This window comes from Symphalangus syndactylus, chromosome 22 (genome assembly GCF_028878055.3).
Source record: "Symphalangus syndactylus isolate Jambi chromosome 22, NHGRI_mSymSyn1-v2.1_pri, whole genome shotgun sequence".
NCBI classification, from domain to species: Eukaryota; Metazoa; Chordata; class Mammalia; order Primates; family Hylobatidae; genus Symphalangus; species Symphalangus syndactylus.
This window is the reverse complement of record NC_072444.2, coordinates 43,542,817-43,670,000: the sequence shown is the minus strand read 5'-3', so window position 1 is coordinate 43,670,000 and position 127,184 is coordinate 43,542,817. Positions and strand designations below refer to the sequence as shown.

Below are 127,184 nucleotides of genomic sequence, written 5' to 3'. Positions count from 1 at the left end.
CCTGCCCTTCTCCGCGTCCTTCCCGCCTTCCCCCTCCTCGTCTCCCTGTCTCCCCGCCCGCGCCGTCTGCGTCCCTCCTGGGCCGAGACGCGGCGCGGTCAGGGGGCGCTGACTCATAGGCTGACTCAGCTGCAGGCGCGCTGCCAGGCGACGCAGCGGGCGGGTGGCCGGGCGCCGGCGGGCTCGCAGCCGGGCTGCCGGCAACGGTGCCAGCGGAGGTGGGGGCGTGGCGCGGGATGGGCGGCGCGGGATGGGCAGCGCGGGCCCTGCCGTGGTACCGCCCGGCAGCGTCCACCCCGCCGCTGGGGCGCCCTGGAGGCTCCTGGCCCTCCATGGGGCCGTGACACCGGCGCTGCGGGGCGCGGTGGCCTCGCCAGAGGCTGGGCACGGGAGGACGGCCGCCCCGGGTAAAGGACGGGGCCCTGGAAACGCGGGTCTGCCGGGAGCAGGGGACAGGAAGGAGTCCCCGACTCTCCCAGTCCTGCTGCTGCGGGCCTCCAGACGGCCAAACTCTCCCCCCACCGGTCTGGAGGGGGACGCGCAGACCCCGCTGGGAGGGGTGGCTGGCTGCGTAGATCCGTTTGGGCCGCCTGCCTGGAAAGGCCCAGGTCCGGGCCTCGCCCGCCTCTTCACACTCTCCCCCGAACTCCAACCACCTTCACCCTCGCCCCCACCAACACCATCCCCAGCTCCTCCTGGCCGCCTGCGGTCCAGCTGAGGCCCGCCTCCTCCAGGAAGGCTTCCTGGAGAGCCTGTCCTGGGTTAGGCCCGCCCAGGGCCACCTGGGGCGGCTTATTTCATGGCACCTTCGACCTTGCTCTCTGTTTTGTGTCTGGCTTCATCACCAAACTCAGCCCCTTGGGGGCAGTGACCGGGTCTTAGGTCTTAGGTCTTAGTTGGCCCTTTGGCGCTAGGGCTGAGAAGACTTAGGCGGACAGGAGATGAGACTGTATATTCGACAACACACTTTAGAGATCCAGCCCGGAACACAGCCATACCAGATTTTTTAAAAAGCCAACATAATACAGTATGTTAAAAATTATTGTAGGCCGGGAGCGGTGGCCCACGCCTGTAATCCCAGCACTTCAGGAGGCAGAGGCGGGAGGATCACTTGAGCTCAGGAGTTTGAGACCAGCCTGGGCAACCAACATAGTGAGACTCCGTCTGTACAAAAATGAAAAAAATTAGCCGAGCATGGTGGCTCGCACCTGTAGTCCCAGCTACCTCGGGAGGCTGAGGAGGGAGGACCCTTTGAGCCCCAGGAGGTCCAGGCTGCAGTGAGCTGTGATGGTGCCACTGTACTCCAGCCTGTAGACAAAGGGAGAGACCCTGTCTCTAAAAAATAAAAAATAAATAGTATACACATATGGTGCTGATTTGAAATATACATATTGTGTATATTTTACCTTCTATATAAATGCTATTATTTAAAGAAAATATGATTAGTTCACAGTGGCAATTAGTAATAATAGGACTAATAAATAATATGTGTGAGAAAAATATAAAAATAGTTTTATAATGTTTCTTCTTGTCCTGTGATTTAGCAATTTATTTTAACTCATTATTACTTAAATTTTGTATCAAAATACATAAATGTAAGACTTTTAAAATGGTGAATGTAATATAATAGCAGTATTTAAACAGATATTACTAATATTTAATCAAAAATAACAATGACGGGCTGGGCGTGGTGGCTCATGCCTGTAATCCTAGCACTTTGGGAGGCTGAGGCGGGCTGATCACTTGAGGTCAGGAGTTTGAGACCAGCCTGGCCAACATGGTGAAACCCTGTCTCTACTAAAAAAACAAACATTAGTCGCCCGTGGTGGCACCTGCCTGTAGTCCCAGCTACTCAACAGGCTGAGGCAAGAGGATTGCTTGAACCTGGGAGGTGGAGGTTGCAGTGAGCCAAGATCACACCACTGCACTCCAGCCTGGGCAAGAGTGAGACTCCGTCTACAAAAAAAAAAGACATTTTGGTCCTGTGATATAGTAGGATATTTTGACTCTTTTTATTTCCTTCCCTGCAGCCTTTAGTAGGAAGTTCTTCCTTGATGTAGTGATGAAACTGAATATAGTTAAATGGAAAATCCTTTGACTTGCAGCTCTGCTCTTAGAGAGCCCTCAGTACACTGACTCCTGAGGTCAGTCCAATGTGATGGCCTCAAGCTGTTATCTCAACAAAAGCGTTTGAGAATGGAATACTTAGGATTGTACCTACAAGCAACAGCAAGGTTTTAGATTTGTAGGGATTCGTTTCCACCTGTCCAAAGATGTCCATTCACTTTGCATCTGCAGGCTGGTTTTAGTAAACCAGCAGTTTGTCATCTTTTGCATCTATCATGTAGGATATCCATGGCTAAGATATCCATCCTTTTTGAACTCTTTTTTTTTTTTTTTTGAGGTGGAGTCTTACACTATTGCCCTGGCTGGAGTACAGTGGCGCGATCTCGGCTCACTGCAACCTCAACCTTCCAGGTTCAAGTGATCCCCTGGCCTCAGCCCCCCAAGTAGCTGGGAGTACAGGCGCGTGCCACCATGCCTGGCTAATTTTTGTATTTTTAGTAGAGACGGGGTTCGCCATGTTGGCCAGGTTGGTCTCGAACTCCTGACCTCAGGTGAGGCACCCGCTTCGGCCTCCCAAATTGCTGGAATTATAGGCGTGAGCAACCGCGCCCAGCCCTTTTTGAACATTTCTGAGCACACTGGATGTCACTGTAAGTTAAATCTCTCTCTGTCTCTCTCCCTCTCTGTCTGTGTCTCTCTCAGGAAAAATAGTTTTAAAGCACAGAGATACTTTGAACTTGTGAAGTTGAAGTTGAATTCCAAATAAGTTACAGTTTTAGTAAAGAAGTGAGAAAGTCTTGTTTAAATTGGCTGTCCTTTTCTGGTGACATTTTGGTTTCGTTTCCAAAAAATGAGTCATTTTTCATTACATGAGCTTTGTCAGTACCTACCTATAACATCGACAACCCAGGGACAGTGAATTCATGCTTTTCCAGAGCGCTTGTGGGCTCCTCAAAGATTTGGAGGAACAACTTATAAATTTCAGTTTGACTGTTTAACCGTAATCTTTTTCTCCATTTTCATTCTTAATATATTTCCAAATTAGACAAGGACATTCTTCTTGTCCCATGCTTTGAAAATATGGTTGTATGGCAGGCTGCCTTTTTACCCTGGCAACAGTGACAGCCCTCGTGTAGGCACATGTCCAAAGGAGGCCATCTCCTTCCATTTCTGGAATGTGAAAAATCTCATTAAGTCCTTTTTCATGCCTCGAGGAAACTGAAAAGTAAATAAAAGCTTTCATTTTGAAAGCATCAATATCGCAGGGAAGCAAACTCCACCCCCTTTTACTGATGTGTACAAAATGTGCAGGACACTTCGTGGCTAACATTTTTAACTTTTCTTTGGTAAAGCGTTCATAGACTGCATGGAATTTGCAAAAATTTACATTTGCACTGTCTGCCAAATAGGCAGACAGATGGGCAAAGTCATGTTTGTATTTGGACAAGATAGCATCAACATTCTTTTTTTTTTTCTGCAGGTGGATTAAAATCTTCATAGAAATAAAAAGGATGATTTGAAACTCCATTTTTTCAAATCAAAGTATTTACAAGTTAGGAGAACTGTTTTTCATTGCCATGATGGGATGCAGCACTTGGTTACTGTAGAAAGCATGATTGTTGGTGGGATCTGACAGAATCCGCTGCCTGTTGTAAAGGGCCAACACAGCTGCCGTCAACATTTCTCCCTTTGTTCACCCACATGATATTTCAGTTACAGCCTGTAAATGAGGAAATGTGCCTCTACTCAGTTTCAAAAACCAAAGGAGCAGCACAATCACACAAATTCATTTTTGTAGTATGCCCTAGCTAATTCAGCAGTCACTATTTTCAATTGGTGTCTTTTGTGGAGACAAAAAGCTTTTTGGTTAATGTGGACATACTTGCCTATCTCACTGGGGACTTGTGAGGCAGTCTCTGCAGTCCCTTCTGCCACCATGCCCAACCCCGAATTCTCTCTGCTTATTGTGCAGTATCCCTTGTTTTGATTCTTTACCTCCCTCATCCAGTTGTCTGTGTCGCTCCTCCTGTCATTAAAATAACATGGCCATTTGGGTCACGCTGGCCTTGATGTTGCAACACCATTTCCTCATTTTCATCACCTGAATGCTTAAGAAAACATGGCCCCAGTATTCACGATGCTAAAATTAAACTAGCAGTGTCTCAATACAAAGCACAACAATTAATCCACAGGCAAAGTGGATGGTCACGTTCAAGATTATAGTGCGCTTAAGTTACATCACAAGTAGTGACATAATAATGGATGATCCACTGTGGTGTACTACAAATCATGGTGGTTGTCCTCAGCAACAGAGACTAAGGAAGGTGATGTGTCCATTTGGCACTAAAACCAGTGTTGCCTTCAGCCTCTGTTTCTGGGGATGTCATGTGGGTTTTGTACCTTTCCCCTAATCTCCTGTATCAATCACTGAAAACCTCGACTTTTCTCTTCCCAAGGGAGAGTTTACTCCCTTTTAACTTTTTGGCTTCTTCTTTAGGACTTTTAGTGTTAAAAATGGTACAATCCCAGACAAATGGGATAGTTGATCATCTTATCATGTGTATAGAATCAAGAAATAATGTCTCAATTTAAAAAGTCAATTGTATTTATAAACACTAGCAACAAACAATTGTAAGTTCAAATTTTTAAAATGCCACTTACAATAACATTTTTAAAACATGAAGTAAGTAGGGATAAATTTAACAAAATATGTTCAAGACCTATACCTGAAAACAATTAAACATCAGAGAGAGAAATTACAAAGAGCTGAATAAATGTAGAGAAATCCATGCTAATAGATGAGAAGACTCAATATTAAGATGTCTTTTATTCCTAAATTGTTCTATAGATTCAACTCAATCCAAATCAAGATTTCACCAGGAAGTTTTTTTTAGAAATTGAGAAATTGGTTCTAAAATTTATATAGAAGTAGAAAGGACCTTGAATAGCCAAAACAATTTTGAAAAATAAGAACAAAGTTGGAGGACTTACACTACTTGATTTCGTGACTTATTTGAATCTTGTAATAGCAATTAAGACATTATAATGTTGGCATAAGAATGAAAGATAGATTAACAGAACAAAATAGAGTCCAGAAGTAGATGTATGCATATATGGTCAATTGATTTCAACAAAGCACCAAAGCAATTCAATGGGAGAAAGGATAGTGTTTGCAAGAAATGGGACTGTGACAACTAGATCTCCATATATTTTAAAGAATGATTCTTGGCCCCTACCTCACACCATATACCAAAATTAATGAATTCAAAATGGGTCAGAGATGTAAATGTAAGAGTGAAAAACCATAAAGCTTCTAGAAGAAAACATAAGAGAAAGCCTTTGTGACCTTGAATAAGGCAGTGTTCTTTGGTAGGACACAAAAACATGAATCATAGAAGAAAATGTTGATAATTGGACTTCATCAAAATTACAAACATCTGTTCATTAAAAGACACTGTTAAGTATAAAAGACAAGTCACAGACTGGGAGGAAAGTTTTGCAGAATACTTAGCTGACAAAAGGCTTGTTACTAGGATACATACAAATTCTAAAAACTCAATTTAAAAAACCCTCAAAAACAAAGAAACAAACAAAAAGCAGCCCAAAGACTTAAACAGGCACTTCACCAAAGAAGATATAAATAGCAAATTAGCACAGGAAAAGATGCTCAAAATCACCAGAGAAGAGGGAAATGAAAATTAAAGCTACAATGAGATACCACTACACACCTATTAAGAAGGCTAAAAATTAAAAATTAAAATAAAAAAACAACCAACAACACCAAATGCTGGTGAGGATGCAGAGCAACAGGAACACTCAGACATTGCTTGGTGGGAATGCAAAATGCCACCACCACTCTGGAAAGGTTTGACTCTTTTTTTTTTTCCCAAAAGTAAGCATGTACTCACCACATGACTCAGCAATCTTATTCCTAGATATTACCCAAGAGAAATGAAAACATATGCCCACACAAGGACCTGTACATAAATGTTCTAGCAGCTTAATTTAATGATAGCCAAGAACTGGCAAATGGATAACAGATTGTAGCACATCTATATAATGGAGCCCAGTCAGCAATAAAAAGAAATAAAGTACTGATATAGACATCCACATGAATAAATCTCAAAAGCTTTATGCTGAATGAAAGAAGGTAGTCTTAAAAAGCTATGTACTGGTTGGGCATGGTGGCTCACGCCTGTAATCCCAGCACTTTGGGAGGCTGAGGTGTGCGGATCACTTGAGGTCAGGAATTCAAGACTAGCCTGGCCAACATGGTGAAGCTAAAAAATACAAAAATTAGCCAGGTGTGGTGGCGTGTGCCTGTAATTCCAGCTACTCAGGAGGCTGAGGCAGGAGAATCACTTGAACCCAGGAGGTGGACCAGTGAGCTGAGATCATACCACTGCACTCCAGCCTGGGCAAGAGAGTGAGACTCCAACTGAAAAAAAAAAAAAAGATATGTCCTGTAGGATTCCCTTTATATGCTATTCTAGAAAATGCAGATTATAGAGATAGAAATCCAATCAGTGGTTGCCAAGAGTTGGGGTGGAACACAGAATTTCTGAGGGTGATAAAAATGTGTATATCATGATGTGGTGGCAGATGCACTATAACATACATTTATCAAAACAAGCAGAACTGTACATTTTTAAAGTGTGAGTTTCCCTGTATGTAAATTATACCACAATAACCTGACAACAGCAAAAGAGAGAGACATTGGACTGCATCCATCCAACTCCACTTCTTACCAGGGAGCTCCCGGGAGCATCTCTAGTGTCTGTCCTCCCTGCCCTGCCTGGGGTGGGCTGAGCAGCACAGCATCCCCGCAGAGAGAATGGAGAATGGGCAATGTCCACACAGGGGAGTGGCATGGGGTGAGAAGGAACCTTAGTCCCGTCAGCCCTGAACACCAGCCCATCTCTCATCACTGTTCAGCAGAGTGAGCTCAAGTTGGGTTTCTGACATCTATTGGCAGAGCCAGGGCCAAAACACGAGGGGTGGGGAGTGTTGTACAGATTAGGGCTGACTGAATGATCAGCCCTAATCTGTACAACAGATCTGTGCAGTCTAAGCTTCCAAACAGCAGCAGCTGTCCTTGACCCCTTCCCCTCCTAGTCGGCCCCTCCCTGACCTTCCGAGGCCTGTGGGAAGGGCAATACCCGTTACCACGTGGCTTCGATCCCTACAAAGCTTTGTGTGGTACCTAACTTTTCTCTCTAGGATATTTGGGGAGCTGAGAGAGGAAATTGTTGTTGAGTGATCACCTGTTAAGTCCCAGGCCATGTCCACTTTGTATAAAATACTTAAAAATAAGGCCAGGCACAGTGGCTCCCGCCTGTAATCTCAGCACTTTAGGAGGCTGAGGAGGGAGGATCACTTGAGGTCAGAAGTTCTAGAGCAACACAGCAAGACCTCCTGTCTCCTAAAAATTTTTAAAAATTAGCTGGGCGTGGTGGCACGGGCCTGTGATCCCAGCTACTGAGGAGGCTGAAACAGAAGAATCGCTTGAGCCCAGGAGATCTAGGCCGCAGAGAGCTGTGATCCCGCCACTGCACTCCAGCCTGGGTGACAGAGCCAGAGAGACCCTGTTTCAAAAATTTTTTTAATTAAAAAATTAATAAAAGATTTAACGTGACCCTTAGTCACCTGAGATGGACGCTGACCCCATTTTACAAATGTGGACATTGAGACGCAGGGAAGTTAAATCCCCCTGTCAGAAAAAGGCTAGCGGAGGTTTAAGGCCGTGTGAAAGTGACTCCAGAGCTGAGGGCTTTGAAACACCGCCTGCTCCGGTAGTTGTGGCTGGCCTTGCTCCACATACATCTGGTTCTATCTCCTTTGCTTGGGTCTTCATCCATGCAGCGAATTCCTTAGCCACAGATGTCCGTCTGCTCTCTAGCTCACAGCGAGCTCGCTGCCCGAAGTCCTGCTCCGGCTTCCTGGGTGGACCTGACCGCGTTCGGGCGCACGTGGGACGACTCACACCTGTCAAGCAAAGCGGGTGAGGCCGCGCCTGTGAAGGGCGCCTGGCTCCTCCGCAGGAGCGGCGCGGCGCGGCGCCCCCGGCTGGAACCAGGTGTAACTGCAGTGACCCTGGGATCACAGGAACGGCTGGCGGCAGGACCGTCCCCGCCTTGAGAAGGTGACGGGGTTTCCTGCGCTGCCGGCCGATGAGGCGGCTGTGACGCAGCCCACCTTGCAGAGCCCCAGTCGGTCGACAGGCGTGCAGAGCTCTGCAGAGGACCCTTCCGCCCTCTGGGCAGCCTCCCAAGCCGTGGCACCCCCAACCCCCAGCACTGGGCACTTGGGAGCATTGCAGCCGCCCTGGCTCGTACCGGTGCCAGTGCTTTGGGCACCTGGGCTGGTTTGGACATGGGTGCCCCGGGCAGAGTCTATTATGCAGGTCAGAATCAATGTGTGGAGCCTGCATAGACTTGCCCTGGAGCGGCTGCCTGTGCTGGGGTGGGGAGGAGTGGAGGGCGAGAAGTTGGTGGGGAAGGGAAGCGGCCCAAAAGAATACCCACAACATCTTGTGCCTGGAAGGCAAAGCAGAGGGCAGTGATCTCTGCAGACTTGCGGGGGCGACGCCTGGAGCAAACAGGGACATACAAGCTGGTGCCTTCTGTGGTTGTGCATGGGGTCTTCATGCTTCCTGCCTGAGTTCCCAGAAGCTTGTCTCTGCTTTTCTAGGCAGCTGCCACAGCCTGTCACAAACAGCTCCTGGTTCTCCACTTCTCATAGTCTCAATTTCAAAATCCATTGCCTCACCCTCCACCTCCTCTCCACCTCCACCCCTTCCTAGCACCTCCCAACTGCTTGTGTTCTGTGTCTCCCCATTGTCTCCCAACCTGGGGTGGGGTTGGGGTGGGATGTCTTTCCTCCTGTCTGCCCTTTGATGTCCAGCTGAAGTGTCACCTCCTACAGGCAGCCTCCCCTGGCTATGCCAGCTTGTACTGATTGCCCTCGCCTCTGAATTCTGTAAGCATTTCCTATGTGTACCTGCCCCTGGGCAAGGTGGGCCTGACTTGTTAGAGTGTTAGAGTCTTACCCTGTTCCTCTAGGAGGGCCTGGTACCACCACAGCCCAGCATGGTGTGGTGCCTCAGCAGGAGGCATCTGGTTACAATCAACACAAGCTGTTCCAGCCAGTTTAAAGAAACTTCAGGAGGAATAGGGTTTTAGGAGGGCATGGGGACCCTCCTGCACCCGAAGCCAGGATGTGCCACCAATCACAAGGAGGCAGGGGCCTCTTTTCGCTGCTCCCTGGGACTCTCCAGGTGTCCGTGGCCTCAGCCTCCCTTTGCACACCTGCATCTTCCTTCTCATCAGTTTCCTCTGCTTTAAGCGTAAACATGGGTGCCCAGGACCTGGCCTCAATCTTCTGAGTCTGGTACTTACGGTGTACTGACAGTGTGAGACCCTACTCCTCTGAGCGATCCCCTGGGCTGGTGACTTCCCTGTGCAATCAACGGAAGCCAGCGAGGCAGGGTCACATGCCCCGTTTAGAGGTGCAGACTTTGAGAAGGAACGTGGGCAAGTCTTCCCAGGAACAGGTAGGGCAGGGAGGAAAGGGGGGCATCTCTGGTGCAGCCCAGTTCGGAGCAGGAAGACGCTTAATAAATGCTGATAGACTGCAGGACACAGGCAAAGATGCTGAGCTGGACCCTTTATTTCTGCCCTTCACCCTTCTCCCTTCTGGCACCCCGGCCAGGAAATTGCTGCAGCCTTTCTGGAATCCCGTTCATTTTTCTTACTGGTCCACAAAAGGGGCCAAATGGAAGCAGCAAGACCTGAGTTCAAATTAAATCTGCCAACTACCAGCTCAGTGAATCTGGGCAAGTGACGCAAAACTTGAGTGTTCTTACCTGAAAAACAGAGGTTAGAGGGATGCTATGTGCAGTTGTGTGTGTGTGTTGGGGGTGGGGGTTGGGGGGTGACTTGTGAGCAATTGGAGGTGAGGGTGGAGCCCAGTGCTCAGCACCCATGCACTGGGGACCCAAAAAGGAGCATCTTCTCATGATTTTACGTATCAGAGATTGGGATGGCATGTCATTGGGACAGTGTCTTTTTTCTTGTGTGGTGGCACATAAATACATGCTTCTTATAGTTAATGGCATCTTAGATTTGATGAAATATGGAATATTACCTGTTGTGCTGATCTTGGGCAAACTACAATATCTCTGGGTAAAAATGTCCCCATCTGAAAAACAGGGACAACGTTCCTCCCTCAGCCAGCCACTATGGAGCTAAAATGAGACCACATTTGTCAAGGGTTTTGTCCTCACCTCCCTCCCTGCTGGACGGCATCCTTGGTGGGCAGAGGTGGGCTTCGGGCAGACCAAGCCATGCTGAGCTAGGACCAAGAGTGCTAGTGCCACTGTTTGTCTGTGGAGAGGGAGGCCTCAGTGCTGAGGGCCAAGCAAATATTTGTGGTTATGGATTAACTTGAACTCCAGGCTGTCATGGCGGCAGGACGGCGAACTTGCAGTATCTCCACGACCTGCCCCTGTGAGTCCCCCTTCAGGCAGGTCTATGAGGGGTGTGGAGGGAGGGCTGCCCCCGGGAGAAGAGAGCTAGGTGGTGATGAGGGCTGAATCCTCCAGCCAGGGTGCTCGACAAGCCTGAGCTTGGGGTAAAAGGACACAAGGCCCTCCACAGGCCGGGCCTGGCAGCCACAGTCCCAGGTCCCTTTGCCATGCGCCTCCCTCTTTCCAGGCCAAGGGTCCCCAGGGCCCAGGGCCATTCCAACAGACAGTTTGGAGCCCAGGACCCTCCATTCTCCCCACTCCACTTCCACCTCTGGGGGTGTCGGATTTGAACAAATCTCAGAAGCAGCCTCAGGGGGAGTCGGCAAGAATGGAGAGCAGGGTCCGGCAGGGTGTGCAGAGGGCCACGTGGCCTATCCACTGGGGAGGGCTCCTTGATCTCTGGCCACCAGGGCTATCTCTGTGGCCTTTTGGGGCACCTGGTGGTTTGGGGCAGGGGTTGAGTTTCCAGGCCTAAAACCACACAGGCCTTGCGTTGAGTCCTGGCTCTGCGAGTAATGCGTGGATGTAAACATGGATACCCAGGACCTTGCCTCACTCTTCCGAGTCTGGTGCCTGCAGTGTACTGACGGTGTGAGACCCTACTCCTGGAGGATGGGGGACAGAATCTGATCGATCCCCTGGCTTGGTGACTTCCCTGTGCAATCAATGGAGGCCAGCTAGGGTTGGATTTTTAATAAACCACTCAACTCCTCCGAGTCTCAGTTTCCCCCTCTATGAAATGGGGTTGACAGCATTAATAGCTACCTCTTGGGTGGTTGTGAGCCTTAACTGAAGTCATAATATCTCATGTTTACTGAGCATGAGCTATGTGCAAAGCCTGTTTTGAGAGCTTTATGTGGACTAACTCCTTTAATTCTCACAACACCCTTTAGGGCAGAAATACAACACGTTATTCCATCCGTTTTACAAATGAGGAAACTGAGGCGTGGAGCAGTTAAGCATCTTGCCCAACATTGCCCTCCAGTAAGTGCTGGAGCTGGAATTTGCACTGTGCAGTCTGGCTTCATGGCCTGCCCTGTGAATCCTGTAAAAATTGTTTGAAAGACACCATGAGTGTCCAATCAATGTTAGCTAATATTCTCAGCCCAGTCATCAGACCGGCAGAGGCAGCCACCCCACTGTCCCCGGGGAGGACACAAACATCCTGGCGCCCTCTCCACCACATTTTGGAGCTGCTTTCTAGGCAGGCAGTGTGACCTCAGCCCCACGCAGAGCAGGCAGCCGAGGCCTTCTGAGGGTGGCTATGTGTCTAGTGAACAAGGACCCTCAATCCCAGCTTCTGCCCTGACAGCCAGCACACAGGGACAGCCCTTTCATTCCACTTCCACCTGGGGGTGCAGGCAGAGCAGCAGCGGGGGTAGGCACTGCCCAGAGCTCAGAAGTCCTCCTCAGACAGGTGCCAGCGCCTCCGGAATGTGGCGGCTCACAAGCCTCCTGCTGTTCATGGCCACCTGGGGAATTTCCGGCACACCAGCTCCTCTTGGTAAGGCCACCCCACCCCTACCCCGGGACGCTTGTGGCCTCTACAAGGCCCTGGTGGGCATCTGCCCAGGCCTTCACAGCTTCCACCATCTCTCTGAGGCCTGGGTGAGGTGAGGGGCAGATGGGAATGGCAGGAATCAACTGACAAGCCCTAGGTAGGCCAGCTGCCAGGGTGCCACACAGGGGCTGCCAGGGCAGGCATGAGTGATGGCAGGGAGCCCCGCGATGACCTCCTAAAGCTCCCTCCTCCACACGGGGATGGTCACAGAGTCCCCTGGGCCTTCTCTCTCCACCCACTCATTCCCTCAACTATGAAGACCCCAGGCCCAGGCTATCACCCACATTATCCGGCACAGCCTCTCCTACTCAAATGCACACCGGCCTCATGGCTGCCCTGCCCCAACCCCTTTCCTGGTCTCCACAGCCAACCGGAGGAGGCCATGATTCTTAGGGAGGTCTGCAGGACACGTGGGCCCCTAGAGCCACACCAGGCTGTTGGTTTCATTTGTGCCTTTATTGAGCTGTTTATCTGCCTGGGACCTGCACCCCCACCCTTTCCCAAGGTGTCCTCAGCTCAGGCATACCCTCCCTCTAGGATGCCTTTCCCTCCATCCCTTCTTGCTCACACCCCCAACTTGATCCCTCCCTCCTAACTGCGCCCTGCACCCAAGACAGACACTTTGCGGAGCCCAGGAGACACCTGGGGACCCTTCCTGGGTGATAGGGCTGTCTATCCTCCAGGTGTCCCTGCCCAAGGGGAGGAACATGGGGAATACTTGGTTGGGGGAGGAGAGGAAGACTGGGGGGATGTGTCAAGATGGGGCTGCACTTGGTGTACTGGCGGAACAGTGAGATGATTTCACTTGGCAGCTTTTACAGTAGCAGCCAGGGCTTGAGTGCTTATCTCTGGGCCAGGGACTGTACTGGATGTTTTACATGACGGTCTCATCCCCATGTTTTTGGATGAGTAAATTGAACCTTATAAAGGTAAAGACACTGGCTCAAGGTCACACAGAGGTCGGCGTGGGGTTCACAGGGAGGCCTGTCCATCTCAGAGCAAGGCTTCATCCTCCAACTGCCATCTGCTTCCTCGGGAGGAAAAGAGCAGAGGACCCCTGCGCCAAGCCATGACCTAGAATTAGAATGAGCCTTGAGGGGGCGGAGACAAGACCTTCCCAGGCTCTCCCAGCTCTGCTTCCTCAGACCCCCTCATGGCCCCAGCCCCTCTTAGGCCCCTCCACCAAGGTGAGCTCCCCCTCCCTCCAAAACCAGACTCAGTGTTCTCCAGCAGCGAGCGTGCCCACCAGATGCTGCGGATCCGCAAACGTGCCAACTCCTTCCTGGAGGAGCTCCGTCCCAGCAGCCTGGAGCGGGAGTGCATAGAGGAGATCTGTGACTTCGAGGAGGCCAAGGAAATTTTCCAAAATGTGGATGACACAGTAAGGCCACCATGGGTCCAGAGGATGAGGCTCAGGGGTGAGCTGGTGACCAGCAGGGGCCTGGAGGAGCAGGTGGGGACTCAATGCTGAGGCCCTCTTAGGAGTTGTGGGGGTGGCTGAGTGGAGCGATTAGGATGCTGGCCCTATGGTGTCGGCCAGACACATGTGACTGCAAGAAACAGAATTCAGGAAGAAGCTCCAGGAAAGAGTGTGGGGCGACCCTAGGTGGGGACTCCCGCCAGCCACAGTGTAGGTAGTTCAGTCCACCCTCCAGCCACCATTGAGCACCACTGCCTCCCCTTCCCATCTCACAAAGAGGGGACCCAAAGACCATCCTGCTTCCACCCATGCCTCTGCTGATCAGGGTGTGTGTGTGACCGAGACTCACTTCTGTCCACATAAAATCGCTCACTCCTGTGCCTCACATCAAAGGGAGAAAGTCTGATTGTTCAGGGGGTCGGAAGACAGGGTCTGTGTCCTATTTGTCTAAGGGTCAGAGTCCCTTGGAGCCCCCAGAGTCCTGTGGAGGTGGCCCTAGGTAGTATGGTGAGCTTGGTAACGGGGCTGGCTTCCCGAGACAAGGCTCAGGCCCGCTCTGTCCCCGGGGATTGCTTCAGCCACTAGGACCTGAAAATTGTTCACGGCCTGGGCCCCCTTCCAAGGCATCCAGGGATGCTTTCCAGTGGAGGCTTTCAGGGCAGGAGACCCTCTGGCCTCACCCTCTCTTGCCCTCAGCCTCCACCTCCTTGACTGGACCCCCATCTGCTCCCCTCCATCCCCACCACCTCTTTCCCCAACAGCCTCCCTGGCAGAAGCCAAAGTGACTTTCTGCAGGCACATATCTGATCACGTCAAGTCCCCACCGTGCTCCCACCTCACCCATGGTCTCTCAGCCCCAGCAGGCCTTGGCTGGCCTCTCTGATGGAGCAGGCATCAGGCACAGGCCGTGGGTCTCAACGTGGGCTGGGTGGTCCCGGACCAGCTGCAGCAGCCGCAGCAGCAACCCTGGTACCTGGTTACGAAGGCAGATCCTCTGCCCCCGTCCCCCCAACTCTGAAGAACACTGGCTTAGGGAAAGGCGAGATGCTCAGGGGTCCCCCAAAGCCCGCAGGCAGAGGGAGTGATGGGGCTGGAAGGTCGAGTGACTTGTTGAGGGATTCGGGTCCCTTGCATGGCAGAGGCTGCTGTGGGAGCGGACAGTCGCGAGAGCAGCACTGCAGCTGCATGGGGAGAGGGTGTTGCTCCAGGGACGTGGGATGGAGGCTGGGCGCGGGCGGGTGGCGCAGGAGGGCGGAGGAGGGGCAGGGAGCACCAGCTCCTAGCAGCCGACGACCATCGGGCGTCGATCCCTGTTTGTCTGGAAGCCCTCCCCTCCCCTGGCCGCTCACCGGCTGCCCTGCCCCACCCGGGCGCGCCCCCTCCGCACACCGGCTGCAGGCGCCTGACGCTGCCTGCTCTCTCCGCAGCTGGCCTTCTGGTCCAAGCACGTCGGTGAGTGCGTTCTAGATCCCCGGCTGGACTACCGGCGCCCGCGCCCCTCGGGGTCTCTGGCCGCTGACCCCCTACCCCGCCTTGTGTCGTAGACGGTGACCAGTGCTTAGTCTTGCCCTTGGAGCACCCGTGTGCCAGCCTGTGCTGCGGGCACGGCACGTGCATCGACGGCATTGGCAGCTTCAGCTGCGACTGCCGCAGCGGCTGGGAGGGCCGCTTCTGCCAGCGCGGTGAGGGGGAGAGCGGGGCGCAGGCGGGCGGCGGGGCGGGGCTGGGGCCGGGTTGGGGGCGCGGCACCAGCGCCAGCTGCCCGCGCCCTCCTCTGCCCACAGAGGTGAGCTTCCTCAATTGCTCGCTGGACAACGGCGGCTGCACGCATTACTGCCTAGAGGAGGTGGGCTGGCGGCGCTGTAGCTGCGCGCCCGGCTACAAGCTGGGGGACGACCTCCTGCAGTGTCAGCCCGCAGGTGAGAAGCCCCCAATACATCGCCCAGGAATCACGCTGGGTGCCCGCGGGCGGGGTGGGCAGGCCCCCTGACGGGGCGCGGCGCGGAGGGCTTCTAGGAAGGGAGCGAGGAACAGAGTTGAGCCTTGGGGTAGCGGCAGACGCGCCCCAACACCGGGGCCACTGTTAGCGCAGTCAGCCCGGGAGCTGGGCGCGCCCTCCGCTTTCCCTGCTTTTTTTCTTCCTGGCGTCCCCGCCTTCCTCCGGGCGCCCCTGCGCACCTGGGGCCACCTCCCGGAGCGCGAGCCCAGTGGTGGCTCCGCTCCCCAGTCTGAGCGTATCTGGGGCCAGGCCTGCAGCGTCCTCCTCCACGTAGCCTGGCTGCGTTTATTTTCTCTGACGTTGTCCAGCGTGCATCGCATTTCCCTCTTTACCCCCTTGCTTCCTTGAGGAGAGAACAGAATCCTGATTCTGCCTTCTTCTATATTTTCCTTTTCATGCATTTTAATCAAATTTATATATGTACGAAACTTTAAAAATCAGAGTTTTACAACTCTTACATTTCAGCATGCTGTTCCTTGGCATGGGTCCTGTTTTCATTTTCATTAAAAGGTGGACCCTTTCAATGTGGAAATTCTTATCTTCTGCCTCTAGGGACATTTGTTACTTATTTCTTCTACAATCTCCCCTTTACTTCCTCTGTTTTCTCTTTCTGGACCTCCCATTATTCAGACCTCTTTCCTCTAGTTTTATTGTCTCTTCTATTTCCCATCTATTTGACTTTGTGTTTTCTTTCAGGGAACTTTCTTTTTTCTTTTTTTTTTTTTTTTTTGAGATGGAGTTTCACTCTTGTTGTCCCAGGCTGGAGTGCAATGACGTGATCTCGGCTCACCACAAACTCCGCCTCCTGGATTCAAGCGATTCTCCTGCCTCAGCCTCCCGAGTAGCTGGGATTATAGGCATGCACCACCATGCCCAGCTAATTTTATATTTTTAGTGGAGAAGGGGTTTCTCCATGTTGGTCAAGCTGGTCTTGAACTCCTGACCTCAGGTGATCCACCTGCCTTGGCCTCCTAAAGTGCTGGGATTACAGGCGTGAGCCACCGCACCCAGCCTCTTTCAGGGAACTTTCTACAACTTTATAATTCAATTCTTCTGCAGAAAAAAATTTTCAGCCAGGCTCAGTAGCTCAGACCTATAATTCCAGCACTTTGAGAGGCTGAGGTGGGAGGATTGCTTGAGCTTGGGAATTTGAGACTAGCCTGGGCAACACAGATCCTGTCTCTATTTTTAAAGAAAGTAAAAAAAGATTTAAAATTTTAACTTTTTATTTTGAAATAATTAGAGATTTCCAGGAAGCTGCAAAGAAATGCCTGGTGGGCCTGTTGGCTTGTGGGTTTCCTTCAAGGCCGTGGGAAGGTCCTGTCATTGGCAGAACCCCAGATCGTGAGGGCTTTCCTTTTAGGCTGCTTTCTAAGAGGACTCCTCCAAGCTCTTGGAGGATAGAAGACGTTCACCCTTGGTGTTCGGCCACTCGGAGCAGGGTGGGGCGGGGGAGCTGGCTCCTGTGCAGGCCGTGGACATTTGCGTGACTCCCTGTGGTCAGCTAAGAGCACCACTCCTTCCTGAGGCGGGGCCTGAAGTCCCTAGTCAGAGTCTCTGGTTCACCTTCTGCAGGCAGGGAGAGGGAAGTCAAGCCAGTGAGGAGGGCTTTCGCCGTTTCTCTTACAAACTCTCAACATGCCCTCCCACCTGCCCTGCCTTCCTGGAAGCCCCACAGCCTCCTATGGTTCCGTGGTCCAGTCCTTCAGCTTCTGGGCGCCCCCATCACGGGCTGAGATTTTTGCTTTCCAGTCTGCCAAGTCGGTTACCCCGTCCATCCATCTGCTGTAAGCTTCTGGAACTGTGTTGCTGTTGTGCCCTCTCCATTCTCTTGTTATTACGCAGCTCCCCAGCGGACGACGTCCCATTGCTCTTTTAAGTCTAGATATCTGGACTTGGCATTCAAGGCCCATTTTGAGCAGAGTCGGGCCGACCTTCCAGCCCTCAGTTCTCCATGGTGTATGCGCTCTCTTCTTGGCAGGGAGGCCCCACAGACATGCCATGCCTACTGTAGGAGCGCTCCAAGAATGCTCACCTCCTTCTCCCTGTAATTCCTTTCCGCTGCGAGGAGCTCAGCAGCATCCCAGCCTGAGACCTTACTAATCCCAGGGATCACCCCCAACAGCCCTGGGGTACAACGAGCTTTTAAGAAGTTTAACCACCTATGTAAGGAGACACAGCCAGTGGGCGATGCTGCCTGGCCTAACTCTTGCCATTGGGCGGTACTGTTTGTTGACTGACTGACTGGAGGGGTTTTATAGCTAATATTAATGGAGTGGTCTAAGTATCATTGGTTCCTTGAACCCTGCACTGTGGCAAAGTGGCCTGCAGGCAGGAGGAGGACCAAGACAGGAGGGCAATCTGGGGAGGAGTGCCTGGCAGGCCCCTCACCACCTCTGCCTACCTCAGTGAAGTTCCCTTGTGGGAGGCCCTGGAAGCGGATGGAGAAGAAGCGCAGTCACCTGAAACGAGACACAGAAGACCAAGAAGACCAAGTAGATCCGCGGCTCATTGATGGGAAGATGACCAGGCGGGGAGACAGCCCCTGGCAGGTGGGAGGCGAGGCAGCACTGGCTGCTCACGCGCTGGGTCCGGGGTCACTGAGCCCATCCTGGCAGCTGTGCTCAGGGTGCAGAAACCTGGAGGGAAGCACTGCCATTGCTTTTGGGAGATGATAAAGGTGGGGGATGCTTCAGGGAAAGATGGACGCAACCTGGGGGGAGAGGAACAGCCAGGGTGGGTGAGGGGAGGGGCATGGGGGCATGGAGGGGTCTGCAGGAGGGAGGGTTACAGTTTCTAAAAAGAGCTGGAAAGACAGTGCTCTGCTGGCGGGATTTTAGGCAGAAGCCCTGCTGATGGGAGAGGGCTAGGAGGGAGGGCTGGGCCTGAGTACCCCTCCAGCCTCCACATGGGAACTGACACTTACTGGGTTCCCCTCTCTGCCAGGCATGGGGGAGATAGAAACCAACAAGTGGGGGTATTGGCCCTGGGGACTCAGACTCTGCGAAGGTCAGGACCCCAAAGACCGGGCAGCCCAGTGGGACCAGAGCCAGGACAGCCCTTCAAGCTAGGGGCTGAGGGAGGCCCAAGGGGAACATCCAGGCAGCCTGGGGGCCACAAAGTCTTCCTGGAAGACACAAGGCCTAGCCAAGCCTCTAAGGATGAGAGGAGCTTGCTGGGCGATGTTGGGTGTGGCTGAGGGTGACTGGAACAGTATGAACAGTACAGGAACAGCATGGGCAAAGTCAGGAAGACACCCTGGGACAGGCTAACGCTGTAAAATGGGCAAAAATAGAAAATGCCAGAAAGGGCCTAAGCCTATGCCCATGTGACCAGGGAACCCAGGAAAGTGCATATGAAACCCAGGTGCCCTGGACTGGAGGCTGTCAGGAGGCAGCCCTGTGATGTCATCGTCCCACCCCATTCCAGGTGGTCCTGCTGGACTCAAAGAAGAAGCTGGCCTGCGGGGCAGTGCTCATCCACCCCTCCTGGGTGCTGACAGCGGCCCACTGCATGGATGAGTCCAGGAAGCTCCTTGTCAGGCTTGGTATGGGCTGGAGCCAGGCAGAAGGGGGCTGCCAGAGGCCTGGGTAGGGGGACCAGGCAGGCTGTTCAGGTGTGGGGGACCCCGCTCCCCAGGTGCTTAAGCAAGAGGCTTCTTGAGCTCCACAGAAGGTGTTTGGGGGGAAGAGGCCTATGTGCCCCCACCCTGCCCACCCCTGTACACCTAGTATTTCGCAGTAGGGGGTTCTCTGGTGCCCTCTTCGAATCTGGGCACAGGTACCTGCACACACATGTTTATGAGTGAGGGGCTACACAGACCCTCACCTCTCCATTCCCACTCATGTGGAGCAGGCTCTGTGTGGGCCTCAGCACCCCTGGGTGCAGAGACCAGCAAGGCCTGGCCTCAGGGCTGGGCCTCCCACAGACCGACGGGGATGGAGCTGTACAGAGGGGGCCCTAGCACCTGCCAAAGCCACAAGCTGCTTCCCTAGCAGGCTGGGGGCACCTATGCATTGGCCCCGATCTATGGCAATTTCTGGAGGCGGGGGGGGTCTGGCTCAACTCTTTATGCCAAAAAGAAGAAAAAGCATATTGAGAAAGACCAAATTCACATTTCCTACAGCATAATCTATGGCCAGTGGCCCCCCGTGGGGCTTGGCTTAGAATTCCCAGGTGCTCTTCCCCAGGAACCATCAGTCTGGACTGAGAGGACCTTCTCTCTCAGGTGGGACCCGGCCCTGTCCTCTCTGGCAGTGCCATGTTCTGGGCGTCCTCCTCTCTGGGTCTCACTGCCCCTGGGGTTTCTCCAGCTACCTTTGCTCCACGTTCCTTTGTGGCTCTGGTCTGTGTCTGGGGTTTCCAGGGGTCTCGGGCTTCCCTGCTGCCCATTCCTTCTCTGGTCTCATGGCTCCATGACTCCTGAAAACCGACCAGCATCCTGCCCCTCTGGGATTGACACCCGTTGGCCACTCCTTCTGGCAGGAAAAGTCACCGTTGATAGGGTTCCACGGCATAGACAGGTGGCTCCGCAACAGTGCCTGGGACGTGTGGGTGCACAGTCTCCGGGTGGACCTTCTTCAGGCCCTCTGCCCAGGCCTGCAGGGGCACAGCAGTGGGTGGGCCTCGGGAAAGTGCCACTGGGGAGAGGCTCCCCGCAGCCCACTCTGACTGTGCCCTCTGCCCTGCAGGAGAGTATGACCTGCGGCGCTGGGAGAAGTGGGAGCTGGACCTGGACATCGAGGAGGTCTTCGTCCACCCCAACTACAGCAAGAGCACCACCGACAATGACATCGCGCTGCTGCGCCTGGCCCAGCCCGCCACCCTCTCGCAGACCATAGTACCCATCTGCCTCCCGGACAGCGGCCTTGCAGAGCGCGAGCTCAATCAGGCCGGCCAGGAGACCCTTGTGACGGGCTGGGGCTACCACAGCAGCCGAGAGAAGGAGGCCAAGAGAAACCGCACCTTTGTCCTCAACTTCATCAAGATTCCCGTGGTCCCGCACAACGAGTGCAGCAAGGTCATGAGCAACATGGTGTCTGAGAACATGCTGTGTGCGGGCATCCTCGGGGACCGGCAGGACGCCTGCGAGGGCGACAGTGGGGGGCCCATGGTCGCCTCCTTCCACGGCACCTGGTTCCTGGTGGGCCTGGTGAGCTGGGGTGAGGGCTGTGGGCTCCTTCACAACTATGGCGTTTACACCAAAGTCAGCCGCTACCTCGACTGGATCCACGGGCACATCAGAGACAAGGAAGCCCCCCCGAAGAGCTGGGCACCTTAGCGACCCTCCCTGCGGGGCTGGGCTTTTGCGTGGCAATGGATGGGACATTAAAGGGACATGTAACAAGCACACCGGCCTGCTGTTCTGTCTGTCTGTTACTTCCCTCTTCTGGGCTCTTCTGGAGGGAAGTAACATTTACTGAGCACCTATTGTATGTCACATGCCTTATGAATAGAATCTTAACTCCTAGAGCAACTCTGTGGGGTGTGGAGGAGCAGATCCAAGTTTTGCGGGGTCTAAAGCTGTGTGTGTTGAGGGGGATACTCTGTTTATGAAAAACAATAAAAAACACAACCATGAAGCCGCTAGAGCCTTTTCCAGGGCTTTGGGAAGAGCCTGGGTGAGCCGGGGATGCTGAAGGTGAGGCTTGACCAGCTTTCCAGCAAGCCCAGCTATGAGGCAGATACGTTTAGCTCATATCACAGAGGAGGACACTGAGGGGTCTGAAAGGTTTACATGGTGGAGCCAGGATTCAAATCTAGGTCTGACTCCAAAACCCGGATGCTTTTTTCTGTTCTCCGCTGTCCTGGAGGACAGCTGTTTTGACGGTGCTCAGTGTGGAGGCCACCATTAGCTCTGTAGGGAAGCAGCCAGAGACCCAGAAAGTGTTGGTTCAGCCCGGAATGAGCTCACAGTGTCGCAGGGGAAGCTGTTTAAGAACAATGTTATACCATCATGAACAGCAGTAAGAAAGAGGCTCTGGCTTAACCTGGCCTGATAGGCCTAATTGGATGAGACAGAAATAAGTCAAGGATGCTCTGATTTGAAATCATGAAGTACCTGATGAAAAGAAATGGGGGTGAGATAAAGCTGAGAAAATTCATCTAAAGCCCAAAATTAGTCTAGCTCTCTGTGTGGCCTAGGCAAGTCTTTTTCTCCTCTCTGGGTGTGATGGTTAATTTTAGGTGTCGATTTGACTGGATGAAGGGATACCCAGATGGCTGGCGAAGCCTGATTTCTGGGTGTGTCTGTGAGATGTTCTGGAGGAGATGGGCCACTGAGTCGGTGGACTATGTGGGGAAGATCTGCCCTCAGTGTGGGCGGGCACCATCTAATCAGCTGGGGACCCAGACGGAATAAAAAGGCAGAGGACAGGTGAATTCTCTGTCTCTCCTGGAGCTGGGACACCCTTCTCCTGCCCTTGGACATCAGTTCCAGGTTGTCAGGCCTTTGGACTCTGAGACTTATACCAGTGGCCCTCCAGATTCTCGGGCCATTAGCCCTGTACTGAGGATCCTGCTATCAGCTCCCCTGGTTCTGAGGCCTTGAGACCTGGACTGAGCCAGGCCGGCTTCCTTGGCTATCCAGCTGGCAGGTCTGCCATGGGACACCTCAGCCTCGATGATCACAGAAGCCAAATCCTTAATAAGCCCCTTCTCATCTATCTGTATCTATATACACATCCTATTAGTTCTGTCCCTGGAGAACTCTGACTAATCCAGGGGACATCAGTAAAATGAAGGGATTGGATGAGAGCAGTGGTTCTACACCCTGGCTGCACATTTGCATCTCCCGGAGAGCCTTTTTTTTTTTTTTTTTTTTTTGAGATGGAGTCTCACTCTGTCTCCCAGGCTGGAGTGCAATGGCGTGATCTCGGCTCACTGCAACCTCCGCCTCCTGGGTTCAAGTGATTCTCCTGCCTCAGCCTCTTGGGATTACAGGTGCACGCTAGTAGAGATGGGGTTTCACCATGTTGGCCAGGCTGGTCTCGAACTCCTGACCTCATGATCCGTCTGCCTCGGCCTCCCAAAACCTTGGGATTACAGGCGTGAGCCACTGTGCCCGGCCCCGGAGAGCTTTTAAAAACACTGATGTGGCCAGGCACAGTGGCTCAAGCCTGTAATCCCAGCACTTTGGGGGGCTGAGGTGGGCGGATCACGAGGTCAGGAGATCGAGACCATCCTGGCTAACATGGTGAAACACCATCTCTACTAAAAATACAAAAAGTTAGCCGGGCATGGTGGCGGGCGCATGTAGTCCCAGCTACTCGGGAGGCTGAGGCAGGAGAATGGCGTGAACCTGGGAGGCGGAGCTTGCAGTGAGCCGAGATCCTGCCACTGCACTCCAGCCTGGGTGACAGAGTGAGACTCCATCTCAAAAAATAAAAAATAAATAAATAATAAAAATAAAATAAATAAATAAAAATAAAAACATTGATGTCCAGTCCCACCCCCAGAGATGCTAACTGATTGTGCCAGGGGAGCGGGGACCCAGACATTGATATTTTTACAACTCTCCATTTCATTTCAATGTGTTCACTGGAGTTGAAAGCGACTGGACTAGGCCAGGTGCCATGGCTCATACTGGTAATCCTGGAGCTTTGGGAAGCTGAGGCAGGAGGATCGCTTGAGCCCAGGAGTTCGAGGCCAGCCTGGGCAACATAGGGAGAACTTGTCTCTATTTAAAATAATAATAAATAAATAAAAATAAATTAATAAAAATGGACCAAATGGTCTTTAAGGGCCTTTCTTCTCAGGTAAACTCTAGTTCTAAGACTCTCCAGGCCAACAAGGATAAAGCCAATTATCTGAGAAAGCACAGCACAGCTCAGTCCATAGTAAAATAAAGAGGACTTGATTTGTGGCCACAGCTGCGGCCAGACCAGAGGGGACACCAGGACCCACGGAGTTAGCTGTGTGTGGCCACAAGAAAAGAGACCTGCCCGAGCTGGGGCCTGTGGGATTCTCCTCCTTACTGACCTGGGGGAGGAACAGATGGGGCTGCCTGGAAATGGGAGCAAACCGCACCCGGGGCTGGAAGCACCTGCCGAATGGCACAGGGCCAGTGCCCACCACAGTCTCAGTGGAGGTGACAGACTGAGAGAATGACAGAGGGCTGGAAGTCTTCGCCTCTGGTGAAGATTCCCGGGTGGGCTGCTGTCAGGATGGTGACCCTGCATGGCCTAGAGCACCTCTGGCATGACAGTGTGGGCAGATCCACCAACCTGCTGCCTGGGGAAACTGGGGAAAATTAGAAAAGCAAACAAACATTTCAAGTCCTGGAAATGGCCCTGAGGGCAAACAAAACAAGAACAAAAATACAACTTTTAAACCAACAGAAGAAAACTTGATGTGCCCAACAGAAACCAAAGAAGAGGAATGAAAATAAGCGAGAAGCACGTATAAATCAACTGCATTTCTTTACACGAACACAAACATGTGGAAACCCAGGTTAAAAGCACAACACCACCCCAGTCACTTTAAGGAAAGAAAGTTACTTCGATATACATTTAGCAAAACATGTACCAGATCTGTGTGACAAAATTCACAAAATACTGGGAATGTCCATTCTCCCAAAATTGATCTACAGATGTCATGTAATTCCTATCAAAATCCCAGTATGTCTTTTTGTGGACATAAACAAGGTACTATATGTGTGTGTATGTGTGTAAAGGACCTCAAATGACTAGACTGTTTTGGAAAAAAGAATTAGAGAAATCGCTCTAGCCAGCGTCATGGCTTGTTGAATAGCTACAGTCATCAAGACTATGTGGTGGTCATGGAGGAAGAGACACAGGGATGGAGCAAAATGGAGACTGGAGCGAGACCCACACAGCTACAGCCTTTTGATGTTTGACAAAGATACAAAAGTAATTCAGTGGAGGAGGGAGAGGCTTTTCAACGAAGGGTGCTGGCACAGTGGGGCCTCAATAGGCAAAAAAAAGTGAACCTCAACCTATATCTCTCACCTCATACAAAAATTAACTCAGCATGGAACTTAGGCCAGGTGCAGTGGCTCACACCCATAATCCCAGCACTTTCGGAGGCTGAGGCGGGTGGATCCCCTGAGGTCAGGAGTTTCAAGACCAGCCTGGCCAACATGAAGAAACCCTGTCTCTACTAAAAATACAAAAATTAGCTGGGCATGGTGGCACACGCCTGTAATTGCAGCTACCCAGGAGGCTGAGGCAGGAGAATTGCTTGAACCCAGGAGGCGGAGGTTGCAGTGAGCCAAGATGGAGCCATTGCATTCTAGCCTGGGTGACAGAGTGGGCTCAAAAAAAAAAAAAAAAAAAAGGAGAATGGAACTTAGATGTAATGTAAAACTATGAAACAAAACAAAAGAAAGTACAGTTGATGGAAACTGTGAAATAAGATGGAAATGATAACAATAAATGTAATTAGGTTAAGCTTACCAATTAAAAAAGATAAATCTAAGAATTAAAAAACCAGTGAGACAATATATTGATTAGAGACAACTTAAAAAGCACCAAAAGACTGAAAATAAAGAATGCTAGAAATTCCATGCAACTTTGAATGAAAAGAAAGCTAAGTGATTCCAGTAATGAATACAATGGAAATTAAGATAAAAATACCATATAACAATGATGAACATGATATACTGAAAAAATCACATATGTAAAGATCTAATTATTATAAAACAATATGTACCCCTGCAACATAACCTCAAAATACTGCATACAGTGTGACATTTGACAGAAGGGAAAGGAGAAATAAACAACTTTTACTTGTATTTGGAGAGTTTTAAAAAAAATTCTCTTATAAACCAATAAATCAAACAGATTTTTAAAAGTGGATATGTAGATGATTTTTTGTGTGTGACAGAGTCTCGCTCTGTCGCCCAGGGTGGACTACAGTGGTAGGATCTTGGCTCACTGCAACCTCTGCCTTCCAGGTTCGAGCAATTCTCCTGCCTCAGCCTCCCGAGCAGCTGGAACTATAGGTGCCCACCACCATGCCTGGCTAGTTTTTGTATTTTTATTAGAGATGGAGTCTCATCATGTTGGTCAGGCTGGTTTCAAACTCCAACCTCAGGTAATCCACCCACCTTGACCTCCCAAAGTGCTCGGATTACAGGCGTGAGCCACTGTGCCCAGCTGAGCGATTCTTTCTGAGCACACTAGGAACATTTACAAAACCATACTGGACCATGAAGAAAGCCTCAAAAAATTCCAAGGGATCAATATAATACAGAACATGTCCTCTAGCTAAAAGACAATAAAAGTAGAAATTTCCAGTGGAAAACTTTAAAAATGCCATATGTCTGCAAACTAACATATTAGCAGGCAATCATAAGATAAATTAAGAAATTGTAAGAATTAAATGTTAATTTGTGTTTCACAGCTACAGCAACACCAGGAGGGAAATTATACCTTTAAATATACTTATCCAGGCTGGGTGTGGTGTCTCATGCCTGTAATCCCAGCACTTTGGGAGCCCAAGATGGGTGGGTCACCTGAGGTCAGGAGTTCAAGACTAGCCTGGCCAACATGGTGAAATTCCATCTCTACTAAAAATACAAAAATTAGCTGGACATGGTGGTGGGCGCTTATAATCCCAGCTATTTGGGAGGCTGAGGCAGGAGGATCACTTAAACCCACGGAGTGGAGGCTGTGGCGAGTCAAGACTGCATCATTGCACTCCAGCCTGGGCAACGAGTGAAACTCCGTCTCAAAATAAATAAGTAAATATTCTTATCCAGAAACAAAAAGTTAAAAGCAAATACATGTTATTCGGGGTTCTCCAGGGAAATGAAATTGACCGGATAGAGAGAGAGAGATTTATTTCAAAGAAGCGGCTCAAATAATTGTGAAGGCTGGTAAGTCTAAAATCTGCAGCGTGGGCCTGCAGGCTGGAGGCTTAGGGAACACTCACAGTTTGAGTCTGAGGGCAGTGTGCTGGCAGAATTCCTTCTTTCTTGGGTAGAGTCAGCCTTTATTAAGACCTTCAACTGATTGGATGCGGCCCACCTGCATTATGGAGGATAACTTGCTTTATTCAAAGTCCACTGGTTTAAGTGTTAATCTCATCCAAAAAAACATCTGCCCAGAAAACATTCGAAATGATGTTTGACCAAATATCTGGATACTGTGGCCTAGCCAAGATGACACATAAAATTAACCATCACAAAGAGTCACGGGTTGAATTGTGTCCTCCCAAAATTCACACGCTGAAGCCCCAACCTCCAAAAACTTGGAATGTGACCTTACTTGGAAATGGGGTTGCTGAGGATATAATTAGTTAAGACAAGGTCAATACAAAAGTTAGCTGGGTGTGGTGGTGTGCGCCTGTAATCCCAGCTACTTAGGAGGCTGAGGCAGTAGAATTGCTTGAACCCAGGAGACGGAGGTTGCAGTGAGCGGAGATCAAGCCACTGCACTCCAGCCTGGGTGACACAGCGAGACACTATCTAATAAATAAATAAATACATACATACATAAATAAAAAGACAAGGTCATTCTGGAATCGGGTGGACGCCTAAAATGACTGGTGTTCTTATAAAAAGGAGAAATTGGGGCACAGACATGAACGGAGAGAAGACAACGTGAACACACGGGGAGAACACCACATGAAGATGAAGGCGGAGGTCAGGGCCACTCATCTACAAGCCAAGGGCTCCCAAGACAGCCCGCAACCTCCAGAAGCTGGGAAAGCAGCCTTGACCAGCTTCACCCTTGCAGCCCTCAGAAGGCAGCAACCCTGCTGACACCTCAGTCTTGAACTTCTCGCGTCCAAAACTGTGAAACAATGGATTTCTGTTATTTAGGCCACCCAGTCTGTGGTACTTTATTACAACAGCCCTTGCAATCTAATACAGCAGGTGACATGAAATCCTTACTTAAGAAGCTGGAAAAACACCAGATGCAGGATCACACCTGTAATCGCAGCACTTTGGGAGGCTGAGGAGGGAGGATCACTTGAGCTCAGGAGTTCAAGACCAGCCTGGGCGACAAAATGACCTTCTCTCTACAAAAAATCAAAAGGTTAGCCAGGCATGGTGGCAGCTACTTGGGAGGCTGAGGCAGGAGGATCTCTTGAGCCCAGGAGGTTGAGACTGCAGTGAGCTGTGAGTGTGCCATTGCACTCCAGCTGGGGCAACAGAGTGAGACCCTGTTTCAATAATTACATACATACATACATACAAAACTGGGAAGAGAGCAAGTGACATAAAAATCTTACTTAAGAAGCTGGAAAGTGAGTAACACAAACCCAAAGAAACAAGAAGGAGGGAAATATAAAGATAAGGAGGCAGAAATGAGTGTAAGAGAGGTGCAAATGATGAACACAAGAAATAACATCAAAAGCAGAGAGGCAGATCTATGAAAAATGCAGATTAGAAAGAGTGACAAGGGCATTGCAATGATTTTACTATAAGCTAACACATTTGAAAGCCTAGGTGAAATACACACATTCCTGAACAAATATAAAATACTAACACTGGTGCAAAAAGAAAACTGCAGTGCCGGTAAAAGCCATTTCACTCCCCTTCAAAAGCTTCTGTCTCGTGCTGCTTTGTGTGCGAGTTCTGTCAAAGTTTTAAAGAACAGTTAGTTCCCATCTTAAACAAGTTTCCTCTCCCAGATGGAAAAAGAACAAAATCCACCCAACTCATTTTATGATATTCTGTGCCACGCAGCCAGGCTAGAACTTCTGTACCTCCTGGAGGGAAGCACCCACATCCCTTGGCTCCTGAGTGTGGAAAGCTCTGCCCTCTGGCTCTGTGAAAGCAGCTGTCTCCAGACAGACTCGGGTGCAGGCAGCTCCTTGCAAGGTCAGCAGGGAGAGCATGCCCCATCTGCCCGTCTTTTGAAACATCCTTTTTGCCCCATATTGATTGATTGATTGATTAACTGATTGAGACAGTCTTACTCTGTCATCCAGGCTGGACGGAGTGCAGTGGCACGATCTCAGCTCACTGCAACCTCCGCCTTCCTGGTTCAAGAAATTCTCCTGCCTCAGCCTCCCCAGTAGCTGGGGTTACAGGCACCTGCCACAAATCTCAGCTAATTTTTGTATTTTTAGTAGAGACACAGTTTCACCATGTTGGCTAGGCTGGTCGTGAACTCCTGACCTCACGTGATCTGCCCACCTTGGCCTCCTAAAGTGCTGGGATTACAGGCATGAGCCACTGCGCCTGGCTCCCCATCTTTGATTTGAACATGTTTTTTGTTTTTGTAGATTTAGGGGTGTGAGTATAGATTTCTTGCTTGCATGGGTTATGCAGTGGTGGAGTCTGGGCTTCTCGTGGAACCATCACCCAAACAGTGAGCACTGTACCCAAATAGGTGATTTTCAACCCTTGCCCCTTCCCTTCCACCTTTTGCAGTCTCCCATGTCTAGGATTCCACTCTGTATGTCCATGACAACACCCAGCTTTAGAGTGCACGGCTGAGGCCACAGCCTAGGAGGAGACACCCTCCTCCAGAGGGCACATGCTGGGCCTTCTGGAGGCAGATGAGGGAGAGTCTCTTGGGAGGCTGCAGGCCTGGCGTGCGTGGGGGTCTGTCACGAAGGAGGTGAGCAGTGTCGGGGACAGGCTGGGTTAAGCACTTATCCATTGACTGTATCTATTGAGTGCCACCTCTGGGCCCAGAGCTGAGCCCAGACAGGTGCGTGGGTCAGACAAGGCCCAGGGACCCAAAAATTGTACAAGAGAAGCTTTACACAAACTTGCTTTAACAGAGCCTTTTCATTGACAAAAATAAAAGGATGTGAAAAGAAATTTAAGACTCAGTGGGCTGAAGAGTGATCTCTTATTATCGCAACATTTGAGAGCTGATGTCAGATGGCAGCCTGGCTGCAGAGAAGGTACCCAGGCCCTGGGCTCAGTGGCCCTTCCCCAGCTGGTGCCCCCAGCCTTGCTGCCTGGCCCTCCTGCACCTTCTTTTCCTTGTCTAAGAACTGGGCTCATCCCCATCTATCCCCAGTGGTTGTGGGGATGAAAGGAAGGCCAACCCCTGCAAGGCCTGGTGCCTGGAGCTGGCCCTGGGTAGACGCCTCCCTCCCCTTCTTCCCGAGCCCTTCATGCAGAGCCCGGGACGCAATGGTCACAATGGCTAAAATCTCTTTGGAGAAGGGAGAGATCAGTGCAGGCTAAAGCCATTGGTGAGAGTGGAAGAATTCAGTTCTCCAGCGGAAGGCGGCAATGTGCAGACAGCCCTGTGATGGGGCTGCTAGAGCCGAGGCCTGGGGGTTCAGTCCCCTGAGAAGCCCCCACCAGCTTGGCCTGGGGGACGAGCTATGGGAAGGACAGATGAGAAACTGCTAACTAAACACGGCCAAAAGGACCAGGGCAAGCTGGGGGAGACTGTGGAGGTTGTGGAAGGAACAGGCTGACTAAGCCTCGGGGGAGGCCAAGAGAGGCGAAGCAGGGAGCCAGGTCCTGGGAAAAAGACAGCACCCAGCTCTAGGGCCATGCTGGGGAGGCTGTGGGTAGAGGGCTGGGGCACCAGGCCATATTGAGAACCTTCATTGCAGGCCCACGCCAGGCACCTGACCCACAGTGACCCGAGGCTTCACAGAGCAACCGAGGGAGGAACTGCCGACTCCATTCTGATGAAGGGAAAAGAGCCTCTGGGGGGCTCCCTACATCACTGCTATTGGAGGAGTCTGGGTAGGAATGCAGCAGGCTCCAAAGTCCCTGCTGTGTCCCAAGGGACATGGAGCCAGGTGGCGGGTTGGGGAGAGGAGTGGCACATGGTTGGGCAGTGGCAGGACCTAGGCTCTGTCAATATTTGGGGTGGGTCAATCATTAGCCAACCCCAGCCTTGTCCCCCCACAGGTTCCTCAGGTGGGTTCTGGGCTAGGCCCTGCCCTGCTGGGGGCTCCACAGGGCTTGGCCTAGATTGGACGAGTGGGGTGGGCAGCCCCTGGCCTCTCTACTCAGGAGACTCCCCGCCCACAGGGCTGCAGTCCTGCCTCAGGGCTGAGCAAACAAACACTTAGAGCACCGCACAGTTGAAAAAATGAGTTTTAAAACAATCTGTCAAGAAGAAAGATGTCAAAGTAGTCATGATGGGAAAAGTCAGAATTTTGGTGGACTTCACTGCACTTATTCTGTGGCTATTAATTTTAAATTATGTATGTGGGGGAAGGGAGCACACCATAATCTTTCTAGTGCCCTGAGGCTCTTAAACCAGGCTCTGTTCACCAGGACCTGTGTTCATGGGCGGGGGACTGTTCTAGGCCCTTTATATGCATTGTTTGATTTAATCCTGTAAGTGATTTTTTTTTTTTTTTTTTTTTGAGGCAGAGTCTCACTCTGTCGCCCAGGCTATAGTGCAGTGGTGCGATCTCAGCTCACTGCAACCTCTGCCTCCCAGGTTCAAGTGATTCTCATGCCTCAGCCTTCCTGAGTAGCTGGGACTACAGGTGTGCACCCTCATGCCCGGCTAATTTTTGTATTTTTAGTAGAGATGCTGTTTCGTCATGTTGGCCAGGCTGGTCTCTAACTCCTGGCCTCAAGTGATCTGCCTGCTTTGACCTCCCAGAGTGCTGGGATTACCGGTGTGAGCAACCGTGCTGGACCCTCTAAGTGATCTTAAGAGATACATGCTCTTGCCTTCCCATTTTAGCCCCACTAATGTAACTGGCTCAGAGATGTACACAGCAAGTACAGACAGAATGGGGATGTGCCCCCAAATCTGCCTGACTCCAGGAGGGGTCCCTTTAGTTAACACTGGTCCTGGAGAGACCTCAGTGGAGTGAGGAACTGGGCAGGAGTCTAGCAGGGCTGAGGTGGGAGGCAGGCTTCCTGCCGGTTCCGGCAGAGGTTGGGGCTGAGTGGGGTGGGCTATGGGCCAGCAGGGTCCTCATGGCTGGCTGCAGATGGAGTTCTAGGTCTATCATCAGGGTGGCGGATGAGGGAGGGACAACAGCTCTCTGGGATCAGGTGTGTGTGCTATAACATGGGCTCCGGGCCACCTGGCTTCAGAGAAGCTATGCTGTTTGGGGGGGCGTCATCTCACCCCACCATTGGCCTCACATTCATCAATTGTCCCTCATTTCGGCAAGAAAACCCAGGTCACACAGAAGTTGGTGGGAGAGCTAGGCCTAAAACCAGGTCCCCTGGCTTGGTATCCAGTGTTCTTTCCTGTGCACCTCTCCCGCCACCCTGGACAATAAGTGTGAGGGCCACAGTGTGGACCCTGAGGCCCCAGGAGCCTTCAGCAGGCCACAGCACACACACATGCCAAAAACAAGTTATACATGCATGTAGTAAAAAAATCAAATAGGACAGAGGACTCCATATGAGTGGTTGTACTTGGCCATCCCATCCCTCCTTACCTTTACTCTTTTTGCTCTCTGTATGCTATAATTTGAGTACTTTCTATTATCTTTCTTCAAGTTCATTAATTCTGTCTTCTCACATGTCTACACCCTGTGAAACTTGGCCAATCAGTTAATAATTTCAGATGCTAAACCCTTCAATTCTAGAATGTCCACTTGATTCCTCTCTACAGATTCCATTTCTCCATAAAAATTCTCCATCTTTTCACCTATTTTCCCCATTTTTCTTCTATCTTCAATATATTGCTATAGTTATTATCTTATCCAACATTTGGATCATCTGTGGGTCTATGTCTATTGGCTTTTTTTCTTTTGACTATTGGTTCTATTTTCCTTTTTATTTGCCTGTCTGGTAATTTCCACAGCATGCAGAAGACTATTTATAAAGGAACCGTAGCAACCAAATTTTATATTATTTTCTTGTCAGGAAAGTCTGCCCTTTCAGGTTTAACTAACAACAAAACTGGGATGAAGCTGGGCTGCAGCTTTAGTTATAATTAGTCCATATCAGGTTTCAAAATGCTTGGTGGGACAGCCTGAGTGCCTGGTAAGTCTGTCTTGTCAATCCCAAAGATGTAGAAGAGTCATTCTTCCCTTTGGCCGTCTTAAACTCTGCTCCTTAGTTTCCTATCCCCTGCTACTTCCAAATTTCGCAAATGTCTTGAGAAGGAGACTAGCAGTTTGTTCAAGACTGTCCCCCTTCCTGGGGAGGACTTTGCTTCCCAAATATCCAAGAGTAAAGAAGATTAGGCTCTAGTTTAAAAACTCCCTAGTATCTTGTGAAGTTTCCAGATGCAGCAAATCAGCAAATGAACTGGGGGACAGAGGGCGGCATGGCTGCCACACTTTAAAAAAATTAACAGATTTTAGGTCGGGCATGGTGGCTCATGCCTTAAGTAATCCCAGCACTTTGGGAGGCTGAGGCGGGTGAATCACTTGAGGTCAGGAGTTCAAGACCAGCCTGGCCAACATGGTGAAACCCCGTCTCTACTAAAAATACAAAAATTAGCTGGGTGTGGTGGCATACTCCTGTAATACCAGCTACTCGGGAGGCTGAGGCAGGAGAATCACTTGAACTCAGGAGGTGGAGGTTGCAGTGAGCCAAGACTGCACCACTGCACTCCAGCCTGGGCAACAGAGCGAGACTCCATCTCAAAAAACAAAAAAAATTTTTTTGTTTTTATTTTAACATATTTTATTACACATTTAAACATATTTATATAACATATTTTATTTTTCAGAGCAGTTTTAGATTTATAGAAAAGTGAATAGGTGGCTGGGCGTGGTGGCTCACGCCTGTAATCCCAGCACTTTGGGAGGCCAAGGTGGGTGAATCACGAGGTCAGGAGTTCAAGACCACCTGGCCAACATGGTGAAACCCCCGTCTCTACTAAAAATACAAAAAATTAGCTGGGCGTAGTGGGGGTGCCTGTAATTCAGCTACTCGGGAGGCTGAGGCAGGAGAATCGCTTGAACCCGGAGGTGGAGGTTGCAGTGAGCCGAGTTTGCACCACTGCACTCCAGCCTGGGCGACAGAATGAGAATTCATCTCAAAAAAAAAAAAAAAAAAAAGAAAAAAGAAAGAAAATGCGAATAGAAGGTACAGAGAGTTCCCACATGCCTTCCTAACCCCAACAGAGTTTCTCCTATTATTAACATCTTGTATTAGTGTGGTACATTTGTTATAAGTGATGAGTCAGTATTGATATATTATTAACTAAATTAATTGATATATTATTAACTGATGATATAGTTTACATCTTTACATCAGAGCTCACTCTGTGTTGTCCATTGTATAGGTCTTGACAAACGTATGACATGTATCCACCATCACAGCATCATAAAGAATAATTTAACTGCCCTAAAAATATCTTATTCTCTCCACTTATTTATCCCTCCCTTCCTTCCCGCCTCCATCCAATCCCTGGCAACCTCTGATCTTTTTTTTTTTTTTTTTTTTTGAGACGGAGTCTTGCTCTGTCACCCAGCCTGGAGTACAGTGGCGCAATCTCAACTCACTGCAACCTCCACTTGCCGTGTTCAAGCAGTTCTCTGCCTCAGCCTCCCGAATAGCTGGGATTACAGGTGCCTGCCACCACGCCTGGCACTTTTGTATTTTTAGTAGAGATGGGGTTTCACCATTTTGGCCAGGCTGGTCTTGAACTCCTGACCTTGTGATCCACCATCTCGGCCTCCCAAAGTGCTGGGATTATAGGCGTGAGCCATCACCCTCGGCCTGATCTTTTTACTATCTCCATAGTTTTGCCTTTTCCAGAATGTCATGTAGTTGGAATCATACAATAGGTAGCCTTTTCAGATTGGCTTCTTTCACTTGGCAATGAGCATTTAAGGTTCTTTCACATCTTTTAGTGGCTTGATAGTTCATTTCTTTTTATTGCTGAATAAAATTCCATTGTTTTGATGTACCCCAGTTTATTTATTCAACTACTGAAGGACATCTTAGTTGCTCCCAACTTGTGGCAATATGAATAAAGCTGCTCTAAATATCTGTGTGGGTGCAGGTTCTTATATTAACACAAGTTTTCAACTCGGGAGGCTGAGGCAGGAGGATCACTTGAGCTAGGAGTTCAAGACCCTCCTGGGGAGCGTAGCAAAATCCCATCTTTACAAAAACAAAAGAACTACACATGCCACATTTTATGGTAAAAGCATGTGTAGTTCTTTTGTTTTTGTAAAGATGGGATTTTGCTATGCTCCCCAGGAGGGTCTTGAACTCCTAGCTCAAGTGATCCTCCTGCCTCAGCCTCCCAAAGCCCTGGGATTAAAGGTGTGAGCCACCACGCCTGGCTTGTTTACTTTTGTAAGAAACTGCCTTCCAAAGTGGCTGTGTTCTATTTTGCATTCCCACCAGCAATGAATGAGAGATCCTGTTGCTCCCCATCCTTGCCCAAATTTGGCGTGGTTGGTGTTTTAGATTTTTGTCATTCTAATAGGTGTTAGTGGCATCTCATTGTTTTAATTTGTAATTTACTAGTGACATCTGATGTTGGACATCTTTTCATATGTCTATTTGCTATCTGTATATCTTCTTTGATGAGATGTCTGTTCAGATCTTTTGCCTCTTTTAAATTTTGGATTGTATGTTTTCTTACTGTTGAGTTGTAACATTTTGTGTGTGTATCTATATGTTTTGGATGCCCATCCAAATATATAGGTATTTTGCAAAGATTTTCTCCCAGTCTATGGCATGTCTTTTCATTTTCAAAACTATCTTTTGCAGAGCATGTGTTTTTAATGAAGTCCAGCTTATCAATATTTTCTTCCATAGATTGTATCTAAAAAGTCATTGCCAAACCCAAGGTCATCTAGATTTTCTCCTACATTTTCTAGAAGTTATAGTTTTGCATTTTTCATTTAGGTCTATGATCCATTTTGAGTTAATTTTTGTACAGGTGTAAGGTCTGTGTATGGATTTTTTTTTTTTTTTTTTGGGACAAGGTCTGGCTCTGTCCACCAGGCTAGAGTGGAGTGGTGTGCTCTCAGCTCACTGCAACCTCTGGGCTCAAGCCATCCTCCCATCTCAGCCTCCTGAATAGCTGGGACTACAGGCGCATACCACCATGCCCAGCTAATTTTTGTATTTTTTGTAGAGATGGGGTTTTGACATGTTGCCCAGGCTGCTCTCGAACTCGTGAACTCAAGCAATCCGCCCTCCTCGGCCTCCTGAAGTGCTGGGATTACAGGTGTGAGCCACCACACCAAGCATGGATTCATTTGTGCATGTGGATATCCAGCTGTTCTAGCACCATTTGTTGAAAAGACTATCCTTTCTCCATTGAATTGCTTTCGCTCCTTTGGCAAAGATCAGCAGACTTTATTTGTGTGGGTCTATTTCTGGGCTCTCTTTTCTGTTCCATTGATCTATTTGTCAGTTCTTTCACCAATACCACACTGTTTTAATTACTGTAGTTTTATAGTAAGGCTTGACTTCAGTATCAGTTCTTCAATTTGTTCTTTTCCTTCAATATTGTGTTGGCTATCCTGGCGCCTTTGCCTTTTCATATAAACTTTAGAACCGCTGGGCGCAGTGGCTCACTCCTGTAATCCCAGCACTTTGGGAGGCTGAAATGGGATGATCACTTGAGGCCAGGAGTTTGAGACCAGCACAGCCAACACAGTAAAACTCGTCTCTACTAAAAATACAAAAAGTTAGCCAGGTGTGGTGGTGCGCACCTGTAATTCCAGCTACTCAGGAGGCTGAGGCAAGAGAATCACTTGAACCTGGAAGGCAGAGGTTGCAGTGAGCCAAGATTGTGCCACTGCACTCCAGCCTGGGTGACTTTATAAATAAGACTCTGTCTCAAAAAATAAAAAATAAACTTTAGAATCAGTTTTCCAATATCTGTAAAATAACTTGCTGAGATTACATTGAATCGATCAAATTGCAGAAGAGACATCTTGACAACATCGTCAAGATCTCTGACAGGATGGATCTCTCTCCATTTATTTAGATCTTTGATTTCTTTCATTGAAGTGTTGTAGTTTTCCTCATATAGATCTTTTACTTATTTTGTTTGATGTATACCTAAGTATTTCATTTTTGGGGGTGCTAATGTAATGGTATTATGTTTTTATTTTATTCTTTTTGAAATGGAGTTTTGCTCTTGTTGCCCAGGCTGAAGTGCAATGGCACAACCTCAGCTCACTGCAATCTCTGCCTCCTAGGTTTGAGCAATTCTCCTGCCTCAGCCTCCTGAGTAGCTGGGATTACAGGCATGCGCCACCACACCTGGCTAGTTTTGTATTTTTAGTAGAGAAAGGGTTTCACCATGTTGGCCAGGCTGGTCTCGAACTCCCGACCTCAGGTGATCCGCCTGCCTCAGCCTCCCAAAGTGCTGGGATTACAGGTGTGAGCCACTGTGCCTGGCCTATGTTTTATTTCAAATTTGACTTGTTTATTGTTGGTGTTTAAGAAAGCAATTGACTTTTGCATATCAACCTTGTGATTAATATACAACCTTGCTATAATCACTTATTCATTTCAACTAAATGAAAATGAAAATTGCAATGCAGGATTGCAAGCTGGGTATAATAACTTATTCATTCCAGGAGGTTTTTGTTTTTAATTCTTCAGGATTTTCTACATAGACAATCACATTATCTGTGAACAAAAAGTTTTAGCTCTTCCTTCTCAATCTGTATGCCTTTCATTTCCTTTTCTTGTCTTATTGCATTAACTAGGAATTCCAGTGCAATTCTGAATAGTAGTTCTGAGAAAGGACATCCTTTACCTTGTTACTGATCTTGGTGGGAAAACATCTAGTTTCTCACATTAAGTATGGTGTTAACTGTAGGGTTTTTGTAGATGTTCTTTATTCAAATTGAAGAAGTCTATTCCTAGTGTTCTGAGAGTTTCTATTATAAATGGGTGTTGGATTTTGTCAAATGCTACTTCTGCATTTATTGATATGATCATGTGGGTTTTCTTCTTTAGCCTGTTGATATAATGGATTACATTAATTAATTTTCAAATGTTGAACCAGACTTGCATATCTGGAATCAATCCTATTTTGTCATGGTATATAATTCCCCTTATGCATTATGCACTGTTGGATTTGATTTGCATATATATGTGTGTGTGTGTGTGTATGTGTGTGTATATATAATATATACACACACATTATATATATATATTTTTATATATATATACACACACACACACATATATATTTTTTGAGATAGAGTCACTCTCTGTCACCCAGGCTGGAGTGCAGTGGTGCGATCTCAGCTCACTGCATCCTCCACCTCCCGAGTTCAAGCGATTCTCCTGCCTCAGCCTCCCAAGTAGCTGGGATTATAGGCGCACACCACCACGCCCAGATTTTGTGTGTGTGTGTGTGTATTTTTAATAGAGACAGCATTTCACCACGTTGGCCAGGCTGGTCGCAAACTCCTGACCTCAAACGATCCACCTGCCTCAGCCTCCCAAAGTGCTGGGATGACAGGCGTGAACCACAGCACCCAGCTTGAGTCACTAATATTTTATTGATGATTTTTGCATCTATGTTCATGAGAGATGTCAGTCTGCAGTTTCCCATTCTTGTAATGTCTTTGTCTGCTTTTGGTATTAGGCTAATGCTATCTTCATAAAATGAGTTCAGAAGTATTCCTTCTGCTTTTTTCTGGAAGAAGTGTTTGTTGTTGTTGTTGTTGTTCTTTGAGACAGTCTCACTCTGTCACCCAGGCTGGAGTGCAATGGTGCAATCTCAGCTCGCTAGTAACCTCTGCCTCCCAGGTTCAAGTGATTCTCTTGCCTCAGCCTCCCGAGTAGCTGGGATTACAGGTGCCTGCCACCACGCCTGGCTAGTTTTTGTTTTTTGTTTTGTTTTGTTTTTGAGATGGAGTCTTGCTCTGTGGCCCATGCTGGAGTGCAGTGGTGCGATCTCAGCTCACCGCAAGCTCGGCCTCCCAGGTTCACGCCATTCTCCTGCCTCGGCCTCCTGAGTAGCTGGAACTACAGGCGCCCACCACCATGCCTGGCTAGTGTATTTTTAGTAGACAGGGGTTCACCATGTTAGCCAGGATGGTCTCGATCTCCTGACCCTGTGATCCACCCGCCTCGGCCTCTCAAAGTGCTGGGTTACAGGCATGAGCCACCGCACCCGGCCCTAGTTTTTGTATTTTTTAGTAGAGATGGGGTTTCGCCATGTTGGCCAGGCTGGTCTTGAACTCCTGATCTCAGGTGATCTCCCCACCTTGGCCTCCCAAAGTGCTGGGATTATAGGTGTGAGCCACCGTGCCCAGCCTTGGAAGAAGTTTTAAAAGATTTTGTATAAATTATTCCTTAGATGTTTGGCAAAATTCTCCAGTGAACCCATTGGGTCTGGTGCTATCCATTTTGAAATGTTATTATTTTAAAAAATCATATATTGAAAATTGTAATTGTAGATGCTATTATTGATTCAATTTCTTTTAGGTATAGGCCTATTCAGATGACATATTTTTCCTTATGAGTTTTGTCAGACTGTGTCTTTCAGAAGATTGTCCAGTTGCATGTAGGTTGTCAAATTTGCGGGCATGGAGGTGTTGAGAATATTTCTTTTTTCTTTTCTTTTTTTTTTTTTGAGACAGAGTCTCTTGCTCTGTTGCCCAGAATGGGGAGCAGTGGCCCCATCTCAGCTCACTGCAACCCCTGACTCCCAGGTTTAAGCAATTCTCCTGCCTCAGCCTCCTGAGTTGCTGGGACTACAAGTGCATACCACCATACCTGGCTAATTTTTTGTATTTTTAGTAGAGAGGGTGTTTCACCATGTTGGCCAGGCTGGTCTAGAACTCCTGACCTCAGGTGATCTGCCTGCCTCAGCCTCCCAAAGTGTAAGATTACAGCCATGAGCCACTGCACCTGGCCAGAATATTTACTATCCTTTAATGTCTTTGGAATCAGTAGTGACGATTTTTTTCACTTATGATATTAGTGATTTGGGTCTTCTCTTTTTTTTTTTCTTAGTTAACCTGGATAGAGTTTTATCCCTTTTGTGAATCTTTTTAAGAACTAGCTTTTGGTTTTGTTGATTTTTCTCTATTGACTTCGTTTTCAATTTCAGTGATTTCTCCTCTAATTTTTATTATTTTTTTTTCTTCCCTACTTTGGGTTTACTTTGCTCTTCTTTATCTAGTTTTCTAAAGTAGAAGCTTAGATTACTAATTGTAGATATTTCTCATTTTCTAATATATGTATTCAGTGATCTCAATTTCCCTCTAACACTGCCTTAGATATTTCTCATTTTCTAATATATCAGTGATCTCAATTTCCCTCTAACACTGCCTTTGATGCATCCCACACATTTTGGTAAGTTTTATTTTCATTTTCATTTAGTTGGAAGTATTTTAAAATTTATCTTGAGACTTCTTCTTTGTCCCAACACGTCATAAGTGTGTTCCCTAATCTCCAAATATTTTGGGGTTTTCTAGCTATCTGTTGATTTATAGTTTAATTCCACTGTGGTCTGAGAGCATACTTTGTATAATTTCTGTTCTTTTAGACTTATTAAGGTGCGTTTCATGGCTGAGAATGTGGCCTACTCTGGTGAATGAATGCTCCAAGTGAGCTTGAGAATGTGAATTCTGCTGTCATTGGATGAAGTATTCTATAGACGTCCATTAGATCCAGTTGATTGATGATGCTGCTGAGTTCAACTATTTCTTTGCTAGTTTTCTGCCAGCTGGATCCGTTAAATAGAGGGGTACTGAAGTCTCCAACATAAAAATGAGTTTATTTCTCCCTGCAGTTCTATCAGTTCTTGCCTCATCTTGGGACACCGTGTTGCTAGGTGCACACACTTTAAACATTGTTACATCATCTTTGAGAATTGACCCCTTTATGGCTATGCAATGCCCCTCTTTACATTTTTTTTTTTTTTTTTTTTTTTTTTGAGACGGGGTCTCGCTCTGTCGCCCAGGCTGGAGTGCAGTGGCACAATCTCGGCTCACTGCAAGCTCCGCCTCCCGGGTTCACGCCATTCTCCTGCCTCAGCCTCTCCGAGTAGCTGGGACTACAGGCGCCCGCCACCACGCCCGGCTAATTTTTTTGTATTTTTAGTAGAGACGGGGTTTCACCGTGGTCTCGATCTCCTGACCTCGTGATCCGCCCGCCTCGGCCTCCCAAAGTGCTGGGATTACAAGCGTGAGCCACCGCGCCCGGCCGCAATGCCCCTCTTTATCCCTGATAACATTCCTTGCTCTAAGTCTACTTTGCCTGAAATTAACACAGCCACTCCAGCTGTCTTTTGATTAGTGTTAACATAGTATACTATCTCCATCCTTTTACTTTTAATCTATTTCTTTATATTTAAAGTATATTTCTTCCATTTCTATTCATTGCCCTTGATTTGTTTTGTTTCTTCTAGCCTTTTCAGGTTGTGTGTGTGTGTGTGTGTGTTTTGCTTTCTCTGGTTTTAATCGAGCATTTTATATTATTCCCTTTTTACTCCTCTCTTATCATATAAATTATACTTGTGAGGTTTTTTAATGTGTGTGGTTTCCCTTGAGTTTGCAGTAAATATTTACAACTAATTCAAGTCTTCTTTCATAAAACGCTTTACCACTTCATGGGTAGTGCAAATACCTTATGAAAAAGTATTCTCAATTCCTCTCTTCCATCTTTATAACACTGCTGTCGTTCATTATTTATCCATAAGCTCTAATCACTATTATTAACTGAAAAAACTTTACCTGTTAGATTAAAAATGAGAAAGCTAAATTTTTATTTTACCTTCATTTATTTCTTCTCTAACACTCTTCCTTTCTTTATGTAGATCTGAGTTTCTGACCTACATAATTTCCCTTTCCTTCTGAAGAATTTAACACTTCTTGCGAGGCAGGTCTACTGGTGACAAATTCTCTCGATTTTTGATTGTCTGATAAAGTCTTTACTTCTCCTTCACTTAAAAAAAAAAACAAAAAAAAAACCTTGATTGTATTTCCAGTATCTCCTTCACCCTTTGAAGGATAATTTGGTGAATACAGAATTCTAGGTTGATGGGTTTTTTTTCTTTCGACGCTTTAAATCCTGTAAACCACTGTCTTCTTGGGTGCAGTTTCTGATGTGAAGCATGATATAATTCTTACCATTGTTCCTCTACAGATAAGATGTTTTTCTCCTCTGGCTTCTTTTTTTTGTTGTTGTTGTTATTTAAAGTTATTTTTTTCTATTTTTTTATTTTTTTCATTTTATTTATTTATTATTATACTTTAGGTTTTAGGGTACATGTGCACAATGTGCAGGTTTGTTACATATGTATCCATGTGCTATGTTGTTTTGCTGCACCCATTAACTCATCATTTAGCATTAGGTATATCTCCTAATGCTGTCCCTCCCCCCTCCCCCCACCCCACAACAGTCCCCGGGGTGTGATGTTCCCCTTCCCGTGTCCATGAGTTCTCATTGTTCAATTCCCACCTATGAGTGAGAACATGTGGTGTTTGGTTTTTTGTCCTTGCGACAGTTTACTGAGAATGATGTTTTCCAGTTTCATCCATGTCCCTACAAAGGACATGAACTCATCATTTTTTATGGCTGCATAGTATTCCATGGTGTATATGTGCCACATTTTCTTAATCCAGTCTATCGTTGTTGGACATTTGGGTTGGTTCCAAGTCTTCGCTATTGTGAATAGTGCCGCAATAAACATACGTGTGCATGTGTCTTTATAGCAGCATGATTTATAGTCCTTTGGGTATATACCCAGTAATGGGATGGCTGGGTCAAATGGTATTTCTAGTTCTAGATCCCTGAGGAATCGCCATACTGACTTCCACAATGGTTGAACTAGTTTACAGTCCCACCAACAGTGTAAAAGTGTTCCTATTTCTCCACATCCTCTCCAGCACCTGTTGTTTCCTGACTTTTGAATGATGGCCATTCTAACTGGTGTGAGATGGTATCTCACTGTGGTTTTGATTTGCATTTGTCTGATGGCCAGTGATGATGAGCATTTTTTCATGTGTTTTTTGGCTGCATAAATGTCTTCTTTTGAGAAGTGTCTGTTCATGTCCTTCGCCCATTTTTTGATGGGGTTGTTTTTTTCTTGTAAATTTGTTTGAGTTCATATTCTTCCCATGTCTTTGGTTTTTGCAGTTTGAATAGATATTCTTAGGTGTAGATTTTTCAGGGTATTCATCCTGCTTGGTGTTCTCTGGGCTTCCTACACCTGTGGTTTGGTGTCTGTCATTAATTTTGGAAAGTTCTGTTATTACTTCAAGTATTTCTTCTGTTTCTTTCTTCTCTTTGTGGTATTCCCATTATGTGTACACTATCCTTTTATACCTTTGGTATTTGTCCCACAGTTCTTGAATATTCTATCCCATTGTTTCCATTATTTCTTCCTCTCTGCATTTCAGTTTTGGGAGTTTCTATTGACATTCCTTGAAGCTCACTGATTCATTCCTTGGCCATGTCCCATCTATTGATGACTCCGCTAAAAGCATTCTTCACTTCAGTTACAGTGTTTTATTATTATTTTTTATTTCTAGCATTTTGTTTTGCTTTTATCCTTTTTTCTTTTTATAGAGACAAGGTCTCACTATGTTGCCCAGCCTGGTCTCGAACTCCTGGGCTCAAGTGATCCTCCTCAGCCTCCCAAAGTGCTGGGATTACAGACGTGAGCCACCGCACCTGGCCATCGCACCTGATTCCTTCTTAGGCGTTTCCATCTTTCTACTTACATTACTCCTCTGTTCTTGCATGTTAGCCACTTTTCTTATTCGAGTCCTTAGCATATTAATCAATTACTTAAAATTTTCTGTCTGATAATTCAAGCATTTCTGCCACATCTGAGTCTTATTCTGATGTTTGTTCTGTCTGTTCAAAGTGTATTTGCCTCTTATAAAACATGATGTGTTGGGCAAAAGAAACTGAGGTAAACAAGCCTTTTGTGAAGCTTTCTGTACTTTACTTCTTCACTTAAAAAAAAAAACAACAAACCTTGATTGTATTTCCAGTATCTCCTTCACTTTTGAAGGATAATTTGGTGAACACAGAATTCTATCTGGCTAGGAGTTGGGCTGTGTTTACCGTTTGCTCTAGCTGTAGGTGTCAGAGGATAACATTTATTTTGGTGTTCTTGTGTGTGGCTTCCCTGTTGTCTTTGGGTTTCCCTAGGGTCTTCTTCATAAATCAGGTCTGAGATGTGCAGTTCAGTTGTATTCTCGTTATTACAGGAGCGCTGTTGATGTGGTAGTGAGGGGTGGAGGGAGAGGAAGCATTCTATAGGTCTCGGTCTTTTAATGAACCTCTGCTGGGGCTGTGACCAGCACAAGGGCTTCTCATTTGTCTTTCCCCGCTGGAGGTGGGCAGGAAGCCTAGAGAAGGCTAGAGTTGGGTATTTCTCTTCCCACATGTCAGGCTCTGGTAAAACAGTTTCTCCTGAGGACAGACCTTGTTAAGAAGAGAATGCTCTGGGTTACCTTTTCCTCTACCAGAAGCAGCAGGGAATTTTTCTCTGATCTTTACTGTGACAACTTGGTAAAGTAAAACAAAACAAAAAACTGTGTGGGACCCCGTAAGACTGGTTCCCCTGGTATTTTTAACTCTCTCATGGAATGCCCAGCAAATCTTCAATTAAGTTTTAAGTTTCCCTACCCCGGTACTCGTTCCTGTGGAGTTTTCTACTCCTAGGCCTCTGCTCCAGTAAGTTCTGGTTCTCTGCATGTGCTTCTCTGTCTCTCCATTTTGAGGGCAGCAGTTTGCCCTGCGGCCTCAGATCTCTGGTGGATCAAGAAAAGTTGTTGATTTTCAGTCTGTTCAGTGTTTTTTTCTTGTTTGTGAGGTTGGGGGTGATGACTGCTAAGCTCCTTACATGCCAACTGAAAACGAACAGTGTCTTTTGAAGAGTGACAGTTTTTAATTTTGAAATAGTCCAATTTATTGATTTTTTTTTTCTTTATAGGGTTTTTTGTGTCATATTTTAAAACATCTGTCAAATTCAAAGTCACGAAGATTTTCTCCTAGAAGTGTTATGGTTTTAGCTCTTACATTTAGGTCTGTGATCCATTTATTTCTTTGTGTGTGGTGTAAGCTAAGGTCAGAGGTTTAATTTTTTACATATCCAGTTGTAAAGATTTCTTGTGAATATCATCCTTTCCTCACTGAATTGCCTTGGCATCTCTAGCAAAAGTCATATGTACGCGAGTCTTATCTGGACACCCTAACTGCTCCATTGATAATCTGCTCCATTGATTTCTTTGTCTCTATGCCAATATCACATTGTTTTCACTGCTGAAGCTTTATAAATCTTTAAATGATGTAATTCATGCAGCTTTCAAACTTATTTTTCAAAGTTGTCTTGGCTAGTCTAGATTTTTTTGCATTTACATATACATTTTAGAATCAGTTTATCAAATTTTACAAAAAAGCCTGCTAGTACTTTGATTGGTATTACAGTAAATTTGTAGATCAATTTGGGAGAACTGATATCTTAGCAATATTGAGTCTTCTGAAACATGAATATAGCATACCTGTCTATTTACTTAGGTCTTTAATTTCTCACAGTAACTGTATCTTTCAATGCAGAGGACTTACACATCTTTTGCCAAAGTTATTCATAAACATTTCAAAATTTTGATGCATTTTATATATTTAAATTTTTTTCTTCAGCCTGTCTCCTTGCTTAGATGCTATTTTTTAAACATTTAATTTCCAATTGCTTGTTGCTAGTTCACAGACATATGACTGAATTTTGCTACTGACATTGTATCCTGCAACTATGCTAAATTAACTTATTAGTTCTAAGAATTCTTCTGCAGGCTCCATGAAATTTTCTTACATAATCATGTTGTTTGTGAATAAAGACTGGTTTATTCCTCATTTCCAAACCATATGACTTCCTTAAATGTTTAGAATTCTCTAGTAGAGACATCTTGGTTTGTAGTTTTCTTTGTGGGAAGGTTTTTAGCTACAAATTCAGTTTTTAAAAATACATATAGGCATATTCAGGCTATTTCTTCTTGAGTTAGCTTTAGTAGTTTGTGTTTTATAAGGAATTTGTTTAGGTTGTCAAATTTACTGGCATAAAGTTGTTCATAATATTTTTTGTCTGATATCTACAGAATAGTGATATTCTTTCTCTTATTCCTGATCTTGTTTTGAGACAGAGTCTTGCCCTGTCACCAGGCTGGAGTGCAGTGGTGCAGTCTCGACTCACTGCAACCTCCGCCTCCAGGGTTCAAGTGATTCTCCTGCCTCAGCCTCTTGAGTAGCTGGGACTACAGGCGCCCGCCACCACATCCAACTAATTTTTGTATTTTTAGTAGAGACGGGGTTTCACCACGTTCGCCAGGATGATCTCCATCTCTTGACCTCGTGATCCACCCGCCTTGGCCTCCCAAAGTGTTGTTATTACAGGCATATGCCACCACGCCTGGCTAATTTTTGTATTTTTATTAGAGACGGGGTTTCACCATGTTGGCCAGGAGGTCTCGATCTCTTGACCTCGTGATCCGCCCGCCTCGGCCTCCCAAAGTGCTGGGATTATAGGCGTGAGCCACCACGCCCTGCTCCTGATATTGTTAATTTGTGTCCTCTGTTTCCTGATCAGGCAGTGCTGTATTAATGAGTCAGAGAGCTTCTCTGGGTTGCCCCTCTATTGTTTACTTCTTCAGGGCAGATTTCAAAAATCCACAGGCACCAAACTCAAAGTTTGACACATCCAATAGCTTCAAACATAGCCCATATAAACTAATTTTTAGCCATTTAGAGCCTGTCTGCTTTGCATGCCCCATGAAACTGCACCCAACATCTGGTAGCCACAGACAAACCTGGTAGTACAAGACTCCAAGCCGCGGCTGCCCTTCAGAAATCGGATCCAGATACATGGTGCTGCTGAGTCACGTCATCTGACACATAAGCCCCTGGCAGTCCCCTCCTCCTTGAGTCCCCTACCCTCCCGTACTTCTGAGTGGCTATCCTGGGGCTGTAACCTCTGGACGGCCTCATCCCTCATGGGACTTTCCTTACTTACATGCCACTCTGTCAAAGTGTTGCCAAATAAAGCTCATTGTTTGCTATTGCTAAGTAATGGTCAGATCTTTTTTTCTTGGTCAGTCCTGAAATCCCCCTGTTGTTTCTGAGATAGAGTCTCACTCTGTCGCCCAGGCTGGAGTACCATGGCATGATCTCAGCTCGCTGCAACCTCTGCTTCCTGGGTTCAAGCGATTCTCCTGTCTCAGCCTCCAGATTAGCTGGGATTACAGGCGTGCACCACCATGCCTGGCTAATTTTTGTATTTTTGGTAGAGACGGGGTTTCACCATGTTGGCCAGGCTGGTCTTGAACTCCTGACCTCAAGTGATCTTCCTGCCTTGGCCTCCCAAAAATGCTCGGATTACAGGCATGAGCCACTGTGCCCAGCCAGTCCCGAAATCCCTTGAACTCACTACAAATGGTGGTGAAGAAAGGGGAGGATTTTGGAAATGGTTAAGAAATTGATATGGGGGCTGCCCAGCCAGTAGGACAATCAATTGGCAAAAGAATCCTGGACGGTCCCAAGTGGTTGGGACTCAGAATTTGGGAGACTTCCACTCAGTTTGTATAGCACTGCTGTGTGCTGTATGGCACTCTATATTTTTTTGGTTTCCCCCAGACACTCATTAGCTTGGGCAAGTGGTAGCACCTGTATTTGAATGAACCCACACACTGGAACTGACCTTTGGGGCCGGAGGTTTGGGGTTGCCCAGGAGGGAGGTCAGTCCACCCGCCTGAGTCCTCCACTAGGCAGTTGCTGGACATTATAAGACATTTGGGCCTGAATAGTAAAAGGGGAGGGTGGCATGTACCTGCACTGACAGCAGACTACCCCTGACTCCCTAACAGTGTCCTGTTGGTTTAGGGAACTCTTAGAGAAGAGGATGCCCTCATCCCTGAAGACTGTGATAGCAGGTGAATGAACTGACAAGGCAGAGACATCAGGCCAAGGCTGGTCTCCTAAGCACAGCTGGAGCGATACCTCTGCCGCTGGGACCTGCTGTGCCCAACCCTTGTGCTAAGCCAGCTAAAGCATTACTTAAAGTGACTAAAGGCAAGGAAGGTCATATCCCTGCCCCTCCCAGGACTCTGAAGGTGGTGGCTGTCCTACTGAACAGGTGCTCCAAACCACGAAACACGGGTCAAGCTCTATTGCTTCTCACCAGGATGCCGCTGGACAGGAGGCAGGGGCTTGAACTCCCAGGGAAGAAGGGCCTGAGGGTATGACCCTGTGGAAGAGGACTGGTGTCCTCTAGAGGAAAGGCAGTGTGACACCACCATGACAGTGGTAAGTGGCAATCAATCACCACCTGCTTTGCTGGTGACCACAGCAAAGTAATGAAAACTGAGAAGACAAAAAGGGAGGACCTTGGGAGGCCGAGGCGGGCGGATCACGAGGTCAGGAGATCGAGACCACGGTGAAACCCCGTCTCTACTAAAAATACAAAAAATCAGCCGGGCGTGGTGGCGGGCGCCTGTAGTCCCAGCTACTCGGACAGGCTGAGGCAGAAGAATGGCGTGAACCCAGGAGGCGGAGCTTGCAGTGAGCCGAGATCATGCCACTGCACTACAGCCTGGGCGACAGAGTGAGACTCCGCATCAAAAAAAAAAAAAAAGGAAGACCAAGAAGGAGGGGACAGCTCTTGCCTGGAGGAGAAAATGTCTTCTCTCTCGCCCTGTGGCCCTGTTTCTCCTAACCCAGGAACCAAAGAAAAAGGGGCTGACTGGCTGTCTAGAGTGTTCTGGCAGGGAGGGAGCTCCACCTAAAGGGCTGAAACTCAATGGCTGACTGCCCCAGTATGGAATGGAAAAATGGTGTCCCTGATCCTGCACAATTAGTGAGGAAGGTGGGAATGACCCCCAGCGAAGGCTTTGGATCCTGACCCACAGATACCTTGTTAATGGGGATTTTTAAGGCGTGGAAGGCTGCTGACACTACGTTAGGCCCCTTAAGGGTTTGGGCAGACTGTCAATGGAAAATGTTAGCCGAGGCCAAAGGTCTTGGTCAGCTGGGGATGTAGAAGTGGGCTTATCACACCACAGGCTGAATGCAACACGATGGTGTGGCAAGCCTTGAGCAGCTCAAGGGAGTCCTGACTCCATCTGCTTGTTTCTTAGGAGATCTTCTGACAAAGTCCTCTTCAGGGGCAATGATACTAATACTAAAACCATTCAAGGGGCCACAGCTGCCTGGACTTACTGGAAACTTAGAAAAGACAAACTCAGAGGGCTGCCCATGAATTCTACAAACAACACCCCACCTGGCCTAAATCCAAATTACTATGAACAGTAAGACTTCCCCTCTCCTAAGCCAGACAAGCTTCCTACAGCCAGGCATCTACTGAAGTGTGAACCCTGCAATGAACAAGAGAGGTTACTTTGGATCCTAAGCGGGGGGGGGGGACGGGGGCGCTCAAGATTGGATGATCTCTAGTAAATTGGTTTAACAGTTCCAATCATTACTAGGGTTAGATGACAATTCTCAGCAGGTGTCTCCTCTGGAAACAGCCCCTCCTTCATAACTGGCCGTGTCCCCCATACGGATCCAGTGGTCCATGTTCATGTAAAACAGACCCTTCTGGTAGACAATCGCCCTTTTATCTTTCTCCACGTTAATAGTAATCTGGGCAGGGCGCAGTGGCTCATGCCTGTAATCCCAGCACTTTGGGAGGCCGAAGCAGGTGGATCACTGGAGGTCAGGAGTTAAACACCAGCCTGGCCAACATGGTGAATCCCCATCTCTACTAAAAATACAAAAATTAGCTGGGTGTGGTGGCGGGCACCTGTAATCCCAGCTACTCGGGAGGCCGAGGCAGGAGAATTGCTTGAACCCAAGAGCAGAGGTTGCGGTGAGCTGAGATCATGCCATCGCACTCCAGCCTGGATGACAAGAGCAAGACTCCATCTCAAAAAAAAAAAAATAGTAATCTGGACTCCAAAAAATAAACAACACTGGGTGACCAAATCTCATATTACGGGAAATGCTCATGCTTTAAAGGGACCTGTGGACTTTGCACCCTGGCTTGAACTAAGTCAGCGTGACAGCCTGTAATCCTTCCAAGGGGAATGGTTTGGGAGGATTAATTAAAGGGATAATTACCCACTTAACTGTTAGTATTGGCCTGGTTTTGCTACAATGTGCGTCCCATTATTGGAATGGATCTCCTCAGTCGCTATGTAACTCACAGAACAAGCCCAAGTCTTTCACACTATTGGTGGGTGCCGGGGGTGAACTTTCCCCTCGTAGTGCAGGTGGTAAACATGCTACCTTACTGCTGAGGCAGGACATGGAAGGATTACTGCCTGTCACAGCTGACTTAGTTCAAGCAGGGGTGCGAAGTCCACAGGCTCACCCCCAGCCTTTCTCAGAGAGCTGGTTTCATACGGCTGGATTCTTTTGTCACAGTCTGCATTTCATCCTAGGATTTTCCTGATTCCCTAAATGAATTTTATTTTTTTTGAGACAGGGTCTGGCAGCCTCCAACCCCTGGGCTTAGGTGATCCTCCCACCTCAGCCCCCAAGCAGCTGGGACCACAGGCACGTGCCACCAGGCTCAGCTAATTTTTACTTTTTTTTTTGTAGAGATCAGCCTCTCTGTTTCCCAGGCTGGTCTCAAACTCCTAGCCTCAAGCAATCCTCCTGCCTTAGCCTCCAAAAGTGCTGGGATTACAGGCATGGGCAACTGCATCCAGCTAGACAACCTCTCTTCTTGCAACACTGTTTCCTTGTGGGCTTATTAACATGCTAATTACCAGATTCCACAGGAAGATGGATTACAGAGCAGTAAGACAGGCTGGGTTCACCCTGGAACATGACCAGTAGTGACAGCCTCTATAACAATGACACAGGTGGGGACCACCATGGGAAGATGGAGGTTCTGGGGAACTGCTACCGGCTGCAGGGCTGAGAGCGACGTATCTGACATTTGTTCATTGTTCATCTGTTCATACAGTCATTCTTGCATGAGTTTACTGGACACCTGCTGTGAGCAGGCACTGAGTGGCACAAAAATTCCTAGAACAGTCTCATCAGAGAAAAGACACACACAGAAAGAGAAATTACACTACAATGCAGTTATGGAAGCTCATTCAACAAAACTTTACTGAATGCTTACTATTTGTCCAGGTACCGTTATTGATGCTGGAAAAAGAGAAAAGGACATCATTTTGCCCTCAGGGAGCTCACAGTCTAACGGAGAGAGAGACATGTGAACCAACTACAACTTCTATGGTATAAGAAAACACTAAATTAGAGACATGTTCAAAGTAGTGCAGGGGAGAGAGTGGAGTGAGACTTCCTGGAGTCATCCAGAAGGGCTTCTCGGCAGGTAAGTTGTGGCTGACCCACACAGATGTTAATTATAGCAAGAAAAGGTCTTTCACAGTGTTCCCTGTGTGTCAGGCAGGCTAGAGGTCTTGTCAAAAGTATGGCATATGTATCACATGCAAAATGATTTGAAGTAGAATGTGGACCAATTTTTAATTTTTTACTTATGCATCTAAATGTGCATTACAAAAAAATATAATGAGAAAACCAAACTTTCACCAATATGATTGCTCAGAGTGAGGCTAAAGGAACGAGTTTTAAAACTGATTTGAATCACAAATAGCGCTTAGATGTGGAGAACATCTTAAATGTGGTTTGCCAATGACTGGATTTTGGAAAGCACTGATATATGCATCTTTTTTTTTTTTTTTTTTTTTTTTTTTTGAGATGGAGTCTTGCTCTGTTGCCAGGCTGGAGTGCAGTGGCGTGATATCGGCTCACTGCAATCTCCACCTCTCGGGTTCAAGCAATTCCCCTGCCTCAGCCTCCCCGAGTAGCTGTGACTCCAGGCACGCACCACTATACCCGGCTAATTTTTTGTATTTTAGTAGAGACAGGGTTTCACCATGATGGCCAGGAAGGTCTCGATCTCCTAACCTCATGATCTGTCCACCTCGGCCTCCCAAAGTGCTGGGATTACAGGCGTGAACCACCACACCTGGCCATATGCATCTTATTTTAGTGAGATGAGATGTAGGAGCTAGCGAGGTAGGGAAAAGGAAGAACAGTAGACACAAGGAACACCAACTCAAAGCACACAGGAGAGAGTGCGCGGGCTGCCTGAGAACAGGTAGTGGTGAAGCACAGTGGGCTGCGGGGCACACGGAGGGCTGGAGAGTGTGTGGGAGCAGAACCCCTGCTTCTCTGTTCCACTGCCTGTGTAAATGTCTCAGATCGGTTCCCACGGTCATGTCTCTCCAGGAAGCTTCTCAATGGCACACACCATGTTACCCTCCCTTATGTCAAGCTTGTCCAACCCGTGACCCAGGATGGCTATGAATGCAGCCCAACACACATTTGTAAACTTTGTTAAAACATTATGAGATTTTTTTTTTTAGCTCATCAGCTATCATTATTGTATTTTACGTGTAGCCCAAGACAATTCTTCTTCTAACATGGCCCAGGGAAGCCAAAAGATTGGACCTCCCCACTTTAAGATAAGCGGTTGTTGACTTTAAGACGAAAAAGGACACTTTATAATGACAAAAAAATCAATCCATCAGGAATACACACCATTATAAACATAATGTACCAAACAACTGAGCACTAAAACACATGAAGCAAAAACTGATAACACTGAAGGGAGAAACAGACAACTTAACAAAAGTAGTTGAAGACTTCAATGCCCAACTTTCAATAATGGACGGAACAGCTAGGCAGAAGATCAGCAAGGCAACAGAAGGCTGAACGACACTCTAAACCAGCTACACCTACAGACCTCTGCAGAACACCCAATCACAGAACACACATTCTTCTGAAGAGCACGTGAAACATTTGCCAGGATACATCAAATGCTAAACCACAAAACAAGCCTCAATAAAATTAAAAGGACTGATATCACACAAAGTCTGTTCTGTGATCAAAATGGAATGAAATTAGAAATCGATAATAGAAGGAAATTTGAGAAATTCATAAATATGTGGAAAGTAAACGACTCCTAAATACTAATAGGTCAAAGAAGAAATCAGAAGGAACATTTAACAGTATTTGAAATAAATGAAAATGAAAACACAATATACAGAAATTTATGGGATGCAGTGAAAACAGTACGTACAGGGAAACGTACAGCTATAAACACCTATATTAGCCAGACATGGTGGCTCACGCCTGTAGTCGCAGCTACTTGGAAAGCTGAGGCAGGAGGATCATTTGAATCCAGAAGTTTGAGACCAGCCTGGACAATATAGCAAGACCTCATTCCAAACCAAAAACAAAAAACCCCCCAAACCCCACCTATATTTAAAAAGAAGGATCTCAAATCAAGAATTGAAACTTCCACTTAAGAAACAGAAAAAAAAAGAGCAAGCACAATCCAAAGTAAGCAGAAAGGAAATAATAAAGATTAAAGCAGAAATAAATAAAACACAATAGAAAAACAATCAAGGAAAATCAATAAAAGTAAAAATAGATTATTTTAAAAGATCAACCAAGTTTCTAAACCTTTAGCTAGACTGACTAATAAAAAAGAGAGAAGGCAAATTACTAAAGTCAAGAATAAAAGAGAGAGGCCAGGTATAGTGGCTCACACCTGTAATCCCAGCTCTTTGGGAGGCTGAGGCAGGAGGATGGAGACCAGCTTGGGCAAGATAGCAAGACTCTATCTCTAAAAAAAAAAAAAAAAAAAATTGAAAATTAGCCAGGCATGACTAGGTGTGGTAGCTCATGCCCGTAATCCCAACACTTTGGGAAGCTAAGGTGGGAGGATCACTTGAGGCCAGGAGTTTCAGACCAGTGTGGGCAACATAGTGAGACTGCCTCTACAAAAAAAACAAAAAACTTAGCCAGGTGTGGTGGTGCACACCTATAGTTCCAGCTACTCAGGAGGCTGAGGTGGGAGGATTGCCTGAGCCTAGGAGGTCAAGGCTGCAGTCAAGCTATGATTGCACCACTGCACTCCACCCAGAATGACAGAGTGAGACTCTGTCTCAAAAAAAAAAGGCGGGGGGGGGGCGAGGGAGGCCAAGGCAGGAGGATTACTTGAGGCCAGGAGCTTGAGACCAGGCTGGGAAACATAGTGAGACCCTAGCCCTACAAAAAAGTAAAACAAAAATTAGCCAGGCATGGTGGCTTATGCCTGTAGTCCCAGCTACTCAAGAGGCTGAGGCAGGAGGATCACTTGAGCCCAGGAATTCAGGGCTACAGTGAGCCATGATCAAGCCACTGATTTCTAGCCTGGGTGACAGAGCAAGACCCTGTCTCTATAAAATAAAAATTAAGAAAGAATAAAAGAGAGGAAATCAATGCTGACCTTACAACAATAAAAGGGATAATAGGGGAATCATTTAAATTGTATGCCAGCAAATACAATAACTAAGATGAGATGCAGAAATTCCTACAAATGAACAAACTATCAAAAAACTTTCCACAAAGAAAATGCCAGACCCAGATGGTTTCAATTGTAATTCCACCAAATGTTTAAAGAATTAATACAAATCCTTCCCAAACTTTTCCAAAAAATAGAAGATGGAACATTTCTAATTCATTCTATGAGGGGCCAATATATTCTGATGTTAAAACCAGACAAAGACATTGCAAGAAAACTACAGATCAATAGCCCCTAAAAAATAAGGATGAAAAAATCTTCAACAGAGTACTAGCAATCCAATTCCAGCAACTTTTTTTTTTTTTTTTTTTTTTTTTGAGATGAAGTCTTGCTTTTGTCGCCAGGCTGGAGTGCAGTGGTGCAATCTTGGCTCACTGCAACCTCTGTCTTCCGGGTTCAAGCGATTCTCTTGCCTCAGCCTCCCAAGTAGCTGGGACTACAGGCATGCGCCACCACGCCCAGCTAATTTTTTGTATTTTTAGTAGAGACGGGGTTTCACCATGTTGGCTAGGATGGTCTCAATCTCTTGACCTCGTGATCTGCCCTCCTCGGCCTCCCAAAGTGCCGGGACTACAGGCATGTGCCACCGACCCTGGCCAGCAACTTATTTTTAAAAAGATTATACACTGTAACCAAGTAGAATTTACCCCAGGAATGCAAAGTTGGCGTAACACTAGAAAAAATCAATTAATGTAACATGTCAATACAATAGGATAAAAACCACATGATCATCTCAATAGATGCAAAGTACTTGACAAAATTCAGTACCTCTTCATAATAAAATAACTCAAACTAGGAATAAAAGGCAACTCCTCAACCTGATAAAGGGTATCTATGAAAAATATCACAGCTAACATCATCCCTACCAGTGAAACACTGAAGGCTTTCCTCTTAACTTCAGGAACAAGATGACAATGTACATATGTGCTTGTTATTTCTGTTCATTGCTATACTAAAGGTTCCAGTCAACTAGGCAAAGAAAAGAAATAAATTCATCCAGACTGGAAAGGAAGAAGTAAATTTATTTCTATTTGCAGAAGATACGATCTTGCATATAGAAAAGCCTAAAGAATCCACTACAAAAGTATTAAAATTAATAAACAAGTTCAGGCCAGGTGCAGTGGCTCACACCTGTAATCTCAGCACTTTAGGAGGCCAAGGTGGGTGGATCACTTGAGGCCAGGAGTTTGAGACCAGCCTGGGCAACATGGTGAAACCTCGTCTCTACTAAAAATACAAAAATTAGCTGAGCATGGTGGTGCGTGCCTGTAATCCCAGCTACCTGGGAGGCTGAGGCAGAAGAATCACTTGAACCTGGGAGGCAGAGGTTGCAGTGAGACGAGATTGCGCCACTGTACTCCAGCATGGGTGACAGTGCGAGACTCCATCTCAAAAAAACAATAATAATAATAAACAAGTTCAGCAAGCGAGCAGGATACAACATCAATACAGAAAAACCAACAGTATTTTGGCCGGGCGCGGTGGCTCACGCTTGTAATCTCAGCACTTTGGGAGGCCGAGGCGGGCGGATCACAAGGTCAGGAGATCGAGACCACGGTGAAAACCCCGTCTCTACTAAAAATACAAAAAAATTAGCCGGGCGTAGTGGCGGGGGCCCGTAGTCCCAGCTACTCGGAGAGGCTGAGGCAGGAGAATGGCGTGAACCCGGGAGGCGGAGCTTGCAGTGAGCCGAGATCGCGCCACTGCACTCCAGCCAGGGCGACAGAGCGAGACTCCGTCTCAAAAAAAAAAAAAAAAAAAAAAAAAAGAAAAACCAACAGTATTTTATACAATATTGAAAAATCTAAAAATGGAATTAAGAAACAACATTTACAATAGCATCAGAAAGAATACTTAAGAATAAACTTAACAAAAAATGCAAAACTTGTACTCTGAAAACTACAATTGTTGAACAAAATTAAAGAAAATCTAAATAAAATGGAAAAACATTCCATATTCATAAGTCTGTAGACTTAACAGTCAAGATGGTGTTGGGTGTGGGGGCATGCATCTATAGTCCCAGCTACTCAGGAAGCTGAGGAGAGAATTGCTTGAGCCCAGGAGTTCATGGCTGCAGTGAGCTATGATCACACCATATACTCAGCCTGGCAACAGAGGAAGGCCTCATCTCAAAAAAAAAAGTATATATTGTCAAGATGGCAACATGCCCCAAATCCAAATTGATCTACAGATGCAATGTAATCCCTATCAAAATCCCAGTTGGCTTCTTTGCAGATATCAACAAGAAGATCCTACAATTCATATAGAACTTTGGGGGACTCAGAATAGCCAAAACAATCTGAAAAAGAATGAAGTTGAAGGATTTACACTTCCTCATTTCAAATCTTCTTACAGTGCTATAATAATCAAGAAAGCATGGTACTGGCAAAAGGACATACAGATAAATGGAATAGAATGGAAAGTCCAGAAATAAACCCTTACACATATATGTTCAATTTATTTTTAAAAGTTAGACTATTTTTAAAGCAATTTTAGGCTTACAGAAAAATTGATGGCCGGACAAGGTGGCTCACACCAGTAATCCCAGCACTTTGGGAGGCTGATGTAAGAGGATCTCCTGAGGCCAGGAGTTTGAGACCAGCGCGGACAACATAGTGAGACCCCGTCTCCATCTCTACAAAAAATGGAAATAATTAGCCAGGCATGGTGGCGTGTGCCTGTAGTCCCAGCTACTCAGGAGGCTGAGGTGGGAGGATTGCTTGAGCCCAGGAAATCGAGGCTGGAGTGAGCTGTGATTGTGCCCCCGTACTTCAGCCTGGGTAACAGAATGAGACCCTGTCTCAAAAATAAAAATAAAATAAAATAAAATAAAAACTGAGCAGGAAGTACAGAGAATTTCCATATGTCCCCCTCCCCATGCCCAGTTTCCTATAGTATTAACATCTTGCACTAGTATGGTACATTTGTTACAATCAATAAACCAATATTAACACATTGTTATTGCTATCAAAGTTCAATTAAATTTTGACAAGGGTGCCGACACCATTCAATGAAGGAAAGAGTTTTTGCAATAAATGAAGCTGGGACAACTGTATAGTCACACACAAAAGAATGATTTGGGACCCCTACCACATGCCATATACAAAAATTAATTAATGCAACAGTACTGTAAATCTCTTAGAAGAAACACAGGAGTAAATCTTGCATTAGGCAATGGATTCCTAGTTATTACACCAAAAACACAGACAAATAAGAAAAAATAGATACACTGAATTCCATAAAAATTAAGAACTTTTGTGCTTCAAAGGATACTATGAACAAAGTAAAAAGACAATCCATAGAATGGCAGAACATTTTTGCAAATCATTTATCTAAGGAGCTTATATACAGAATTTATAAAGAACTCCTATGCTCCACAAGAAAAAGACAAATAACCCAATGTTTTAAATGGGCAAATAATCTGAATAGACATTTGTCCAAAGAAGAGATACAAATGGCCAAAAAGCACATGAAAAGATGCTCAACATCATTAGCCATCAGGGAAATGTCAAAACCACAATGAGATGCTACTTCACATCTACTGCAAGGGCTAAAACAACAATAACAGAAAACAAACCTACAGAAAAAAAGTGTGAGGATGTGGAGAAATGGGAATCCTCAAACGTTTGCGGTGGAAATGTAAAATAGTGCAGCTGCTTTGGAAAATTGTTTGGCAGTTCATCAAAAGGTTAAAAATGCAGTTACCATATGATCTGGCAATTCCATTCTTAGTTATAAACCCAAGAGAACTGAAAACGTCCACACAAACACTTGTACATGAATGTTCACAGCAGCGTTATTGATCATATACAAAAAAGTGTAAACACAAATGTTTATCAACTAACGAATGAATAAGCACCATGTGGCATATCCATAAAATCAATATTATTCAGTCATTGCAAGAAAGGCTACAATATGGATGACCTTAGAAAACCTTATACAAAGGGAAAGAACCCAGACACAAAAGGCGACACATTGTAGGATTCCATTTATATTAAGCGTAAAGAATAATCAGATCCATAAAGTAGATCACTGGTTGCTGAGGACTGGTAGGAGGGGAAATGGGGAGTGTTATGGGACTTCTTTTTGGGGTGATAAGAATATCTAAACATGGATTGTGGGGATAGTTACATAACTGTGAATATACAAAAAAAAAAAACACCATTGAATTATCTCTTTAAAATGACTTTGTAGCATGTGAATTAAATCTCAGTAAAGCTGTTACATTAAAAGAAAAAGCTAAAGTAAAAACAATATCTTTCAAGAATTGTATTGCAATCATATTAGACCACGTGATGAAATCCTCAAAAGTGTGGGGCAGGTGGTAAATCCTGGCCAAGGCTCCTGGACCCAGGCAGGCTGGCAGTGCGGCATTGCGCTGAAGGCGCTGAAGTTGCAGTGGATGCATTCCGGGCCAGTGATATGATGTGGACAGGAAAGCCTTTTGTTCTGGGAAAAATGGAGGATTGAAACCTCTTCATGTCTTTTTCCCAGGCCCTGATTTAGGAAGACCAAAACAGGGACTTCTACAGTAGCGGTTTAATCAGCAGATGCTGGGTGGTCGCCTCTGCACATGGCCTGGTGGGCGGAGCGCCTTACCGCGTCACACTGGGTGGATGGGCCTGTGTGTGGCCTCTCTCCAGCTGTGGCTGACAGTACTCACTCAGCCCAGGCTTCCAGGCCCTCCTGGGCCCTCCTATCCACTGAAGGAAACGGGAGATGAGTGGGCAATGGAGAAGCCTTTGGAGTCAGAGGTAAATCCATGACTTGACCACTTATTGCTGTGAGACCCTGGACAGCCGGATATAGAGTTCTTGTTCTAGCACTGGCCCTGGGAATCCCCAGAACTGGGCCTCTTACCCACACCATTGCCTGTAATCCACAAACCTAGGAGGTAGGAGTGGCTTTCTTTCCCAGATCCTCCCTCTCCCTGAGTCCCAGAGTTACTGGGCAAACTTGGTTGACCACAGGCATCCAGGCGGTCTCAACTTGGTTTTGTTGTTTTGACACAGTTGTCATTTTTGCAGTTACCCTTGTAATGTAAAAGGTTTGTTTTCTTTTTTCCCTTTTTCTTTTTTCCCCCTATTTTCTTTTCTCTCCTTCTCCCAGTCTCCTGCCTTCCTTTCACCCTCCAAAAGAAGTCTAACTATTAAGAGTTAGCAGCAAAATTTAAAGAAAGTGGTTTAAAACTCAGAGAGCCAGGGCTGGGGGTAGTGGCTCAGACCTGTAATTCCAGCACTTTGGGAGGCTGAGGCAGCTGAATCACCTGAGGTCAGAAGTTCAAGAGCAGCCTGGTCAACACTGAAACCCCATCTCTACTAAAAATACGAAAATTAGCTGGGCATGGTGGCGCATGCCTGTAATCCCAGCTACTCATGAGGCTGAGGCAGGAGAGTCACTTGAACCCAGGAGGTGGAGGTTGCAGTGAGTGGAGGTCATGCCATTGCACTCCAGCCTGGGCAACAGAGAGATACTCAGTCTCAAAAAAACAAAAACAAAACAAGTCAGAGAGCCAGAAAATAGGAATTTTAGAGTAAGGAGCTGGGGCAATTACATGCTCTGGTGGTGTTTAAGAATCTGGGGGCCCCAAAGCCAGCCCTGGGCATTTCTTGGGTATCATGTGCCTCTCTGTGGGGGCAGTGCTTCAAAGCCTCCCACTCAGGAGATCTTTGTCAGCAGTGTGATGAGTGGGAAGAGAAAGGCGTACAGCAGTGCGCATGCCAGGCCCTATATGCTTTTAAAAAGGGACTTTCTATAGCTATGGACACTCCTATAAGAGAGCAGAAACTGATTTCCTCCCTGTGGTAGGGAGATTTTTCTTACCCTTTTGAACTGTTTCTTTTTTTAACCATGAGGAGGTTACTTTCCATCTAAAAAGTAACAACGTAAAAACCACATGGGGGTGAATGGTATAGAGCCAAGAAGTGCCTGCTCCGGAGGCTGCAAGCTAGGGTTCCCGCAGCACAGCTGCTGCTCACTCTGCTGGAGGCCTCTTCTGGGTGCATCTTCATGAGTTACAAGAAGCACATTACTTTGACCCCAAAGGTAATTATCTTGACTCACTAACTATCTGAATCAGCATATTTGGCTTGGAATCACATAGCTACTACTCCAAACCTACTCTTTCTTGAAAGAGCAAAGGTTTTTGGTTGGTTGGTTGTTTTACCATTTATAGACATTCAAAGGACTCTTAAGGCAATATTAAGACTTGTTAACTGGATGGGTGTGGTAGCTCATGCCTATAATCCCAGCACTTTGGGAGGCCAAGGCTGGAGGAGCATTGCTTGAGCCCAGAAGTTGGTGACTGGCCTGGGCCATCACAGTGGGACTAACGTCTCTACTAAAAAAAAAAAAAAAAAAAAAAAGAAAAAAAAGACTTGTTGATATGGTTTGGCTGTGTCCCCAACCACATCTTATCTTGAATTGTATCTCCCACAATTCCCACGTCATGGGAGGAGCCCAGTGGGAGGTGACTGAATTGTGGGGGTGGGTCTTTCCTGCACTGTTCTCGTGGTAGTGAATCAGTCTCATGAGATCTGATGGTTTTAAAAACGGGAGTTTTCCTGCACAAGCTCTCTCTTTGCCTGCTGCCATTCATGTGAGACGTGACTTGCTCCTCTTGCCTTCTGCCATGATTGTGAGGCCTCCCCAGCTATATGGAACTGGAAGTCTTTAAACCTTTTTCCTGTATAAATTACCCAGTCTTGGGTATGTCTTTATCAGCAGCATGACAATGAACTAATACACTTGTTACATATTTTGAGCCATGGAAAGTGCTCAATTTTGAATAAGTATATGCCCTTGAAGGGTGGCAATTTTCACCAAGATGGATACCACAATATTTGAATGTTTACCATATGCCAAACAGTTCCCACACATAATATCTTATTTTCTTCTAATAACACCTCTATAAGGTAAGTGCTATTATTACTCCCACAGAGACCAATTAGGGAAATGACTTATTCAAAGTCAAAGAGTTAGTAAAACTATTAGAGCCAGGATCTGAGGCTAGGTCTGGTTAAACTCCAGAGCCTGAGCACATAATCCTTACACTACTATGAACTGTAGGGAGGGAAATACAAGTTCACACATCACCAAATCCAGTGCCAAGTTAAGCAGATCAAAAACACAATAGTCACTTGGAGGATAACCACAATGAGGTAGCCCTACCTATTAGGCACCTGCTGGATGCTGGGCATCCTGCTGCGCACATCCATCCCCATGGCCTCTCTGTGCACTGACATCTGACGTCTTTCTCAGGGAGAAGGAAACTGAAGCTCATGGGGGTGAAGTGACTTTTGCCCTAGGCCAGATAGCCCATAGGTGCAGAAAGGAGATAAGACTCAGGGTCACATGACCCCAAAGCACCCTCCCTTGCCACTTCTATTCTTGCTCCTGTTCTCTACTCTAAATGATCCGGATGGGCTCCTGCATGAGTAGTTGAAAAGACCACCCTGAAGAATGTTCATTCCTTCCTCATTGCAATACTGCCACGGCCCTGCTTGGCCCGAGGTGGGGTGTAGTCTGGGGCAAACATGTTCTTCCCCTCCCTTCCCAAACCAGAAGCTGGGACGGTACTGATCTAGAAGGGGAGGACAAGGACAGTGAGTCGCTGGGGCTCTTTCTCTTCCTCAGCCCTGCTTCCTGGTTCCTCCAGGAACCTCACTGACAGCAAGCTTTGTGCTGGCTTCCATTCTGAAGTGGAGGCTCCTGGCTGGGTGTCGCCTGGACACTTTGTTCCTGGTGGGCACTGTGCACTCACAAGAAGGCTGGGCCAAAATGGGTCTGTTTCCAGTGGTATTTCATCAATAAGGAAGATCACTGAGGCTGTGACTCCAGACAGGGTTGTGAAAATAACCAGGAATGAAAAAAATAGCTGGATCAAAGGTTACAAAGGGTTGGATACATTGGCTCACACTTGTAATCCCAGCACTTTGGGAGGCTGAAGTGGAGGATCACTTGAGGCCAGGAGTTTGAGACTAGCCTGAGCAACATAGTGAGATGCCCTCTCTACAAAAAAAAATTTAATAAGACTATATTTTAAAAAATGCAATCAAGGTATTAACTGGGGGGAAAAAAAGAAAGAAAAAAGAGGGTTACAGAGAACCCTGCTTGACTGAAGGGGCTTCGCACACTGCCATTTTACCCACACACTAATAGAAGAAAATGCTTCAAGGAGATCTCATTTGCCCAGATAACTTCCTTTAATTAAGAAATTTCAAAAAATTCCCTGAATGGTTTAGATAATATGTTTGTCCAATCATGACTTCACAAGGGATCTGAAGCAATGTAGTTCTGGTCCAGAGCTGTCAGTGCTGAGGAGATTCCCAGTGTCCACAGCTGCTGCTCCCAAGCTCACTGCTGGTCTTTCTCTGGACTCTCTTCCTGGGCAATAACTTGAAAGAAGCTGAAGTTTCTTAGCTCTGTGACTCTACCTGGAGCTCCAGCCTTACACATCCCAATCAGGATGGGGCATCTCCCTGGCTCGACGAGCCACAGGGGCTCCAAACCTGCCTGACTTTTCATCTCCCACGGAACGTTCTCATACACAGTGTTCTGTTATGGGCACTGTTGCTCCACCACTCACCCAGGCCTAGCTTCCTGCCTCTCTAACAGCCAATGGCGACCAAGTCCTAGCAGTCCTATCTCTAGAAGTCCTCCCTATCTGTCGTCTCCCCTTCATTTTCCCAGTTACTCCAGTTACTGTCCTACTCAAGGACCCCCCTCCCATCTGGGCTACTACAACCACATGGTCCATCCCTTGCTTCAATCATAGAATTCTTTCTTCAGATCAAAGCATATTCAGACACCCGATACGGTAACAAAAGTAAGCTATCCTGGAAGGAAGAAGGAATCAGGAGGCAGAGGTATGAAATACCTGTGGCCTGTATCTCACCTTCTGAGTGAGGTAGAATCCTGCCTCATCTCTTGCCTGGAATTCCTGCGGTTCCCTGAATACACACCGTGAAGTTTCCATTTTTGAGATGGATCATTTCTTCTGTTCACAGTGTCTGCCTTTCTCGTCTGCCCAGCACATGGTTAAAGCATGAGATGTGAAACCAGGAAGAACCAGGTCTGAATCTTAGCTCCTCCAGTGGTAGCTCCAAACCTTGGTCCTTTCTGAGCCTGCTTCTTCAACCCTAAGGTAAAAGTAATATCAGTATTTATGTTACACACCTGTTCATGGCATTAAATAATGCTATATTTAAGTTGCTTAGCAGAGAGATGGTAAGCACTCAACAAATGTTCACACATCATAATTTTCCTTACCCTTCATGAGTCAACTCGACAGCACCTCCTCCACGAAGCTTTCCCCAATCTCCTCCAGCTGTCAGGAGGCACCATTCTGACTCCCTCCTCACACTGTGACCTCATTAAGGGCAGAAGCTATCTTGTTCATCTTTGGTTCTCTGCTATTCAGTAGTATCCATCACTTAGTAGAGCTCAGTGTTCACTGAATTAGTTAATTAACAAAAAAGGGAGGAAGTATGATCATTCATTAATGAAATGTATTGAACATGTACTGTGTGACAATGTTCTGGCTGCTGGGGATACATCTGTGAATAAACAGAGGGAGTTCTTGCCCTCATGGAGCTCCCATTCTAATGAGGAGGATACACTCCATAAACAACTACATGTATAGTATACTAGATAATGCAAAGTGCTTTGGGAAAAAATAAAGCAGATTAGGGGTAACAAGGCAAGAAGCAGTTGTTGCTTTTTTTTTTTTTTCCAAGATGGAGTCTGACTCTGTCACCCAGGCTGGAGTGCTATGGCACAATCTCAGCTCACTCCAACCGTCACCTCTCAGGTTCGAGTGATTCTCCCGCCTCAGCCTCCCAAGTAGCTGGGATTACAGGTGCCCGCAACCATACCCGGCTAATTTTTTTTGTATTTTTAGTAGAGACGGGGTTTCGCCAGGTTGGCCAGACTGGTCTCGAACTCCTGACCTCAGGTAATCTCCCTGCCCTGGCCTCCCAAAGTGCTGGAATAACAGGCGTGAGCCACTGAGACTGACCTTGCTGCTGTTTACGTTAGCTCAGAGAAGGCCTCACAGAAAAGGTGACGTCTGAACAGAGCTGAAGAAAGTGAGGGAGAAGGCGCATGGACATTAGAGGGTGGGAAGATAGGGAAGAACACAACCCAGGTCAAGGGAGAAGCCAAGTGTAAAGGCCCTGAGGGGACAGCGTGCTGCACGGGAGGCCAGCCAGCGGGGGCCCAGGCTGGAGTGCTACGAAATGAGGGCAGAGAAGCAGTGGGGCGGGGGTCCTGTGGGGTGCAGATCGTGGGTCATGTGGGGCTCCACCATTCCTTCATGAAGATGCGCATGATTATTGCTTGATTACTTTCTTGGGCATCTTGAAAATCCTGTCCTCCTACCTATGTTAAAATGCAGCAGAAAGGAAAAGTCCTAGCCTTACTCAGTCTTAATGAGTACAGATGAAGTTGTTTTACATTAATATCTAAATCTCAATGGTTTGAGTTCTCACCTGTGCAAATGTAGAATGTCCCAGCTCCAGGAAAATCCTTTTCCCCTTAGTATTTCTAGGAATCCTAGGGGCATGTCCATGGTTGTATGATCCTAAACCAGTTGCTGGGGCTGGTCAGGTCGTGCTTTGGCAGCATCAGGCTCCAATGGTCCTATGGACACACCATAGCAGGGCGCTCCACTCACCTCACCAGCTCCTACGTCATCTAGAGGATTTATCATTATTCTGAGACTCCACAGGGCCTTGCCTGTGGATCCAGAAAGCTACCACTGTGCCGGAATACAAGACACTACTTTTGGGAGGTGAGAACATTCCGTCTGGGTTCAGATGAGAGGGGCTGTTCCACAGCAACATTTTTTGAACTCCAGTGTTACAGTGTCTATGGACACAGCTTTTAGTTCATACCTAGAGCCCTTCTCTCCCCAGGGAGCAAACTTACCTTCAAGTTGGCTGGTTCAGGACATACCTGGACAGCAGCTTGCCTCCAATCTTCTATCTTCTTGGGAAGCTGGGCTTGCTGTCAGACTGGTCCTTTTCTTAAGGTAGATTTTCTCTTGAGGCTCCCATTAGTCTCTGCAGTAGGCCTCTGCCTGGGCCACTCCAGCACATTAGGCCTGTCAGTAGTCAAAGCCAAGAGTGCACAAAGTTCCCGACTTTCTCCCAGGATCCCGAGGCCCAACAAAAATCAATGAATGTGATGCCTGAGGAGGATTATTACCTAACTATGTACCAGTACTGCTGAATCCCATCTCCTACTCAGCTGGGACCCACTGAAGTTCTTCCTCAGGATATTAGCTTTATCAACATCCCAAGGTTTTCCATTTCTTATTCAAGGTGTGATCACATTGAGCAGTAACAGCAAAACCTGAAAGAGAATGGATACAGGTGTTCATTTCAGATGGTACAAGTTTAACAAAGTACAAGAGCAATTTAAAGTTTGACACAAAACCTCTAAGCATATATTTAAATCCTAGTATTTCATCCAGAAAACACCACAGCATAACTGAGAGCACTGGAGGCAGAAATAATTCAGTTTAGATCCATGGATTGCTTGCTATTTACTGTGTGACTCTGGGTAGCCATTTACTTTAAACCTATTTTTCCCACTTATAGAAAGGTAATGATGACCACTTGTTGGAAAACTTGAGGGTAATACTTGTAAAGGTCATAGTAAGACCCAACACCTCGGACCCAACACCTGGTGGGCACAAAGTCAGTTCTGCTTCCTTTCCTTTTCTGTAGAGAAATGCACAGGATATTCCTTATATGCCACTCATGCTATGGGACTGACATAGGTTTTGTCCCTTATGCTATGGAATTGATTAGCTTTTGCTCTAAAAAGCTTTAAAAAAGAAAATTCATTACTGTAAGATCAATTCGATTCCAACTTAATCTTATAGTAACTCTAAGGTATGATTATGCTGCAATTCTAGTGTATTTGATTCTTATTTCATATTGAACACCATTATATTCTCAGTAAACCCTTAACAGGCTTTAACTGTCTCATAGCTTTCTCTCTGATTTCCTCGAAAAAAACAAAATAGCAATAATTAGGAAAGATCAGAAAATAAAAGCCAAGGAATGAAAAGTCTGAATAAAAGCTATTGCATACTCTTACATAGAAAAGATCTAGCTGATACGGTGGTTAGGAAGACACACAGGATCTGGAGTCAGGAGACCTGAGCTTGAATTCTGACTCAGCCACTCAGTAGATGGGAGGCATCTTGGTCTCTATGGGCCATTTTCCTCATCTAAGATGCAAATATCATCTCACAGAATTACAATCGGTGTCAAATGACAAGTGCTGTATGTTAGTTCAGTTCAACAAGCCAAATAGAGACAATCAGACAGACCTGGTCCCTGCCCCAGGGAGCTCACAGTCTCTTTGACCTGGGCCCTACTTTTTCCCTGATCTGGTTTTTAGTAGAGGCCAGCTTGGAATTTCTACTCATGACTACATTGACTGACTTCCAGGAGAGCCCTTCGAAACACCAGTGCTCACTGACCTAACCTTCTCTGCTGGTCTTACATAGAACTGGTCTGGGGAACTCACTCTATTTCCATGCTATCTCTAGCCAAAATACTTAACTTCTTGCACAAAAATCATAAAATAAAGAATTACAAATAAATCACACCCCCTGCAAACTCAAAGACCAGGCTCATCCCCTCTCCTGACTCTTGTGTGGCAATATCATCCTTTGCCCAAAAGAGATCCTCTCATACTGGAGACCAAACTCCAGGTCCCTTTATTGCCAATCCTGTGCGTTTACATGCCATCATAATAAAATTTACAAAGTGTTTTCCCTAAAGCCTCACCCACTGCTACCCAGGTCAAGTAGAACCAAAGGATATCTAGCTGTCTGTCCTTGGGACTGACACACCCTGAATCTCTCCTCTCACATTTTTAAGCAGTTATGCCACAGAAAGAACCTTTGGGCCCAGGACCCTGGGTTTTGTAAGAACCAGTCTTTGGGAGAACAGACCCAAAACCTCTTCTAAAGTGAGTGGTGTTTTTACTAGCTGCTTCTTCAAACTTTGTAATTCGAGTCCTTCTTTTAAGTAACAAAAATGTTTTTAAAGTCTTCTGCTGAATCTCTTACCAAACAATAACCTTCAAGTTTTGGTGAAACCATTACTTTTATGTGGTGAGCTTGCTTAAAACAAGGCACGCAAGTAATCCTGTGACGTACTTCATTTTCTTCAAAAAATGATGAACAAGCTTTGCGCAGTGGCAGTATCATAGCCAATGAGGTTTACTCAAGGAGTGATTATTGCTAATTGAAAAACTGATGAATATATGAAGTGCATGTCTGTAGCTTAATAGTACAAAGTCAGCCAACTTGAGACCTTGGCTCAGGTATTTTTGCAACATTTCTAGCCCATGACTACACCGGGTAATCCTACCTCTTAGGACTTATCAAACATCTCTGTAATCCTTTAATATACAAGTAACAGACATCTACATCACTCCAAACGACACTCTACCTGCTCCAGGGGGAGTCTTATGTCAGAGGACTTCTGCTGCTGCAATAGGGGAAGATCACAGAAAGAGACAACATGGAGTTTGATTCAACAATTTCTGCCTGTCTGAGAAATTGTTGTACACAGGCAGGTGGGGAAGAGTTGGTTTATAAGCAGTGGTTACCAATGCCTTCCAAAAAACTGTGCAGTACTTTACTAGTACTCTCTCTCTAGCCCTGCCAGGACAATCTCAGCAGAAACTCTGCAGTTAGAAGGCAATAGAATGATATATTTAAAGTGATAAAAGAAAAACCTGTCAACAAAGATTTCTTTCTTTTTTTTTTGAGACAGGGTCTCACTCTGTGACCCAGGCTAGAGTGCAGTGGTGTGATTTCAGCCCACTGCAGCACTACACTACCTCCTGTAGTCAAGGGATCCTCCCACCTCAGCCTCCTGAGCAGCTGGGACTACAGGCATGAGCCATCACATTCAGCTAATTTTTCTACTTTTTGTAGAGATGGAGTTTTGCCATGTTGCCCCAGCTGGTCTCAAACTCCTGAGCTCAAGCGATCAGCTTGTCTCAGGCTCCCAGAGTGCTGGGATTACAGGTGTGAGCCACAGCGTCCAGTCAAGAATTCTGTATCTGGTAAAAAATATCCTTCAAAATCAAGGGAGAAACTAGGATATCCCTAAATAAACAAAAGCTGAAGGAATTCATTACCACTAGACCTACTCTGCAAGAAATGTTAAAGGGAGTCCTTCCTTCAGGTTGTAAGTAAACAACACTACACAGTAACTCAAAGACATATAAAAATATAATTTTTCCTTTCAAGGTAAACACATAGACAAATATAAAAATCAGTATTATTGTAATTTTGATTCATAACTCCCCTTATTATTTTACAGGACTTAAAATAGAAAAGCCTAAAAAACTATCAATCTTTGCTAGTGGGTACACAATATATAAAGATGTAATTTGTGACAGCAATAACATAAAGAAGAGACGGAGCTGTAAAGGATGTCTTTTGTATGCAATTAAAGTTATCAGTTTAAAATAGGTTGTTATAACATTAGGATGTTTTATGTAAGTCTCATGGTAACACAAAGGAAATATCTACAGAATATACACAAAAGGAAGTGAGAAGGGAACCAAACATGCCACCATAAAAGAATCAACTGAACTCGCTGGGCGCGGTGGCTCACGCCTGTCATCTCAGCACTTTGGGAGGCTGAGGCAGGCGGATCACAAGGTCAGGAGTTCGAGACCAGCCTGGCCAATATGGTGAAACCCTGTCTGTATTAAAAATACAAAAATTAGCTGGGCAGGTGTGGTGGCACGTGCCTGTAGTCCCAGCTACTTAGGGGGTTGAGGCAGAGGAATCGCTCGAGCCTGGGAGGCAGAGGTTGCAGTGAGCCGAGATCACGCCACTGCACTCCAGCCTGGGTGACAGAGCGAGACTCTGTCTCAAAAAAAAAAAAAAAAAAAAAAAGAAAAACAAAATCAACTGAACTCTCAAAGAAACACAGTAAGGGTGTAAATGAGGGACAAAAAGAGCCTATAAGAGATACAGAAAACAACAAAATGTCAATAGTAAGTCCTTCCCCATCAGTAATTACTTTAAATGTAAGTGAATTTTAACTCCCAAATCAAGACAGATTGACAGAATGAATTTAAAAAAAAGAATCCATCTATATACTGTCTACAAGAGACTCACTTTAGATCTAAGTACACACAGGTTGACAAAGAAAGGACAGACAAAGATATCCCATGCAAATAGTAATGAAGAGAGTAGGGGTGGCTATACTAATATCAGACAAAATAGACTAAGTCAAAAATTGGTACAAAAGACAAAGAACATTACATATTTTAAAAAGGATCAATTCACCAATGAGATATAACAATTATAAACACACACACACACACCCCCGCCCCAAACATAAGAGCTCCTAAATATATGAACAAACACTGACAGAATTGAAGGGAGGAATAGATGGCTCTGTAACAGTAGGCTTCAATAACCCAATTTCAATAACTGATAGAAAAGCAAGAGACTAGATCAAAAAAGAAACAGAGGCTGGGCGCAGTGGCTCACACTTGTAATCTCAGTACTATGGGAGGCTGAGGTGGGTGAATTACTCGAGTCTAGGAGTTCAAGACCAGCCTGGGCGACATGGTAAAACACTCCCCATCTCTACTAAAAATACAAAAAATTAGCCAGGCATGGTGGTGCACGCCTATATTCCCAGCTACTTGAAAGGCTAAGGCAGGAGAATCACTTGAGCCTGGGAGGCAGAGGTTGCAGTGAGCCAAGATCACACCACTTCACTCCAGCCTGGGTGACAGCAGTGAAACCCTGTCTCAAAAAGAGGACTTGAACAACATGATAGGCCATTTGGACCTAACAGATATACAAAAAGCATACCACCCAACAATAAGCAAAATACACATATTCCTCAAGAGTATATGGAACATTCTCTGGGACAGGCTATTAGGCCACAAGTAAGTCTTAAAACATTTGAAAAGACTGAAATTATATAAAGTATCTTTCTAATCACAACGGAATAAAATTAGAAATCCATAGCAGAAAGAAAAACGTAGAATCCACAAATATGTAGAAATCAAATGGTACATTCTCAAACAACCAATGAGTCAAGGAAGAAGTCACAAGGGAAGTAAGAAAATAACTTGAGACAAATGAAAATTAAAACACCAAAGCTTATGGGATGCAGCAAAAGCAATACTGAAAGAAATGTGTATCTACAAATGCTCAAATTTTAAGATCTCAAATCAATAGCCTAATTTTATACCTTAAAGAACAAGAAGAGGCCGGGCGCGGTGGCTCACGCTTGTAATCCCAGCACTTTGGGAGGCCGAGGCGGGCGGATCACGAGGTCAGGAGATCGAGACCACGGTGAAACCCCGTCTCTACTAAAAAACACACAAAAAAATTAGCCGGGCGTGGTGGCGGGCGCCTGTAGTCCCAGCTACTCGGAGAGGCTGAGGCAGGAGAATGGCGTGAACCCGGGAGGCGGAGCTTGCAGTGAGCCGAGATTGCGCCACTGCACTCCAGCCTGGGTGACAGAGCAAGACTCCGTCTCAAAAAAAAAAAAAAAAAAAAAAAAAAAAAGAACAAGAAGAACAAACTAAACACAAAGCAAGCAAAAGGAAAGAAATAATAATTAGAGCAGAGATAAATGTAACAGAGAACGCAAAAAAGAGAAAAAAAATCAAAGAAACCAAGAGTTGGTTCCTCAAAAAAATCAACAAAATTGACAAACTTTTAGCTAGGTGAAGAAAAAGAGAAGACTCAAATGAGGGGACATTATGACTCATTTTACAGAAACAAAAAGGATTATAAAACAGTACTATGAACAACTGTATGCCATCGAATTGGATAACCTAGACAAAACGGACAAATTAAATTCCTGGAAACACAACCTACCAACTCGGAATCATGAAAAAATAAAAATCTGAACAGATCTATAACTACTAAGGAAACACCCAATGAACAAAAGTTCAGAACCAGATGGCCTTACTAGTGAGCTCTACCAAACATTTAAAAAAGAACAAATACCAGTCTTCCTCATACTTCAAAAAATTGAAGAGAAACACTTCCAAACTCCAAACTATGAAGTCAGTATTATCCTGATACCAAAACCAAAGGCACTAAAACTACAGACCAATATCCCTGATAAATATGTTGCAAAAATCCTCAACAAAATACTAGCAAAGAAAATTCAAGAGCACACTAAAAGAATTATACACCATGACCATGAAGGATTTATTCCCAAAATGCAAGGATGGTTCAATGACAAATATAAATTGATCAATATAATACACCACATTAACAGAATGAAGAAAACAACTCATAATCATCTCAACTGATGCAGAAAAGGCATTTAACAAAATTCAACATCATTTCATGATTAAAAAAACACTCTACAAACAAGAAACAGAAGGAAACTCAACATAATAAATGTCATATATGAAAAGCCCACAGCTAAATCATACTCAATGGTGAAAGATTGAAAGCTTTTTATCAGAAACAAGACAAGAATGCCCACTTTTACCAAGTCTGTTCAACATAGTACTGGAAATCTTAGCCCAAACAATTAGGCATAAAAAAGAAACTAAAAAGGCATCCAAACTGGAAAGAAATTAAATTATCTGTTCGCAGACAACATATTACATGTAGAAATGCCCAGAGTCCACAAAACACCCCCAAAGCCAAACAAAACTGTTAGAATAAACAAATTCAGAAAAGCTGTAGGATACAAAAATCAGTTGCATTTTTACATGTTAACAATGAACAATCCTAAAAGGAACTTAAAAAAACAATTCAATTTATGATAGCATCAAATAGAATAAAATACTTAGGAATATACCTAACCAAGGAGGTGAACGACTTGTACACTAAAAACTACAGGCCATGATGGTGGCTCACATCTGTAATCCTAGCACTTTGGAGGCCAAGGCAGAGGGATCGCTTGAGGCCAGGAGTTGAAGAGCAGCCTGGGCAACATAGCAAGACCTCAACTCTACAAAAAAAATTATCCGGGCATGGTGGCACACACCTGTAGTCCTAGCTAGTTTGAAAGCTGAGGTGGGAAGATTGCTTGAAGCCAGGAATTTGAGACAAGCCTGGACAACAAAGGGAGAATCTGAATCAAAAAGAAGAATGAAAAGAAAGGAAAGAAAGAAAAAGAAAAGGAAAAAAGGAAAAGAAAACTACAAAACATTAAGGAAATTAAAGAAGACACCAATAAATGAAGATATTCCATGGTCATGATTCAAAGACTTAATATTGTTAAGAAGTCAATACTACCCAGAGCACCTCTACAGATTCAATGCAATTCCTAACAAAATACCAATAATGTTTACTGCATATACAGAAAAATCCATTTTAAAATTCATATGAAATCTCAAATAGCCAAAACAATCTTGAAAAGCAACAAAGTTGGACGACTCACATGTCCTGACTTCAGAATTTACTACAAAGCTACAGTAATCAAAACAGTGTCATAGTGGGGACAGACACAGCCAGTTCTATATTGCAACACGCAGACCAATGGAAAAGAACAAAGTCCAGAAATCAACTCTTGCACATATGGTCAAATGATTTTTGACAAGACTGCCAAGACCATTCCGTGAGGAAAATAAGTTTTTTCAGTAAATGTTGCTGGGGAAACTTGATATCTATATGCAAATGGATAAAGTTGGAACCTTATTTTACACAATATACAAAAAATCAACTAGAAATGGATCAAAGACCTAAACATAAGAGCTAAAGTTACAAAATTATAGGGTAAAAGCGTCATAATATTGAATTTGGCAATAATTTTTTTGATATGAAACCAAAAACACAGGCAATAAAAGAAAAAAAGTGAGATACAGCAAAATTTAAATAATGTGTGCATCAAAGAACACAATCAACAGAGTGAAAAGGCAATCTAAAGAATGAAAGAGAATATTTGCAAATCATATAGCTGATAAAGCGTTAACACGAATACACAAAGCACTCCTACAACTCACACCAAACAACTCAATCTAAAACTGGGCAAATGACTTGAATAGACATTTCTCCAAGGAAGATATATAAGTGGTCAAAAAGCACATTAAAAGAGGCTCTACATCACTATCATTAGGGAAATGCAAACTAAAATCACAAGATACCACCTCATATCACTTAGGATGGCTACCAACAAAAAATAAAAATAACAAGTGTTAGCAAGCATATGGAGAAATTGGAACTCTTGTGTACTATTGGTGGGAATATAAAATTGTGTAGCCCCTTACGGAAAGTGTATGTATGGCACTTTCTAAAAAAATTTAAAACGGAATTACCATATGATCTACCAATTCTACTTCTAGGTATATAACCAAAAGAATTGGGGAAAAAAAGGTTTTTTTTAAGTCTCTAGAAGTGAAGAAAAAAAAGGTCTTGAACATATATTTGTACACCCATGATCACAGCAGCATTATTCACAATAGCCAAAGGTGGAGGCAACCCCAGTGTCCATTGACAGACGAATGGACAAACAGAATGTGGTATATACACACACTGGAATATTATGCAACCTTAAAACGCAAGGAAATCTGGACACATGGACAAACCTTGAGGACATTATACCAAGTGAAATAAGACAGTCGCAAAAAGACAAATGTATGATTCCACTTACATGAGGTACCTAGAACAGACAACTCATAAGAGACAGAAAGTAGAATGGTGGTTGCCAAGAGCTTGGGGGAAGAAGAAAGGAGAGTTCTTTGATGCGTAGAGTTAAAATTTTGCAAGATGAAAAGATTTCTGAAGATGAATGGTGGTGATGGCTGTACATTGTGAACATACTCAATGCCACTGAGCAGTAAAACTGTTTAAGATAGTACATCTTAAAACCAGAAGAAGAGGAAGAAAAAAAGCCAAGCATGATAGTGCATGCCTATAGTCCCAGCCACTTGGGAGGAGACTGAGGCAGGAGGATTGCTTGAGCCTGGGAATTCAAGGCTGCAAGGAGCTATGATCACACCACTGCACTTCAGCCTGGGCGACACAGCAAGAACCCATCTCTTAAGAAACAAACAAAACCCCCCACAACTCTCTCTTATAGCCAAGTTGTCAAAGTTAGTATCATGAATTCTGGGACAAAACTAAAGTCTATGTTCTTGGAAGAAGTATGCTTCAGTATTTGGGGCTCAGGAGGCAAGTTGTCCACAAGTTACTCTGAGTCTGCAAAAACAGCTCTATGTATATACAAGATGACAGAGTCAATGACACGGCAAAAACGTTAACACTTGGTAAATATCAGTGAGTATACCAGAGTTTATTTACTATTTTTGCAACTACTGTAAATTGGAAATATCTTCAAAAGTTTTTCTGGCCAGCTAGGTTTGAGCTGCCATAAAACCAACACCAAGGATCATTTATATAGAAACTAATTTTTTCCTTCAAACACAGTACAGGAGAATCTCTTACCATTTTGAATTCCCCAGGTATGGTTTAAAACTTTTTACTTGCCAACATCGTAGTTTTACCCTGTAATAGTGAAATTTTCAGGTAATTGGAGCTTACCCCATTAAATGACAAAATCGTATAAAAAAATCTTTGTTGTCTTTGTTTCAAATTTGTTTTTTAATGATCAGTGTAAGGCTTCACTAAATGCCTGTGCTTTTTCTTTCTCACGTGTTTTTTAGGGTATTTGTATAAAACATTGCAGAAAAGCTTAGGTTGTTGTCTCCATCTAGTGGTTAGCTATTACCTTTTAATGCCTTTATGCACCTGCTTTTTACAAAGCACTATATCCCACTGTGCTTCTGCGTTTGTTGGAAGTAAATAGTTTAAGAGTTTCTTGTGATCAGTGTTTTAGTATATAAACTTCATTATTTTAGCTATTCAAAGGTCTTTGTGGCCAAAAGTAGTTTTATGTGTTTCTGAAGATCAAGGTGCCAATCTGCATCAGAGTAGGATTTCTGTAATTAAAATAATCTAGTTGATAAAATGTTCTTGGGCCTCGTCATCTTGACCTTAAGAGACCTCTCATAATTAAGTCTACAGAGACTATTACCACAAAAATAGAGCAACAAGAAACATAGCTACAAGCCATAATTTTTCTCTCTCCCCTAATTGCTCGACTGCTCTAAGCTTTTGGCATAGTGATTTTCAGTTATATCCATATTTCCTTGAAGACAGTAGTATTTCTTGATCTTTTCTCTAAGTCCCCATCCCAGAGAAAAATGAAAATCAAAACAATTATCCCAAATAAGAGAAACACATTAATAAGGTTTTGTTGGTATTCCATTTCCACCCCAAGGTACTGCAATTCAATTCTGATACGACACACCTAGAGCTGGCATCAGACTCCACAGGTTTAAGGGGTCAGTCCTCCACAATACTGCCCCCACTTCAGATGCAAGCCACAAGTTAGGTACCCAGGCTACTGTCACTTCTGACCAGCTACAAATTTGGGGTTCGCATAAACCTCTCAGGTTTAAGAACTTGCTGAAATGACTCACAAAACTCAGGAAAGCACTATGCTTCCCTAGAAAACACTATGATTAGTTTTACTATAGAAGATACAAATTAGGAGGGCCAGTCAAATGAAGGGATACATAGGGGAAGGTCTGGGAGGGAAGGCAGAGCTTCTGTGCCCCTGTCCTCATGGAGGGGAATCCTCTCCCTCCCAGCACACCAATGCCTTCACCAACCAAGAAGCGTCATTGAGCTGTGGGGTCCAGAGCTCTTCATCAGGTCCCATTTTGCAGGCATCGTTGATTAAATCAAACAGGTCACTGACTGCGTCTCAATCTCCTGGGTCCTGCTGGCCCAACCTTCTGTAGTAGCTGTTTCTGGTTACCAGCCTCTAACCTAAAGCCCACCACACAGTCACCTCGTTAGCATAACAGAGACACTCTATCACTCAGGAAACCACAAGGGTTTTAGACATTCCTTGTCAGCAACCAGGGGCAAAGGCCACACAAATTCCTCATTATACCACAATTAGGGAGGACTGAACCTCTAAGGGTCACAAACCCCTGTAATATCATAAGATTTTTTCCCACACAACGAGAAACAATCTTTGCCCCTATTAAGAATGCATCCTCTAAGAAATGAAGAGACAGCCCCCCAAAACCAGAATGAAATTTTATTGTGTAAAGTTTATAGAAGTATGACTAGTATTCCTTTGTACAAAGTACACAACGGTTTTAAATATAACTGAGAGAAAGTGAGTCCTATGACAACATCTGATACACGCTGAACCATTTATAGACACACTAAAAATGTTTTAAAATATCTTCTTTCTCCAAAGAGTCCACTGCGCATTTCTTAGAGATGGGGACACATTCCAGGCAAGGTCACAATGGCATTTTGTTGCCCTCAATGCTGATTTTCACTGCATGTGCAGATCTGCTTTTTTTCCTTATATCTGTGAACTTTCTCATCTGTTTATCCAGTCGACTGATACCCTTCTTGGAGGTCGCCTGAAACTAAGAGTAAGGGAAAAATTAAAGAGCAAACTACTGAAATACGTAAGTCTAGTTATGTCTTTCATCTTCTTATAGCTGAGTTAGCAACCAGAAGAGCTCCTAGCTCTAGAATAACCAGAATGTGTGTTGATGACCTCAAGAACAACAAAGTACAGATGGTGTTAGAAACGCATATTAAACTCTCTCAGTGAAGAATAATTCTGTTGTCTGTGCTTTATTTTTAATTTTGCTGCAGTCCATGGAGGTCTCCTAGATGGGAGAAAGGGGGGGAAACTGAGACTATGATCCTCCCAATTCCATCATGTACATTACATTTTAACTGCATGCTTTTCCCTTTCGAAGACCAAACATGGAGCTAGCCGCTTGACATACACTTTCAAACAACGCTGGCATAAAAAAGAATGACCTAAAGCAAAGTCAGGTCAGCTGAGAAAAAGCCTTAAGCATAATAAATGAGGTTAGATGATTAGTGAAGTGAACCCCTAAGTGCAAGAGCTCTTGAGTTTTTAGACTTGGGGTGAATCCCTGCTCTGATTCAGTAACTTCTGTGACCCTGGGCAAAGCATACCCAGGGTAGGTACTCCTTCCAGAACTGCTGAGAGAAGGAAATGAGATAGTGACGTCAGATCCAAGCACAGAGGCTGAGCACATACAGTCAGTGCTCAAAATAATAGGAGCTATTACTATTTTACTACTTCACGAGCAACTAGACTTACATTAAGTATACTTGACATAAAAAGAATATTAAGTCTTTACCCACTTGCCCTTTATGTTTACAGGTTTGGTTTAGGGGCTATTTTATATTTTGAAAATACTGTCTTGCAAAGATGTGGTCTCCAAGAAACTGCCATCTTTTAGAAATGCTAGAAAGGTTTGCTGACTCTGTTGTAAAACAATTTAGATGTTTAAGAACGATGAGTGCTTAAAAAGAGATGAGTTTTTCTAATTCTTCTCCCCATACATTTACTACTGAATCACCTCTGAAACTCAATTCAAAAGAATGCTAAAATAAGGTAGGGCCTCGGAGACACTCTGGGGTCAGCACCAGCCTGGTGAGCTTCTTTGGTGGAATCTTATCCCACCTCTGGACCCAGCCTGAACCATGACATGAAGCCAGCTGAGCACTAGGCAAGGAACTCTAAGTCATTCTTGACCAAGAGCCATGTTGACCTATCTTTCTAGGAATATCTCAATTCAAACATTATTCTGTATCGTCTCAATACTTGGCATGAGTACTCTGAGTAAGCATAAAAAGTGTCAGATGAGAAAGAGCTATGCCACCATCACACTATCACCCAGATTTCCTGGACAGTCCCAAATATCTGACTTCCTTTTAGAGGATGTGCCGTGATCTTAGTACTTGTACTCGGTCCACATCGGAAGCTTTACCTGCTCAAATCTCTGCCAACTACACAATTCCCAGCAGCTTCACACATTAACTGGACTTCCCTTCGCCTACTCCCAGGACCCTCACTAACTATCTAAGCCCTGATGGATCTGTCTAGCCTCAGCAATCAGGGCACACACGGGCCAGTGGGTTACAAAATATATGACTGGTAGTTGCAGATGCCTAGTTACCCCAAGCTTGAAAAGACACACCATAGTACCTCATACACCGAGTTCAATGATCTTTCTCCTGATTCATCAAGGGAACACTACACTTCCTTAGAAATTAAGAGTGTGTGCTACACTGCTTTACCAGAGCCAGACCAAAAGCAGCTTCAATTATGGTACAACTGTGTGAAGACACAATGCGAAACCACTCAAGAATGCTCACTCAAATGGATTTTTACCATGGTAAGTAAAAAACAAACCCAACAAGGTATAAAAGAATACGATCACAATGCCACTTGAGAAAAAACAAAAAAAAAACACAAAAACCCAGTAATTGTCTATGCATACGTATGGAAAAAAAAAAGAAATAATCTAAAATGTTAACATTAAGTTGTAGTGGGATTACAGATGGCATTAATTTTATTTATGCTTTCTGTATTTTTAAAAGTTCATGAAAAAATAGGCATTGCTTTTGTCATTTTACTGTTATTTTAAAAGTATTCCATGGAGTAAATGAACATATAAAAAATACAATGTAGCACAGGTTACTACATTATTTAGGAGTAAAAAATCAGAAATCATAAAGGAATGAATAAACACATTATATTCATGGCCGGGTGTGGTGGCTCCCGCCCGTAATCCCAGCACACTGGGAGGTCAAGGCCAGAGGATCGCTTGAGACCAGCCTGAGCAAGATGGTGAAACCATCTTTACAAAGAAAGAAAATACATAATAAAAAGCAAATTATATTCAGGATAGATCATTATGCAGCCATTAAAAATGATAAATCGACTAGGTGGTTTAATGAAGGAAAATAACCAAAATTATAATTTGGTCGTTTTCTCTCTCTCTGTGTGTGTGTGTGTGTGTGTGTGTATATGTGTGTGTGTGTGTATATATATACGTGTGTATATATATATATATATATGTATTTTTTTTTTTTTTTCCTAAAGAGGGTCTCACTCTGTTGCCTAGGCTGGAGTGCAATGGCATGATTCTAGCTCACTGCAGCCTCAAACTCCTGGGCTCAAGTGATCCTCCCACCTCACCCTCTCAAGTAGCTAGGACTACAGATATATGCCACCATGCCTGGCTAATTTTTTAATTTTTGGGTAGAGATGGAGTCTTGCCATGTTGTCCAGGCTAATATTTAGTATAATTTTAATTAACATTATCAGTAGGAAAAAAGACAACAAATATGTCAAACTGCTTTTGAATGCTAGGACCATGAATAATTTTTCTCTTTGTACCTAAACATTTTCTATAATTATAAAAACTAAGTTCAAGGCATATCTGGAAATACATTTAAAAACTCAAATTGTTGGCTGGTCACAGTGGCTCACACCTGTAATCCCAGCACTTTGGGAGGCCGAGGCAGGCGGATCACTAGGTCAGGAGATTGAGACCATCCTGGCTAACACAGTGAAACCCCATCTCTACTAAAAATACAAAAACAAAGTCAGCCAGCTGTGGTGGTGGGTGCCTGCCCTAGTCCCAGCTACTCAGGAGGCTGAGGCGGGAGAATGGTGTGAACCCGGGAGGCGGAGCTTGCAGTGAGCAGAGATTGCACCGCTGTGCTCCAGCCTGGGTGACAGAGTGAGACACCGTCTCAAAAACAAAAAAACACAAAACACTGTATTTATTTTTTAATTTATTTAAATAACTTTGAAAACAAAAACGATACTTAAGACAAAAAGTGTTTCACTGGAAAGCCATTTCCATTTTTCTTCCTGGACATGTCTTTTCTAATACTGCTCATTAGCGTTTACAATGTGGAAGCAAGTCCCGAGTGAATATGCAACCCTGCTCCACCTACAAGGAGGTGGGACCAGAACCAGAAACACCAGCACACAGGGACACAGCCCTGGAAACACAACCTCTGCTTTCAAAGCAGACTGGCCACTAAGAGTTTTTATTACATTTTCTTTGCCATATTGTAGTTCCCAATTCTCAAAAATAAAAATGTTAGGAAAAATATGAAAGAGGGCTAAAAGGAGAGAAGAAACAATGAAAAAGGAGATGGCTCATGCCTGTAATCCCTTTGGGAGGCCGAGGCGGGTGGATCACAAGGTCAGGAGATCAAGACCATCCTGGCTAACAGGATGAAACCCCGTCTCTACTAAAAATACAAAAAATTAGCTGAGCATGGTGGCAGGAGCCTGTAGTCCCAGCTGACTGGGAGGCTGAGGCAGGAGAATGGTGTGAACCCAGAAGGCAGAGCTTGCAGTGAGCAGAGATCGTGCCACTGCACTCCTACCTGGGCGACAGAGCAAGACTCCATCTCAAAAAAAAAAAAAAAAGGACAGAAGGGCAAAAAAGAAACGGGTGCAGGGGACATGGAGAGGTGGTCAGGGACACGGATATGGGCACAAGAAAGAGGAGGGAGAGAGAGAGGAGGAAGTTCGTGGCACAGAACTAGTCCTTCTCTACCCTCGATTTATTCTCAAGAAATAAGAAAGTACGTTTTGTTTTGATAGTCACTTAATAGCAACATGAACTGGCAGGTAGGAGAGTGGAGTCAGTGGAAACAGCTGCCAAAGCAGGGTTGGTGGAGAAGAACAAGGGCAGGCAACACACACACAGTGTGTGTGCTCCACAACAAAGGTGCCATTAGTCTCAAAGCACAGCGGATCAGTGAGCTGGGCTTATGAATGTTCCAAAGTCTTTTTCACTTCTGACCACATTTTGAGTATGTGTTAATCAAATTCATCTCCTAAATATTTAGTATAAGGCTTTATGCAATGAGTCCTCAAATGCATGTTGCTGAGCCACTGACAGCAGGAAAACAAGCTACCTCCCACCAAGAAACCACTAACTAGTTTATATGCCCGTAACACATATCACTATAATTCTGGGTCCTAACAAAAACCTTTTTCATAAAAACGGGTACCAGTCAGGAAGACCCAAATGCATATTAGGGAAGTAATTATCTATTACTCTCTAGGATACTGATAAAGGAAGGGACTTCCATGTCAATTTCTAAATATTCAAGAGGCCTTGAATATCCCAAGGTGCCTGTTGGGGTCATTATTTCGAAACTAAAAGCAGACCTGGCCTCTTCTGATTAAGAAAGCACACACACACACACACTTTTCACTCTGACTGTTGACAATTCAAGCCCATGCACAGTACATGCTTCCTTGGGAATACCTCTCGTGTACACACTCTGGTGGGGCCAGGCCTATAGGGGCATCCTGTTGCCTTCAATGCTGAACTTGACAGCACGATGCACTTTGCTGAGTCGTTTCTGTTCTGCAAATCGCCTCTTATGCTTTTCCAATCGGCTTAGGCCCTTTTTAAGAATACCAGGCTAGAAGTAGTAGTTTGATTGGAGAATAAAAAGAGATTACTGAGAAACACTGAGCAGTATTTACAATGATAACAGAGTAAGTGTCTACCCTAATCATTTGCAATGGAATTGCTTAAACTGTTGAAGAGAAAGGGAGAGGTAGGTCTGCTGAAGCATGTAAGCTCTGTTTCTCATGGTTATTAAAAAAAAAATTCACTGTATCAGAATACTCCAGGGTTCAATTTCAAGCCTCGCTTGAAGTAAAGGGATTAAGAAGAAGAAACTTCCCTACCTGATAATGTTGAATTATGTCTAAAGAAAATTTCATCAGCAATAAACTTTAATCCTGGGTAATACTTTCCCTTTCTCTATTGTTCAATTTGTGGTTTGGCTAGATAAGTGACCAGAAAACAGTCCTCTCTGAATCAGACAAACCTCAAGAGCTACAACGTTTATTAACACATGAAGTAAAGAGTCAAATAGTAATCTGCAGGTGAGATCCACCTTGCCGATCCTCCGCTTGCTTACCCTGGATGACTCCATTTCCACATTCCATTTGGGCCTGACAACATAGTCCTTGTTTGAGGGCATTGGGACCCTTGCACGGGCACAGAATCCAGGATCTCCAGGTCTAAGAGCCCTGAAAAAGGGAACAGGAAGAGCATGCTTCTTATGTGGCCAGCCACAGTGGGGCACACAGGCCATTTCACACTCCTGTTCCTACATCCACCCATTGAGCTGCAATGTTCGAAACTCCTCTGCTCGCCACCAAAGGTCACCCAATCCACCCTCCTACCGCCTCTCGGGTAGCCTGTCATCACACACACTCCAGCATGCATTCCTCGCTTCTCTTCCAAAGCCATCTTGCTCTGCATTTGCATGAATCCTTTTCTCAGCTTCAGATATACTCATGCCCCTCTGCCTTCCAAGGCTAGTCCCGCCAGCATGACTTGGAATCCCCTTTTCTCTTGTCTAGTGGAGTCACTTATGAGTTCACTTGTAAGATGAGGAATTGTGAAGAATTGAGTGGTCAAATGACCCCCCAAAACTCTCAGTAGGCCTATAAAGTAGTTTTTCAATATACAACTCATACAGCAATTTTTAATGTTTATTTTTGTAAAAATCTTTTGAAAGTAATTACAGATTCAAATGAAGTTGTAAAAATGATAGAGATCCGACGTCTCTCCCAAAAGCAACAACTTGCGAATCTACAGTACAGTATCACAACCAGGATACTGATGTTGATACAGTACACTAATCTTATTTACACTTCCCCAGTTTTATTTGCACTCATTTATGTGTATCTATTTAGTTCTATGCAAATCCGTGGGCAACCATGCTAGACTAAAATAAGATTACTAACCTTCCAAAGTAAAGCCTATCTATGGATGCCTGGGCATTCAAACCATTCAGCCTTTAGGTAACTAGTAAAGAGTGGATCTATGTGTGTCTGTTGGGGATGGGGAGAAAAGGGTAAAAAATTCTCAACCGTTTCTATTCTCTTGTACAGTTTATCCCATTTTTAACCTTAAACTTGAGTCTCGCTCTGTCGCCCAGGCTAGAGTGCAGTGGCTCAATCTCAGCTCACTGCGAGCTCTGCCTCCCGGGTTTGTGCCATTCTCCTGCCTCAGCCTACCAAGTAGCTGGGACTACAAGCGCCCGCCACCATGTCCAGCTAATTTTTTGTATTTTTAGTAGAGATGGGGTTTCTCCATGTTAGCCAGGATGGTCTCGATCTCCTGAACTCGTGATCTGCCCATCTCAGCCTCCCAAAGTGCTGGGATTACAGGCGTGAGCCACCGCGCCTGGCCAACCTTAAACTTTTATAACCTTCATATATATATGAACAGATTAATTGGCTTGCCAAGAAAATTCCCTGTAACTCTTACTTTCCTTCTGAAGCCATGGACTCATCAACTTCCTTCCTCAACAAACTTGCTTCCTCTGCCTCATCCCCTATTCTCCTCTTGCAATCCAGATGCTGCCTACCAACACACCTGCACAAAGCCCTCTGCAGCACCTGCCACTGGCCCATGCTTTTGTCATTGCCACCTCCAGCTCAGCCTCATTCCCCTCCAGGCTCTGCTCCAATACATAGGACCACAGCTGCTCATTCACCTTCACTGGCTGCTCTGCCTGGCTATGCCCCCTTCCAAAATTGTTTAGTTCATTTCTTACTCTATACTCTCTTGACTGAACAATCTTTTCTATAGAGAGAACCATCAAATCTAGGTCTCTAGCCCAAACATCTCTTTACAAGTTCTAGACCCATAATATTTATAGGGCTATCTCATTAGGTATCTCACATTTAATATGCTCAAAAGAGAACTTGCCTGGTCCCTCAAATCTACTTCTCCCTCCATTTTGGTGAAAGGTAATAAACACTGTCTCAGCACTTACGTTAAAATTTTGGCTGAAGTCTTTAACTCTAGCCATCTTCTCTCCCACTAAGTCACCAACATATGACAGCTTTGCCTCTGCAATGCCTTCTCGCCCCTCTGTTCCTCCACTACCACCTCTGTTTAGCTGTATCACTGCCACAGTCCCACTGCCCTCCAATCCATCCTACATGATGCCATTGGCATCAGCATCCTAAATCAAACCAAACCAGATGGCTTCACATCCAGCCTCAAAAACTTCCTGTGGAATCACAAGGCATGTGAAAATACCTCATCTTGATTCAAAGCCCTTCACTGGTCTATTATTTCCAACCTTATCTTCTACCACCTCAGGCCCCATACTACTGTCCAACCCCTTCAATCTACTTGCCATTCCAAACACAGACCTGGCACACTTACCCCATGGCTTTACCAAAGACCTCCCTTTGCCTATCATCCTTGTAAAGACTTATACTTTTGAGAGCATAGACTATTTTTAATTTGTTTTTATATTCTCAGAGCACAACAAGGAGTCTAGCACTTAGCAAACAGCAACAAAATCTTTATTGAATGAATTATTTTCTCAATTTTCCTTACATCCCCAGAGTATCTAATACAATGCTTTACAGATACTAAACGTTAAAATGAAAGTCACCTCCCGCAAATGAGAGCATAACATCATTTCATTTACTACTTTTCTTAAAGCAGCAAACGGAAATTCTCTATATAGTCTAGGAAGAAAAATTAACATTAAAACCTTACTTCTCCTCTCCTGTCAGCACCTTTTCCAGGTCTCTTCTGGGTGTCTGACCACCAGTGCTGAAAAAAAAGTAAACAAGGAGATACCAGGAATATTAGAACCTAATAACTCAGAAAAAGAGCAAACTAAAAATCAAACTTAGACCATAACTATTAATAGCTCTTTTACGATGGATCAGGGAAAATAATTCCTAATCTTTAAAAAGTACTACTCATTTTAGTGTTCATTTGCATGACAGGTTTCCTTGTGGGTGAGCCGTAATTGCCACATTTGTAACTAATGACCCTGTCCTCCTGGATGCAACTGTACATCCACTATTATCGATACAGACTAAAACTATAACATTTTTTCTTCTAGGAACTCGGAAACGGGATCCAGAAAGTTGTTTTCTGCAAGTGGAGGAATAACACAAGCAATCAGTATCCTGAAACAGGCCCTGTTCCAACAAACTGACCCAGAAAGGTCTGGTTAGGAGGACAGGACCCTCACTATACACTATCACATTTAAACTAAAAGGATATTATGAATTATGTAGACATATCAAGCTGAGAGGAAAGGAAATCCTATCATCTTGCAGGCTTCCTAATGATCTTACTTAAAACTGAGTTACTGCAACAATTACATGTATTCCACTTACTCATACCTGTTCCCTCATACCTGTTCATTCTTCGTCGTTGAGGCATCTGTTCTAGATCTCTCTGCTCCCTTTCTTCTCTTGTCATTCCTTTGTAGTTTGAGGTAAGACCAAATATAGGCCTAGACCACTCATCTGTAGTAAGAAAAAAATCAATTATTTTGTCCATAAAATTGCATTTCCATTTTTTTTCAAATAATTGCACCCCAGTGTGAGGGGATATTCTAGACATTTAGAATATTCTTTCCTTGAAGAGCCCATTATTTCAGAATAATTTATAGGATAAACAAAGCATAATGCCAGTATACTGACTAACTCTGGCTGATTCAGAAAATTTAATGTAAAAGATCACCACAGAGATTTAAAGAAAGTAACATGTGATACATTTTAAGTCAACAATTAGCTGGATTGACATTTCATAAAAGACATTTATTTAAATTTTTTATTTATTTATTTTAAAAGGCAGACTAATTTCTAAGTTTACTCTACTGGAAATAAAAAGTCTTGAAATTCTGCTTTCTTATCCTAACCCAGAACAAGCTCCCTTACGACTACCTTACAAAATGGTCTGTACCTTTAAAAATTACAGTTTAATAGTGCGGGTGGAGATTTTGTACTTCATTAAGTCTAACATAGCTGCTACAATGACCATGAAAGAAAGTACATGCCACTGTTCAGTCAGTCAAAGTCCAGGAGCCAACTGATGTCTTTGTTCTAAGACATAATGTAGCTTACTGCCACATTTAATACACTATAAAAAAAAGAAAGGACCTTTATAGACCGAACATGGGTGCTGTCACACAAAGAAGGAAGCAGGGATTCTCAAGGGGTCCACATATCTTTTAAAACCACCCCACTGACCCCGCTTCTGGATTCAGAATCACTGCTGTAGTAAGTCATGGATACCAGTGGGGATATTCTGCTTTTCTCAGTCTAGGGCAAAAAAAAAAAAAAAGTTGTAAACCACTGCATAAAAGCACCAAAAGTTTATAACTTAATAGGCAGTAAGCTGCAGATTACTAACAAGATCAAAGATGGTAGTATATCTCTGGTTTACAGAAGAAATTTACATTTCTCTAAAAGCTTTTGATAAACTTAACAATTCAAAAGAAAAATAATTATTGTATTCGAACGTAGTAGTTACTTTTTCAATCTAGCCTTGAAGTTCTAAAAATTCCTTTTCAACATGGAGGACAGGAAGAGTTAAGGAGGAGAACAAAAACAAACATGGGTTTCATTCTTAAAACTGAAGAATTTCACAAACATGGTGCTTGATTACATAAATTTTGGTTTAGACTTCTCTGGATTTCTCTGGCATCATTAAATAAGAACATGTAAAAAGCTTCTGGAGACCATTGTGCAAGTAACAACAGTGGCTGTTTCTTGAGTACTTACTATGTGCTAGGCACCGTGCTTTAGACACAACCTCTCATTTAATCTTTAAAGTCACCCAAAAGAAAACACATAATTATCTCAATTTTACAGAGCACAAATCACTAGCTAAGGAAATGCAGTAAGGTAGGCGGTGGATTCATGATCTGAACCCAGGTAATATCAACTCCATGGCCTGCAATCTAACCCCTCTCTCTCTCCATGCTCTCGACCCATGACTAGAAAATGCATACTTTTTACTTGCAATTTTTTTTTTTTTTTTTGAGGCGGAGTCTCGCTCTTGTTGCCCAGGCTGGAGTGCAGTGGCACAATCTCGGCTCACTGCAACCTCTGCCTCCCGGGTTCAAGTGATTCTCCTGCCTCGGCCTCCCGAGTAGCTGGGACTACTGGTGCGTGCCACCACACCCGGCTAATTTTTTGTATTTTTAGTAGAGACGGGGTTTCACCGTGTTAGCCAGGATGGTCTCGATCTCCTGACCTTGTGATCCGCCCACCTAAGCCTCCCAAAGTGCTGGGATTACAGGCGTTAAGCCACCGCACCCAGCCTCTTACTTGCTATTTTTAATACTGAATAGCATACTTAATATAATATTGAGTTTTTTTTTTTAAAGTCTAAGAGAAAATGCTGGTACCTGTAAGAAGTTATTCAAAAATTTCTATTCCACTTTACTGACTCATTTAAAACAAATACTGATAAAAATACAGCTTTTATATATACGCATCTCTCTCTTATCTATAGACATAAACACAACAAACAAAAAGGAAAATTTACATACTGATTAATTTCCCTGCCATGTCCTTGTTGGACCTTGATTCCTTGGGGTGTTTATAGAGATACATCACTGCTCGTCCAATCCCACTATGCTTCAGGGTCTCCTGGCTCACACTAGGCAGCTGGGGAACATAAACACATACACACATATTAATCACTCAGAAGCTGGGGGTCTTGCTAATCTATTCTAGAGACCTGGCGCATTCACAACAGAACGAATAAAAAATTCCATTTTCAGAATCTACAGACATAGAACACAAAGATACCTTGTGTCCACATCAAAAGTTCAGAGTTCAGGCCAGGCATGGTGGCTCACGCCTGTAATCCCAGCACTTTGGGAGGCTGAGGCGGGTGGATCACCTGAGGTCAAGAGTTCAAGACCAGCCTGGCCAACATGTGGTGAAACCCCATCTCTACTAAAACTATAAAAATTAGCCAGGTGTGGTGGTGGGCGCCTGTAATCCCAGCTACTCGGGAGGCTAAGGCAGGAGAATAGCCTGAACCTAGGAAGCAGAGGTTGAAGTGAGCCGAGGTGGTGCCACTGCACTCCAGCCTGGGCACCAGAAGCAAAACTCCGTCTCAAAAAAAAAAAAAAAAAAAAAAAAAAAAAAAAAAAAAAAAAAAAAAAAAAAAAAAAAAAAAAAAAAAAAAAAAAAAAAGGTTGAGAGCTCAGTATTACAGCTGAGTTGAAGTAAAATCTAACAATGTGAGAAAGTATGAACCACGCACACTCAGAGGTTAGCAGTTTAATACAGGAGCCAGCATAGGCCTCAGAATCCAATAGACCTAAGACTGAACCCAAGCACAGCCACCTTCTAGCTATGTGACCCTGATGAGTCATTTAACTTCTCTGCATCTTAATTCCCTCATCTGTAAAATGGAAATAATATACCTATCTTCTCAGTTTACTGTGAGGAAAAAATGAATCAATACATATATAAAGCATCTGGCACAGTGCGTGGCATGGGAGGTTCCTTGGGAATTCCTTCAGAAGTTAAATAGCTTACCCAACGTGTCACAACTATGTAAGGTGGCCCAGCTCAAGATTCAAATGCAAGTTCATATGACTCTGAATTTGGTGTTCATTCTGCGTCACGTCTCCCCGCAACTTGCCCACTACTGTACTACTCTTCTCAGACACATCACAGCTACTCTAAGATCTTTTCCCTTCAATGCGATAGTTACATGAAGTTTTATAAGGTCTTCCCTTTCACGCTCATTTTATTAGATATGTTCCTTTTTTCCAACCCCTCTTCTGGCAGGCTGTAGCAGAGATAACATAAAAATACTGTAAACTACACAGGTTATGACCATACAGACCACATTAGATAATTAATAAAGAACAGTCAGATTATCTGCCTCTAACCTCTTGCAGGATCTTCAGCAGCTCCTCCCGGATCTTGAGTGCAGGCAAACTCCTATCTGGTAGAGGTGAGAGCCATTCTTTGATGGCAGACATCACACCGCTGTCAATGAATGTTTCTTTAAGGTCCTGCCTGCAGTAATAACAATAATTTTTAAAAACTCTGTGAACCTTGGTTCTACTGTATTTTCTGACTTTTCTTACATATTTAGTGATGTTTCTAAAAACTGCTTTTAAAAAGTTACTCATATAAATTTGATATTTACTGAACACCATTCTGGTTTCGAAAGCAGTATGACATTTAGTTCTTATTTTCCAGAAATGCATATACTTGACAAAGATGATTTGCTGAAAACAAAACAAACTCAAGTTACACAAGATAAATTAATGCTGATATGAATGGTACAGACAGTAAGAACAATTAACTCCAATTATTTCAACTAAAAAAAAGAACAACGTTCAATCTATCAAAATAGTGATTCCTGAACAGTTTTACATGGTGGTGAAGCCAGATTTGCTATTCTCTGCAGGACACCAATGAGACTAGCACTCCACTTGCAGGACAAAAAAAAACAAAACTCAATAAAATAATACTTAAATTCCATTTTATGTACTGGAATCAGTTATGTTAATAGAAAACATAACATTATATACATAAAACCTGCCACAGATAGTTGTGCCTGTTAGAATAGAGGGAGAAATTTTCTAGTTACAGATGTTCTAGGCCATGCTGGTGGCAGCTCACTGATGCAACAATACATTTCCTCAGTCATCAAAAGTAGGCTGTGGCTTAGTTCAAAGGGAAAGCAAGGTTGCTCAGAAATATGAGCAAATCAGGGCCCGGTGTGGTGGCTCACACCTATAATCCCATTCCAGTACTTTGACTTTGGGGTGTTGAGATGGGAAGACCGGCTGAGCCCAGGAGTTCGAGACCAGCCTGGGCAACACAGCGAGATCCCGTCTCTAATTAAAAAACAACGAAAAAGTAAATCAATGAAAAAAGTTAGAAACAAGGATCTACTCAAAAAGGGCATCATTACTTCAGAAGGATCAATAAGTGTGACACATTAGAGTCATATAAGCCTTGTACAATGCAGCCTTCAGGTAGGGTCTTCCAAGATTTACTATTTTCCATCACACGGAGAAAACAGATGCAATTTTACCAGACCAAAAACTGTCTATAAAGAACAAAATTAGTGGCCAGGTGCAGTGGCTCATGTCTGTAATTCCAGCACTTTGAGAGGATGAGGTGGGAGGATTACTTAAGCCCAGGAGTTCAAGACAAGCCTGGGTAACATATGGAGATCCTGTCTTTACCAAAAAACAAAAACAAAACAAAAAAACACAAAATTAGTAGTTTCCAAGTTTTTCTTTCATTAGTATCAATTTTTTATTTGTTCTGTTTGCACCAGGCATCAAGGTTTAATAAAAGTTTATGAAGAAATATAATTTAGGAAATTTTATTCATTATCTTTCTGTGAACTGATAGAAGTCTATCATTATTTAATATTCCTAGAACATCAGTACATCATTTGAATTATCATTCCATGAAAAGGAAAAAGACATTTTAAAGAAAACAAAATACTTACTTCTTAAGGTGCATAACTACAGTAGGCAGTAAAGTTAATTTTTTCAGTGCTGGCTTTTTTTGATTGTTCAACTGTCTGTCTTCCTATTCAGAAAAAAAATAAAGATTTTTTTTTTAAACAGTACTTATTATTAATATTGAATTCACTGTAATTCTGAACCTTAAAATAACAGTTTTTCAAAGAAACAATTTTTCCTACAAGAAAGAACAACTTAAGAATGGATCTTTTGCAGAGCACCAAGCTCTGTATCTGTCTATGTCAGTCAAACCCACAAAACTATTAGAATAATTGCCTTTAACAACTACAAATTGAGAGAAACAATTTTAATGTAGAACATTAGCATAACTGTCAAATTTTCAGAGTTCATTAAAGGTACAAATTAAAACTGGGAAATTTTGGTTTATTATATTAGGAACAATTTTCCAGGTGTGAGGTTATATGATATTGGAATATACTATATCAAAGAAGAGTTTCAGTATTTACTTGGGCAGTTTTTTCTATTTTTTTAAATTATGAAAAATTTCAGATTCTACAAATATAGAATATACCTGTTGCATATATTTCAACAACTAAATACACATAACTAGTCTTCTTTTAGCTACTTTCCCTCCATTCTTGAATTGTTTTGAAAGAAATCCTAGACACAGATCATTGAATCCATGCTGAACTCTCAACAAGTGTCTCCAAAAGATCTGAATTTGTTTTTTAAACATACTACTGGGCCAATTTTTGTAAGTTAAGCAGATTTTGAAAATGCAATGAAAGAAGCCGTGTCTTGATCAGGAACAAGAGAACGACACATGAATTTGTAACACCTTTTATATATGAAGAAACTAAATTTGTGGTGAACTAGCTAAATCTGAGAACAAAACCATTTCCCATGAAACTAGCAAAGCCATTCACTTAAAACGTTTCATTTTACTGAATACTTCATCTTTTCACTTTTACTAAACGTGTGACTAAAAAATTAAAATATTTCCATGATTAAAATTTAGAACAGTAAATGCTTTATTACAAAAAAGCAAAGCATCTTAACCGTAGTTTAAGGGTTAAGAATCTAAAAAAGGGCATCCAATAAACTCAGTGGGAGGAAAAAAAGGTGAACCTAGAAGCGACCCAGCTCACCTCAGCAGCTTCATTCATCTTGACGATCATGGCACTCACGACATCGTCTGCGTCACTAATAAAGGTGCCACCATCGCGGTTCCGTCTGCGCTTGCCACTCATGCTCTTTTTTCGCTGCAACATCATCTCAAAATCCGACAGAAAGTCCATACTAAAGCAGTAAACAAAAGCAAGTGAAATACAAGTTGTCTTTTAAATACACATTTACTTTCACCACAATTAAGAACACCAAATTTCTTAATTCTAACTCAAAGAAGTGCTACCTTCTTTTAAAAGTGCAAATACAGTCATGTGCCGCATAACGATGTTTCGGTCAGTGACGAACTGCAAATATGACGGTGGCCATCCAGTAAGCTAAGGTTAACTTCTTATTGAAGAAAAAAATATTTTTTATAAATTTAGTGTAGCCAAAGCCTACGGTGTTTATAAAGCCTATAGTAGTGTACAGTAATGTCCCAGGCCTTCACATTCACTCATCACCCACCCAGACCAAATTCCAGTCCTGCTTTCATTCATGGCAAGTACTCTAAACAGGTGTACCATATTTTATCTCTCTCTCACACACACACACACACACACACACACACACACACACACACACACACACTCACATTTTTTAAAGAGTTGGGGTGTTGCTCTGCCACCCAGGCTGGAGTGCAGTGGCACAATCACAGTTCACTGTAGCCTCAAACTCCTGGGCTCATCCATCTACCTTAGCCTCCTGAATAGTTGAGACTACAGGCCCATACCACATGCCTGGCTAATTTTTTAAATGTTTTGCAGAGACAGGACCTCACTATATGTCACCCAGGCTTGTCTTGAACTCCTGGCCTCAAGTGATCCTCCTGCCTCAGCCTCCCAAATTGTTGAGATTACAGGCATAAGCCACCACATCCAACTATACTGTATTTTAACTATAACTTTTCTATGTTTAGATACACAAATACCATTGTGTTACCACTGCCTACAGCATTCAGTACAATAACATGCCGCACAGGTTTGTACCCTAGGAGCAATAGGCTTTACCATACAGCCTAGGTGGGTAGTAGGCAATACCATGTAGGTCTGTATAATACTATGATGTTGATACAACAACAAAATCACCTAATGACACATATTTCAGAATATATCCCTGTTGTTAAGCGACGCATGACTGTACTTAGAACTCGCTATTAAAAGAATAGTTGATTCTAGACTTTATGTTCAATTCCTATACTACCCTATTATATATACACATATAAATCACTAATAGCCTGGAACTTTTCATGCACACTTGCATCTATCAGTTTGAGAAAGTACATTTTAAGTTCCAATTCAAGGGACTCATTCAGCTTTAGTGGCACTGCCCTTTCTTGGACTAGGAAGGTGTTCAGTTACTTGAATGTTGTTGTCTTGTATAGCATGAGTAGAAAAAATGAAAAATAAGCTGCTGCTTTTCAGTGATAAGAAGTATAACTCTCAAAACATAATGAGAGATACACATGGAAATCTACAGGCTTGCTAAGCGCCTCAAACCTTTATGGCTTTCATCAGAATCATTACACTTAAAAAAGAGGGACTTAAGTTATTGTCTGCCACTATCATATCAATTCAATTTCCAAAAGTACTGCCAAACTCATTCATTTTAATTACTGCATGCCACTAGGAATTAAAAAATGAAACTATTTTTTAAAAGCATCTTTACAACTGAAAACAGTAACTAATCCATTACTGTATGACATCTTTTAAGATATCAGATTTTTCTGAACATAGATTCCAACTAGCTCAACAAAAGTAAGTGAAATATGGTCAAGTAATACTTTGTAGTTAAGATGTTAGACTTATTTCCCCTGCCCCATAAAATCAGCTTTTCTCTCAAAAAGGTATTTTTAAAATTAGGTTATTTTTCATAAGAGTTTACTTGGTGAGCCATAAATTAAGTCCGGTGCCATATAAATACAACTCCACAAAGTAAGACATCTGAGCACAGGGTAAATGAAAGACAAGTAACAACAGCAGGTAATTCACTGACAACACCGTAAATGGAGAAAAACAGGAATAGATCCACTCCTAAACTTACATCAGGAACCAAAATGAAAAACGAAAGAAAGTTTAACAGTCTCTACCTTGATTTTTAAACTTCTCTTTAACAAATTCCTTAAAAACAAACTTACTGTTTTCCTCTCTTTATGTTATCATCAGAATCTGAATCTTCTGCTTCTTTTACCTGTGTTTCACCTTTTTCTTCTTCCAGATCTTCTTGGTTAAAACCCTAAATGCAAAATTATCACAACCTCCTTACAGATTTTCCTCTGTATTAGTGTTCTTAATTTTTGCATTGTTAAAGTAATTCATTCACAAAGAAGAAAAATTCAATAGATATCAAAAGATACATAACAAAAGGTCCCTCTCCAGCCACTAGTGTTACTAGGTTTCTTGTGTTTCCTTCCAGAAATAGTCTGTTTATATAAGCACTTCTACACATACTTCGTATCCTCTCTTATTACATAAACGGAAGCATACTATTCAGAGTGGGTACAGGATAATGCTCTGCATCTTCCAAATTTAAGAAAAAAATCTAGAGGCCTATCTATGTCAGTATTAAGTCTTGCCATTTTTTTCAAGGCTTTAGACTATTTCACAATATGGCTGTAACCATAATTTGTTTACTTATTTGCCTAGTCACATTTAGTTTTGCATTTGAAATTGCGAAATAGTTGCCAAACTGTATTCCATAGAGGTTATACCAATTATCTCTCCAGCAAGTATGAGGACTCCTGTTTCCCTACGTTCTCACTACTATAGCAGGATATCAAACATTGATATCCACCAATCTCTGGATGGAAAAACAAATCTCAGGGTAGCTTTATTTGCATTTTCTTACTATGGGGGTAACGTTGGGCATTTTTTCCGTTTACAAAGCCATGTGTCATTCTTTCTCTGTGAACTCTGAATATTCTATGCCCATTTTTTGCTGGACTGTTCATCTTTTTATTAGTATGTAAAATCTCTTTGAAAATTAGATATAGCCCTCTACAAGTGACAAGACCTGTACAATCCCCACATTTGTACAGTTTGATTTTGTTTATGCTAATATTTGCCAGGCATAATTTTTCTTTTTTTTTTCTTTTGAGACGGAGTCTCACTCTGTCGCCCAGGCCGGAGTGCAACGGTGTGATCTCGGCTCACTGCAAGCTCCACCTCCCGGGTTCACGTCATTCTCCTGCCTCAGCCTCCCGAGTAGCTGGGACTACAGGCGCCTGCCACCATGCCCGGCTAATTTTTTGTATTTTTAGTAGAGACGGGGTTTCACCATATCAGCCAGGATGGTCTCGATCTCCTGACCTCGTGAGCCACCCGCCTGGGCCTCCCAAAGTGCTGGGATTACAGGCGTGAGCCACCGCGCCCGGCCAATTTTTCATTTTTATGTAAATGAGATGGCCTGTCTTTTCTTTATAGTGTCTACCTTTTGTGTTATACTTAGAGGCTTTCTCAATGGTTCACCTAGTACATTGTTTTTCTAACTGAACTGAAACTATAACCAAGTTGATGTTAAGTCTCCGAAACAGGTAAGTATGCCTTATTCTTACAATGTGGTGCCTAACTAAGTATGAGCTCCTGAAGGCAGTGTCCAAACAGTCTCGGAAACATTTGTTGAATGAATTCTTCCTTTATATTTTCCTTAGGTTTACTTTCTTATTTCACTATTGTCCTGAATTAGATTCTAAATTCATCTACCTTCACTCTCTATTGCATTGGTTAAAAATAAGTATTGATTTTTTTTTTTGACCCAAGAACTATTTAAGCAGGGTTGAAGTTTCTGAGTGGCAAACAGATTGGAAAATATATACAGACACTTAATACATGACAAAGATGGCACTACAGAATAGTAGGAAAGGATGATCTTTTCAATAAATGGTGCTGGGTCAACTGGATACTTCAAATAAGGAAAAAATCTTGACTTTTACCTCATACCACATACAAAACCAATTCTAGGTGAATTATACAATTAAATGTGAAAAGACTGAATAATCAAGCTTCTAGAAGATAACTTGTATCTTCATGACCTTGGGGACAGGCAAAAATTCTTAGGCAGAATTCAGTTTGCACCATAAAGAAAAAGATTGGTAAATTTGATCCTATGTTAAAATTAAGCACTTTTGTTCATCAGAAGACTCTATGTTAACGGAATGAGTTTAAGATATTCTAAAAAAATTTAAAAATTAAAAAAATTTTTTAAAAAAGACTCCATTAAGAAAGTGAAAAAGAAGTAACAAAATGAAAGATATTTTTAACATTCGTAATTGCCAAAGGGGATTATATGTGGATTATATAGAGACTGTTCCCTAGTTTTCTCGGTCTGCTTCTTCTGTCAGTTACGTTTCTCTTAGATTATGGATTTGTCCATTTCTCTTTTCAGTTCTACCAATTTTTGATTTTTATGTGTGCATATATATATAAAGCCATGTTATTAGGCGCAAACAATTTTAAAATCTTTTTATCGATATAAAGTGACCTCTTTATCTCAAGTACTTTCTTTTGCCTTAATGTCTACCTCCCTCTTTTATAATATTATAGATACCACAACAAATTTCTTTTGGTCCATGTTTACACAAAGTCCATTTTCATACACCTTTATTTTTAGCTTTACCTTCTGTTTCACACAAATCTCTTGAAATCAGTATATGGCTGGTTTTTAAGATCTTGTCTGGCAATTGTTGTCCTTTAACTGGAACATTTAGTATTTACATTTAATTTAATTTCTGATATTATCAAAATTTAAATATACTATTTTACCATGTAATACTTTCTAATTGTCCCTTGTCCTATAGTTCTTTCTCTTTTCCTGCTCATTTTCAACTGATTAGCTCTAGTTATTCCATTTCCCCCCCTCTATTAGTTTAGAAATTACACATTCCATTTTAGTCTTGTTAGTGGTCACTTTAGAGACTACAACATGCACCCTAACTTATCAGTTTACTAATGTACATTCATATACATTTGCAAAGGCCTGTGAGCACTTCAATTCCATGTATGCTCCCAATTTACTGCTGTCATGTTTTAATTTTATATATATTCCACATTAAATACATTTCATTTTGTATAGTCAATACTCATTTAGACTTATACACATACTTTTGTTGCTCTTTTCTCCCTCCTGCATCTCTAACCTTCCATCTGAGATCATTCTTTCTTGCATTTCTTTCCTTCTGTATTTCCTTCAGCTGGTACACTGTTAATTAATTCCCTCCTTATTTCATCTTCATTCCTGGAAAGTATTTTTGCTAAATTTAACAAAATTCTAGGTTTGCAGTTAGTAGATTCTATTGTTTGTTGTGAAGTCAGCTGTTAGTCTAATCATTACTTTTCTGAACGTACTTTTTTTCCCTTGTGGCTGCTTTTAGACTTTCCTATTTTCGTTCGTTTCTTCCAGTTTTATTATGATGTAGTTAGGTGATTTCTTTTTGTTTATCTTCCTTGCAATGTGTAGAACTTCGAGAATCTATGGTTTAGGTATCATTTCCTTTTAAAATACTGCTTCTGCTATACATGTAATTTTCCCTCTCCTATCATTGTTCCAATTTTTGTGAAAACTTTTCCATGTATAGTCTGTCTTTCACTTTCTTCTATAATACTGTATCTCAAAGCTTCATTGTAGATCTCTCCTTTTAACCTATCTTCCAGTTCGCTTATTTTCAAGTATGTCTAATCTGATGCTAAACTCATCCACTAAGTTTTCTGTTTTCCCCACCCCCTCCAGCCCCATTTTTCTTTTCAAACAGGGCCTCACTATTTTACCCTGGCTGGTTTCGAACTTCTGGGCTCCAGCTACCCCCAAGCCTCAGCCCCCCAAATAACTGGGACTACCAGCTACTTGCACCTACCTACCTGTACACTGAGTTTTTAATTTCAGTTACTGTATTTTTGTAGTTCTAAAATTTCTACTTGGTCTTTTCCAAATTTGCCTTCTCCTTTTTGTTTGCTCTGACATTTTTAATCTTGTTTCTTATCTCCCTGAACATATTTAAGGTGGTATCTAAAATTCCTATATCTAGAGCCCTAAGTCTATCACTATTGTCATCATTACTGTTTCCTTTTAATATTATTTTTGTGTATCATACTGTATATATGAAAAACTTACAACACTGTAATCTTATTTCTGAGACTGAGGTTCTCTAGTCTGCCAGAAGATTCAAAGATGGCCTAAAATCTGAGCAAAGGCTATTTTACTTCCCCCTGAATCCTATGGTGCTTCCCTCTGAAGTCTCAATCCAGGGTATGGGGTTTACAAAGCCCCCTAACCTCAATAGGCCCCGAACTCTAAATTTTGTCCCCAAGCCTTGAGGCTGTCAAAAATATGAGTAGCCTCTCAGCCTGACAGGCAAACACCCCCACAGAAAAAGCACTTCTAAACACTGAGTGACCACTTTAGGTTCTCTTGGCTTAGTAATTCTTTGCTACTTTGTTCCTAATAATGAGCAGATTTCTATATATTTTGTCTAGCTTTTCTAGTTATGCTTGGCAGAGGGGTTAGTCCAAATCACCCAGAATGCCACTGAAAATCGGAAGTTCCCTAATTATTGTGAATCTTGCCCTTTAGCATTATAAAGTGACTTTCTTTGTCTCAAAGTGTCCCTTCCCCCTTAATTCAATTTTGCCCATCAGTTTCCTTTTATGTCTTTGTATATATCCTTTCATTTTACTTCCTGAATCCCTCTTGTAGATTTTTATCTTGAATACATCTTAATTGTTTATTCCTACTTACTAGAATCATCTATAATGGCATCACTGCCATAAAAACAACAAAAAAAAGCACAGTCAAGGAGGAAATATTTCCATCTTATACTTACTGTAAATTCTTCTTCCTCTTCATCACCAGATTCTCCAAATATGTCTGCAATAAGATTTCTAGAAAGTAGACAAATATAAAAACATTCATTTGCTTTATCCTCATTTGCATAGGAACCATTTTTTTAAAAATAGAATTTATGTACAGTAAAATGTGCAGATCTTCAGTGTCCAGTTCAATGAGTTTTAACAAATGTATACGCTCATGTAACCAGCACCCTATACACTCATGTAGCCTCCCCAGAAAGTTCTCTCTGGCCCCTTCTAGCTGGTCCCCTAATATCAACATCCTAGAGACAACTGCCCCCTTGACTTCCAACACCACAGATAAATTTTGCCTACTGAACTTCATGTAAATGGAATCATGTATGTCCTCTTTGCTTTCTTTCACTTAACATGTTAATTCTGAGATGAATTCTGAGATTCACCCACGTTGTAGTGTGTTCCGTTCAGGAACTAAAATACTAAATCCCCAAAGACATGCAATTAGGCAGGACATATTGTATTATAACACAGACCCCTCTCTACTGCCTAATTAAGAACCCCTGAAAACTCATGTTATACTGTCACTTACTCTTCCTCATTGCCTGACTCACTGTCACTCCCAAACAGATCCTTCTCTTCATTTTTCTTATCAGACAATTCTTTCCCAGCTTCTTCCTCACTGTCAGATGCTATGGGCTTCTCTCTTTTGCCTGACTTGTCTGATACAGCATCACTGTCAGAGTCATCTGCATCAGAGACAACACGACTCTTCTTTGCTGCTGTTGAAAAAGAAAATCATCATTAATTTTATTTTATCACAGCCATTGTATTACTAAGTATAACAGGTGCTTTAAAATGGCAGTATGCAGCAAAAATAAATAAATAAATAAAATAAAAGGGCCTCCTGACACATGGTTTAGAATTTTTAAAATAACTAAATGGCTCATTCAGAGTCATCTTACAAATTATCTGTTATTTTGCTTAAGAAAAAGTGGCCAAAAGATGAAGAAAGATATCATCAATATAAAAGCAGCCACCTTTCCTTTTGGGAAATCGAGAAAATTAAAACTAGATTGATGGGCAAAATTGGCATCCTTTCTATGTTGCCTAGTAGTAACTGAACTAAAAAGGACTACATATTTCTTTCTAGGAATAGTCTCCATATTCCTCTATCAGTGCTGGTCAGTTTGAAATTTCTCATCTCCCTTAACAAATTGACAGCATGTCTGGTACCTTTTCCTTCTCCTATAAGAACTGTCAGGTTATAATGAAATATGTCTTTTCCAAAAAAAGATAGGTTTCATAAAAAAGTAAACAAGTAATACTTACTATCTGTGAAAATGGAGTCTTAGATAGCAGAGGCTGAAACACTCTGGAGAGAGATGGTGTCTCTAAATAGAATCCCCTCAAAGCTTCCCTGTATCTGAATATTCAACAATGTTTAACAAATGAAGAGACGTACCTGTGGGAGCTCAGTTACTGTTTGGATGGGATATAGTGAACTAAGTGTCAAAGAGACCCACAGCTAACAATGAATACAGTTAGGGGTTTTCAGGTAAACCTATTTCTTTGAAACATTACCTCTTCCAGTTAAAAAAAAAAAAAACAGTATTTTATATTCCTATTGACATGTGGTTTATCACTTTGAGGCAGTCAGAGATTAATATGTGCTAATAGAACTCAAAGGAAACTCACTATTAAGCTTAGCCAATGATAACCAGGGGAAATGAGTGTCCTACTGATATTTTAGAATATTAAGCTGAATAACAGAACACAGATCTGATATACCAAGAGGATACAACGTTCCACAGTTACAAGCTTAGACAATGAATAAAGCCATTGATAAACAGCCCAAGGTAATTCCTTACATGCTTTCTCTTCATCTTCACTATCAGAAAGCACAGCAGCTTTTCTCTTCGCTACTTTCTCCTCCTCACCCTCTTTTTCATCTTCATCACTGTCCATTTTTTGCTTTTTGTGTTCTTCCTCCTCACTATCAGAACTGTGAAACTTTTTTCTGTCCATATGGCTGTCTGAATGGAAGGAGTCATTCTGCATTTCTGTATCCTCTCCCTTATTCTCCCTGTCGCTGTCATCATCTGACTCTGGCTTCTGTTTGTGTCTGGACGCATCCTCAGTTTCTGAGTCACTGGCAGGCCCCTTCTGAGGCCCCTCACTCTCAGAGTCACTGACTCGGGGTTTGGGTAGCTCCTCATTTTCAGAATCACTGGCCTGGTTCCTTGGGGGATCCTCACTTTCCGAATCACTGATTCGGGGTTTGGGAAGCTCTTCATTTTCTGAGTCACTGGCCTGGTGCCTCGGAGGGTCCTCACTTTCTGAGTCACTGATACGAGGTTTGGGAAGCTCCTCATTTTCAGAGTCACTGGCCTGGTGCCTTGGGGGTTCCTCACTTTCTGAATCACTGACCTGAGGTTTAGGAAGCTCCTCACTTTCAGAATCACTCATTCGAGGTTTGGGAGGCTCCTCATTTTCGGAGTCACTGGCTTGATGCCTTGGGGGTTCCTCACTCTCAGAGTCACTGATTTGAGGTTTTAGAGCATCTTCTGTTTCAGAGTCACTAGCAGGACTCTTCTGGAGCTCCTCAATCTCAGAATCACTGGCTGGATGCTTCCCAACATCTTCGTTTTCTGAGTCACTTGCATGCCCATTAAGAAGCTCCTCATTTTCAGAGTCACTACCAGGTAATTGCCTGGTCTCTTCACTCTCAGAGTCACTCCCATGCTGATTGACATCCTCATTTTCAGAATCGCTTGCAGGAGGCTCTGCACGTTCCTCAGATTCAGAGTCACTGTCCTTTTGCCTGTGAAGCTCCTCACTTTCAGAGTCACTAGCATTAAGATTTAAGGGCTCATCATTCTCAGAGTCTGTCACATGATGTCCTTTGGGGAGGCCATCTTCTCGATCACTAGTTTCATTCTGAAAAATAAAGTGGGAAAAAATTAGGAAAGTGCAAAAAAAAAAAACCTTAATAGTAAAACATTACATTTTTTCAGTGAGTTTTTTTTAAATACAGGATTATGTGCACCTAAATGGAGAATTCTTGTCCTATACCCATATAGAAATACCCCCACAGAGAGCCAATCTGTGAAATGGTTTTATTTGGATCCCCAAATGGGGAAATATAACCAGCCTTCATCAAAACAAATTTGTAAAGCATGCTCTCAGATTACTATAGAAAACTGACTGTGAAGAGCTGGATTTTTTCTTTTTTAAAAGGCGAATTTTCTCATACACACTTCTGTTTTGTAAAAATATAACTCTAGGCCGGATGTGGTGGCTCACGCCTTTTGGGAGGCCGAGGTGGTGGATCACCTGAGGTCAGGAGTTTGAGACCAGCCCGGCCAACATGGTGAAACCCTGTCTCTACTAAAAATACAAAAATTAGCTGGGTGTGGTGGTGGGCACCTGTAATCCCAGCTACTAAGGAGGCTGAGGCAGGAGAATCGCTTGAACCCAGGAGACGGAGGTTGCAGTGAGCTGAGATTGCGCCATTGCACTCCAGCCTGGGTGATAGAGTGAGACTGTCAAAAATAAAAATAAAAATAAATAACTCTATTTTTCAAAGAAATACAAGCAAACATGTAACCATGGGAACATTCTTGGGTTTTATAAGGTTAAGATTATTTAAGGGAAAAGAACTATAAAATTTAATTTTATTTAAAGGGTCAAATAACATATGGGCACCTTCTCCCAAGATAATTTAAGCAAACAAAGAAAGGAGAAGTTAACATTTCTAAGTACCCACTAAGAGCCAATACCACAACAGGCTCTCTCCTGTTAGTTCATTTACTCCTCATAATGGTACTTCTCATGATAACAAAATTGAGGCTTACAGTAGTCATGGTCCTGTGTCTAGTAACCCTAGAAACAAGAAAGCTTAAGTTTTAGGGAGAACATGATTCATCTAACTATACCAACACATAATGTTACTTGAAATAACTACTCTGAAAACATGCTCTGGGGTACAAACTTGATATGTGCATATTATAGCTATGGTTTTTAAAATGCAGAGAAAAATATACAAAATTAAACATGCCAAAATACTAACAAGTGTTTTAGGATCCGGTGAATTTTTTCTCCCATCTGGTAGCTCAACTTTAAATAACATGGCAATAATATTCTAGCTTAAAAAGTGAAAGTATTTCCATGTTTCAGTATACCCTCTTAAAAATTTACTGAGCCAAATATTTCTTGTTAGATACACGACTGAAGCTATGTGAACCTACCACAGACCAATTTTCAAGGACCGAAGAGCCTTTAATAATATATATGCCCAACATCATGCTATGAAACAGTTAAGTGACAAGATAATTCTTGTCAATGACAGAATAAATGGAATGGAAATGTTCTCATAAAACCCATACTTTTACTAACCCAAGTATGCTGTGTCTACAAATTCAAAAAGAATATGAAAAATTATAAAATAAGCCTACAAAGCCAATGTTTGAAGAGTTTTTTTATATTTTATCACCATTATGACAGCACAGCATTGCAAAGAAAGAGTCATTGCTATACACAGTCACTGACATATAGCACATTCAGGAAAGTTTCCAAAATCATACACTTTTCAAAATTCCTAAATACGTTTTTCTTGAGTTCTCACTGGGCACTCAGCACAGTACTGTATTAGACTCCTTGTCAGTCACAAGCTCTATTATCCCACTGAAACAGGCACTTATCTATTAAAACGGTATTAGGACTCGAGAGATATCATAGAATCTTACAATTACAGTACAATACTCTGTATGTTGTCTAAAGTTTACTTTAGCCATACTTCATAATTTAAAAGAATGCAGATGGAAAATTTAACTATCTAGATTGTAAGCTCTAGGAAGGCAGACATATTTTGGTTTGTTTTCCTGAGGTATCCTCAGAGTGCAGAATGATCTCCAGTACATACACACACTAGGTAGAGTTTGAGCATTCCTAATCTGAAAATTCAGACAACTCCAAAATCTGAAACTTTTTGAGCACTGACATGACACCACAAATAGAAAATTCCACACATAAGCACCCAACATAAACTTTGTTTCATGTGAAAAATTATTTAAAATGACGTATAAAATTACCTTCGAGCTATGTAGATAAGATAAATGAATTTCATGTTTAGACTTGGGTTCCATCGCCAAAATAGCTCACTATGTATAAGTAAATATTCCAAAACTCGAAAAAATTCTAAATCCAAAACACTTCTGATTCGAAGCATTTTGGATAAGGGATATTCAGTGTGTATTTGTTAAATGAGTAATAAAGGTATTAAGTGGGAATAACATAAGGTGAGGAAAAATTAATCCAACAAGAACGTCTATTTCATGTCTACTATGTGCAAGACGCCAAGAATCCAGGCTGAGTATGTCTCAGGGCCTGACCTTAAGAGCTGCTGTCTAATGAGGAGCCAGTCAAGCACACTGTAACAGTATAGTGTGACATGCACTATTCACAAAGTATGTATATGATATTTCAAAAGTGCACTGGAAGTGCACCTATATGAAACTAAGCTGCAAAAATAAGGTGCGCAGACGATGAGCCAAGATTGCACCACTGCACTCCAGCTTGGGTGACAGAGCAAGACTCCATCTCAAAAAAAAAAAAAAAAGATGTGCAGACAATAGGCATGTTTGCATGGAGTTTGTGATGGCTGAGTTAAGATGGGAGGGTAGAGAGAGGCATATAGTACCAGCAGAGGCAATTAAAGCAGGAGGCAAAAAGGAAAATTATAATTGGCTTTTGGAATGCTTTCCATGACATACCCATCACATAACTCTAACGCCATGTCTATGTGTGACTTGATTTATTTTAGTTGAAACAACAGAAATCATCTCTAGCTAAGTCCAGAAAAAAAGAACAATCTTCTCAGGATCAAAGTGAGTTGAATGACTAAACACTCGGGAAGGTTAAGTACCAATGCAGCACAGAAAGCTTAGAAAAGGGAACTCAAGGATCATTTTACTAGAGTACCATCAGTAACATGACTCAGCTATAATCTGTCTAGAACCTAAATTATAAATCCCCAAGAGAGATGACTTAACTGGCCAAGGCAATATTAGAAACTGTGACTCAATCAGTTACAGCTGGATCGGGGCACAGCACTGGGAGTCACTCCCAAAGAAGTGAGAGACACTGGGCAGTTATCCAAAACTCACCCGCTATGCTCTACCCCAGATTTCCTGACGCATGGTGTAGCATTCCAAAACAAACCCTTACAAGGACACTGCATAAGACAATGATTGTAAAATTTAGGAATCCTCATGAATTTTTTATGAGTTTCACGAAAACATAGCATTATGTATGGCATGACAGGGCAAAAAAGGGGAGAATTCACTACAGTAAAAAAGTACTAGTTTAAATAGACTCAAGCTAAAGAATACACTTAGACAACACCACAACAGAATTTGGGACAAGTATGCTGGAAATTCTACAGTTAAGCTTAAAAGTTATCAAAACAATATCCAAAGTTTTTAGAGTGGTTTTGGCAATTAAATTGCAAGCTTAAAAAAATCCAAAAGACAGTTTTTTAAAAGTCAGATGAGTACAACAAATCAACAGTTGAAACTGACATTTAATGTCACTTCTAAAATAATGTAAGACATTTCCTAGTTGCAATGGTAAAAGAAATTGAGCACTCAGAAGGTCCTTAGATGCTTTAGAAACATCTATAATGCCGCCGGGTGCGGTGGCTCATGCCTGTAATCCCAGCACTTTGGGAGGCCGAGGCGGGCAGATCACGAGGTCAGAAGATTGAGACCATTCTGCCTAACATGGTGAAATCCTGTCTCTACGAAAAATGCAAAAAATTAGCTGGGCGTGGTGGCGCGCTCCTGTAGTCCCAGCTACTCGGGAGGCTGAGGCAAGAGAATCACTTGAACCCAGGAAGCGGAGGTTGCAGTGAGCCGAGATAGCGCCACTGCACTCCAGCCTAGGTGACACAGCAAGACTCCATCTCGAAAAAAAGAAACATCGATAATGCCTCATACCTCCTTCTTAGCCATCATTCACACTGCAGTTATAAATAACTACTGGTTATCCATCATAATAAATAATCTTGTTTATCTCAGTCTACAAAGAATAACCACACTTCTTATGACCAGGGCCACAATATACAGAGAGATAACTGACAGTCTTAAATTGCAAAGTAAATATAACTGCTATAAATCAAATAATAATTTGTAAAGTATTCAAAGTATTATGTCGTCAAATGGAAACTTGCATAGACCCAAATAACTCAGGACACTTTGTTTCTTCTTTACTGGTCAGAAGTGTCAAACTCAAAGTACTTGATGTTGCATACTACTCTACCATTATAAACTGGTAAAATGCTCAGCACTAAACCACACAGTACATTCCATGAGGAAATATCTATAGGAGCATTTTCAAAAACATGTTTCACTGGACCTTAGTTCCAGAAGATATAGCTGAAACTATCATATTGGACTTTGTCAATGCCAATCAGTTTAATGAGCATGAAAGAATCTGAGAAACCCTGCAGTAAAATAACATAATGCTGTCAATCCAATGTAGTTCCTGGAGTGTTGCAACACTTTGAGAAACTCCCAAGCACACACTTAATGATGTTATAAACCAGAAAGTCCCTTGTGTCCCCTGTCTATCAAAAGTTGGTTGATCTTAGAATAAGATCCGAAACAAAGGCATTACTGATGAATACCAGAAAAAAAAATTCTACACAAAGCTTGTTTTTTGTTTGTTTGTTTTGTTTTGTCTTTTTGAGACAAGGTATCACTCTGTCACCGAGGCTGGAATGCAGTAGCACAACCATAGCTCAGTATAGCCTTGAACTCCTGGGCCCAAGAGATTGTCCTGCCTCAGTCTCCCAAGTAGCTGGGACTATAAGCACATGCCACCACGTCTGGATAATTTTTTTTTTTTTTTGTAGAGACAGAGTCTGTGTTACCCAGGCTGTTCTCAAACACCTGGCCTCAAGTGATCCTTCCGCCTTGGCCTCCCAACCAAGTTTAAGATTTTATAATAATGATGCAAACTCCTGCCTACCTCTTTAGACTCACTTCTTTCCACTCACCATCAACCCTATGTGTTACACCAGCAGTTCCCAAACTTCAGTATGCATACGAATCACTTGGGGAACTTTGGAGAAAACCATACAAACTTTTGTGCTTCTCACCTCCAGATATTAATTCAGTGTATCTGGGAAAGGTGTCACAGAATCTGAATTTTGACATGTGGTACACATGATTCTGACCACATTTTAGAAATTCTACTCCAGTTCCAGTAGAGTGGAACTACTAACTTTGCGCCTTTACAAATGCTGTTCCCTTTACCAATAATATCTTTTTTCTACCTTGTCTTTTTCATGCCTAAAAACTTGCCAAAAATATTCGCACCCTGAAGTCTCTTCCATCTTTCTCGCTAGGTAGAATGGATGGACTTTGTGCAACATAATGTAACAGTTAAGGTCATGGAATTTAGAGTCAGAAAGACCTGAGGTCCAAGCCCCAGCTCTGCTCTTTTCTACTATGTGATCAAAGGACATTTTCCTAACTCTTCAAAGCTTCCATGTCCTTGATCTGATGGAATTAGGAATAGTATCTATACCGTAGAGGGCAGTTCTGAGGACCAAAAGCATGCAAAGCAGTTAGCACAGAGCCTGTGAATATTCAATAAATGTTATGCACCATCAATAACAAAATCTCATTAATTATTAATTACAAAACATTCACCCCTTCAAGACTCAGCTCAAATACATCCTGTGACAGCTGCTGACCTGGTTAGCCATTCCCTCCCTTCATATCCCCATAGCATCTTGTACGCTCACATTTCACTGAAAGGTGATTTACACATTTATTTACATTTATCTGATACACTGACCTTAAGATCAGAGGCCATTCTGTAAAAATGTATCTTTTACCTGCAGCATAAAAAAGACACTCAAAATATATTCACTAAAATGAAAAAGAAACCCCACAAGCAATGCTTAACATAAAATAAATGGAAAATAATGTTTGTATTAAACATTATTAGAATCAAAGACAAAGACTGAAAACTAAAACAGGAAAATGTAGATAGAATCAAAAGAACTAGTAAGAAATAGCACAGCAATGGCCAAGACAAATCTTCTAGTTGTTTTGATGTACTCCCCCATAAGGATGCTTTCCTTACACTAACACAACCTCCTGGTGGAAAGATCCAAACAAGAGCAGACTTTTTCTTTTACTCAATTCAAGTAATGTTGGAGCTAAAGGAGTTGTCACTGACTTCAAGGGCGGATGGCTGGGCCCACTGTGCTTTGCTTACAGTCAGAGAACCATGAGAAGCCAGGTTCCATTTCCAAACGTCTTCCTCAATGTCTCACACTCCATTTTTTCCTGTGGGACGCTCAGGAAGGTACTTCTATACATAGATAAAATCTACAGGCTTCTAGATGTTAAGATAAGCATTTCCTTTGATACATTTTCCATGAAACAGAAACCAGCTGAATCAAAACCACACAGCTAATTGGCAAAAATACTGTCTAAAAGAATATATGGTAAAAATAACAAAAATTAGAACTGGCAACTAGTTATAACTAGGTCACATTTGACGGCCACCCCTCACTTGGTGCTCAAATTGCTTTATTAAAAAGTTACATTTCCAGTGATTACTATTCAAAAATATTTTTAGAGTTTTCCCCCTTCTTCCCTATCTGTCCTACCACAAAAGGTGTGAAGCCATCTAACCCAAACTTAATTATTCAGCATTACCTTCCATTAAGCTATTCCATTTTCTAGCCACAATAATCATTCCCGAAATATATCAAGTCCTTCTTAATGTTAGGCCCTGTACCTGTTGCTCTTCTAGCTAGACAGAATTACCACCACCCCTATCGCCACCCTAACCTGTTTCTCCAACTGACAATGTCTCTCATTCTTCTGTCAGCTGAAATATCTTGGCTAACAAGCCCATCCTCCCTTCCTCTCAGTGCTTGGTATGTATCCTTTCTACAATGACGCACTATATAGTGGTCACCTATTTACAGGTCTGCCGCACCCACATGGACACCTTAAAGTTTTAAGTTTGCATTGCTATGCCTAGTAAACAATAAACATTCAAAAATGTTTATTGAAAGACATGAATAATAAATTATCACACATTATATAAACTTAAGCAAGAGTGCCAATTTTTTGGGAAATGCATTCCAATCTAAAGATTTAATTATCTGGCCGGGCACCATGGCTCACACCCGTAAGCCCAGCACTCTGGGAGCCCAAGGCAGGTGGATCACCTGAGGTCAGGAGTTCAAGACCAGCCTGGCCAAAAGGGTGAAACCCTGTCTCTACTAAAAATACAAAAAGTAGCTGGGCGTGGTGGTGCATGCCTGTAGTCCCAGCTACTCAGGATGCTGAGGCAAGAGAATTGCTTGAACCCAGGAAGCAGAGGTTGCAGTCAGCCAAGATCACACCACTGCACTCCAGCCTGGGTGACAGAGTGAGACTGTGTCTCAAAAAAAAAAAAAAAAAAAAAAAAAAAAAAGTTTAATTAACTTGATTTGGAAACCATATAATAACACAGTTGGGGACAGAGAAAAAAATGTCAACTATCTCAGGCATATCATGAGGTATGAGGTAGTTGGGAATACAAAATCTTCAAAGAAAGATGTGTAAAACTTCTACAGGCTTCTGGATTGAGAAATCTAAACTGCAATACCTTTTCTTCAAATTTAAGAAACTACCTTTCCATGTATGCTTCCAACTAATCTATTAGGAAAAGACAATTTGATACCTAACAGTTACAACTTTTTAGTAAGGGAATATATATTAAAGATAAATTAAAAACAAAAAAACAGCTAGTAAAGAAAGGTTTATCTTTATTTACACGAAAGGGTTCTTCACAAGGTTCTTCTAAATTTTGAATTTTTTAGTACATTTTGAGTTAGCTGTTGCATGCTTATAAAAATGGGTTACCATATAAAATGGCATAGTATTCTACCAAATTATTTTCCCTTTTATTTGAAACATTAATGAGCACTGCAGAAATAAGACGAATGCAAATCACACCCAAAGATCACCATCATTTACATATTAGTCCTTTCAATCTCTTCTCTGTGTAAATTTACTTAAAAAAAATTAAACTAGGACCTAGAATCACAATAATAGCCTGTATCTTTCAAGTAATAGCGGCAGGAAGCAGACAAATTCCTAGGCAGATAGGGGTGGGTCCCTGGTGAAATGCGACCTTCAAGCCAAAGACAGCTTAAACCCTGAAAACTGAGCTGCTAGAGCACCTGACCGGAATGAGAACCTTTATTCCCGTTTGCCTGCTCTTTCCTGAGTGGTTCTTTCTGAATAATGCTAATTTTTAACTAATCAAATGTTGCCTTTCCCAAGGCTACCTACAGTCCATACCTCCCCAGTTCTGAGCCTATAAAAACCCATTAGCCACACATTGGGGACAACACACGTTTGGGTAGGGGCTGCCCACTTCAAGTCCCCTCGCTGCTGAGAGCTGTTCTGTCACTCAATAAAACTCTTCCCCACCCTGCTCACTCTCGGCTGTCCGTGTAACCTCAGTCTTCTTGGATGCAGGAAAAGCACTTGGGACCCGCCAAACGGAGGATGCAAAAAGGGGTGTAACACTGTACCCCTCCCTCCCGCTTACCCAGCACTGGGGGAGAAAAAGTCACTGGGCATGACACACCACTGTTCGCCAACGCTGTGGGCAGCAGGAACAAATAAGAGCTGTAGTGCTTCTTGAGAGCCCAGACCTCGAGACTCTCCAAAGCAGGGCTGTAATATGCCCCTGGCTCGCCAAGCCCTTGGCGGTGGGAACTGAGCTGTGACACCCTTGGGGCTCTGCAGTTCCTGGCATCTCCGAGTTTTCAGGCACCACCACATCCCCCTCGTCTGGACATTGCTGCCTTCTATGGAAATTGCTTGCAGCACACTGGGTCCACCTGCAGCCTCACACGGAGCCAGCGCCTGTGTCGGTGCCTGGGGCTGCCCGTCCGCTGCAGCAGCTGACCCGCCTGGCTGTGTGCTGTAATCAGACCCTGCACTTGCTCATTCACACACCCCTTGCCATTCTGTACCTGTCTTGCCTGCAGAGGCCGGTAGCAAAAACTAAGTGCAGCCTGCCAGGCCGAGTGGGCAGGGTGAGTCCAGGCGAGTCCAAGCGAGCCCGGAGCCCAGCAAGGCCCAAGCAGGGGCACTGCTGACCCCAGAGATTTCCCGCCAAAAGGAAGTGGCACTCTCCAAAAAAATCCTGCATCACAAGTAACATGTTCAATTCTCCATGTCAGTAAATATTCTTTGAAAGCAATTCCAATAACTGCATTGCCATTCTTATAAACGTTCTATTTATAGTTTCATCACTCATTTTCTACATTGTTGAGTATTTCTTGTTTCCTTTCTTTTGTTTATTACACCTCATTTGTCCATTTCAGTGTTTTCAACCCAAGGGCAGTTCTGGGTGTTCACCCAAGGGGTTAGTGGGAAATTCGAGGGGCTGTTGGTCATCAATGATGGGGAGGATGTGTTACTAGCATTTCATTTAATGCCCAGTAACCAAGATGCTAAATGTCCTGTTAATATACAGGCATGCCCCCCAAATATCCACAACTGGCTTGCTAAGAATCTCTTGTTCAGGAAAGCAACACAAGGCTGCTGTCTCTGGAGGTGTGGCCACAGGCAGGACCCGGAGGACCTCACCCATACACACAGAGGAAACTCCATGAGATGAAAGAGCTCAATGGGCCCAATACAGATTGCACTAACAGACAACAGAAGCATAATGGGTCCCTTTGGGATTTAAATTGGGGAATATGCAAAAGTCTGACCGATCTGTAACAGATAAACATGAAGTCAAACAAGGACTTTTGGCATCACAGAATGAGAAGTTCTACTGACCTTCTCCCCAGTGAAAATTATTAAAAACCACCATGTAAAGCCTCTACAAATGGTCCTAACGGCAAAGGGCAAATGAAGAAACGTCTACACAAATTCCACAAGAGAGACTATTTGAACCAAGATCAATCCCTCCTTCCAATCTCACAATTCAGTGAGGCTGACTCCACTCCAGAATGCTGTAGCCAGAAATACAGAATTCCTTCTCCATCCTGCTTCAGTTAGATGGCTTCCTTCCCAGGAAGAGCAGGGCATCAGCATCTCCCATCCGGCTCCCCAGCGCCTGTTGCTGTGGCTAAGTTCCGAAAGACTGCAGTTGAGAAGTGGAGATTCCCATCTTTTGCCCAACCCTCACTTGCTTAAATAAGGCTCTACCTTGGGTGGACCACACTGAGAATACTGGGGCCCTAATCACCCTTGGGCCGGCTTGTGAGACCATGCCAAGAGATGCAAGCTGAAAGGATCTCAGGTTACTAACTCATTCCCACTCCTCCATCCCCTACCCAGAGCTCAGTGCTTAAAAAAATACAGAAGGCAGCCTAGGCAACGTGGTGAAACTCCATGTCTACTAAAACACAAAAATTAGCTGGGCGTGTGGTGTATGCCTGTGGTCCCAACCACTAAGGAGTCTGAGGCAGGAGAATCTCTTCAACCTGGGCAGTGAGCCGAGATTGCGTCATGGCACTCCAGCCTGGGCGACAGTAAGACTCCGCCCCCCTGCCCCCAATACATACACACAAAATAGAAAAGGAGAAAACAGCTGAGTAGGATGACTAGACATAAGCTTAATGAGAAAAAAAAGAGGACTTCAACAATACTATAACTAAATCAAACAGATATCTAAAGAAATAGGCCTGGCACAATGGTTCACATGTGTAATCCCAGTACTGCTGAGAGGCCAGGGTGGGAGGAACCACTTGAGGTCAGGAGTTCAAGACCAGCCTGGGCAACATAGCAAAATCCATCTCTACAAAAATTTTAAAATTAGCCAGGCATGATGGTACGCAACTGTAGTCCTGGCTACTCAGGGGTCTGAGGTGGGAAGACTGCTTGTGCCCAGTTCAAGGTTACAATGAGTCATAATTTTTTCACATGCCCGCTGTGTCAAAGTGAGCCAGAAATACACCACTGCACTCCAACCTAGGCAATAGAAGAGACTTAAAAAAAAAAAAAACCTTTATTCAACAATATATATTCTTATTAAGCGCATAGAACATTCTCCAGGATAGACTATGTGCTAGGCCCTAAAACAAACCTTTAAAAGAACAGCAATATACAAGGTTTGTTCCCCCACCACAATGAAATAAAATTAGAAATAATAGGAAAAATGTTTAGGAACAATATGAATATGAAATTAATAAAATAATTCCATTTACTAAGCATCAAAGAGAATAACATACTTATAAATTTAACAAAGAAATCCAACATGTATACACAGAAAACTGTAAGTCACTGTTAAAAGCAATTAAACACTTAAACAGACATCCCATGTTCTTGGATGAACAGACTTTACACTATGAAGATGGCAATATTCCCCAAACTGGTCTACAGATTCAGTGCAATCCCCCATCAGAATCCCAGCTTACTTCTCTGCAGAGATCAACAAACTGATTCTAAAATACACAGGTAACTCCAAGGGACCCAGATTGGCTAAAAGAATCTTGAAAAAGAACAAATTAGGACTCATACTCTCCAATATCAAAACATACTACAAAGCAATACTAGTTAATACACTAGTACAGGCACAAGGATAGATGCAGATATGAATAAGTCCAGAATTAAAGTCCAGAAATGAAGCCATATATCCTACGGTCAACAGATTTTCAACAAGGATGCCAAGACCATCCAATGGGCAAAGAACAATCTTCTCAACAAATGGCAATGGGACAACTAGACAGCCAATGCAAAGAATAAAACTACACCCCAAAAAGTCAGGTAATAATTGCCGACAAGAGTATGGAGAAATCAGAACCCTGATACTCAGCTGGTGTGAATGTAAAATGGTGTAACCACTGTGGAAAATAATCTGGCAGTTCCTCAAATGATTACACAGAATTACGTTATCAGCCAGCAATTACCTCCCTAGGAATAAACCCAAGAGAACTGAAAACATACGTCTACAAAAAATTTGTACACAAATGTTTATAGCAGCATTATTCATAATACCAAAAGAAACAATCCAAATGTCATCAGCTGATGAATGGACAAATAAAATGTAGTGTATCCATATAACGGACTATTATTTACCACAAAAAGGAATGAAGTACTGATGCATGCTACAACATGGCTACACCCTGAAAACATTATGCTAAGTGAAATAAGTCCAAAAGACCATATTTTACCATTCCATTTGTAAGAAATGTCCAGAACAGGGACTCTATGAGACAGAAAGTATATTAGTGGTTGCTGAGGACTGTGGGGTGGGGAGGGGTAGGCAAAGGGAAGAGGAGGTTAGAAAGGTAACAGCAAAAGCGTTTCTTAGGTGATGAAATTCTAAAACCAACTGTGGTGACAGCTGGGCTACTATGAAATACTAAAGATCACTGAATTGCACAAATTGTATAGTACGTAAATTGATCTCAATAGAGCCCTTTTTTGGGCCAGGCACGGTGCTCATACCTGTAATCCCAGCACTTTGGGAGGCCAAGGCGGGTAGATGGCTTGAGCCCAGGAGCTTGAGATCAGCCTAGGCAACACGGCAAAACCCCATTGCTACTATAACTACAAAAATTAGCTGCGCATACTGGCGCATGCCTGTGGTCTCAGCTACTTGGGAGGCTGAGGTCTGGATCACTTAAGCCTGGGAGGTTGAGGCTGCAGTGAGCTGTGATTGTGCCACTACACTCCAGCCTGGGCGACAGTGTAAGATTCTGCCTCAAAAAAAAAAAAAAAAAAAAAAAAGAGAAAAGAAAAGAAAAGAAAAGAAAAGAAAAGAAAAGCTGCTTTTTAAAGGACAGGTGATTCTTTTTTTTTTTTTTTTTTTTTTGAGGCAGAGTTTTGCTCTCGTTGCCCAGGCTGGAGTACAATGGCGCGATCTCAGATCACTGCAACCTCTGCTTCCCAGGTACAAGCGATTCTCCAGCCTCAGCCTCCCGAGTAGCTGGGATTATAGGAGCCTGTCACCATGCCTGGCTAATTTTTTGTATTTTTAGTAGAGACGGGGTTTCACCACCACGTTGGCCAGGCTGGTCTCAAACTCTTGACCTCAGGTGATCCACCCAACTCGGCCTCCTAAAGTGCTGGGATTACAGGCATGAGTCACCGCGCCCGGCCCAAGACAGGTGATCTTTTTAAAGATCAACGTTGGTGCAAAAAAACCCATGATGAACAAAATATTTAAAACGTGAAGACAAGATAACTGGTACTGGTTTTTCCTTTTCCCTCTGGCTCAAATATAGACCAACACAGCATTGTTACTGATCCTAACTTTAAGATTTTGATATTTTGCTCATTTTTTTGCATTAATTTTGAGTTTTAAAATATCATTTATCTTGATTACTGAGTGTTTTTCAAATCTTGGAGAAAAAAATAAAGTCAACCATACAAGAATAAACAGAGATGTTATTAGAAATGGCCATTAGGCAGGCCCATCAATGACAGATGGACAGAACAAGCTACCTAGACAGAAAGATTTACAGCCCATTACATACATGTGTTACAGTAAACTCTTCCTTTCTTAAGGTAGTCTGATAAGAGACTTGTTCTGTCACCTGTCTGAGATTATTTATAGACATATACAATTACTTTAAGAAAAAATAAGTTTTTTTTAAATAACTAAAGGAGCTTTCTAATAAAGTGGTTAAGAAATCTGCAAAAATTACTGGTCTTCAAAATCTTACCAGTATTTCCTATACTGACCACTATCTTAAAGATTGTGTGTGTGTGTGTGTGTGTGTGTGTGTGTGTGTGTACTGAGTAAATACTATCGGTGAAATGAATTAAAAAAAAATACTAGCCTAAATTCTAAAATACAGATGAGGGGTTTAAAAAAAAAAAAGTACCATTATTAGGAAAATTATGCTGTGAGTACCATCTTATGGTAGCAAAATAATGGCCCCCCAAAAATGTCCATGTTCTAACCCTTGGAACCTGTGAATATGTCACTTTACATGCAAGGGACTGTATAGATGTAACTAAGGTAAGGAACTTGAAATAGGGACATTACCCTGGATTATCCAGGTAGGCCCAATTATAATTACAAAGGTTCTTACAAGAGGGATGCAGGAAGGTCAGAGTAAGAGAGAGATATGATGACAGAAACAAGAGGTCAGAAAACGAGTTGTGAAGATGCTATGCTGCTAGTTTTGAAGATGGAGGAAGGAGCCTCAGCCAAGAAATGCAGGTAGCCACTACAAACTGAAGAAAGCAAGGAAATGTATCTTCCCTCAGAGAAGAACACAGCCCTGCTGACACCTTGATTTTAGTCCGGCGAGACCCATTTTGGACTTGACCTCCAGAATTATAAGATAATAATTTTTCGTTGTTTTAAGCCACCAAGTTGTATCAAGTTGTTACAACCTCAAGAGGAAACTAGTATCTTTTAGTCTTTGGACCTGTAATTTGTACTGCCCCATTTTTTTTGTTTTGTTTTTGTTTTTGAGAGTCTCACTCTGTCGCCAGGCTGGAGCGCAGTGGCGTGATCTCTACTCACTGCAACCTCCACCTCCCGGGTTCAAGAGATTCTCCTGCCTCAGCCTCCTACGTAGCTGGGACTACAGGTGCAAACCACCACACCTGGCTAATTTTCGTATTTTTTAGTAGAGACAGGGTTTCACCATGTTGGCCACGATGGTCTCGATCTCTTGACCTCATGATCCGCCCACCTCGAGCTCCCAAAGTGCTGGGATTACAGGCATGGGCCACCACGCCCGGCCTTTGCACTGCTTCATTTAATGCAACCGTACTCTTTTAACATCCCATTACTTCTAAAAAAAATTTTTAATGAGAAAACAAAATGTCTTCTTAAAAGCCATTTTAAACAGGCAAAAGAACATTAATACAGAACTCAACACTTAGACACAGTACAACTGGCACTCTTGAAGTACTAGTGGTTTAGCAAATTAGCATAACCTTCCTGGAGAGGAATTTCTATGAAAAGCCTTAAAATGTCTTAGTCTCTAATCTCGGTAATTCTCCTGGCAGCTTTCTAAGTAAACAATAAAAAATGATCACAAATGTTTATGTACAAAAATCTTCAGGGCAGCTTCAGTTATTTAACACAATAGCTAAACAGCATAAATGACAACAATTAGAAAATTGCTGAATAAGTGATGCTGCATCCATATTGTGAAACCATTAAAAATTATGCTTATTGAGAATCTTTAATGACATGGGGAAACACTTAAAAGTATCATCTTAAGTTAAGAGATAAAAATAATATATAGGCTGGGCACAGTGGCTCACACCTGTAATCCCAGCACTTTGGGAGGCCAAGGCCAGTGGATCACAAGGTCAGGAGTTTGAGACCAGCCTGGCCAACATGGTGAAACCCTGTCTCTACTAAAAATACAAAAATTAGCCAGGCGTGGTGGCACACACCTGTAATCCCAGCTACTCTGGAGGTTGAGGCAGAATTGCTTGAACCTGGGAGGCGGAGGTTTCAGTGAGCCAAGATCACGCCACTGCACTCCAGCCTGGGACAGAGCGAGACTCTGTCTCAAAATATATAGATAGAAAGATAGACACAAAATAAATATAATAACATCTTAAGTAAAGTTAAAATATATAGATGTCATATACCTGGGACAGAATGAAACTGCAGGAGAAATAATGTGAAAAGGCTCATAGTCATTTCTGTAGTTGGACTACGCTGGTTTTAATTTTTTTCTTTAAACTTTACAGATACAGGAGCGCCTCAACTTATTATGGGGTTACAGCCTGATAAACCCATAGTAAGCTGAAAATATAATTAAGCCAAAAATGCATTTCATACATCTAATCTACTAAACATCACAGCTTAGCCTAGCCTACCTTAGATGTGCTCCAAACACTTACAGAGGTAAGGTCTACAGTTGGACAAAATCACCCAACACAAAACCTATTTTATAATAGAATGTTGAGTATCTCATGTAATTTACTGAATACGGTGAAAAAATGGAACGGCTGTATGGGTACTCAAAGTATGCATACAGCACTTGCAACAACATCGCAAAGTTGAAAATTTTTAAGTCAAACTATAGTTTAAGTCTGGGACAGTCTGTGATTTCCAAATTTTCAAAAACAGGCACATTTATTTATTTAGAATCCATATTATTAAAAAAATAAAGATGCTTAGGGTAACCTGAACTTGTAACTGCACCATGAGGCCATGAGATGACTACCCTACTGGGCTCTAAACTGACAGTGGTTAATCTCTGAATGCTTTTTCCAAAGTGTAAACTTAAAATATCATGCACTAAATGCACTGGCTGTAACAACATATACATTAAGTAACTTCCAACTATCAATTAAAATATTGGAATTTATTCTGAATGTTTAAAAGCACAGAAAAAACCTGAGTGACATCAAAATATATAAAAGATGAGCCTTTTCACACCCCCATTTAGTTCTCTGACCTCCCCTACCCCTTAATGACTCCACTTCAGTTACACTGGCTCCTTGAAGATATCAAGCACACTCTCACCTTGGGGTCTTTGCCAGGGATGTTCTTCCCCTAAACGTCCATATCCACACGGCTATTCCTTTGCCTCCCTTCACACCTTGGTTCAAATGCCACTTTCTTAATAAAAGACCTATATGGTCCCTATTTAACACCAAAGCCTGCCCTCCATCCTTTGTTCTGTTCTAATTATCTGTTTTCTTCACAGCATTTGTTATCTTCTAGCAGACTACACAATTAAAAATAAAATGTTTATTGCTTAATGTCTTTCTCCCTCTACTGGACAAACAAACCTAAGAAGAGAAGGATTTCAACTTCTAGTCACTGATAAGTCCAAAACACCTGCAAAAAGAATCTGACACATATTAGGTGCTCAATAAATACCTGTTGAATGTATGATATGCTAATGTTGCTGTCAAAGGACAGAGCCAATATAATCTCTAATCATACCTACTAAAAATTGGACAATTTTCTGCATATGTGTAATCAAGAAAAATATAAGGCATAGAAAGTTCTTAAATCTTTCCATCTTTATCATTCCTATTTGTTTCAGTCGTATCTACCAAAGACTTACGGCGAACTTACTGAAAAATTTCCCAATTTTATCTTAACATGATGTATAAACAGGAAAATAAAGCAGTTCTGAAATATTTATGTATTAGGGCAAATACGTTAAAATGTACACAAAACCCACTACTACTCTGTATTATTAAACAAAAACAGCTGTTAAAATTATATTTGCAGGCCGGGTGTGGTGGCTTACGCCTGTAATCCTACCACTTTGAGAGGCTGAGGTGGGCGGATCACTTGAGGTCAGGAGTTTGAGACCAGCCTGGCCAACAGGGTGAAACCCCATCTCTACCAAGAAAACAAAAATAGCTGGACGTGGTGACCTGTGCCTGCAGTCCCAGCTACTTGGGAGGCTATGAGGTGGGAGGCTGGCTTGAGCCCAGGAGGCAGAGGCTGCAGTGAGCCAAGATCTCACCACTGTACTCCAGCCTGTGTTACACAGTCAGACTCTGTCTCAAAAAAAAAAAAAAGCATCATTATTACATACATTATATATACTGTAACAGTTCAAAATCAGAAGGGCAAATGCTGACATAAATTTTGACAGGTGATAACCCCCATAACTTTCCATTTCAAGTGGTATTGCTTCAGATTGCAAATGCTCAATGCCCCACTATGACATTATTGCAGAATAGGGAAACTTAGTCAAATATTAAAGGCCGGGCCCATTTTCTGAATCAATATGCACAGTTGAAAACTGCCTAACATTTGAAATGTGACCCAATCAGAACATGTTTCACTGTGATTTCAACAGTAACCAGACCATCCCTATTTATTTTTCAAGCAGTTTTCTATTAACTTATGCTCCTTTACTCTCAGAGATTAAACCCTAAACTCTGTCCCCTAGATTCTGTAACTCCTATGATATAACGGATCTCACAGAATGCAAGGGAAATGCCCTCCCAAAGATGTTGGTTAGCCAATACCTCTGAATGACGTTCTACACTTCCAGTGTCTGATCCGGAGTGTTGCTCATTTACATCATCCTCACCGTCTGACCCTGAATCCCGTTCATCCTGTACTGGGGTAGCACCACCATCATCTGATTAAAAACAAAACAAAAACCAACTTATGGTATAAGATGAATGACATCTACAGTGAAATGAACACACTGAATCAAGAATAACGTAAGTGCAAAAGTTACCACTGAGGAAGCATTAACTAAAGATGCTAATATTTTCAATAAGGTAATACAATACTCATACAAACACCAACAATCATAACATGTACTGTGAAGTATGTGGCAGCAAAACTACACCATAAAAACAATTTGTAGCTTAAGAAACAACACTAAACACCAAGTCAACAATTTATTTCAACTTCATGTTAAAATTGGGTCTTGCTCTCCATGGCATTTACCACCTTCTAATACACTATCTGAAGTTATTTTGTTTAACGTGGGTCTTCTTCACTTGAATGAAAATGCCACAAGAACAGGGATTTTGGTTCACTGCTTTATCTCTGGAGCCCAGAACACTGCCTAGTACCTGATATACAGCAAGTATTTGTTTACAAATGAAGAACACAAGAACTCCAGTACAAAACTAGTGAAAATCCATTCAAGAAATGCATATATAAAATGGTAAATACAAACTGTTACCTAACTTGCTTTTATATTTTTGTACAGATGGGGTCTTGCTATGTTGCGCAGGCTGGTCTCAAACTCCTGGCCTCAAGCAATCCTCCTGCCTTTGCCTCCTAAAGTGCTGGGATTACATGCAGCCCCAATACTTTAAAAAATACAGAGTAAAATCGTATTTTAATGTATTACATATAAATACTTTTTTTTATTTTTTTATTTTTTGGAGACACAGTTTTGCTCTTTTTGCCCAGGCTGGAGTGAAATGGCGTGATCTCAGCTCACTGCAACCTCCACCCTCCAGGTTCAACAAGTGATTCTCCTGCCTCAGCCTCCTGAGTAGCTGGGATTACAGGCATCCGCCACCACGCCTGGCTAATTTTTTGTATTTTTAGTAGAGACGGAGTTTCACCATGTTGGCCAGGCTGGTCTCAAACCCCTGACCTCAGGTGATCCGCCCACCTCGGCCTCCCAAAGTGCTGGGATTACAGGCGTGAGCCACCGTGCCCGGTCTACTTTTTAAAAAGTAACTTAAAAACACAAATGAATGGAAAAAAAACTATTTTGAAAGTATCAGGAAAGTGTTTTTTGTTTTTGTTTTTTTTGAGACAGAGTCTTGCTCCGTCGCCCAGGCTGGAGTGCAGTGGTGCAACTTCGGCTCACTGCAACCTCTGCCTCCCAGGCTCAGGGCTCAAAAGATCCTCCCACTTCAGCATCCTGAGTAGCTGGGACTACAGGTGTACGCCACCACACTCGGCTAATTTTTGCATTTTTTGTAGAGACGAAGTAGGGGGGTGGGGGTGGTGTTGGTCTCACTATGTTGCCCAGGCTGGTCTCGAACTCCTGGGCTCAAGCCATCGGCCGCCTACGCCTCCCAAAGTGCTGGGATTACAGGCATAAGCCACCGCACCTGGCTTAGGAAAGTGTTTTTAAGCAGTGCATGCTTGGAAAACCCTTTGCAGTCATTACAATTCACTGTCCTATGTAAGGAAAAGCAATGAACTCAAAACAGTAAAGGGCTTAAGGCTTAAACAATTATTTAAGCACTCAAGTTTTCTTTTTAATTTTCAATTTTTGTGGGTACAGAGAGGGTGTATTTATTTATGGTATATTTAAGAACTTTTGTAACAGAACGCCCCAAAAGAACTAGCACACAAAGGGAAAGCAAATGCAACGTGTTTCCCACACCAGGTTCTGTCTCACTTATCCTTAATCTCAGGTGCCGAGCACCGTGCCAGCAGAGTAGGCCCCAGTAAGAGTTTACGGAATAAACAAACAGTAAAGAAAGGAGACCAAACTTCGGTGAGGAGTAAGAGGAACGATCTTAAGGTGGAGGAAAGGCACAAAAATCACCAGTTAAGTGCCAGAAGCGCATTCCTTACTCTATGCATGCAACTGAAACATGGGTCCTGCACTTACGTCCGGTGTAGCAGGCAAGATTAAACCACTCCTAACTAGGAGTGAAAAGTATAGGAAGGATCCCCCGCCCCATCGCCCCTTGGATTCTCCAACTACTCAACTACTGAAAACTATCTTAACAGAAGACACCTCCCCTTCCCTAGCACTTTGCACACAATAGGAGCTTAATATATGAAAGTGACTTCCCAATTTCAGCAAAAACCTTCGCCGATTCAGAAGAAAGCTTTCCCACCAGAATCCCCTCTCCAACGTTCTAGCTTCGACGCTTGCAGCTGGTCAGAGGGCTCTTGCCCTCCTCGGGCCGGGTCGTGGGAGGGAAGGTCTTGGGGGCTTCCTTGCCCCCACCCGCTGGGTGCCACGCCAAGCCCCACCGAGTAACTGCTCCGCCTTCCAGCCCGGTCCCCCAGGTCCCTGCCCCACCTGACTGGTCGCCGCGGTAATATTCCGAGTCCATGGCAGGCGGACTCTCAGCGGGGAGCCCCGCGCCGCCCCCGTCACCTCCTTCCAGGCGGTGTGACCCCGGATGGCGCGGCTAAGTGTTCAGAGACTCCCGCCTGACCGGAGAACTTAACGGGTGCGGAAGGTAAGAAAGCGGCAGAGGCAAAGGTGAATGCTTTGACCTGGAAGCCCCGGCAGAAAAGGCCGTACCCGGCAGGCTGGCGGGCGGGCAGGCATGCGAGCCGGCGCTCTACTTCCTAGAAGCACCGCTGGGGCCAAAATGGCGTCTGCCCACGACCCTCAAAGGAATGCAGCGCGCAGGCGCCGCAACCCGTCAACCGGCCAATGAGAAGACGCAACAGCAATGACGCAAGGCACGGCCGGAAAGGAGACTCCTGGGAAAATTGAGCTGGAACTCGGGCTTTAGTTAAATACCTTACTTGGGTGGATCCTGGCCTGGCCCGCGTGGAAATAACGTTATCATTGATTGTCATTTCCTAGATTCTGTGTCTGTGCCTTGTTTGAAGAGCTTTTGAGATACTCTTCCGAAAAATGAAGACCTGCTCAAATGACTTTTCCGTCATTCAGCCAAACCACTGTCGTTCCCGTCAGGCCCCGAGGCGCCTGGTTCCCGCCTGTAGTAGGCAAGAAAGCGGGCGTTGCTCACTGGGACTTGTAGTATGACGCCCGCGAGCTGTGAAGCGTTACTAACTGGCGCGATCCACAGCGCCTCCTCTCCCGGCGTCTTCCTCTCTTTCATTCTAAACAACTATTTAATTTCCTTGTTAAGAAGCCATGTAGCCAACAGTAAGAAGTACACATCTTTGCTTCCAGAAGGGTTCCCCTGATGAAACACCGAGGAAGGTGAAGTTGAACTTTACCTGAGCCCTGTGTTCCTGGAAAACAGCAGTGATTAAGAAACCCCCTCATCTATTTGTGTTTCTGGAACGGCACACTGTAAAGAACCACCCGTCTCCATGTGACTCAGATAAAACGCGTGCAGATGACCCCCTTGTTTGCCTGCGACAAGGCCAGAGACCTTTCCCCTTTATTCTGAGCCCGTTAATAAAGTCAAACAGACCTTCCAAATTCCCGCTGATGATGTCGAGTGATTAGTTGAGATTAGAACTCTCCCCCCGCAGCTAGTTAGACACAGAGAACATTTTCTGTTCATCCGACTGAAACTTCTCCTGATTGCAAAACAATCCCAACTGTCAATCATCCCACCTTCCTTCCTATAAAAGGCAAAACTACGCTGCCAAGACACTGATCATATCTGGAGTGCTCTCCCTATTGCAATAGGCTGAGTAAAATCCATTTCCTTACTTGTTCATTTTAGTCTTGGACAGAGAAGGGACCATTCTTGCCTTTTGATCGGAGGAGGGCCAGTAGAGGTTTAAGCAAAGACTCCCCAGGAGGTGTAGACATGTAGAAAGACAGCTTTTTGTTACTACTACAGATATCTGACCCTTCGTTAGCCAGTCAGAGTATGCTGGCAGAGCCCAATTATAGGCTCCTGAAGAGGACGTGGGAAGAGAAGAAAGGGGAGAAGTGGTTTCTCTCTGGAAATTCCCGTTTTCCTGCAAGAGAGTTCATTGATATTCCTTTCCGAAGTGGCGGAAACAGCATTGAATCCAAATTCCTTCTTTTCAGCTGTGGGAATGACATCTTCTCAGGCAGTCTTGAGAATCAAAAGAACAAAGAGTTAGCAATGCCCGAAACCAAATCACTTGATAGAATATATCAAGGCTCTAAGCCCTCTTCTAAAGAGAAGGTGAGAGTACACCTATGCAAATGGAGCAGGATTAATAGATCAAAATTCCAGGAAGAGGTTCAATGGAAGAGAACCTTTTAGTTTCACCAGAGATGTAAGTCCAACAGTCAGGAAAGTGGTTGGGTTATAAACAATGCAATTGCCAGATGATAATTACTGAATTTTAGCGTTAAAACTAACTGTACTGGTGGTTTGGAGAATAGATAGAAACACTCTGGACACACAACAACGTTCTTAGCTCTAGAAGGCTGCAAAGAAGCATCAGATCTAATTTTTGTACTCAGAAAACCAACAATTTAGTGAGACAGGACACGTCTTTCAAATGAATACAGAGCCTTAGTTAAAGCAGTGTGCTCGTCATTGTAAACACAGCTTACGGAGAGTTCCCAGAGCTCCTTCCTACCAGCTGGCTGCCCCTCCTGGATCCTGGTAGAGAAATTCTGTAGTGGCACAGATGTGTCTTTCTGAGTCTTGGCTGCCTTACATTTTCAGGACTGCCATCTCCCTACTCCTCACAGCCCACCCCAGTGCAGTTGGCCCATGGCGGTGGTAGGGAGGCACCCAGAAGATAGGCTGTTTCCCACGCCAAGGGTACTAAGGACAGAGAAGAATGGAGAGGCAAACTTGCAGCGGTCCACAATGCTTCCTCCCTTAACAGATAACCCAGAGATGCTGCATTCCCTAAGTGAATGTAAGATTTATTTGGAGACACTCTGAAGACACTGCCATCTGCTGAACATGTCAGGGAGCAAGAGGCCACATAATATAAACAGCCTGGCACCATCAGAGCTGTAGACTGGGGGCTTAGAGCCCTAGGTTGTGGGCCGATCACTGGGCTTATTGTACTTGGTGAGCTGGGACAAGCTACCAGCCTTCTATGAGCCTCAGTTTCCACATGTATCAAATGAGAGGGTTGAATCAGGTTTCAAGTCCTCTTACCTTTTTTCTATGTCAGAGAAGCCAGGTCTGTAAGTCTGACCCAGCTGCTTGTGCTTGAGCCACTAGCAAGCCCTACCAGGGAAGACACAAATGAAACTTACTAGCTGCGTGACCTTGAGCAAGTTGCTGAACCTCTCTGTGCTTCAACGTCCTCATCTATAAGTTGGGGATAACAGTACCGTTTATGTCACAGAGTTGTCATGAAGCTAAATGCACATATATAATTATAATGTATAATATGTTATATATATATATTACATGTATAATATTATACATGATATAATTATATCTATTATATAATGATTCCTGGGACAGAATATTGTGAAATTAAATAATTCAAACATTTTTTTTTTTTTTGAGATGGAGTCTCACTCTGTCACCCAGGCTGGAGCACAGTGGCACAATCTTGGTTCACTGCAACCTTCGCCTCTTGGGTTCAAGCAATTCTTGTGCTTAAGCCTCCCTAGTAGCTGGGACTACAGATGTGCACCACCACGCCTGGCTATTTTTTGTATTTTTAGTAGAGATGGGGTTTCACCATGTTGGCCAGGCTGGTCTTGAACTCCTGGCCTCAGGTGATCCACCCACCTCAGTCTCCCAAAGTGCTAGGATTACAGACATGGACCACTGCACCCAGCCAAATAATTCAAACTTAAAGCTGTTGGAACTTAAATTGTCCTGAGTCTTGAGAGGAATGTGACTATGCAGCCTGAGTCACATGGCATGCAGCTGCAACTTCTGCCTTTTTTCCCCCTGTAAATAGTTGAGACTAAGTGGTGCCAGAGATAAAACCCCCTCAGATCACTGCCCCTTCTACAGAGTAATAATGTCATCTTCCATGGGATGCAGCAATATGTAACCAATCAGATCACTGTAACATATGCACTGTCTTGTATGGAAAATGTTATAATCCTGATAAAATTTTTCTGTCTCTCTCTGTATAAGTAAAACCTTAACTTCTCCACTTTGGAACGCTGAACCCATTCATTTGGAGTTGAGGTCTCCTGGGTGGCTGTCCGCACACTCAAACTCTACGTGTAGTCATATTTTATGCATCTTATTAAGATTAGCAATATATATGTTAGCTATTATCATTATTATTAGGCATTGTGAAGATACAGAAAACTAACGCATGATTCCTGCCTTGAGAAGCTTACAATTCATTAGGAAGTACTGCTTTGAAAAAAGAAAATGCTAAGAGGTGAATTGTGTGATGTGGGTAACAAGTACCAAGGGAATTAAAAGGAGGGTGAGGCTAGAGTGAACAATCAGGTTGGCTTCCTTGGGGGAGGGTGCTTGAGGTGATATCTGAAGAACAAAGGCCGATTTGGATGGAAAGATAATGTTTCAATCATGGTAAGCTAACAATCTACCGTGTAGTTATGTTGTTATAACAACATCAACAAATTTCAGTGGCTTGACACAATAATAGTTTATTTCTTCCTCTTGTCAATGGGCAGTGGGGTCAGTGGTGAGGTGGAGGTTGCACTCTGCTCCTAGCAGTCATTCAGGGATCCAGGCTCTTACCATATTGTGGCTCCACCATTTTCCAGGGCCTCAGAAGCCCCTACTGGATGCTCTGCATGCCACCAGCAGATGGGAGAAGAGAGTGTGTAGAAAGGTGCAGGATGTTTTAATGGGTCTAGCCTGGAGTTGGAGCATATCACTTACCCTCATTCCATGGCCCCTTCTAATTGTGAGTGAGGCAGGGAAGAGTATGTCCACTGTGGGACCAAGAGGAAAAGGAAAGTGATCTTGGTGGACATGCAGTATTCCAGGCAAGGGTAAGAAATCCACCCCAGTACTTCTTTTCCCAGAAATGAAGTTCTTAGCAATGAGACTAAGAGCTAGGCAAAGTATCACTATCTTCCAAGAGCTAGGCAAAGTATCACTATCATCATAATTAGCATCATTAACATCAGTTATTTAGTTTATTGAGTTGACACGTAAGCAAGTTTTGCTTTTCCTTCTCAGTATCTCAGTCTCCCCAAGGCAGTAAGATTAGTCATCAGGATATACCATTAACCCTGGTCATGGGACAGAGGTCCCATGTTTATGGCCAGTGACCTAGGTTTAAATGCCAGGGCCTAAGAGACAGATTTATCCACTGGATTGCCCAAAGCCCTCTAGAGAGGAGGAGGTGGCCTTTTCATTTTGTGCCCCTACTTTCCCCCTCTTGCTGCCTTGGACAAATCTCTAGGTAGGTTCCTCAGAGGGCTTATGGTGACAAAAGCACCACCAGAAATGAGTCCTTTCCTCCTGGGCTGAGACTGTGGATGCTTAGCTGGCCCATCAGGACTTTGGATCCAAGACCTTCCCAGTCTAGGAGCAGCTATCTTGAAGCTGCTGTTCCAGGAGGATGCCTGATGACACAGTCATCTCCTTGGCATGTCAGAACCAAGATCCTCCAGGAAGCACTCATCTTCCCTGCACCCTCCCTCTGAGCCATATCTTCCTGTCACTGAAGGAGCCCAAGGGTCAGGGTCACCTCTTCCGGGAGGACATTCGTTCTGGTCTTTATTGGCCTCCTCTTTCTCCCAGCCTCCAATGGCACCTGGGCCTGTGAACTATATATTGGTTCCCAACTAGGACTTTGTCCCCCAGAGACATTTGGCAATAATATCTGAAGACATTTTGATTTGTCACCACTAGGGGTGGGGGCATAACCAGTGGCTGCTGCTAAATGTTCTACAGTACACAGGACAATGCCTCTCATTCCCCAACAAAGAATAATCTAGTCCAAAATGCTAATAGTGCCAAGACTGAGAAACCCTGAACTACAGGACAGAATGTGCCCCGTGATCTACTCTCTTGTACTGTGCACAACTGTGGTTCCAGGGAAGCATTTAAGCCTTGCTTCTCTTCCCAGATATTCCCTTGCCCCAACATCTCAGAAACCAAGGCAACAAAATGGGCAAGGCCTTTCAAACTCTGGGCTAGGGCCAGCAAGTTGGGGAAACACCTTTTTTTTTTGAAAATCTCTGAAGACAGGATGGCTCATGCATCACTGGGGTGAGGAAGGAGGGGGTCTGGTTTGTCTGAGGGTTGGCGTGGTATAATACATCGCAGTAAGCCCAGGCCATGGGATCAGGTACACCCTAATTCAAACCACACCTCTGCCATTTTTGGTCGTGTGGCCTAAGCAAGTTTCATAACCTC

General features: G+C 43.6%; 2 protein-coding genes and 1 pseudogene across 14 annotated transcripts; 2 read left to right on the top strand and 1 right to left on the bottom strand.

The window, feature by feature from the left end:
• Positions 1–10,508: 10,508 nt before the first annotated feature.
• On the top strand, positions 10,509–20,929 carry PROC (protein C, inactivator of coagulation factors Va and VIIIa). 5 transcript variants are annotated; one of them, XM_055262115.2, is made up of 9 exons: positions 10,509–10,574; positions 12,012–12,098; positions 13,370–13,536; positions 15,003–15,027; positions 15,120–15,257; positions 15,360–15,494; positions 17,984–18,126; positions 19,004–19,121; positions 20,266–20,929. In XM_055262115.2, exons 1-9 carry the CDS (start codon positions 10,529–10,531, stop codon positions 20,853–20,855), a joined length of 1,449 nt encoding a protein of 482 aa, XP_055118090.1. In that variant the 5' UTR covers positions 10,509–10,528; the 3' UTR covers positions 20,856–20,929. The 5 variants fall into 5 exon arrangements, with proteins under 5 accessions (XP_055118090.1, XP_055118088.1, XP_055118092.1 ...); XM_055262113.2 differs by having other exon boundaries at positions 11,892–12,098; XM_055262117.2 differs by lacking the exon at positions 12,012–12,098.
• Positions 20,930–61,918: 40,989 nt separating this feature from the next.
• Positions 61,919–121,917, bottom strand: IWS1 (interacts with SUPT6H, CTD assembly factor 1). 9 transcript variants are annotated; one of them, XR_010118833.1, is made up of 19 exons: positions 121,295–121,604; positions 118,803–118,918; positions 99,705–100,773; positions 98,426–98,615; positions 97,854–97,911; positions 93,177–93,274; positions 91,024–91,174; positions 89,899–89,981; positions 88,313–88,442; positions 86,951–87,068; positions 84,806–84,917; positions 84,151–84,207; positions 81,539–81,650; positions 64,942–65,088; positions 64,663–64,837; positions 64,224–64,374; positions 63,004–63,187; positions 62,630–62,873; positions 61,919–62,129 (listed from the first exon to the last, which is right to left on the bottom strand). XR_010118833.1 is itself a non-coding variant. In XM_055262103.2 (14 exons), the coding sequence occupies exons 1-14, from the start codon at positions 121,326–121,328 to the stop codon at positions 76,036–76,038; spliced, it is 2,460 nt and encodes an 819-aa protein (XP_055118078.1). In that variant the 5' UTR covers positions 121,329–121,917; the 3' UTR covers positions 75,806–76,035. The 9 variants fall into 9 exon arrangements, 6 of the variants coding, with proteins under 6 accessions (XP_055118078.1, XP_063487346.1, XP_063487343.1 ...); XR_010118834.1 differs by adding an exon at positions 63,752–63,812 and having other exon boundaries at positions 61,919–62,873; positions 64,224–64,837; positions 121,295–121,624; XR_010118832.1 differs by having other exon boundaries at positions 61,919–62,873; positions 64,224–64,837.
• On the top strand, positions 66,941–67,101 carry LOC129472804 (uncharacterized; annotated as a pseudogene).
• Positions 121,918–127,184: the final 5,267 nt, after the last annotated feature.

What these genes read in the sequence shown, in the direction of transcription:
- PROC (XM_055262112.2), top strand. Translation starts at nt 10,529, where the DNA reads ATGGCGGCAGGACGGCGAACTTGCAGTATCTCCACGACCTGCCCCT. An exon ending in CCTGCAGTGTCAGCCCGCAG is followed by an intron (nt 15,495 to 17,983) that starts GTGAGAAGCCCC and finishes TGCCTACCTCAG; the next exon opens with TGAAGTTCCCTTGTGGGAGG. An exon ending in GGGGAGACAGCCCCTGGCAG is followed by an intron (nt 18,127 to 19,003) that starts GTGGGAGGCGAG and finishes ACCCCATTCCAG; the next exon opens with GTGGTCCTGCTGGACTCAAA.
- IWS1 (XM_063631272.1), bottom strand. Translation starts at nt 121,328, where the DNA reads ATGGACTCGGAATATTACCGCGGCGACCAGTCAG. An exon ending in AAGAGGAAGAAGAATTTACA is followed by an intron (nt 93,275 to 97,853) that starts GTAAGTATAAGA and finishes TTTTGCATTTAG; the next exon opens with GGTTTTAACCAAGAAGATCT. An exon ending in CAACGACGAAGAATGAACAG is followed by an intron (nt 84,208 to 84,805) that starts GTATGAGGGAAC and finishes CTTTTTTTTCAG; the next exon opens with CACTGGTGGTCAGACACCCA.